Source organism: Podarcis gaigeae (genome assembly GCF_964106915.1).
Source record: "Podarcis gaigeae genome assembly, chromosome: 15".
Taxonomy (NCBI): Eukaryota; Metazoa; Chordata; class Lepidosauria; order Squamata; family Lacertidae; genus Podarcis; species Podarcis gaigeae.
Window position 1 is genome coordinate 16,838,523 of NC_139692.1, and position 138,323 is coordinate 16,976,845.

Below are 138,323 nucleotides of genomic sequence, written 5' to 3' on the forward strand. Positions count from 1 at the left end.
CTTTCAGATTTTGGCCACTGGGCGGCAGCAGGGGCGAGAAAACCCCGCAAAGTTTTGCAGCACCCGAAAAACGAGCAAGTTTGCTAAATCGGTGGTGGATAAATGACCGCCGGCGTAGACTCTTTTTTGCACAAAATACGAGGGCTCGCTCTCGGTCACTTGTAAGGACGGCTGAATTCAGCCTCTACGTCCCGAGAGCAGCTCATTCCACCCTCTCCCCTGTTTACAGCTTCCCTATGAGCTGCAACAACTTGTCTAAGAAAACAAGGCGAATCAGGGGCAGACTCTGGTTAAAGGTGTAGCGTGCAAACAGCCTGTAACACGGATGGGGGCATCTAATGAAGCTGAATGTTAGGTTCAAAGCAGACCAAAGAACGGGCTTCTTTCCACCGTACAGAACCCTAGGATTGTGTCCAGGAGCTGCCCCGCCCCTCTCGTTGTTTTACCCCTGCCAGCGTTGCTGCACTGTGGTGAGGGCTACTAGAGACTTTGTTTTTCACAAAAGCCATTCTCCCCAGTTGTGATTCCCAGGAACTGGCATTCACAGCCATAGGTAAAGATAAAGGTGACCCCTGATCATTAGGTCCAGTTGTGACCGACTGGGGTTGTAGCGCTCATCTCGCTTTATTGGCCGAGGGAGCCGGCGTACAGCTTCTGGGTCATGTGGCCAGCATGACTAAGCCGCCTCTGGCGAACCAGAGCAGCGAATGGAAACGCCGTTTACCTCCCCCCCCAAAGGGGTACCTATTTATCTACTTGCACTTTGACATGCTTTTGAACTGCAAGGTTGGAGCAGGGACTGAGCAACGGGAGCTCACCCTGTCGCGGGGATTCAAACCGCCGACCTTCTGATCAGCAAGTCCTAGGCTCTGTGGTTTAACCCACAGTGCCACCCGCGTCCTATTCAGAGCCATACCACCTCCAAAAGTGGAGCTGGAACCATGGGCATAGCCAGAATTTGTTGGGTTGGAGGGGCAGGAGACCCACCTGTCACCATCCTCTGTCTGGCTCTGTCTAGCAGATTCAGAATGAAATGTCTCAACAGCTGTTCTTTTAGAATACTTTCCTTTGACCCCCCAAGTGCTCAGGAAAATCTGTAATTTCTACTTTTAGTTAAGTATTTTTATTTATTGGCTTGATTTGCGGAAGTCGGCCTATGTTCTTAACCCGTATCCATTCCTGAAAATGACATCACCTGGGTTTGGGTGATGGGAATGAGAGGCAGAGCAGCTGTGTGTCAGCTGCATAGGAGAACCATGCCCTTTCAATTGCCTCAACCAGCAGTTAGTTTCATGTAGATATTAAAAAGCACAGATGAGGATCTGTGGTACCACAAAGGTCATAGCAGTAACTTCAACCTCCAGGCACCATATTCTGGGCTTGGGCTTCTAGGTTAGAACAACCAGAAAGGTTAAGGGGACAGAGCAGATGCAAGTTACACTAGAATTCATGGACATCTAATGATGCTGAATGTTGGAAGATGCAGAACAGACAAAAGGAAGTCCTTCATGCACCAGTATGGAACTCGTTCCCACAGTGATGGGAACCAACTTGGGATAGCTTGGAAAAAAGGGAGAATACTAATGGAGGATAAAGTTATCAATGGCTACTAATCCTGAAGGTGATATTCTACCTCACCTGGACTAGATGGCCCATGGGCCTGATCCAGCAGGCTCTTCTTATGTTCTTAGTTGATCTACTGAAAGGTGGCATCATGTATACCCATCCTAGCCAGACCCAGGACTAATGGTACCAACTCTGCTAAGAGAGCCAGGAAAACCACCTGGCATGGGACACCTCAATGGGTGACCAAGACAGTTTCCATTCCAAAAATCAGGCCTAACGCCTGAATGGAATGGATCTAAGTGCTCAACTTCACTCAGAAACCTGGAGTGAAGATGCAACCCAAGGCACAGAAACCCTACCTAGTTATTCATACCACAAGTGCGGAGGGCAGATTTCTTTAGTAAGGCTCTCTCCATACAGAGCATCCTTCAGAATGGTGGGAACCACCTGCACTATAGGGAAGGAACCTACTAGGGCAGACACCTAGTTAGATATGACAAACTCTGCCCCATTGACCAGCCAGGATGGGCAAAGGTCAAGCAGACACAGGCCTGGTCTCACTTCTCCAAGGAATGTGTCCAACTATCAAGGCCAGCAGCGTGAAACCTTGCCCAGCCCAAAACTTGGTGGGGACTCCCACCAAGGGCTAGAAGCCCTGCCTGCCCTTGTTTGGCCCCTCCCTCGACAACCCCACTGTCTGCTCTTCTGTAGCCGGGCTTTCCGCTGTGGCTCTCTTGCAGGGACTTCCTTGACCTCTTGGGCCTGCCACACAATACAGGCAACGGGGCCACCCAAGAGGTCTGAAGAGGCAGTCCCCAGGAGTGGCTGAAGCTCGCCAAGAAAGGGCGGCCGTTCGCCTCCCCCCTTTGTCTCTGGTGCCAAAAAAACAACACTTGGTCCGCCTTGGTTCGTGCCAGCGGTGCCAACTTGAATACAGAATTGAGGGGGCCCAGGTAAGCCCCACCCCGCATAATTGACCACAAGACATGGCAGCTGCACACCACTTGAATGGCCAATTGCTGGGGCCAAGGGGTCTTTGGTCCTCCCATAAAATATTTGAGGGGGCTGCCTCCCTAAGTTGGTGGGCATTGTCATTCAAATAGTGTGCGTGCACGTGACTGATTATGCAGGACGGGGTTTACTGCCCCCCAATATTTTATTCAAGTTGGCACCCGTGATGCCTATCAACTTTTTTTGGGGGGGGGGTGGTCTGTCGGGCGCCGTCAAATATTTTATGGAGGGGCAAAGGGACTTCGGCTCCTCTAGCTCGCGCTGTGCGCCGCGGGCCGCGGCCTCTCTCCGGCCAGGAGGCATCCTCAGGAGAGCCAGGCCGAAGGCAGATGCTCCCTGCCCTGGGCATCAGCCGGGCCAGGGCGCAGAGGAGGAGGCGGCGCTACGAAGCTCCCGGCAGGCGCGCCTTCCGAGCAAGCCGCCGCTGCCGCGTGCGCAGAAGGAGCCGCTGCCTCTCTGCAGCTCGGCCCGCCCGTGGACTACAACTCCCAGCGAGCTCCGGCAGAAGGAAAAGCCTTTGCCTCGGACAGCCGCCGCCGCCGCCCAGGCTCGAGCGCGGAGCCTTCCCAGCTGCTGCGCTGGAGCCGGCCCGCGGCGCCGAGCAACAGGAGCCTCTGCATCTCGCCTAGGCCGGCGGCGCCCCATGCAGCTGCAGCTCCCGCCGCGGCCTGGAGGTGCCTCCCGAGGCCGCCGCCGGGCCGCTGGGAAGTAGCCTGGTCCGCCTCGCCGCTGCCCGCTCCGCGTCCTCCTCCCTCCTCGTCCTCCTCCTCCTCCCCGCGCGGCCTTCGAGCTGGAGCCGGCGGAGCTGAGCATGGCTCGGGCGCTGCTGGGGCTGCTGCTGTGCTTGGGCTCCGGGGTGGCGCGAGGCCCCGTCCAGGCGCCCGTCGGGCTCCGGCTGCCCTTGCGGAGCGCGCCGATCCAGTCGCGGGAGCCGCGCTCGGCCGACGAGCAGGACGAGCCTCGCCCAGGCGGCAGCGGCGGCGGCGGCGTCTTCGCCGACATGCTGGACAACCTGCGAGGCAAGTCCGGGCAGGGCTACTACGTGGAGATGACGGTGGGGAGCCCCCCGCAGAAGGTGAGCCGCCGTCGGGCCACGAGCTTGGCGCCCACGGACCCCCGTGTGCTGGTGGGTGGGCGGGCGGGCGGGCAGCGAGGGGTATCCGGCCAGGCCAGCGCCCTTCCCCATGCTGGGGTGGGGTGGGGTCCCTAAGGAGAGGGCATGTCTCTAGATCAGGGTTTCCCGAACTTGGGTCTCCAGCTGTTTTTGGACTACAACTCCCATCATCCCTAGCTAGCCAACTAGTGGTCAGGGATGATGGGAATGGTAGTCCAAAAACAGCTGGAGACCCAAGTTTGGGAAACCGTGCTCTAGATGCTTTCAGAATGTTTCCTATCCAAGGCCAGTGATCCCCCCCTCTGAAGAAAGTCCGTGGGTTGCAGGTGGGGATGGGGCTGTGTGGGGGAGAGAGTAAGTGTGTGTGATGCTTGGGTGGGGCAGGGGCTCCCCAAGGCCACCTGGTTAATTCAGGGCAGAGAGATCAACCTTGCAGCCTGTACTTTTTAGCTCACAGCTCTGACTCTTAGCCCCCAGCCCAGGATTTTCAGCTGGGCTTCTGGTGGGGCACTTTGCAGGTGATTTCCAGGAGCTGGACCCTCAGAAGATCCAAACTGCCCGGGGGAAGGGAGACTGAAGGGGCCGCTGCAAGGATGAAAAGGGAAAGTTGGGTGTTGTGTGCTGCCTGCAGAGAGACACAGATCACTTGCCTCCTTGTTCGCCCTTCATGGCCGGGAGGGCGAGATGGCAAGGGAGGACATCTTCTTTGAGTCCTATCTGAATCCTTTCAAAATACTTTTTTTAAAGGAGGAGTTGGAAGTTATTCAGACGTGGTCTGTCACTGAAATCGGGTCTCACTATGTCTAACCAGACCGCACAACCAGTGACCATCCCTGTGCTCTCGTGCGGCCAGCCCCATTGTGTCCTTAGCTGACATCCAGCAGCCTTTCCAATGCAAAGCAAAGCAGTCCTTGTCGGTGGAGCTGCTTTTGCTGGCTCCTCAGCAGCTTTATTTGGGGTCCCCCCAGGGAACAGACTGGGGGAAGGGCTTTCGGAAGAGGTGCAGCCATTGATAAAAGTGAGCAGAGCATGAAAACCATTTGTTTCCTATGGGAAACCATTGCATTTCTTCTCCACTGGTGAAAAAAGGCTCTGCTTATCTGGAGCTGCTTCTCTTTAGTAGCTTTGAAAATGAGAAGCTGCCGTAGAGAGCGACTGGTTGGGTGGGTGAGGAAGAGAGCTGGCTTAGAACGTGTGCGTGGATCCAAGGGGAGAAGTGGCGTTTTTGTCGTGTACGAAGGCACAAAATTTCACAGGGATCCCTCTGTGCAGCTGGGTTGCCCGCTTCTACGCAAGCAGCCGGATGTACCTGGGCATTTGTTGAGGCTTAAGCCGCAGCTTAGCCGTGGGACTTATTTTTAGCGCTGGGGCTTCGCCTGAAATATTGCGGGCAATAGCCTCTGAGGATGTGCAGAACGCATTTCCAGCACCTTTGCTTCTTTCCAAACTGACCCATCGTGGGTGAGGGGGCTCTCTGTGCCCTTCCACTGCCGAGCTGACTTTTCACCGCTGGGGAAAAGGCCACAAAACCCCTCACCCCTTTGCCTCGCCTTACCAAGCAGGTTTGCTCAGAACTGCCTGATTCCAGGAAGGTTCCCGCAGCTCCCCAAGCCTCATCTGACGGCTGCCTCTTCAGCTCTCTGGCTGTGGGCCAAGTAAGCCTGAGATGCCAGCAACATATGGTGCTTTCAGTGGAATTAAAGGTTCCTTATATAAAGCGTGCATGTGTGTGAAAGCAAGTGGGAAAAGTACAAGCCTATATGTGTGCGTGAGTAAGTGGTACCAGGTGTGCATATTATGAGCACATTTGTTTTCTTAGGCCCACAGTGCCAAAATTCAGGCTAGCGAACTAAACCTCTCTGCAAAGCTGAGCCTCCAAAGCCAGGGCAAACACTGGCATTGCTTCCCCAAAGTGCTAGTATTCGGACTTTGAAGAGGTTCTAGAGTGACAATGCGGTGCCACAAGCTACAGGGTACAAACTCTAACAAAGATTATGAACTCAAACTCCTAAAGATATGTATAACACAATAATTCATTACAGAATTAGAGATAAGAGTTTATGAGTTTATGAGATAAGTTCATGTTAGTCCATGGTCAGATTCGACGTGGAGGTCTTAGTTTCAATCATTGAGCAGAAGGCAGAAGTCAATAATGGATCAGAAACCAGGACAGGGCCCTGTTTCAATGTATTCACCTTCATCAGCTAATTTTTAAAGGGTCGTGTAAGTTTGAAGACTTTCAGATAAATATATCCTGTTATTTTCTATGTTTCTCAGAGATAACAACTATGTGTGGGTAGATCAACGTGTATCTTGAGCTTTTCTGTGCGTTTACATGTTGATCTACCCACACGTAATTATTGTGTTGTACATATCTTATGAGTTTGAGTTTGTAATCTCTGTTTGAGTTTGTAATCCTTGTCAGAATACATACTTTTGAATGGATTAGTTTTTGTTACAACTGACTATTGATTTGCGAGTAGGGACTACACCCACTATTGAAACTTACATTGGCCTGAGTTCTTGGTGTGCTTTTTTCTTGGTATATTTAATAACAAGAACTCCAACTTATTTAACAAGCTACAGGGTGTCATATCTGTGTGGATGAGGGGAAATGTGAGTTTGCAAGGGGTTTGGTGGGCAGCCTTGGTCTGACTGCAAGTGAATGTAGCTTGTGAAAGCTGAGCAGCGCCAGGATTTGCGGGGGTGTGGCTTGAGCAGAGCATCCTCAGTGGTGACCCCAGGTGTGGGTGGGTGTGCAAACTGTTGGCCTTTTTGGGTGCCAGCTGCAAAGTGAGATTGGCAGGGCTGGTGGGACATTGGGTTGGGGAGCTGACCTTGCTGTCATCTGGAACAACAAAGGCTGTTGTCATCTCCCTCTGGGACCCATTGCCAGGCTGTAGAGCCCTGTCAAGGTGGTGCATGAGTGAGCCACTAGGTGGAAAAACAAACTCTGTTTAGGGTGTGTGTGGGGAAGAGTCAAATTGACTCCCTTGGCTTTTGCTTTCTCTAGTCTAAAAGGGTGTTGTGCTACCCAGGGTCACTGCAGGCTCATTTTGTTGTAAGCTCCAGTCTATTCAGTTGGACTTACTCTTGTGCAGGATGTATTGGCCTTGCACCCTTAAATGCCTTATGCTGAACTCTTCACATTCAGGCAAAGAGATGGTAGCACCAGAAGCAGAGAGCAGACTCTGTTTCCCCCGAAGATTGCTTTGAGTGAGAGCACAAGCCAGCCCCATTCATTGACATCTGTTAATTTAGTTAAATTTATGGGGTTGGAGCCAATGATGAGTAGACCCAACTAAACCCAACTGGCCATAAATTAGCCATGCCCATTAACTTTGATGGGCCTACTCTGTGTAGGGCTGGCATTGGTGACAACCCTATGGAAGCTTGACTTTGTCTGTTGCCTGGATGGTGAGTAAAGGAGGCAGGTGACAGCCTTCAAAAAATTATCGGAGGGAGCAAGAGATTGCGCTTTGTGTACACATGTGCACTGTGGTTTGCTGATTAGTGCAAAAGCAGTAAGTCCTTTCCTGGCACACTCTCGGTGGGGGATTAGGAGAAGATAGAGCTCTTGTGAGGTCAGGATTAAGGCTGCCCAGCAGCAAGACCTGGCAAGGCTCTCTATTGCCCCTCTCTGTTTAGGCCCCACCCGGCTGCTCACTGAGAGATTTTGCAGCAGGACCCAAGAGGAGGTTGGTATGGCCGCTCTGATACACTTCCGCCATTGGTGTATGTGTTTATTGCCCAGGTTTGCAGCTGAACAGAGGGAGTTCAATTACTGCCAGCAAACCCAGTGGCGGCTTGCGGCTGTGTCCTCTGGGACGCAGGGAAGAGGCTGTTCTGGTGCAGTGCATAACTGCTTCTGCTGTCCTGGGCAAAAACAGCGGGTAGGCTTCAGTTCTCCACACTCTCAGATACTAACAAGAAGTGCCTGGGTTTTCACATGCAACCGCATGTAGAGAAAGTGAGATGGCAGGTCCCCAAAGGCAGGGAAAGGATGAAGGAGACCTCTTGGCACAGAATTGGGCTTTCATTGAGCCCAACTTTTCCCCAAATTGAATCCTTCTTCCAGGGCACTCTTAGACACAACCATTTTCAGTCTCAAGTTTACAGAATAATTTTGCAATGCATTCTTGAAAACCAGGGACTGAAATTGGCTTCCCCTAAGAACACCATTGAAATATTCTTGGCTCCCACCTTTCCTTATAAAATAAGTTAACACGATCAGAACAAAATAGCAGCACAAAACTCTTTTTGGGTGTGTGTGGATCTTCCTGAACAGCTTTGCTAATGATCCAGTCATTTTGCTGTTTTCCTTTTCAGTTTAGTTCTCTCTGTTGATGTGCAACCCATGTGGACTTAGGCCAGTGCACACCTGGCTGCAGTGACTTTACCACTTGCAGATAGGCCAGTTACAGCAAATCACTGTATTAGTGGTAACATAAGGACATAGGTTGTTGCTGGATTAGGCCAATGGCCTTTGAGGGCAATGGGAAGCTATGGGAAGGCTGCAAGCAGAACAAGAGCCCTCTCTCTCTGGTGGTTTTCTGCAACTGCTATCAGAAGCATTACTGCCTCTGACCATAACCCAATAGCTCTGTCTGAACCAATGGTCTGCTTAGGAGGTTCTTGTTTGTTTTTGGTTTGGATTTTTTTTTTTGTCTTGGCCTCTAAGGTCCAACAGTGGGGAACTACAAATCCCATCATCCACGACCATGCTTGCTGCGCTGATGGGAATTGTAGTTCAGCAACATCTGGTGGGCCAGAGGTTCTCCACTCCTGCTGACGTGCTGCTGCTGCTTCTGCTGCTGCACACTTGGTGCTAAAGGTCATTGCTTGTCATTTGGGGTTGTCTCGAGTTCTAGATCAGCCCTAATGGTGTTCTTAGGAGAAGCCAATTTCAGTCCCTGGTTTTCAAGAATGCATTGCAAAATTACTCTGTAAACTTGAGACTGAAAATGGTTGTGCCTGGAGTGGTCAGGAGGCAGAGGTGAATATATAAGGGGAATCCCTCTGTCAAGTGCTGGTAATTAAGTGCAGGAGGTGCCAAGCCAAGTGCTCTGTGCTGTATAAATGTTTAAGGATGCTTTGGGCATTCTGCATCTTTGTGCAGCTGAGCCACAGGATGCTCATAGCTTAGAGAAGCCTGATGCTGTGTACTAATGGCTGCTGATGGACCTTTTAAGTGAGCCATATGGAACGGAACGATGATGAATTTTGGTGAAAAGCTGTATAAATATAGAAGAATCCTATGTCAACGATCCAGGAGAGGGAGCCAACAAGTATCTGGCATCCTGCTTGTGATCTCATTGTGATTAGGCACATGACTTTCTTCCCAGAATTGTGGAGAGAGCAGAAGCTACAAATGCCTTTGCCTGGTCTGACATTTGCAGGAAGTGACTTGAGGTCTTGCAGCCTGCCTCTGTGCTGACCTCTTGCCTCCATGGCGAGGTTTCTTCCTTGCTCCATTTGGGGCTGCTTAAGACAAGCAAGGCTAGTGGGGACTGTTGCTTTTTCAATGGCCTTTAACTGGAGAGAAATTCCTCCCCAAGCTGCTGGGCTCAAGCCTGCGTGGACACTATGCTCTCGCATCTATGGCCTGTCTTGCTGCAGGAGAGTTGGTGCTTTTCTTTCCAAAGACATGCTTACTGAGTTTTGAAACACAGCAACAAACAAACAAACAAACAAGACAGACAATTAATAATATTATTAATAATAATTTTTTTATTTATACCCCACCCTTCCCGGTTCAGAAAACCAGGCTCAGGGCGGCTAACAACAAATTTAAAACACTTAATTGATGCAACAAAAAACAGCATAAAATACAGTATAAAATGTGCATAACAATAAATTCAGAATTCAAAATCAATTTAGGGGGGAAATCCATCCAATAAACATTAGATGATCACCAGGGCTAGCTGGCTAAATTAGTCCTATTTGGGCCAGCGAGGAGGCCAGGGGAGAATTAGCTGTGGGATCCCAGAGCGGGAAATCTTCATAAAAAGGGGAGAGGGAGGGAAAGAAGGGGAATAAAAGATTAGGCTAAGTTTAAATTGAAAGCCAGGCGGAATAGCTCTGTCTTACAGGCCCTTTCGGAAGGAAGTTAAATCCTGCAGGGCCCTGGTCTCATGGAACAGAGCATTCCACCAGGTCGGAGCCATCACTGAGAAGGCCCTGGCCCTTGTGGAGGATAATCTGACTTCCTTCGGGCCCAGGACCTCTAAACTACGATTATTCATGGACCTTAAGGTCCTCTGCAGGGCATACCATTAAGAAACGAAAACATTATTGCAGTCGGGATAAAATTTTGCAGACATCCTAATGAAATAGATTCTGCCAGGCAATGTTTTGGAGGAGTCACATATCAATACCATAGCCTTTCCACATGGAGGCATGTGCCGTTGGGGGTCTATTCAGCACACTATTCTTATTTATAAAGCATATGAACAGTGAGCATACAACAGTGAAGTAGTCTTGTTTCATAACCCCTCTTTGAATTCTCCTATGAGTGGCCCAGACCCTCTCAAAGCACCCATCCCTGGAGAGTATTTGTGCCTTAGTGCATGGGGGTGTCCCCTCCTTTCTTGGAGCATAAAAAGCAGATGTGGGAAACATCTGTGCTCTCCCCCAGCTGTTGCTGCACTGCACCTCCCATCAGCCCTAGTGTTGTGCAAGTCTAACAGCATCTGGGCAGGTTCTTCACTCCTAGTGTAAAGGACAGTGTTCCTGTGCTGTTTCAGACAGCAGCGCTTCAAATTGTCCCGCGTTTGACCCCACAAGGTTAGCAAGCTATCTGTCTTTCTGCTGCACCCCTTGTGCAAAGGGTTAGGCCGCGTAGCGATTGGGGGAGGCAGGCTCCTTCCAGCCTCAGCGCCACCACCTTGGGGTCTGGCAGGCCTGACCTACCCCAGCTGACATGGAAACTGATACACCTGCAGCTTGCTGCTGATGCTGACACTTCTTCCAAGACTGGCTAAACCACACAGAGGAGCTGCTGCTGCTGCTGTCGCTGCAGACCAAGGGCAGGGGGTGAACCAGTGACTTTGTGCTCTGAGCCAGCTTCTCCCTTTGGCTTAAAGATATGTGCACAGAGACGTTTTCCTTGGGGGAACTTGCCTTCCACTCCTGGAACTTGGAACAGGCCGCTGCCCAAAGCGACAGAACATTTGCATCTTGATGCCAAGCTTGGCCTCTCTGTGCCCAGTTTAGATCCTTTCTGCCTGAGGTAGAGACCTGTGTAGTTCAGAAGGCTGCATATGCCCAATGCTGACAGAAGCCAGCCTCGTTTAAAAGACGTGGTGCTGCATTATGCACCCTGGAGCTATTATATTCCGGGCCGTGGGTGGGTCAGGCACAAGCTCATTGTCCCGGACAGGATGTTGCCGTGCACATTTGGGCTGCTCTGCATGAAACGCACTGACCTTTCTCCCTTTCTCTTCCTCCAGCTGAATATCTTGGTGGACACAGGGAGCAGTAACTTTGCTGTGGGTGCAGCCCCTCACCCTTTCCTCAGGCGGTACTACCGGCGCCAGCTGTGAGTATGCAGGGGAGCTGTGGGGCCGGGCAGGAGGGGGCAGCTCTGAGCTTGCAAGGAAACCGCTCCTCTCCCCTCTTCTGTCCCGCCAGCCTCTTTCGCCAGGGAGGTGTTTAGCCCCTAATTTGCCCGAGGGGCTTTTGCCTTTGCAAGCGCCAGCCATAATCCCTATGCCCCTTTGCCCCATCTGTCTCTGGTCTTCTGAAAACACTTTTTCTCTTCAATTTTTTTTATTGGTTTTCACAACATTATAAACAAACAAACAAACAAACAAACACATAAGACAAACAAACATGAATCATAGCCTTATTGAAAATTACACTTGTTAACATTGTTAAGTGACTTCCTCGCTTCCCCTTGGTTGAATTACATTGCATGTCCTTTTAACGGTTTTCCAAATCACAGTTCTTATAAAATTTAACTTAAACATTAACATCCTTAAATCTTTACATTATGAAATTAAACATGTTAATTCGACACTTAACATAAATAAAATCCTGAGCCAATTAAGTATCTGCAAGCTGTTTTCAGTTAATTTAACTTAACATATTTAACTAAGTAATCATTAAATTTAATCCACTCTTCCTGATACTACTCCTCCTTCTGGTTGTGGACTCTTCCGGTTAGGTCGGCTAGCTCCAAAAAATCCATCATCTTCATCTGCCATTCTTCTATCGTTGGTAAGGTCTTCTGAAAACACTTGACTATCTGGCCATGAGCTGGCAGTGCCAGGGTGGCACCAGGTGACACTAGCACACAGATCAGGGCTAAATGGCTTCTTTCTGTGCCATGGGGGAAGAAATGCTGAGCTACTGTCTGGCCCTCGAGCTGCTGCTGGAGGGCACAATGGACAATGGCAGGCTGATTCCCTTCTACCTCGGTCTGCTCACTGCCTCCTTGCCTTGCGTGGCCGAGTGGGGAGAGCCAGCCAGCCTCCGTTCAGGGCCAAGGCGCTAATGGGGGAGTCAGCCCAAAGCCGGCCGGGAATGGGCTGGGTGCTATGGACATCTTCAGGGCGATCTGCTCCTCTTGCTACTGAGACGTGAGCAGAGAAGATGGGCAGGTGCACAGCATTGATGCGATGCCCCCCCACCCCACTCCAAGGCATCACATCTGCCAAGAGCGCTCTCTAAATTACAGTGGTACCTCTGGTTAAGAACTTAATTTGTTCTGGAGGTCCGTTCTTTTCTTTTTTAAATAGTTTTTATTAAGAATTTCAACATAGCAAATTATCAAAAACATACCATCTTCACTTCCCCAAAATTGTAAAAATCCTTAAATTATCTATCTATTATGTTAACAATAATGTTTTTATTCAAAACCTGCCAAGGAGTCCAGTTCATTTTGGGTTTTTTTAAAGTAATTTGTAAAAAGTTCCCATTCTTCTTTAAAGCCACAGTTGTTCTTGTCTCGCAGTTTGTATGTCAGTTTTGCCAGTTCTGCATAGTCCATCAGTTTCCCTTGCCACTTTTTTTTTTGTCGGGATTTCCTCATTCTTCCATGCTTGTGCTAATAAGACTCTTGCCACTGGAGGTTCGTTCTTAACCTGAAACTGTTCTTAACCTGAAGTACCACTTTAGCTAATGGGGCCTCCCGCTGCTGTGGTGCCAGAGCACAATTTCTGTTCTCATCCCAAATCTCTTTTCTGATGAGAGCAGCTTTTGCATCTCATTTGGAAACCAAGGACCCAGAGTCTAGAGGAAGAATGGGGCACACAATGCCAGATGCTTGAATTCAAGTGTGAAGTTTCCACAGTCTGTGTTGATTTGGGGAGCCATGTCATCAGCTGATGTTGGTCCACTGTGCTTCATTAAGTCCAGGGTCTACACAGCCGTCTCCCAGGAGATTTTGGAGCACTTCATGCTTCCTTCCGCAGATGAGCTTTATGGGGATGCTGATTTCTTTTTCCAGCAGAACATTGGCACCTGCCCACACTGCCAAAAGTACCAAAACCTGGTTCAATGCCCATGGGATTACTGTGCTTGATTGGCCAGCAAACTCGCCTGACCTGAACCCCATAGAGAATCTATGGGGCATTGCCAAGAGACAGATGAGAGACATGAGACCGAGCAATGCAGAAGAGCTGGAGGCTGCTATTGAAGCTTACTGGTCTTCCATAACACCTCAGCAGTGCCACAGGCTGATAGCATCCATGCCACGCCGCATTGAGACAATAATTGATGCAAAAGGGGCCCAAACCAAGTACTGAGTACATATGCATGCTTCTACTTCTCAGAGGTCCAATATTGCTCTATTTGCAGTCCTTGTTTTGCTTATTTCATTTGATATTCTAATGTTCTGAGATTGTTAATTTGGGGTTTTCATCAGCTGTACGCCATAATCATCACAATTATAACAAATAAAAGCTTGACATATCTCCCTTTGCATGTCATGAGTCTATCTCATATATTAGGTTCACCTTTTAAGTTGAATTATTGAAATAAATGAACTTTTCCACGATATTCTAATTTTCCGAGTTTCAGCTGTAGTCCAGCAGTTTGGCTTGCCATTCTTCCCTAGTCTTTGCATCTTTGGGTTAGTAGCATCCTTGCAGCTGTTGTCTCATACATAAACAGTCTTTCCTGGTTTTTCCTTGAGTTTTTGAGGCTGCCTCATGCAGGTAGCTCCCTCAACATGCCGCCTACCTGTGTTCTCACTGCCTCATAACCTCCCCCTGTGTGTCTCTTGCAGCTCTGGTACGTACCGGGACTTGCGGAAAGGAGTCTACGTGCCATACACGCAGGGGAAGTGGGAAGGGGAGCTTGGCACTGACTTGGTGACCATCCCCCACGGCCCAAACGTCACCGTCCGCGCCAACATTGCTGCCATCACCGAGTCAGACAAGTTTTTCATCAACGGGTCTAACTGGGAAGGGATCCTGGGCCTGGCGTATGCGGAGATTGCCCGGGTGAGCCTGGCATCAGTGTGGGCACCTCTGAAGAAATGTACCCCTTGCCACTGTGGAAACTGTATAATGTAAGAGGGTGGGGTGTGTGTGTCCCCAAACCTTTCCAGCGCAAATCGCAACTGCAGAGTAAAAACAACAACAACATCTCCCAATGGAAATGTGCTGGGCAGTTAAAATTTATTAAAATTCCCTACAGTTTTCCAGTTTAGAAGCTTACAGTGGTGCCTCGCAAGACGAAAAGAATCCGTTCCGCGATTCTCTTCGTCTAGCGGTTTTTTCGTCTTGCGAAGCAAGCCCATTGACGGCTTAGCGGCTTTTAGCGGCTTATCAGCTTAGCGGATAAGCAGATAAGCAGCTTAGCGGCTTAGAAAAGGGGGGGGGAGGGAAAAAAAGTCGGAAAAACTCGCAAGACGAAATGTCTTGAAAGCCCGTGGGGAAATTCGTTTTGCGAAGCGCCTCCAAAACGGAAAACCCTTTCGTCTAGCGGGTTTTTCGTCTTGCGAGGCATTCGTCTTGCGGGGCACCACTGTACCTGTTTTTGTTTGTTTGTTATACTCTTGGAAACTATAATGCAGCCACACAAGCAGCATAGGATAACCCTCCTTTAACCCCCTTGCCCTGGCTCCTGGAAGGCCCAAAGGGGCTTAGGGAGCCAATCCTGTTGCTCTTAAAACTGAGCTCCCCTTAAAGGGCATTGCCATCTAGAATGCCACCTGCAAAACAGTCTCCTTGCATTTGTCCTCTGGCAGGTCTCTGTGAGACCTTAAGCACTTTACATTAATATAATATAATATAATATAATATAATATAATATAATAATAATAATTTATACCCCGCCCATCTGGCTGAGCTTCCCCAGCCACTCTGGGCGGCTTTCAACCAAATATTAAAATACAGTAATACATTAAATGTTAAAAGCTTCCCTAAACAGGGCTGCCTTCAGATGTCTTCTAAAAGTCTGGTGGTTGTTTTTCTATTTGACATCTGGTGGGAGGGTGTTCCACAGGGCTGGTGCCACTACCAAGAAGGCCCTCTGCCTGGTTCCCTGTAACTTGGCTTCTCGCAGTGAGGGAACTGTCAGAAGGCCCTTGGCGCTGGACCTCAGTGTCCAGGTTGAACAATGGGGGTGGAGACACTCCTTCAGATATACTGGACCAAGGCCGTTTAGGGCTTTAAAGGTCAGCACCAACACTTTGAATTGTGCCCGGAAACGTACTGGGAGCCAATGTAGGTCTTTCAAGACCGGTGTTATGTGGTCTCAGCAGCCGCTCCCAGTCGCCAGTCTAGCTGCCGCATTCTGGATTAGTTGTAGTTTCCGGGTCACCTTCAAAGGTAGCCCCATGTGGAGCGCATTGCAGTAGTCCAAGTGAGAGATTTTGCTAAACCTGACCAGCTAGCCACTCTGGATCTCTGGAGAACAGGCCTTTGCACCTTTGCCAGGGAGCAACATAGAAGCTGCCCCGAATGAAATGCGCAGTCTCGTCCTGAGTTTGGCAAGCTTGTTGCTCTTCTGGAGTCATCCGACTCCTTTCATCAGCCCTGACCATTGGTCATGCTAGCTGGGGCCAGTGGTAGCTTGGGTTGGTAGGGCTCTAGATGTTCCTCATTCCCAAGGAGCATAGCACAGGAGACTCTCAATCTCAGGGCTGTGGATTTGAGCTCCACGTTGGGCAAAAACTCCACGTTGTTGCAGCAGTCCAACCCCCTCTCCTTGATATTCTAGCATCCAAGCCTCCAAAGCCCAGCAGGGCCTACCTGTGAGCCTGAAGCCCAGGGCTAGCTCACAGCCTACTTGCTTCCTCCATGCTCACTGATGCTGAGTCCCTCCTCCTTCGTCTCCTTTTCTGCAGCCTGATGACACCCTGGAGCCTTTCTTTGACTCACTGGTGAAGCAAACCCAGGTCCCCAACCTCTTCTCCCTGCAGCTGTGTGGCGCCGGCTTCCCGCCCAACGTCTCGGATGCCCTGGCTTCTGTGGGGGGCAGCATGGTGAGTGAGGGGCACAGGGGCAAAAAGGGTCTCTTTTTCCTCCTTTTAGTTGGATCCCCAGAACCTGTTCCCAGTCTCAGAACAGCTACATAATAAAGAGGTTGAGAGCACCTCTGAGCATCTGCAGAGTGCCTTCTCCTCACCATTAAGCAACCACAGCCCAGCTCCAGGTGCTGAGGTTCAGGCAGGAGGGCTCTCCTGTTTTGGGGGTGAGAATGTGGAAGGCCGGGACGCAGGTGGCGCTGTGGGTTAAACCACAGAGCCTAGGGCTTGCCGATCAGAAGGTTGGCGGTTCGAATCCATCCCCGTGACGGGATGAACTCCCATTGCTCGGTCCCTGCTCCTGCCAACCTAGCAGCTTGAAAGCACGTCAAAGTGCAAGTAGATAAATAGGTACCGCTCTGGCGGGAAGGTAAACAACGTTTCTGTGTGCTGCTCTGGTTCACCAGAAGCGGCTTACTCATGCTGGCCACATGACCCAGAAGCTGTACGCCGGCTCCCTCGGCCAATAAAGTGAGATGAGCGCTGCAACCCTAGAGTCGGTCACGACTGGACCTAATGGTCTGGGGTCCCTTTACCTTTATGTGGAAGACCAGCGTTCTAATTTTATTTTATTTATTTATTTTGTTGTATTTATACCCTGCCCTCCCCTGCCAAGACTGGGCTCAGGGTGGCTAACATCAGGTATAAAAACAATTGATTAAAATACAATTTAAAAACAAGATTAAAATACTACTTAAAATGCCTCATTTCAGTGGATGCCCAGATCAAAAACTGTTTGGGGGAGAAAACGTCAAATCTTCACCAAGGCCAACTATCCAGACTGGTCCTACGTGGGCCAGAAAAGCCAGGGAAGTCCCCAAATAGGGGTTCCATCACAGAAAGAAAAGGAAAGAGGGGGAGGGGATCAGGATGGCTCTAAGCCAAAGGCCAGGTGGAACAACTCTGTCTTACAGGTCGTGCAGAAAGAAATCAGATCCCGGAGGGCCCTGGTCTCATGAGACAGAGCGTTCTACCAGGCCGGAGCCAGTGTTGAAAAGGCCCTGGCTCTGGTTGAGGCTAATCTGACTTCCTTAGGGGCCGGGACTGCTAGAGTGTTGTTATTTATGGACCTTAAGGTCCTCCGCAGGGCATACCAGGAGAGGGGGTCCCGTAGGTACGAGGGTCCTGAAGAGAAGAGTGTGTCAAAGCACACACAGAGTGTCCTTTCCTCTCCATCACTCCCTTTGTGCCATTTGCACTTGGCCTGGACTGGAGATTCTAGGCAGCTCCAGTATCCCAGGCAGGAAGTTTGCCGGTGCTTTGAGGAGCGGTGGGGAGGGGAGGGGAACGGGGCATCCACCACCCTCCTCTCGGCCCCTTCCTCTTAATGCCATTTCCTGCCACACCCCTGTCCCTGCAGATCATTGGAGGCATCGACCCGTCCCTCTACGTGGGCAGCATCTGGTACACCCCGATTCGGAAAGAGTGGTACTACGAGGTGATCATTGTCAGGATAGAGATCAACGGGCAGGACCTGCAGATGGACTGCAAGGAGGTGAGAGGGAGCCAGGGATGCTCAGGTGCAGGGTGGATAAAAATAAAAAAAATATTAAAAAAAACCAGATTTTTTTTAAATTTGAATTGCATTATTAAAATAAAATGCCTTTGCCTCTAAAGATAGTTTTTTTTTATTTAAATTTTATTAACATATAAAACACATACATATACATTTACACAATACACATACACAACATACTACCTTATTTTCATAACATAAAACATACCTACATTACTCTATATAATACAGTGGTACCTCAGGTTACATATGCTTCAGGTTACAGACTCTGCTAACCCAGAAACAGTGCTTCAGGTTAAGAACTTTGCTTCAGGATGAGAACAGAAATTATGCTTTGGCAGCGCGGCGGCAGCAGGAGGCCCCATTAGCTAAAGTGGTGCTTCAGGTTAAGAACAGTTTCAGGTTAAGAACAGACCTCCAGAACGAAATAAGTACTTAACCCGAGGTACCATTGTACCTACCTATACTGTACATATCAACATTACCCCACACGGACACCCACCAAGTGACTAAGATAGTTTTCTGTTTAAGTTACATTATAGTCCAAAGGCTATTCATCAGGAAATAAGGATTTGTTTAAGTTTTTCACGTGTGCTAAAACTCAGTCTTAAGTTGCTGGTTTTTTTAAAAAATTGTTTAACCACATCAGTTAACAAACATGGATAGATGTGCTATAATGTTATTGTTTTAGTTAAATAAATTGTTTTAATTGTTATTAAGGAAATGATTGTTTTTCTCCTTCCAATAAAGTACAGCAGAAAAGTTGTCCAAATATAAACATTTAACTTATTAAACCTCACAATAATTTCATAATTATCAGTCTATGTATTTCTAATAGTATCAATTTTTTGATGTAACTGTAAAAACTACTCTGAAAATTTATTCTTCCAAAAATGAAACCTTCATCTGGTTGTAAATATTAAGATTATACCAGCAAGAATGAGTTGTTTCTGTAAAAAAAAAGAAAGAAAGATTTAAATCAAGTCTTACTGACTAGTGATTTAAATCAATTTGATATAAAATCAAATCCACCCTACTTCGGTGTGTGCTGAGGAGCCACCTGAGCAGTGCCCACCAATGAGATGCCTTGGTTCGGAGGTGAAGCCAGGGCCTAGGAACACCTTTTGGGACTGAGGACTGGACACTGCCCTTGCTCCTCTGCCCAGGCACTTGCCACAGGCCAACACCGCTCGCCTCCCGCTCCTCAGATTTGGGATCAGGTTGTGCTCAGCCTGGCCATAGCAGGGGAAATCCAGTTCAGAACCCCCCCCCCACCCAACCCATTCAGGTTCCAGTATGAGTCAGCTTCTGTCTCCCACCGCCAGGGCTAGTTTGGAGTTGGTGTTCATGAGCTTGGGAAAGTGAGGGAAGGGGGGAATTGGTGTTTTTGGAGCCTGAGCGCCTTTGTCTTTCCCCGCAGTACAACTATGACAAGAGCATCGTGGACAGCGGCACCACCAACCTCCGCCTCCCCAAGAAAGTCTTTGAGGCAGCAGTGAAGTCCATAAAGACAGCTTCCTCGGTGAGAAACGCACTGGGGGTGGGGTGGGATCAGCAAAGGGAAAAGGGCACCTCCTGGTCTGCCTATAGGCGGGCCCTGCGGAGAGTGAGGTGTGCTCAGCTCTGTGTTCGAATCCTGAACCAAGGGCTCCGGGACCAGAACATTCAGATCCTGCAATGGGGCATACTGTATTTTTCGCTCTATAAGACGCACTTTTCCCCTCCTAAAAAGTAAGGGGAAATGTGTGTGCATCTTACGGAGCGAATGCAGGCGGGAGGCTCTGCTCAGCGCTCCCTTTAAAGAGCACGCGTGGAGCGTGGAGCTCTTGGGGAAAAGCTCCCAAGAGCCGCACACACACTCCGCACACTCTTTAAAGGGAGCGCAGCTCTTGGGGGAGCCCGCTGGCTGTCCTGGCTTCTGGCATAGCTGCTCAGCCTCTCCTGGGCAGGGGATGAAGGCTCCCCTTGCCCAGGAGAGGCTGTGTGTGGCTATCCCATAAGCCAGGACAGCTGTGCAGCGATCCCGCTTGCTTTTGGGATTCAGAATGTTTTTCTTCTTCTTTTCCTCTTCCAAAAACAAGGTGCGTCTTATGGTCTGGTACGTCTTATAGAGCGAAAAATACGGTATATTGTGAAAAATGAATCGGTTAGAGTAACTGGGCCTCTTCTGGGGAGGTGTTGCAATTCATGGAAATGGTAAAACCCATTCCTGCTATTGTTCCTCCACCCCACCCCTGGCAAGTGAGCCAGCATCTCTGTGCTAGATGTTCTAGCACAAAGCATCATTATTCCCTGGCGTGGAGGTGGAGAGCTGCTTCATCTTTGTTGATCTGAGGAATGGAGGAAAAGCAAAAAAAACCCCAGCAGTTTCCCCCCCCTGATTCTCCTCCCCCCCAATTCTGGTGTGGCTTGTCCTGGTGCTAAGAAGACCCCCTTCCCTCCCTCTTCAACAGACAGAGAAGTTCCCTGATGGCTTCTGGCTGGGGGAGCAGCTGGTTTGCTGGCAAGTGGGCACCACCCCCTGGCACATCTTCCCAGTCATCTCTCTCTACCTGATGGGCGAGACCACCAACCAGTCTTTCCGGATCAGCATCCTGCCACAGGTAGGTGCCGCGACTGCATGTGTGCTTTGGGCTAAGGCATTGCATCTGGCTTTCAAGAGAAGTTCTTGCAGCTTGGAGGGGCCAGGAGTTCTCTCCCCCCACCCTTTTAATAGAATTGTTTTAGAGATTTTTAACATATTAAGCCATGGAATCCAAACTCTCTTTATAGAAAGAGAATAAAAGTCAATGCACCAAAAGAAAAGAATAATATAGAAAAAGGAAAATATAAAATACAGTAGTGATGATCCTCATCAAACACAATTGTATATATCTATGTATAGCTATCTATCTCAATCTTCCATCCATGTAGTGGAACCTTGGTTCTCAAGCTTAATCCATTCTGGGAGACTGTTCAACTCCCAAAACCAAGGCGTGGCTTCTGATTGGCTGCAGGAGCTTCCTGCACCCAAGCAGAAGTCATGTCAGATGTTCAGCTTCCAAAAAACATTCAAAAACCGGAATACTTACTTCTGAGTTTTCGGTGTTCGGGAGCCAAAACGTACGAGTACCAAGGTATTCGAGAACCAAGGTACGACTGCACTGAGAGTTGAATTCCCCAATCTCCCCACCTGGGAGGTCTTGAGGGGCCCAGAGTTTTCTAGGGAGCAAAGAGGAAGATGGACTGGAGAGAAAGATCTCAGATTAACACCAGCCTTTTGGATTTGGGCACCATGCTTGGCAGCATCTGGGTTAGAGCTAAACCAAAATGCTAACGGATTCAGCTGTGGGCTGGAATTTGGGTGTTGGGAGGAGAGGATCTGTTAAAATGTCCACTCACCTTGCTGGGAATTGAGGGTCTTCTTCAACTATCAAAATTCATCATTTCCCAATCTTCTTAAAGGCACTTTAAAACAATAGCAGCAGCATAGTCTAAAAAAACTCGCTGGTGTGGGCTGAAACAGTTTAAAAACTATTCCATCCCTCCATAAAGTGGCGGCAAAATTATGTTTTTCTTTAAAGGGGAGCCTGCCAGAGCTACCAGGTGCTGCAATTTTGTTTTGTTTTTAATGCAAAGACTAAGTTGGCATTTCCCAAACTTGGGTCTCCAACTGTTGTTGGACTACAACTCCCATCATTCCTAGTTAGCAGGACCCAGTGGTTAAGGATGATGGGATTTGTAGTCCAAAACCAACTAGAGGCCCATGTTTGGAAAACCCTGGACTACATCAACATGTTGCTGACATCGCAGGGGGCAGTGGTTTTAAATGTGGTGCTAAAAACGCTGGATGCAAAGACAGCTGTGCAGAAGACCGAGGCGGTCTGGAAAACGCAGCTGAGCTTTCAGGAGGGTGATTTGGCTGGAACTCAAATCACAAATTCAAAATTTTGAAGCAAAAATAGCAGAGCAATTATGCAACTTAGCTCAGGCTAGTGTTTCCTGATGAGCAGGGAGGAAACAAACTGCGCCCAGCTTGATAGCAAATGGCAGCTGGCCTTAGTCCTAGCCCTTGTGAGAAAACAAGACTGCCTTTGAGCATGGGCAGAGTGCTTTCCTCATCTCGTTGGGCAACCCTGACGCCTCTGAGCCCGCATGGCAGGATATTCTCATTTGGGGAAGGAAGGTAGAATTTCTGTGCCCCGGCTTACCAAAAGCCTCTCCCTCCCTCAGCAATACCTGCGGCCTGTCGAGGACGTGGCTACGTCTCAGGATGAATGCTACAAGTTCGCCATCTCCCAGTCGGCCACGGGCACCGTCATGGGCGCTGTCATCATGGAGGGCTTCTACGTGGTCTTTGACCGGGCTCGCAAGCGCATCGGCTTTGCAGTCAGTGCCTGCCATGGTAAGTGTGAGGTGTCAGGAGGGGCTGACTGCAGAAGGGGCAGACAGACGGGCAGCCTCTTTCAGTGGGCAGAGCTGGGTGCCACTCACCTGCGCAGCTGCCTCAGGCACACCTATGCATCTCATAGAACCATGGAACTGTAGCGTTGGAAGGGACCCTGAGGGTCATCTAGTCCAACCCCCTGCAATGCAGGAATCTCAACTAAAGCAGCCATGACACGCCTAAAGAGCACGCCCACTTGCCGCAGCCAATCGTCAGCAGGCCTGGCCGCAGCAACCAATCACACACCCAATCGCCGCTGCAAATCTCCTGCTGGTTGCTGCCGCAAATCGCCCGCCCCCCTTCTGCTATCCATGTATAAGACGACCCACATTTTTTGCCCATTATTTCTAAGGAAATAATATCTTATACACAGAAAAATACGGTACTTACTTGGGATTGAACCTGCACGTCAGTCGTCTGTCTTACCACTGCTGTCCTGCATTCATTATCCTCTTTCCTCTGCTTCAGTGCACGACGAGTTCCGCACGGCCGCTGTGGACGGCCCTTTCCTTCACTCCAACATGGAGGACTGTGGCTACAACATCCCCCAGACGGACGAGTCCACGCTGATGACCATTGCCTACGTCATGGCGGCCATCTGCGCCCTCTTCATGCTCCCTCTCTGCCTCATGGTGTCCCAGTGGCGCTGCCTGCGCTGCCTGGGCCGGGGCCATGACGACTTTGCCGACGACATCTCCTTGCTCAAGTGAGCGCTCTTGCCTCCCCACCCTCAGGCCCGTGCCGGCAGCCAGGGGGCACAGCTGCCGGGAGCCACAAACTCCTCCCACCCCCTTCCACCTCTGCTGTGTGCAGGTCTGCAGCTGCCTCAGGGCCACCTGCGAGCGGGGGACTGGCCGGCTGCACCGAAAGCGGCAGAAGACGCGAAACCTTTTCCTCCCTCCTGCCGTGGTTTGTGGGATGGCAGCTTACGGAGGCCCTACTCTTCCTCTCACTGCCCGCCTGGTGGGCGAGAGAGGCCTACTGTCACCGTGCAAGGAAGAGAAGCAGGAACCCTGGTGGGGTTGCTCAGCTCAGGAGGGGCCCAGAGCTATTTCCCACCTCAGGGCTTCATGGCCCGTTTTGCTCGTGTTGTGACGATGGGACTACTCGCGAGGTCTCACGACCTGGAAGGGTTTACCGGAAACGGCAGCGGGGATGGACAGACCCCAAAGTGTTGCTTCTGTGTAGCGCCGGTGAGAGTGGCTGTCATTTCTTAAAGGGTTTGTGTGCGTGTCTCTCTACAAAATATATATATAGAGATATATATAAATATATGTAACTTATACAATGGTAAACTGAAGGAGGGGGAATCTGTCCCCACCCCACTCAGGGAGCATTTGGGCTCCTTCTCGGCCCTTCACTGGCCACACTTCTTTCAAGGAACACCCCCCGCATAGGGTCTGGGGGCAAGGCCAGCTGCGACACACAGGTGTCCATCTCAAGGTGAGGAGGGTTCCATTTTGTTAACCATGCAAAGTGGAGGGGGGATCCCTGCCTCTGGCAGTGGACGGGCCTTGATGGTCCCTTTTTAATCCCAGGCATCCAAAAGGCTTTCAGGAGTCGAAAAGAGTTTTGTATCCATTGATGAGAAGGAGCAGCTGCCTCCTCCCTCCTTAAGGCTGTCTAGCTGCCTTTCCTAGCTGCTTCCCTGGAGAAGCGCTTTCTCTTCAAGGAGCCTCTCGTGATGAGCATCTCACTCCTCCCTGTCCCTTGCCTCCTTCATGAGCAGGACTCGGGGGTGGCAGAACTCAGTGGAGTTCTGCCCATCGTGGGGAGTCAGCCCTCTTTGTGTGTTTTTTTTTTTAAATAATATTTATTAAAATTTTAAAGGTTACACAAAGAAAAAGTAAAAATACCACATTAAACAAAAACAAAACAACACATCACAATATGAAAAAACAGAGAAATAAAACCCATTAAACAAAAACAAAAACGCAAAGAAAAATACATCCAATCTCCTCATTACTAATCTTTCATTAGCTTATTTCCTTGACCTCCTCACACCTCCCTTTTTTGTATTCTAGGTCAATTATCCATTTCAGCAAATCCTTTCCCTCTTTTAAAATTTTTTATATCATTCCTGCTAAAATCATATAATATTATTCCAACATCCTTCTAACAGTTATTAATTTTACAATGTTTCTGTAAATAGTCTTTAAATTTCTTCCAATCTTCCTCCACCGACTCTTCTCCCTGGTCTCGGATTCTGCCCGTCATTTCCGCCAGTTCCATGTAGTCCATCACCTTCATCTGCCATTCTTCCCGGGTGGGTAAATCTTGTGTCTTCCGAGTCAGCCCTCTTTGTGTACCAGGGCTGATGGGAATAGTTGTCCACCTGGAGGGCACCAATCTGCGGAGGATGGTTTTATGCAGACATCCATCATACCTGGAGCCATGAGTGACTCACTTGGGTTTAGCAAGCCTCCAGGGGACTCATCACCCCCACATCCACCCTGCCTCCCTTTTTTCCAGTTCCATCCTTCAGTGTTTTCCTTGTGGCTGCTTCTTCATTGTTAAGTCCTGCTGGTTGGGCAATGGTAGCTGTGGAGGTGAGCCAGATCTGGGGCCAGCTGGATGGTGCTGTGCTCCCCTCTCTTGGGGGTTCCAAAGTCTTACTCTGCAAGGAAACAGGACGCCCCACTTCCCCGTTACAGCCTGAACATGGTCCAGGAGTCTGGGCTGCCTGTTGCCACAGATATTTAGAGCTCATGTCATCATTGCCTGCTGAGCATCCTTGGGCAACTGCTGATAGCCAGGTGCTGCTTCTGCAGCTGCCGTTGTCACCTGAGCATCACTGAGTCTAGGAAGCTGCCTTCTGCCAAGGGAGGCTACCGGTCCATCTGGTCCCGTATCGTCCAACATGAGCCTCTCCCAAGGTGGTGCCCTTGGACGACAACTCCCATTAGCCCCAGCTAGCTGTGTGATGCTGGGAGAAGGGAGCACAGCTGTGCTTGGCTGGGAAGAATGGAGGTTGTAGTCAAAAACACCAGGCAAGTGCCGGCTTCGAGAGAGGCTGCTCTGCCCCTGGCTGGCAGCAGTTCAGGCAGGGGTCTCTCCTTGCCTTACCTGGAGAGGTTAAGGATGGAACTTTGGACCAGTGGCCTGGAGGCAGCTGCTCAGGTGCCTGGCTTGCCTGCCTCGCAATTGGATGGATTTAGCAGGCAGCCTGGCTATGACTTGCTTCCCAGAAAGAGAGCAGGCAGGAAGCCAGGCTTTCCTTCAGGAAATCTAGCCCTGCATCACGTCACCATAGGAATTACCCTTCTCCCACTCCCACATCATTTGCTTCGTTGTAGATGTCCCACCAGGAGAGATGCCTCTGCCTAGGACAAATGGCTGTGCCATGCCCTCGTTGCTGGCTGGGTAGAGCAGAAGCTTTAGGGGAGGCTGGCATGGAGCAGCCGACCTCCTAACTCTGCCCTGCCTGGGCTCTCAAGGTTATGAAGGTGTTGGGGCACATTGGTCCTGCAAGGATGTCCAGCAGGGCTTCCTGGAGCCTCTGTTGGGACGGGTTGCTGCTGCTGCTGCTTACTCTTTCTGGGGGGGGGGTGCATTCAGGGGTCCACACCTTTGCCTGCCACACTGGCAAGAGGCAGCTAGCAAGGAATTGCCCCAGCTCCAGGAAAGACAGGGGACCAAGAAGATGCTCAGCCACCAAAGCCATAGATGGGGAGGCTGCCTCTGCCTGGCATTGCTCGGAAGAGACAAACTTCTGCCACTGAAGTGTAAGTGTGTGTGTGTGTGTGTGTGTGTGTGTGTGTGTGTTGCTCAGTTGATCCGAAGGTTGCAAGAGGCTGTGGCTTTATCCTCCCCCCTTCCAACGACATGTCCATTGTTTTCAAATACATGTATGTGTGTGTGTGTGTGTGTGTGTGTGTGTATATGTTGGCTGTTCTTGAAATTGTTATTTTCCAAAAAACCTTTTTGCATAGTTGCAGGGCTATTTCCGCAGTGTGGACGGAGGTAGCTGCCTTCTGCTTGCTAGAATGCCAGATGCCATCTGCTTGTACAATATTCTGTAAATATTTGTAATACTGGCTCCCAAATCCTCCCAGTTTTATCTCAAATCTAAGTGGAGGAGAAAGGAGCTAAGTGACCCTTTTTATTTTTGTAAATGTCTGGTTCCTTTTAAACACTTGTTTGCTAAGGCTTAATGGACAGGTGGTGGGAGGCCGGGTGGATGGTGGGGGGGGGGATAGCTCTGGGGTGGATAAATGCACTTTATGGACTGTACCAAGCTTCACGTGGTGCTGAGGGGGGTTCTCTCTCTCTCTCCTCCCATTCCCTGGGATGGCCTGGCTTGTGGGAGTGAAGCACTTGTTGGCCATCAGAACCACTGAAGCAGTTTGCAAAGCTCGCTTTCAAATAACCTCAGTGGTGTGATGGCAGAAGGCCCTCTCTCCTGTCCTGCCCCCCCCCCCCCAAGCACAGCAATGGCCCCAGCCAAGCACCTTACACCCACACCCAGAGCTCAATACCATTTTATAAGCATCAGGACAGATCAGGTCATTTTCAAACACAGGCAAGTTGGGAAAGAATAGCAACACAGATGCCACTCAAAGCTTTTTGCTGAAGGCTTGGGGAGGGGAGGGTCCACCTTTTTGTGCACATCTGGTCTGGTCCTTATGGCCCACAAGCACTTTGACCCACAGCTTTCAGACTCTGGGGGAGCATGCACACACGCCCACACACATGGAAAAGGCATGTGGTAGAACCCCAGCTCCCAGCATGGCCAATAGGTTCACCATTCCCCCACCCTACGGCATTTTTTGCCCTTGCAGCAGAATTCAAGCACCACTGCCCCTCCCCAGGCTACCAAAGCAGATATGAAGTTGCCAAGAAGCATGGCCCAAGGGGTGTGTGTGCACACCTGTGCAGTTCTGCATCCTCCCTGAGCAGGCTTTGGAAGGTGAGCAAAAGGCTTTGTCATGGCCATGGTAGAGGAGAGTCCCATTCTACATATCCCAGAAACGGGGCAGATTTGTGTTTACTGAAGGCAGAGTAAGTTAAGGTGGTGGCATCCCGTTTGGAAGTTTGAGAAACACTGCCTTAAACAAACTTTGCTCTTTGACCTTCATGCTCAGCCACGCACTGTGGGACCCACTTAATTTTTTACTTTCTCTTCATATGGTGTGGGACGGTTGTGGTGACCCGCCTTGGATGAGATGATGGCAAGAGTACTAGGTTCTGACATAGCTGATTCTAAGATCATGGTAGGGAAGCATCAGCCACTGTAACCCAACCCCTAGGCGACAGGGGCTACCAACTCCCAGCCCATGACTTGAGCCTCTTGCATTGTGACAACCCCTCTTGATTTGGTAAACAGCACGAGAGGCTCCCAGCTACATAGGACTCTGGGAGCTCCCTAGCAAACACTGCCTTAATCAGCTGCTATAGGGACTTCAAGGCAGCTTGAAAAGGGGAGGAAGGAAGCACTGCGAAGTGAGGAGGCCCAATGACTGCCAGTTTGCACATGTTGCCACTCGTTGCAGCCAAGGCCAGAGAGGGGCAGCAGGGTCCTTGGCCTCACTCCCACTCCCCACAGCTTTCCCGAAGAGCAACACAACCAGGATCCTGGTGGCAGAACCAGAAAAGCAGGTGCTGCTGCAGGAGAGTGTAAAATGAGGGGTTTGGGATAGGCACCACCTGAGATTCCAGCACTGTAACTCCCCCCAACCCATGTCTCTGTCAGAAACATGAATGTTTAACATGGTAAATTATTGCATTAAAGAGAGAAGAAAAAAAGCCTTTTCTTTTTCCCCCTCTTTTGCTTCAAGCCCCATTATTTCTGGTGTGGCAGAGAGGCAGGACTGGCAGCAAAGGAAGAAAGGAGGTGGGGAAAGGGCAGGAAGCCGCAGTGGAGGGGGTCCAGACAGCAGCGACAGCACCACACACACACTGCATAATATACACACTTTATTATGAACTGGTATGTATACAGACTTTCTATACACACATTCCCTATAGAATAAAAATGTACATGTGTATACATGGCCATATAAATATAGAGCTGTAGAAATTCTGGGGGTGCCTGGCGTCTTGCTGGAGCTCTCGTCCCACCCAGGCAGAGTACCGCTGTTGTCCTCTTTGCACCGGTGGTCATTTCGGACTGGGACAGAAGGGGCAAGCGTCGTTGGTGTTCGTCTGAGCCCAGAACTTGATGCACTGGAGGAAGAGGATAAAGCCTGCTGTTCACAACCGCCTCCCACTGGGATAAGGGGCGGGGACTAGAAGCGGCATTTGCACAGGGGGCAAAACCGCACAGGGTCTTTCCCCACCTCCAGTAGCAGCTATAGAAAATGCCAGTTTATGCTACCACCTACTAATCTGGACCTAGTTGGATTCTCAGTGTTTACCCCTCCTGCGCAAACCAGGTTAAGGATCCTGTGTCCTTGAAACCAGCACTTCTTGAGAGCTGGAAGGCAGAACAGACTCTGATCTTGACATTCCCTACCCTACCTACTAAGACCCTAGGAAGCTGCCTCCCCTAGGAGGGAGAAGGCCTTCACTCCATTTGGCTTATGGTGGGGAAACTCCTGAGTAACAGCAGAAGCAGCAGCTCTTTATAGCGACTAGAGCAGGGGTCTCCAAACTAAGGCCCGCGGGCCAGATAAGACTCGAAGGGACTCATTTATCCGGCCCATGGCGACCCCCGCAGCCGCCACCTGCGCTGCGCGGCTGCCTGCTTCGGGGTTGGAGGAGCACCAGAAATAGCTTGTGCACATGGGCAAGCATTATTTGCGCATGCACAAGCATTATTTCCGGTGCTCCTCCGACATGGAAGTGTGCTGGAAACAGCGTGTGCGCAAGCGTATGGGCACGCGCTCCCCTGCCCTGCCACGCGATTGGCGCTGGAGACACTAGCCCAAGGCATGGTAAGTTCGCTGACCTCTGGACTAGAGCTTGAATGTGTGATGGCCTTACAATTTGCTCTGCCACAGCCAGGTGACGGAAGCCCATGGTGTGAGTCCTGGAAGGATGCCGTGCTGGGCGTGCCCCACAGGCTGCCTGTCTCTAGGGCACATCTGAGCACCCACCTCCTTGTGCAGCACATGGGAACAAGCCATGGGGTGGAGCTCGCTAGGCTGGACCAGTTTCTGGCACATCAGACACAGTTTGCAGGCCGCAGGAACCTGGTGGGCACAGAGAAAAGGGAGTGTGGCAACGAGGCTGCAGGGTGGCAAGTTAACGGGGGTGGCTTTGACCACCGGGCAGGGAGGGCTTCCTCTATAACCTCCCTCTTTCCCTGCACCCTTTTCCCAGGTCCAGTTCAGAAAGGCCAGGGAAGTAAGGAGGTGTGGATGTCTTACCTGGGGTGGTGTCCCACTGTAGGAGACCTGAGCCGAGGGCAAGAACATGGGGTTGCTCATCTGCGGCAGAGGAGCAGGGAACATCGGGGAATGGATCCGGCCAAGAGGCTGCAGTAGCAGAGAAAGCAGGGAAGGGTGGTGGCGGTTTACCATCAGGGGACCCCTTGGCCCAAGCCATCCTCCCCACCTCGAGGGACCCAGTCCCTTCTTTCCATCCTGTTTACCTGGGTCCCGACAGCTGCCACCCGCTCCTGCTCAACCAGCTTGGCGGCCACCAGCTGGTTCAACTCCTCCATGGTCAGCCCAGCCAGAGTCCTTCGTGCGGCTTTGATCTGCTGCAGGATGTTGGTCAGCTGAGCCCTGGGGAAGGAGAGGGAGGGAGGGAGGGAGGGAGGGAGGGAGGGAGAGAGAGAGAGAGAGAGAGAGAGAGAGAGAGAGAGAGAGAGCATGCACTGGGTCAGTTGTTACAATGGGGGGTGGATGCTGCCCGCCAGAGGAGGTGGGGTTATCAATATGCTCTCTCATACAATCTGATGAGAGGGAGAGGATCCCCTAAAGCAAGCCTGATCTTGGGGAGCAGCCCCTCCACCCCAAGTTCAGGCACCAAATCTCAGCCTCAAACCAAGCAGCAGCAGCAGCAGCATCCAATGACCCCTTTTTCACACAACAGCTGGAACAGGGCACAGCAAAGTCTGCTCCCTGCAATTCCCCTTGCAACTGAGGGTTTGGGGTCGACTGTAGCCTCTTCCCCCACATGCTCTTTATATGAAGGTTAAGAAACCACCCGGCAGCCCCTCTTCCAGGGGTCAGACAGTCTAAGCTGGCAGCAGAGCTACTCCAGAATGCATCTCTCTCACCACTGGATAGCTCAGATAGTTAAGAGAATGGTGCTGATAATACCATGAATTATAATTTTATTATTACGGTCACAGACCAGTTCTGGGTGACTTACAATATCAGGAAAATCATAAAACACAATAGGAATACATTGAATTGCAATTGGGTATAACAGAGACAATTCAGATATAGCGGCAGTTAAAAAAATATATTAAATCTTGATCACTAAAATATAGCCTAAAATTATCATTTGAAACCTTAATCATTTTGGTAGTACAGCTTGTTCCCTAAGTTTTATGGCAGTCGCACAGGTGATAATACCACGGTCGCAGGTTCAATCCCCACATGGGACAGTTGCATATTTCTGCATCACGGGGAGTTGGCACAGATGATCCCCAGGCTCCCTTTCCAATTCTACAATTCCCCTACCCTACCCTCACTCCCCCAGGCTACTGCTTGCAAGCTCAGCTCTGCAGCACCCTCCCAGGCTGCCACTGCCACCCGCCCCAGGGCCGCAAAGAGAACCCTCTGCGTTTCGCAGCTCCCTAGACGAGCGCTGCAGGGGAGCCAAGCAAGGTGAATCCCCAGCAGTTCCTGTTTCTCAAGACAGCTCTGACAGGCCAAGGAGCTCAACTCACTTGTTACACTGGGGAAATCGTGTCAGCAGTTTTTCCAGGAACTTCTCGAGCTTGTCCACGGGGGGCGGAGGGGGTCTCTGGAATTCCGGCGCCGCTTTGACTCCGCCCAGACCCGGCGGCGGTGGGAGCGAGGCGGCGGTGGCGGGCGTCACGCGAGGACCCGCCAGGGAGCTGAGGACGGGGCTGTTCCTGCCCTGGGCAGCCGTGGGCAGAGGGGGCGAGGGCTGGCTGGGCCTGGAGATGGTTGGGTTGAGGAGCGGGAAGGAGAGCACCCGGGGGTCAGCGCTGGGCATGACCATGGGCATGGGGACTGTCCCAATGGGGAAGGGCAACCGCGGGGCAATGGAGGAGTTGGGCTGGAAGGCTGGTAGGAGGAAGTCTGTCTGAGAGGAAGAAAAAGAAAGAGGGAGGGTGCCCGTTAGCTCAGAGTGACCACTTGCCAGCCCCCTCTTTGAAGCAGGTTTTCCTCCCGAGGTCACAGGGACTCCCCAGCACAGCTTAGGCGCTGCAGCCGGGCCAGGCAGAATGAAGAGCTGATTTGCAACATCATTCCCTTCCCGTCTTCAGGTTCAGTTGTGCATGCCTGCCTCCACCCGCAACACGACTGCGCCTGGACTTGGAGGGGAGGGGAAGTGCTCACCTCCAGGGGTGGTGGGGGCAGGGGAGGTGTGGGGATCTGTGGGAGGCTGCTCAGCTTGGCCCCGTTCCGCACCAGCTGGATGTGATCGTTGTACTGGTCCTAAGAGATGAAACGCACGTATTCAAAACAAAATTTTAAAAGAAGTGTCAGAGTTATTATTATTATCATAATTTATTCGCCTTCTAAACTACCGTCTCAAGGTGAACTATAGTCCTCTCTAGGGAATTTTTTTTATGTTTGATGTTTTAGCACTTTTTAATTATTATTATTAATATTCTGATGGGAGCCGCCCAGAGTGGCTGGGTATAAATATATTATTATTATTATTATTATTATTATTATTATTATTATTATTATTATTTCATTTAAAACAGCTATAACAAAATAGAACATATACACTTAAACGCTATTAAAACCCTAAGAGGGGGACATGAAAAGGCAGAGCCTGAAAATTATCAGGGATAAAAACAAAAAAACAAAATAAAAGTTGCAAAGAAGAATGGAAGATTTGAATTATTATAACCTCACTTATTGTCATTTGAGATAATTTTGTTTTATCTAGATGCAGGAGTTGTTAAAGGGACAGCTGAAGGAGAAGCAATTTGTTAAGAAAAGCTATAAAGGTGTAAAATAAGCAGCATGTTAAAGGGGATAAATTGGAATATATCTGAGAGAGTGGGAAAGCAGGGTTTTTTGGGGGGGAAAACTGTATTAAATTTATTTTAATTCAGTGTTAATGAGTTACAAATTTGAAAATAAATAAAAACTATTTGGCAGAAAAAGAAGAAGTAGAGACCCATTTATCCAACTGGAAAAGTCTGTTGTAACAAAAAATGTCTTCAGCTGTTTCCAGAAAGTGCAGATAATGGGATCCTGCTGTATCTCAAAGATTCCATTCCGGAATCTGAGAAGAGGGAGCCTTTTGCACTTACACGGACGCTCTCCTTGGTCATTCGTATCCTGTTCAGCCTCGTCTCCCACTCTTGCTTTGGCCGGATGGTCTCCAGCGTTGGGGGGGCTGACCTGCCCAGACAGAACAGCAACAAAAGAGCTTCAGCAAGGAAGAGACCCGGCCGAAGGGAGGAGAAGCACACACAGCTCCCTCTCTGCCCCCCTCCACTGAGCCTCTGAGCCAGGGAAGCCTCTTCTAACCCCGAGATTCTGTGTGAGGTGCTGCATACATTCAGGTCACAGACGGGCATGTGTGATGTCACAGGACAGGTAGCAGCCTCCAGCACTGCAGAGGGACAACCTGGCTCCTACTCAAAGGGAAAGAACTATGGAGGGAAACTCCTCAACATCTGAGCTGCTCCCACTCCCAGGGCCAGTGCAAAGTGCCCAGCGAAAGAGAACATGCAGTGAGGCTTCCTGAAAAGGATTCCAGGGCAGAGGCAGGGGTTGTCCTCACCAGAGGAGCAGCCCCTGGGCACCTCCTTGTGGTTTTTCATAGGGGAGAGTAGCAAAGGAGAGCTGGAGACCCTCCTCTCTTGGGTCCTACTAGAAAAAGATGGTGAGGTACCAGTGGAGGATGCAGAATGGAGAGTGCAAGCATCTCAATTTCGTCACCCCACCAGGTCAACCTACGAACCTCCACTGTGTTGCCTCTCCCTCTCTCTGCTAAGTCCTGGCCATGTACTCACTTGAGGTAGGTGAGGTGGAGCTCAGCTTCTTTCTCTGCCTCTTCCAGCTTCAGCACCAGCAGCTCCTTTCGGCTCTCCAGGGACAGGATCTATGCAAGAACAGAGGGCCAGGCCTGCTCAAGCTGACCTCACTAGGCTTAGGGAGGAGAAGCACTCAGCCACGTGGATCACGGCTCTCTGAGACTCCCCAACCACAGGGCAGCAGTCCTGCAAGAAGCCCCTTCTTGGGCAGAAGCTGCTGCTCAGTATCTTCAAGGCACAGCATGTAGAGCCAAGCAACAGTGCTGCTCTGCTCTCCTTTGGGCCTTGTGGCTCACATGGAATATGCTGATTTTGTTGCAAGCAGCCAGAGGGTGCTCAGCCTCAAAGAGGGCTGCAGGGTGCCTGCCTACCTCTGCTTTCCAAGCCCGCTCCGTGTCCTCCAGAATCGACCGGCTGAACTCATCCTGCTGGTTCTTCAGCTTGTCCAGCTCCATCTCCCATACCTCCCTGGGGAGCAAAGAAAGAGCTCTGATTTAGGGTCCAGGAAGTGGAACTGCCCTCAAAAGGCTGCCCTCCCTTAATCCAGGATACAGTGGTACCTCGGGTTATATACGCTTCAGGTTACATACGCTTCAGGTTGCAGACTCCACTAACCCAGAAATAGTACCTCGGGTTAAGAACTTTGCTTCAGGATGAAAACAGAAATTGTGCGGCGGCAGCGGGAGGCCCCATTAGCTAAAGTGGTGCTTCAGGTTAAGAACAGTTTCAGGTTAATAACGGACCTCTGGAACAAATTAAGTACTTAACCCGAGGTAACATTGTATTCCTGTTTCACTAAACAGAACCCTCATTGGAGAGCCTCCGATCTGGCTGTGCACACATCCCAGCGGACAACGCAGATTCGTTAACCCTCCTCGAATCATCTTTTGGACATCCATTTGTAGCCAGAAACAAGGGTTTCCCCAACCCTTGCAAACCATGCTTGGGGGCAGAAACTATAACCCAGGTTAACAACAATTCAGGATTGTCTGAACATGGAGTACATGAGAAGCTAAGAGCCTGGCTCCACAATTCACGATGGGGTGGAAGGTTCACAGGCTATGAAGGACTTGCCCACAAATTTATTGACAGCTGCACAAATTATTATAGCTAGGAAGTGGAAGGGGCAAGCGGAATTTAAAATGGAAGAATGGTATAAAGAGGTGTGGGATATAGCTATTAATGATAAATTAACATGTGCCATTAAGGTAAGATGGGGAATATGCAGGAAAAATGATTTTGAGGAGATATGGAGGGTGTTTGTAGAATTTGTACAGAAAGGGGTCCAACCATCGCAAGAGGTGTTGAAATTTTGGGACGTTGGATAGTTACAATGGAATGGTCTCGGTGGGGTGCACATTTTTATTCTTATTTATTTATGATTATTACTGTTTTACCATGTTTTTAATATTCTGTTTGGAGCCGTCCAGAGTGGCTGGGGATATCAATAATAAATTGTTATTATTATTACTTTGTAAAAAAAATTTTTTTTAAGCAGCCTGGCTCCCTGATCAGACCAAAAAGGGGGTGTATCTAGTCTAACATCCTGTTCTCAAAGTGGCCAACCAGATACCCAAAGTCAGGACCCCACCTGCAGTTCCCAGCCATATTCAGTATTCAGAGGCCCACTCTCTCCTAAGAGTGCGGGGAGAACACAGCCTTATCCTCCACAGGTTTGTCTAAACCTCTTTTAAAGCCATCTGACTTAGCGGCCATCTTGCAAGAGCTACTTCCATTGTTTTAATTATGCTCTGGGCGAAGGATCTCCCAGCATTCCGCTTTATTGGATGGCTCCTCCAACTAGTGGCAATCTGTGAGAGGGACAAACCGTTTCTCCCCATCCCTTTTCTCCACACCCGTGTATCATTTTATGCAATAGTTTGATGCCGACATCAAACTGCCACAAGAGAGGGGAATTGAAAGTCCTCCCCACAAGTGGGGATAGAAGGTCTCATGTGAACCACAGACTACCAAGAGAGAGAGAGATGTGAAGGAGGGCAAAGCACAGCAAAAACATTCTTAAGAAAAAGAAGAGGCCTACTTCTCCTCAGACTGCTCAGCAATGAGGGAAACGATCTTGTTCTCCTTCTCCTCTTGCTCCTTCAGCAGCCTGTATGGAAAGAGAAATGGGACATGCCGAGTTAATTCCTTGCACTGGGAAGGGATGGGGACCTCTGGTCCTCTGGATGTGGCTGGACTGCAGCTCCCATCGCCCCTGAGCATTGGCCATGTGGTGCTGGAGCAGATGGAAGGTGAAGTCTGACAGGGTCTCCATGCCTGGACCATAGGGAGCTGCATTTGCATCCACAGAGACCAAGGCTGGGTGGAGGAACCAAGTCAAGACTCAGCCACACTCACATCCAGCAAGGCGAACTCTATTATCATTGTTGTCGTTGTTGCTATTATTTCCACGTTCATCCCAAAGCGTTCTACCAAAAATAATAAAAGCAGCTAAAAACATTTAGGAAAACAATAAAAGGTGATTTTCGAAAATGATACAAGATGGCACAGACTTCCGTCACCAGGCTGGGAAAGCTTGGGAGAGCAGAAACGTCGCTTTGCAACTGTGCTTCCAGTTCCAACTGGAGAACAGTTGGGCCAATGGCATCTCCCGGAAACCATGACTGAGCACCAGGCAGCCTGCAGAGGGCGTGGGGTCAGCTGAAGTTGCTGAGCAAAAGAAGACTTGGTGAGAAGACGCAGATCAAAAGGACCCTTCCCCACAAACCTGGCCAACCTGACATAGACTTCCTCCTGTTTTGGATTCCGAGCCAACCTTCAGAGCGGGCTAAGCACTGCTGTCTTTAACTCTCAGAAATACCTCCTGCCTTTCTCATAGAGCTTCTCAATTTCTGCCTTCAGGTCCTGCTCCTTCTGCAAATACTCCTTTTTTTCCTTCTCCATCTTCTTCTTGGTCTCTTCCCTCTTAACAGTCACGTCCTGAATGGCCTTCAGGATCTCCTAGAGGAGTGGGGAAAGTACACCAAGTATTTATATTGGGCTTTCAGATCTCAAAGGTCTTCACATTGTGTTTTTATACACACACACATACATATATACATATACATATACATATATATATATATATGAAGGTGGGTGGGTGTGTATGTGTGTGTGTGTATATATATAAGGTAAAGGGACCCCTGACCATTAGGTCCAGTCGTGACCGACTCTGGGGTTGTGGCACTCATCTCTCTTTACTGGCCAAGGGAGCCGGCGTACAGCTTCCGGGTCATGTGGCCAGCATGACTAAGCCGCTTCTGGCGAACCAGAGCAGCGCATAGAAAAGCTGTTTACCTTCCCGCCGGAGCGGTACCTATTTATCTACTTGCACTTTGATGTGCTTTCGAACTGCTAGGTTGGCAGGAGCAGGGACCAAGCAACGGGAGCTCACCCCGTGTGTGTGTGTGTGTGTGTGTGTGTGTGTGTATAGATATATATATCCTACACCTTCAGCATCACTGTGTTACCAGGGTGGCTAACAAATTCAGATAAAATAAAAACGTGGTGTTGAAAATATTCAGAATAAAACACATAAACCCAACTACAGCAGAAGCAATCCCATGAAAAAGAAATGCAAAACTGCTACAAATTCTTTAAAGACTCCTGTGAGTATCACTGTCTTCATATTCCAGAAGAGGCTGGGCAGTGTTTTGCCTAGGACCACCTAGCAAGTTCATAACCAAGATCTGAACTCGTGACATCCTGAATTACAGCACACTCTCTTAGCTGGTGTGCTGCACCATGGCACCACTCAGAATGTTCAAAAATTATCTTTACAAATCCAGGAACATAGAAAGTTGCTTTATCCCAAGAAAGACTATTGCTCCATCTATCCCAGTATCGTTGGTGCTGATTGCTGTAGTGGTTCTCCAGAATTTCAGGTGCCCTTCTAAAGACAATCTACTCTGCATGCAAAATACACGTTTTGAAGTCAGGAAAGCTGCAGAGTGCTATCCAAGGTATAAGAAAGTTTTGGACCAGAAAATATTGAGGTCGGATTCATAGAAACTTTCAGCACATTGCTATAGTTTTACCCCCTGCTTCTGTTAACATGGTTGGCATGGTCAACCACAGGAGGCCTAATCAATGTATTTTCCTAAAGCCAATTGCCCTCTTTATGGCTTGGCTTAAGCCTCTAAGAACACACACAGACACCTTTGGCTGTTTCTCACAATTGATCAACAGTGTCTAGAGTGGGAAGGAAGAGAGAGCTCTCCAAAACAGTCCACTCACTACGGGAGAATTCACATCCCATTGCACAAGTGGACCTTTGCCCTGCTCACCGAAGGGTGGGACTGAAATTTAATAAGCAAACTCCACCGAGGTTTTCTTTCCACTCCATTTTGAACCCACCAAGCTTAGCAAGTCCGCCACCTATGACTCTCCCATGCAAGGGCATGCTTCCCACTGTTACCACCACTCACATAGCAGGAAGTGCCCCTGCTGCACCAGGAGGTCCCGCACTCAGTCTTTGAACCTCCTCTGTGATGGCAGAGGTAGCAGTAGCTGCCGCCAGAAGCTAGAGGCAGGACTTTGCTCTGCCTGAGTTAAAGGAGAGCCACTGTCAGTCAGAGCAGGAAGCCCTACTGGGCCAAGGGGGTTCAAAAGCCTGACCTGGTACAAGGTGGCAGCTTCCTGCCTTCTGTGGTTCTGCCCAGCACTTGAGACAAGCAGCCTCCCCTTGGCTTAGCTGCAGTGGAAAGAGGGAAGGAAGAAGCTGCTCTGGTTACCTGGTGGTTCTTCATTTCTTCCTCCCTTCGCTGCTGGAGCTGCTTCAGCTGCACTTGGAGCTGATTCTCCACCTGCCTCTGCTTATCTAGCACTTCCTGGTAACGCTCCTTCAGCAAAGCCCTCTCGGACATCATTTTATCCTGCCAGGGGGCAAAGAAGAAAGAAGTGAAAAGAGGGAGCCCTTTCTCCATCTTCACAATTATAGCACCCATTGGAGTAACTTGTTCTCCCTGCACCCTAGACAGATAATGAAGAGGTGGTAACCTGGAAATGGGAGGGGAGGAGTCTGTCCTGTTCTGAACCAGCAAGATTTCCATTTCCATGATTAACACAACGCCAGGCCAACTTCCGCCTTGCCAAACATCATCTTCTTTGGCAATCACTCATAGCCGATTTAAGTTTGCCTTCCATGAACATGGTCTTAACAGTGAGTCTGTAAGTGACTGTGGAGGCCAATTCTGGATCCACATGTCTTTCCACAGTGGGGACATAGGTTTCTGGGCAGGAGTTGATCATGGTGGGGGTTTGCCAAGCGTGCCTTCCTCTTAGCACTTTTCTCCCTTTCGTCCTGTGTTTGAGTGTCTTCAAAGTCCATGACACCTTTGGAAAAGGCTGTTTTCCCATTGGAGAACTCGCAGGCCAGTGTTTCCCAATTGTTGGTGTTTATGCTACTTTTTAAAAAGATTTGCCTTGAGAGAGTCTTTAAACTTCATTTGTTGACCACCAGCATTATGCTTTCCATTTTTAAGTTCGGAATAGAGTAGTTGCTTTGGAAGATGATAATCAGGCATCTGAACAACATGACCAGTCCAACAAAGTTGAAGTTGAAGAATCATTGCTTCAACATGTAATCTTTGCTTCTTCCAGGTGTTTATACGTGATCCATGTTTCACAAGCATACAGTAAGGTTGGTGGTACAATAGCTTTGTAAACAAGCATTTTGGTTTCCCTGTGAATGTCCCGGTCCTCAAACACTCCACTCTTCAATTGGGAGAAAGCTGCAGTCGCAGAGGACCTCAGCAGCTAAGGGGAAGTTGCGGTTAAGCAGATGCTGGTAATGTTCTTTCTAGTACAGTGCAATAGCTTCTTTATCTTTTAGAAGTGTGGTACCATCTGTTGAGCGTAGGAGGCATATGCCATTATTTACTGGCCCATAGATGGTCTTTGTGGCTTTAAGGAAACTCTGTGCATCTGAGTGTCGGCTAAGTGCTGGATCTCTAGAGCTTTTGTATCCACCAAGTATTCTTTAGTTCTCTGGTTCCTCTTTTAACCTCAGCCTTAGTGTTGGCATAGGTTTTTTTTTCTTAGTGGCACAGTTTCTAGATTGCCAAACATATGAGGTGGGTCACCATGCCTCAGTTGGGCACAGATTCAAGGAAAACATCTAGAGCAAACATGCCACTTGTCTCTATGCTTCCAAATTACCCAAGCCTAGAGCTGGGGCTGTCCTGATCTATCCTTGGGACTACTGGGCTAGAGGAGCAGCTCTCTTAGCAGGGCAGTCAGGGAGGCAACCTGAACTATGAAAGAGAGAAAACTCTTCAAGAGAAAGAACAGATCCACATGTAAAAAACGAGGAGAGGTGACCCCCCTTGTCCCTCAGCACCTGGTCATCTTCCCCGCTTGAAGTGCAGGGAATTCCAAAAAGGAGATTAATCCTTTTGTGTCTGACAGAGCTTTATTTCAAAGCAAATAGATACATTAAGGCAAAGGGACCCCTGACCGTTAAGTCCAGTCGCGGATGACTCTGGGGTTGTGGCAGTCATCTCACTTTACTGGCCGAGGGAGCCGGCGTTTGTCCGCGGACAGCTTATAGGTCATGTGGCCAGCATGACTAAGCCACTTCTGGCGAACCAGAGCAGAGCACAGAAACACCGTTTACCTTCCTGCCAGAGTGGTACCTATTTATCTACTTGCACTTTTTAATGCTTTCGAACTGCTAGGTTGGCAGGAACAGGGACCGAGCAACAGGCGCTCACCCCGTCGCAAGGATTCAAACCACCGACCTTCTGATCGGCAAGCCCTAGACCACAGAGCCACCTGCATCCCAAAATAGGCACATACATAATTTTATTTGTATGCTTTCTTTCCGGTGTTCAAACTGTGCTCAAGACAGCTTACAACACAGACAAAAATGCACAAGTACAACATAATAAAAGTAGCCATATATAATAACTTAAAAAAAACAATGCAACCAAATTAATGATTCCCACATAAATCACAAGAAAATCTATAATAAATAAATGAAGTCTGCTAGATGAGGGCTGCATTTCTCTTTTTAGGCTAGCTTCAGCAAAGACATTCACAGACCCCCACCCCACCTCCTCTATGCTCCATCCAGGCACACAGGAGTCATTATCAGTATTCAAGGACACATTCCAGCCAGGGATAAAACACTTGTGGGTGGTGCAATTGGGGGAGGATGTGTGGCTTGAGGAGCATTTCAAAGGTCAGCTAGAGAGTCCTGGAGGGCCACAGAGGGCTCAGCCCTGCACAGGGCTCTCCTTACACAGCAGCATCTGACCATCCACTATGAAAGCAGAAGCCATCAGGGATTGAGGCAGCCCCCCCCCCCCCCACTGCTCTGAAGGATCTGAGGCTGCCTTCCTGCACACTTTCTTATTGGAGGAAAAGGGGGAGCTACTCATGCAGAAGACAGCACAGCTTACCAGGCTCTTTTCAATATCCTGATCAGTGTTCACTTCCAAGTCAGCTGTTCTGAAGTCGGTCTGCAAAGGGAGGAGAAAGTTCAGCCTGTCAAAAAGGTCATGCGATGCATTTTGTGATGCTCTTTTGGATGTTACAGCGACAAGAAGCTCTGGTGAAGTCGCTTTGTGGGGCTGTTAGTTGACAGTGCCCAGGCCATGCCTCCCCTTTCACTTGATTACCAAAGCTAATCTAAACAGAAACGCTGGTTCAGAGGTTGGAGGGGTTATGCACAGGTTCAGATACAGGCTCAGCCACCAAGTGGGTCCTCTTTTTGCTTAACCTGAGGGCTAGAAACCTGCAAAGCCCTTTGCCTCCATTTGCAAGACTACTTTCCTTTGGTAAGAAGCATTTTGGTCAGTGATAGGAGCAAAACATGGCGGTCCCCCATAACCTGAGCGAAGAGTCAAAAAAATGCCATTATAAGAACAGAAGAAGAGCCCTAAAGCTGGGTCAGGCCAGTGTTGGCCCATCCAGTCCAACATCCTATTCTCTGAGCAGCCAACCAGATGCTCCATGGGACGCCTGCAAGCAGGACCTGAGTGCAACAGCAGCAGCACTCCACCCACTTGTGACCCCCCAGCAACTGGAATTCAGAGGCATGCTGCCTACAGCAGTGGAGGCAGAACAGAGCCATCCTGGCTAATCCTCTTTTCAAGCCATCCAAGTTGATGGCCACCATCACTGCATCTTGTGGGAGCAAATTCCAGAGTTTTAACTATGCGCTATATCGGTGTCTCCCAAACTTGGGTCTCCAGCTGTTGTTGGACTACAACTCCCATCATCCCTAGGGAGCAGGACCAATGGTCAGGGATGATGGGAAATGTAGTCCCAAAACAGCTGGAGACCCAAGTTTGAGAAACACTGCTATTTTCTGTCTGTCTTCAGTTTTCCAACATTCAGCTGTACCCTCAGGGTTCTAGTAAGTCACCCTACTCCTTTTCTTGTATCATCATGTGTAATTTTATGCACCTCTATTATACTCTCTCCCCGCCCCCCATACTGTGTATATATGACTAAGCCCGAAATGTTTGGTTGCCATTTTCTAAGCACTCTCAGCTGTGTTGATCCAGATGTAACCCCCAAAAGCAATGGATGTACAGCGTAACACCCTATTAGGATCAGCTGCCAGTCAAAGAAGGGATGTTTATAGAATAAATTGCAAAGCTTATTAAGCTTGAAATGCAACCTTTAGCCTTTTAAATAGAATTGCCAAGAAGTATTGCCATTTAAACTGCCACCATGAAGAACCCTACCATAGAAAATGAAAAAGTATACCTAGCTGCTTCTTGGTTATTTTCCCCATTCTCCAACTTCCTCTTTGCTAATCGATCAAAAACAATAAGAAAACCTGAAGGTATCCAGATCATCTCATTCACTTGCCAAAGCAAGGAAGGCCTACCAATGACCTTGGTGAAAAAAAGTCACATGCACCCTCCCCACTATGCCAATTTCAGTGTATGGTAAGGAAGACTCTCCATCAGACGGAAGTCCCTCCAAAGCACCCCACCTCCCGCAGCCTCCCTAAATGAGTACTTGACCTGCACTGCAATGTTCTGGGAGGGCTTTTGGAATGCGCCTTCTTGGTCTTGGTCTTCCCCACTTGGAGATACTGCCAAGGGCGTGTCTTCCAGATCTGGGCACCCATTCTGCCGCCTGCCGTGCTGCAAGATCAAAGACCCCAGCTCATCCTTGGAGCAGTTCAGGACGTCGCTGGTCTGGTCCATGGAGCAGTCTGCCTGTGTAAGGGGTGAAGCCACTGGTAGACTTTCCCCAGACAGGGAAGGTCTCTTTTCTCCAATGGCATTGTCCAAGTCGGGCAAAGGGGGCTCCTCGCTTGAGGGGCACGATGAGGGCAGCGAGGCAGCCTCAGTAAGGGGACCAGACAAAAGCACTTCTGAGGTCTCTTGGTCCTGGGGAACTGGCAAGGGCGAGTCATTCTCCGGTTTCCCAGAATCCTTTTCTGCATCTTCCGAGTGATCACCTTCCCAGCTCTCGCTAGCTTTCGGATGGGTGTGATTGGTGGTGGCAGCCAGTGGCAGGCAATCGTCTTCGTGAATGGAAAGGTCACTTATGCTGTCCCAGAGAACAAAAAGAGAGAACAATCAATGCCCACTGCAAATTTCACCCAAGTATGCAACAAAGAGTGCTCAGTTACTCCACCTCACAGACACAGGAAAGGGGAACAAAAAAAAATTCCTTCCAGTAGCACCTTAAAGACCAACTAAGTCAGTTCTTGGTATGAGCTTTCGTGTGCATGCACACTTCTTCAGATACCTGAAGAAGGTATCTGAAGAAGTGTGCATGCACACGAAAGCTCATACCAAGAACTGACTTAGTTGGTCTTTAAGGTGCTACTGGAAGGAATTTTTGTTTTGTTTTGACTATGGCAGACCAACACGGCTACCTATCTGTAACAGGAAAGGGGAAGAACTTGCAAGCTACCTGCTCAGGTGCCCTTGACAAAGAGCTGAATGGCTCAGGACTTTTTGTGGAGAAAGTCTTCAAAATGTGACAAAGGAATGCTCAGAAAGCAATTACTAAAAACCATACAAACAGATAAGAGAAGGGTGGAAGTGTTTCGGAGAATATCTTAAGGGGGCACAGCATTCAATTTAACCTACAAATAGGAGTTAACATATGAGCAGCAGATAAAACATCAAATAAAGGAAGATTTGAGATGGAAATGGGTGGAGTATCAGGATATTTAGCCGACCAAGGTTTGTTGAGAATGCTATGGAGAGATGGACTGGGAAGTCCTAAGAAAAGGGATAAATGATGGATATGGTATGATGGATATGGTATGTGTATAAAACTTGTTTAAAAATGCATTAAAAAAGAGAGATGCTTTCAAAAGCTAATACTGTACAGATGAAGCGGTAACGCCGGTGCCACAATTGTAATTTTTTTTTTTAATGTTTAAAAAAAGAAAGGAAAAACACACACTATACATGTCACTTATAAGTGACTCCATAATTGTTCACTCCTGACTTCACACCTTCAGTTAAATACTGACAACCTTTGAGTGTTCCAAGTGTTTCACATACATTATCTTAGCTGCGCATTTAAGCACTTGCCTGGTAGCTGCAAGAGACAATGAGGGGCTGAGCATCAACAATTAACATCACCTCTCTTGAGGAGTGATCAGTGATCTTAGAGAGATCTAAGGCATCATGCTTAAATGCCAGGTAGGGCTGGGGAAGAGGCCTCCCTGAGAGCACCGGGGAGCCACTGCCAGTCAGAGAACACGATACTAAGAAATAAACCAAAAACGTCCGCAACTTGGGAGGGTGGGGTTGGTTTGTCTATTTTGCACGGTGCTTTGGAGGCACATGGAAGCAAACACCAGAAATTCTTGCTCCTTCTGAATGCCTCCCAGAACAGCATGGTACACAATAGCCACACGGAAAGGATAGTCATCCGTTAGCTCGCTGTATACCCCAAATTCCTAGCAAAGGAGTTCCTGGAGCCACATCTCGCTTTGCCATTGTAGCACGCACAGCCTCTTAACCAAATCCCTAGATCAGAGGCAGAAAGGAAAGAGAACAGGTGTGGAAAAACCAAGCCACTGCCAGAACGAGACTGATCACACCTTAGCAACAAAGAAGGATGCTCAGCACCGGACAGACAGCAACAGAGGATCAAAGCCACTGAAAAAGGCCTCTGACACTCCCTCAAATCAAACAGCTAGGCTTTAGCATCACTTCTCTCTGGACACAGCAGGTACCCAAATGAGAGGGAACTCATATCCTGCTTCCTTGAATACCACCACCCTGTGATCTGCTTGGAATAAGCTCCATTACTGGTGGATTCATTTGGGCTGTGTTCTGAAGGCCATGGCTGTTCTTCCAGAGGATTCTGAACTCCCACTTGCCAACATTTAGTGTGTCCAGCTTACCTGAGAGGCAAACTGGCAAATCCTTTGGGAAGCTCAGAGTCACATGGGGCAGGCTGGCTGGCAGGAACACTTTCGCTCTCCTCCACCTCTTCCTCCTCCTCCTCCTCTTCATCATCTTTGGTTTGCTCAGAGGCCATCGCTCTCTCTGCAAGCAAAGAATCCAACAGTCACAGCTGCACTTGGGACCTCGACTCGCTCTGGGGTGGTTTTCCTATGGCCAGTTGGCAGCAGGTTCCTATTGCAGAGATACGAGGCCAGTGCAGGTGTTACAGAGTGGGACTAGAGGCAGCAGCAAGAGAAAAGCATCTACCACTACCACAGGAACAACTGACAAAACAGCAGCCAACAACTTTGGGGTACAGCAGTGCAGGAGGCTGATCCTACTGCAGAACCTCTGGATTGCCCGAGAGATCTGGGTGTCAAACTCACAACACACATTACAGGATTTACAGGTGACTAGTTGCCTGTGTGAGAGCTGGACCATAAAGAAGGCTGAGCGCCAAAGAATGGATGCTTTTGAATTATGGTGCTGGAGGAGGCTCTTGAGAGTCCCATGGACTGCAAGAAGATCAAACCTCTCCATTCTGAAGGAAATCAGCTCTGAGTGCTCACTGGAAGGGCAGATCGTAAAGCTGAGGCTCCAATACTTTGGCCACCTCATGAGAAGAGAAGACTCCCTGGAAAAGACCCTGATGTTGGGAAAGATTGAGGGCACAAGGAGAAGGGGATGACAAAGGAGGAGATGGCTGGATAGTGTTCTCAAAGCTACAAACATGAATCTGACCAAACTGCAGGAGGCAGTGGAAGACAGGAGGGCCTGGCGTGCCCTGGTCCATGGGGTCACGAAGAGTCGGACACGACTAAACAACAACAGTTGCCTGTGCGGGCTCCCTGCTCCTAAACCAGGTTCCATCACACACAAAAAAAACAGGTCCTGGACCTGTTCCTTGCATAGCAGAGGGATGTGCTTGCAAAACCCTTTCCTTGGCAACTGGGTGCAGGGACTTTGCTGCTGCTTCTGGCTCTATTTTTACCCAAACTGTCAGCCCAACAGCCACCAGTAAAGGCCACTTGGGCCTCCAAATCCCAAAGGGTCTGGGTGCATCTGAGTGCAGGATTTGGCAAGCAGCGGTCTAGAGGACCAGGAGACATCCCCCAAGTCTAATCAGATTTAAGCCCCGAGGGGAGCACAGCGAGAGCTTCCTTTGCAGCCCAGGTTGAGAAGGCCAGCTTCAGGGGGAGAGGGGGGGACTGTATCAATTAAGCCTGCTCTCCCGACACGAGATCCGGATGCAAAATACGAGGGAGAGGAGGAAAGAGAAAAGCTGACTCCCTTTCAGAATATCACTTTCCTAGGGATGCGGGAGGGTAGGGGGAGACTTAAACCCACCCCAATAGGTGCCAACTCCCTGGGGCCCTGGGTGCCCGAACACTTAAAAAAATATCTAATGAAAGAGCCGGGCATTGGCACATTTCGGTGCCAGGGCCACCCACGCTGCATGGCACCACGGCCCCGGGCACCCACGGTCGCGGGGCCAAGTTGGCACTCCTGCACCCCCCCTTTGCAAAAATGCTCCATGTATGTGGGGAGACGAGGCGGCCAGCTGCCAGGGGTTATGGGGACCTTTTCCGAGACTTGCCGTGCTCCGCGCTGCCTCCGGTGTGCGCCGCGACTCGGGCCTCGCCTGGGACGCTCAACTGGCTCGCTCGGGGGGAGCCGGATGCGGCGGCGGCCCGGGACGAAGCGCGGCCTGGTGGCGGCAGTGCTCTCCTTCCCCTTCCCTCCCTCCTTCCGCCCCACCGAGGAAGCGCGACCAAGAGAGAGGCCCGGCCGGCGCCTCTGCGCACAGCTCCCCCTGCCGCCCCGGAGGGAAGGAGGGAGCCCCCGAACCACCCGGAGCGCTGGAAGGAGGTGGCAGTGGGTGGGGGTGGGATAGGCAGGAAAAGCAAGTCCCCCCGCGCCCGCAATGCACCCCCACCCCCAGGGACAAGAGCACTCCTGCAGAGCCAGCCACCAAGCACCACCACCCAAAAATAACTTCACCTGGGGGGACCTGCCCGCCACCATCGCATGCTTTCCCCCATTCCCGCTGAGCCCCGGAACCTGCTTGCCCGGTGATAGAAGCAAAGGTGAGGAAACCGAGCATGTGCAGAGCGCCGACTTCTCCCCCCGCTGCCGCCGCGCTCAACCGGGGAGAGGTGGGGACGGGGACCCTCTCTCCGCACAGATCTTGCATGTGGCCCTGGAGAAAAAGCGCCGCTCGGTCCCCGGGAAGGGCCGCCGGAGACGCTGCCCGACGGCCGCGCTTCGTTCGATTCCATTTGGGGGCGTCCGCCTGACTCTTGCATCTCCAGCCACTCGCGCTTACCGCGGCGCCAGCAAATTCCCTCTGCACCCTCCAGAAAGCGGCGGCACTCGGTGGGTGGCTGGGTCGCTGCCCGGGACGCGACCCCTCTCTCGCGCGCCCTGGAGAGGCTTGGGGCGCAGCCCCTGCAGCCCACCGACCCGCCCTCCGGCTTCGGGGACAGGCGCAGCCGGGAGGGAGGGCCGACGGGGCGGGCTCCGGACGTGACGCGCCCGGCCGTGGCGCCGCCTTGGTCGCCCCCGCCGGATCCGACCTCGCTCGCTGCCGCTGCCTTTGCGCGGAACCGGGCAAGTAGCAGCAGCAGCAGAAGGAGCCGGGCTGGCAGCTGCGTCCTGGGGAGCGAGGCCGCTGCCGCCGCCTGCGCCCGGACCCATGCGCCCCGCTCCGCCGCCGCCGAGGTAGGTGCAGCAGCTGCTCCGGATCGCTCGGCGCGGCTTGCTTGTCTCCGCGCCCGGTGCTCGCTTGAGCCGATCCTGTCGGGCCCAGCACGATACCTGCGCCGCAGCTCCGGTCGGGGACCGTCCGGCTCCCGGGACGCGTCGAGGCCGTCGGCTAGCAGCCCCGGGGAGAGACCAGGGTGCCGCCGACGTTGCTGGGTGGGCCACACCCCCAGCACTTGCCTTCCGGGGGCGCTGCGCTTTGTGGCCCATGCTTGTAAGGCTCCATCCGCCCGCCACCTCGAGGGGGCCGGCTAAGTACGTAGTAGAAATAGGGCTGCATCCAGAAATTCCCGGCTTGACAGCCAGCCTTGCCCCCGCCACTACATACAAGATTCACCCCCGCTGCCTCCGCTGCCCTTCCCAGGTTTCCTCCTTTCCCGCTGGGACTGGCTGACCGGCTACCCTATTGTTAGTGCCTGTTTGTGAAAGGAAGCCAGCCCGGTGCTAAAGGAGCAGGCCCGTCCCAGGACTTCCTTATTGGGCTGCCACTTCCACCTTTGGTTCTTCTTTCAGGGCTGGCACAAGGGAGCTTTCCTTCTGCCAACCAGTCACTGGCAATCTTGGTGGGCAGGTGCAGCTCCAGGTGCCAAGGTCCAGGTGAGGGCAAAAGGTGGAGATGAAAAGCGCAACTTGCCAGTTTTTGGAGCTACATCAAAATCCAGAAGTTGGCATCTGGTTTTGATGCCTCAGGTCTTTTGAATGAACTTTGACTAGACTCTGGCCAGGACAAAACCCTTGGGTTAGTTGAGGCGACCAGTTTCTGGGTAAAGGGACCCCTGACTATTAGGTCCAGTCGTGACCGACTCTGGGGTTGCAGCGCTTATCTCGCTTTACTGGCTGAGGGAGCCAGCATGACTAAGCCGCTTCTGGCGATCCAGAACAGTGCACGGAAACGCTGTTTACCTTCTCACCGGAGTGGTACCTATTTATCTACTTGCACTTTGACATGCTTTCGAACTGCTAGGTTGGCAGGAGCTGGGACCGAGCAACGGGAGCTCATCCCGTCACGGGGATTCGAACCGCCGGCCTTCTGATCGGCAAGTCCTACTCCTGTGGTTTAACCCACAGCGCCACCCGCGTCCCATTGTTTGGAGCTGCATCAAAATCCAGAAGTTTGCATCTGGTTTGGATTCCTCAAGTCTTTTGAATGAACTTTGGCTAGACTCTGGCCAGGACAAACCCCTTGGGTTAGTTGAGGTGACCAGTTTCTGGGTACCTCTCTCCAAATGGATAACGGACTCCTAGGAACCAAATGCAACAGACTATGAGTTGCCATCTTCAGGCTGTAATAATGCAAATTAAAGTGCTTTCGACTTTGGAAACATTTGAACTTTGGTATAGACTTCTGACCTCATCTGAATGGATCGCCTTGGTAATGCTTGCAAGTTTCATACAAAGATAAGGTATATAAAATACAACCTCTGTGGCCTTGTTTTGCTACAAGAAGCCTTCAAATTAAGTGATAGAAATCTGGAAAGTATCTATTGGGCACTCTCTTGGCAACATCGCCTATCTCTCATATTAGTCGAGTTAAGAGTTGTTGCTCCAGTTAATCCTTTCTTCACAACAGCATCTAAGATAGCATCCCAAAAGTTGAGTCCACTTTCAAACCAGGACACCTGCTAGATGAACCAGCAGCCGTGACTTATTTTTCTTCTTGCATAAATAAAAGCCAGCAGACTCATCATAGGTCTTTCTGGAGTTGTAGTAGCAGCAGCCTCCTGGGCATAACATCCACTCAGGCGCATTTTCTCCCAGGCTGTTGTCCGTAAAGTAATACTGTAAAGAGGAATTCTTCCTCACCTCCCTGCTGCTGAATCGGAGGAGGAAGGGGTTAAGAAAGAGTATTGCAGAAGCTGAAGTCAGACAGTGTGTGAGAGAAAGAAGATCAGCTGATGAAACATTAACTTGCCTGACCTCCATTGCAGCCCAGGAGTCAGAAATGCTCTCCTTTAGTAACCATTCTGCCCGTGGAAAGGTGAGATTCTCTAGCTTGACTGCTGTCTCTGCCCCCATTCTCCCCCCCCCCCCACACTACTACAGTAATACCAAACAGGAAATCCATTTCAGTTTCACTTTCTACAGGGTCTTTCTGCTTTCTGCACTCAAGGTAAATGGGTTTCAGCAGGGGTTTGGGGCAAAGTGAGTCCCTCTATTCTTCCTAGGGCTGGACGCAAGCCAGGCATAGGGGAAAGCAGGGGGGCTGTTCTGACCTTGCCCTTGCCCTTGCAGTTCGCCTGTCGGATGCCGCCCTGGAGGGGGACAGAGCCATCATGGAGAGCGATGATGGAGGCCGCACTGCTTGTCCACATGTGCCTTTGGCTGATCCCGGCCTGGATCCCTTTGCTGTTGCCAAATGGATTTGCCTGTGGAGCAAAAGTGCCGCGTGGGGCCGAGCCCTGCCGGGCAGCCCAGTGCCGTGGGGAGCTGACGTGGGCGGTGCATTTGACGGTGCCAGAGGGGTCCCCTTCCTCTGAGGAGGAGCTGGACTGGCGGGCGGAGGAACTGGCCAAGGAGGCCGGCCTCGTGAACATTGGCCGGATCGGGGAGCTCAGAGGCCACTACCTCTTTGGCTACCAGCTGGCAAACCCACCGGGCCTCGGCCTGGAGGCCATCCAGCGGTCAGCGGAGGCGGTCTTTGCACAGCACGACAGCGTGAGGTGGCACGCCGAGCAGCGGTTTCTGAAACGCTCCAAGCGCAGCTTGCACTTTAACGACCCCAAGTTCCCGCAGCAGTGGCACTTGGTGAGTGGGTCCCCTGGCTTTGTGGGAGGGGCAAAAAGACAGCTTCCAGCTGATGCCCAGGAACTCTGGGTGGGGCAGAGGAGGAATCAGGTGCTGTTGCCCACTTCCAAGGGCACTTTTCCCTTTTCTTGCGAGGAATCCTATTCGGAATAAGGGGATTTCCCTTTTAAAAAGGGAAACTTTGACAGCTATGCTCCTTCCCCTGTAACCCTCTAGGCCAGGAGTCAGCAAACCTTTTCAGCAGGGGGCCGGTCCATTGTCCCTCAGACATTGTGGGGGGCCAGACTATATTCTTTTTTGGGGAGGAATGAACAAATTCCTATGCCCCACAAATAACTCAGAGATGCATTTTAAATAAAAGGACACATTCTACTCATGTAAAAGCACCAGGCAGGCCCCACAAATAACCCAGAGATGCATTTTAAATAAAAGCACACATTCCACTCATGTAAAAAAACTCTGATTCTTGGACTGTCTGCTGGCCAGATTGTGAAGGCGATTGGGCCGGATCTGGCCCCCGGGCCTTAGTTTGCCTACCCATGGAATAGTGGCTCTCTTCCTTATCCACCATCTTTCTGAGGCTGCCACAGAGTGCGAGAAGCCATGGTGCACTCAATATCAGGAAGATGAGATGACTTTACCTCAAGGTCTAAGTGAGGGAAGCACATAAGAAAATACCCATGCTCTAGGCCACAGGCTTCCTCAACCTCGGCCCTCCAGATGTTTTGAAACTACAGTTCCCATAATCCCTGACCACTGGTCCTGCTAGCTAGGGATCATGGGAGTTGTAAACATCTGGAGGGCCGAAGTTGAGGAAGCCTGCTCTAGGCAATGTCAGACTACAACTCCCATCAACCCCTGGACAATGTACAAGGTTGATGGGAGTTGTGGTCCAGCAGTATCTGGAGGTCCCCCTCAGGTTCTTCACCCATCCCATTGCAGGGGAGCAGTGCCAGCTTGCCCCCGCAAGCATGGGTGCCTGGGGCCATGTGGCGTCGTGTGCCGGGGCCATGTGTGTTACATCGTCACAACCCCAGCGTGCTGATGTCACTTGAGCATGTGTCGTGGCACGGTGATGTAGTGCATGCACGTTGGGGACATGGTGATGTAGCAAGCATGCACCTTGTGACATGCATTTGCAGCTGCGCCACACTTTATGAGTGCCTGCCCCCGCCATTTTAAATGTTATGGGAGCCAGGGCACCCCCAGCTTCGGGGACTCGGCACCTGTGTTTCAGGGTACATATAATGAGCCCCAGTACTTGAGTGAAATCAGGAGGTGGCCTTTGAGCTATTTCCTTACTGTCTACTCACAGGAGTGGGCAGCAGAAAATCATACAAAGTGAGTTGTAGTTACCGTATTTTTCGCTCCATAAGGCACACCTGACCATAGTTTTTGGGGGAGAATTCAAGAAAAAAAATATTATTTAAAGGGAGCACTGAGCAGAGCCTGTATGCACCCCAGGCCCAGCTCAGCGCTCCCTTTCATGAGCCGCGTGGAGCGTGTGTGCGGCGCTTGCAGGCTTTTCCCCGAGGAGGGAGGAGGGGAAAGCCCCCAAAAGCCACACACACACTCTTGGGGACTTTTATGGGAGGTAGGGGAAGTGAGAGAGCCTCGCTCTGTCCCTTCCCCCACCTCCTGCAAAAGCCAGGGATAGCCGCGCGAAGCTTCCCCAGGGCTTGTGGGGCTGGTGGGGGAAGCCCGGGTCTGTTTGTACCCAGGCCCAGGGACCACACATTCGCTCCATAAGACGCAAAGACATTTCCCCTTAGATTTTAAGAGGAAAAAAGTGTGTCTTATGGAGCGAAAAATACGGTACCTCTTTATTATCAGAACCATGATTGGAACAGGAGTGTCAGGCCTAATGAGCACAGCAACCCATCCCTGGTAGGTTTCCCCCCCATGAAACAGTTGCCAAGACTGAAGGTCCCTGCCTCTCTACACCTGCCTGTCCTCTCCTCTCTAGGGTTTTCTCCCCAAGCAATCAGAGGCTGCATCTATGTTCCTGCCTTTGCTCCTCCTGTTTCATGCCTCTTCTGGTCCTGGGAGACCAGCGGGGAGGGGAGCTTGTTGCAGCAGGAGAGGAGGAGACACCCATGTTTCTTCACCAGCCTGACTCATCTGTGCCTCATCCCACTCTCCTGCTTCCACTTCTGCCTCTGATTCTGGACTTCTCTCTGCTACAGACTCTCCCTGCTCACTAAGCCCTGTTACTCTTCCACTGCCAATGCCTCCTCTTCCCAGTCTTCTTCCTCTGACCGCTCATCATCATCCCACCACCATTCCCTGGACTCTGAGCCTTCTTCCCTTGGGGGCTCCCCAGCTGGTTCCTCCCACCGTTCCTCTGCATCCAACCGGTCCATGACATCTGCAGCAAACCCAGGATCTGCTCCTGTGTGTGCATGTTGGCTTGCCTCTTCGCTGTGCCTTCTGAACGTTGTGCCTCCCTTCTGTCTCCTGGCCTAGAACAACCGCAAGAGCCCTGGGATGGACATCAATGTGACGGGCGTCTGGGAGAGGAATGTCACTGGCCAGGGCGTGACAGTGGTCGTGGTGGATGACGGGGTGGAGCACACCATCAAAGACATCCAGCCCAACTACGTGAGTAGCTGATGCTACCACCTTCCCTTTGGGGCACCACAGCTGCCTGGGCTGGGCTTGGAGAGTTAGGACCCAGCTGGAGCCTTAGAGTAGGGCTGGGTGACATATTAATATATCATCCCAACCTGGTTTGAAGTCCATATTGTGATATCTGTTTCATACCTGGCAATGTATTGCGAATCATAGTGTGTGTGTGCTTATGCAAAAATCGCAATGTGGGGAAAAGCGTGAAGCCAGCCAATGTTTCTACAAAGCTCTATCCTTATTTCAGACATTGAACTCAGCAACGTTATTTTTTTAAAAAAGTGTTTAAAATGCATTATAACACTGCGACACCAGATGGCGCTGTAGAGTTCGATCCTTCGGCAATGTGATTTTGCGTTACAGTGGTACCTCGGGTTACAGACGCTTCAGGTTACAGACTCCGCTGACCCAGAAATAGTACCTCGGGTTAAGAACTTTGCTTCAGGATGAGAACAGAAATTGTGCATTGGCGGCGCGGCGGCAGCAGGAGGCCTCATTAGCTAAAGTGGTGCTTCAAGTTAAGAACAGTTTCAGGTTAAGAACGGAACTCTGGAACGAATTAAGTACTTAACCCAAGGTACCACTGTATATTGCAATGTTTAGCTGGTGATATATCGTGATGTTGAAAACCAGATATCGCCCAGAACTACCTTAGAGGTGCGAGAGGTTTGCCTCCTGGCCTTGGCTGGGCTGCAGAAGAGGACACTTGGCCTTTAAGACTCAACCATCTGGATCCAGCAGGCAGCAACCTACCTGGCTTCCGTTCCGGAGCCCCGTTCGCATTCAGAAGCGAATTCAACCCTTGTCTGCGCATGCGCGGGTTGCGATTCGCCACTTCCGCGCATGCGCACGACATCATTTTGACCATCTGCGCATGCATGAGTGGCGAAACCCGGAAGTAACGCGTTCTGTTACTTCCGGTTCGCCGCGGAGCGCAACCCGAAGCACATTTAACCCGACGCGGGTGGCGCTGTGGGTTAAACCACAGAGCCTAGGACTTGCCAATCAGAAGGTCGGCGGTTTGAATCCTCGCGACGGGGTGAGCTCCCGTTGCTCGGTCCCTGCTCCTGCGAACCTAGCAGTTCGAAAGCACATCAAGGTGCAAGTAGATAAATAGGTACCGCTTCGGCGGGAAGGTAAAAGGTGTTTCCGTGCACTGCTCTGGTTTGCCAGAAGCGGCTTAGTCATGCTGGCCACATGCCGGCTCCCTCGGCCAATAAAGCGAGATGAGCGCCGCAACCCCAAAGTCGGCCCCGACTGGAGCTAATGGTCAGGGGTCCCTTTACCTTTACCTTATGACTGTATAAAAGAACAAGGGAGGCATTCATGGTGAATTCTGACACCTCTTTTTCTAGAAAAATAGCACTGGTCACAACTCACATTTCCTGCCCTGTCCTGTTCAGCTTCCTCTTTGAAATGGAAGGGGGCAGGGATTGTGACTCTGACGCAAAGCACCCAATGGTGGCTGATGGCGGTTTCCTGGGCCAGCCACAGATTACCCAAATGCTTGTTCCCGTCTTATCCTGAGCCCAGAAGCAGCACCTGCTGCCTTAGATCAGGGTCTTGGCTTGAGGTGGAAGCTGATTGCTTAATATTCTACAGCCTTTTAAATGTGCCTGTTGTTTTTGTTTTCAATTTATTTATTTGTGTTTTTATCTTGTATTTTATTCCGTGAACCGGCCTGAGATCTTGTGATGAGGCACGGTGCATAAATTTAATAAATTAAATAAATAAACATGATTTCTCACTTAGGAAATTACACACACACACACACACACACATTTTTATTAATTTTTTAACATATCAGTTCCAACAGTCAACAGTCATACAACATAACTTCTCATCTTATACAATATTTTGGACTTCCATCAACTCCTCGGATGATTTTCTGTCAGGAAATTATGCGGTTCAACCATTTTTTATTTAATTAAAAGATTAGCCCTTCTGGGAACAAGAGCCTACAAGGATTAAAAGTGCAATTATTGTAGGCAACAAAATCACAATAAAGCAGGAAAGAAGGGGCAGGGGAGAGTTGGGGGCAGGGTGGGGAGAGCAACTGATGTTTGTTGAGTCCTGAGTACTTTGTTCCCCAGCTGCAGTTACCCTCGCACTCCCAGGAAAAATGACTCTCAACTCTGGGTCTTGGTCTCTTTCAGAGCCCTGAAGGCAGCTATGACTTGAACTCCAACGACCCAGACCCCATGCCCCACCCGGACGAGGAAAATGGCAACCATCATGGGACCCGTTGTGCTGGGGAGATCGCAGCCGTCTCCAACAACAGCTTCTGTGCTGTGGGCGTTGCCTATGGCAGCCGAATTGCAGGTACTGGCACCCGATGGCAGGGGAGAGCTGCTGCGGCTCAGTGCCAGAGCATTGCCCAATTGGAATCTGCAGGGAGAGAATCTCTTGCCTGACATTCTAGAGAGCCTCTGCCAGCCAGTGTGGAACGCACTGAGCTAGATGGGCTGGCAATCTGACTTGGAAGAAGAGTCAGCTTCCGGTGTTCCTCTGTTTGGGTTGGACTCTGCTCAGTTGCTGCAAGGAAAGTGGGTGGGATTCAGCTGGCTTGCATTTCTGCAGGCAAAGCAGTGTCCCAAAGGCTGCTGTGGAAGAGCGTGAGCTGTGAGCCAGGAGGTCCCCATTTCCCCTCATGGTTACCTCTGCCGTGAACTCACGAGGTGACCTTAAGCCAGCCATTGTTCCCTTAACACCCACGGACCCCTGCATGTTTACACATACACACATATGGGCATAATAGTGACATTACTACAGGGCATACAGGGCTGTATGGGGTGTTAGGGGACGAGTAGTTTTTCTGGTGGGAGACATGTTGCTCCTTTTGGGGTAGTTTGTCTGGTCCCTACCCTGCATTCAGCTCTCACCTGTAGCTCAGCATGTGACGGCATCCTCACCCCTGGAACCCTTTTGTAGGGTTGCCATATGTCCTCTTTTTCCAGGACACGTCCTCTTTTCAGGTCTGGTTGCCATATGTCCCCCCCCCCCTCTTTTTCAGGGTGGATTTTTAAAATCTGGCAAAATGTACGGAGGTTTTTCTGTTTGGTTCTTGTGTTTACAGTAACCCAAGAAATTTTTTTTTAGTGCATTAGACTCAAATCTAAGGGACCCAGCTAAGCTTGCCCACAGCAGAGAATTGCAGCAGAGCAGTATCTTGAACTAGCTACGTACGGTCGTACCTTGGTTGTTGAACGGAATCCGTTCTGGAAATCTGTTCAACTTCTGAAAACATTCAACAACCAAGGCGCAGCTTCCGATCGGCTGCAGGAGCTTCCTGCACACAATCGTAAGCCACCTAAATCACATTGGACGTTCGATTTCCAAAGAACGTTCGCAAACCAGAACACTCACTTCCAGGTTTTCAGCGTTCAGGGGGGCAAAACATTTGACTCCCAAGGAGTTTGGGATCCAAGCTACGACTGTACTGTATAAATCCTTTCTCTTGTGGCTGAACTAAAAGGACACTGGCTCAGCTACAAGATCTTGGAGTAGGAGCCTGGGAGGGCAAGAGTTCACATCCCCCTGCCTTTCAGGAGTGTCCATATGTCTATGTTCAACAGTTCAATAAATTGTTCTGTGCACACTTATGTTCACAAAGATGTGAACATGAGTCCAAATACTTTCACGTGGTGAGTGAGGGAGCAATATTATTATACTTACTTTGTTGTTGAAAGTTGAGAACATTCCTGCTATCAATATATCTCAGCTGCTATAGCCAACATATTTTTAAATAGGGGTATTTAAAACGAGACACAGGTGGCGCTGTGGGTTAAACCACAGAGCCTAGGACTTGCCAATCAGAAGGTCGGCGGTTCGAATCCCCGTGATGGGGTGAGCTCCCGTTGCTCGGTCCCTGCTCCTGCCAACCTAGCAGTTTGAAAGCACGTCAAAGTGCAAGTAGATAAATAGGTACCGCTCCAGTGGGAAGGTAAACGGTGTTTCCGTGCGCTGCTCTGGTTCGCCAGAAGCGGCTTAGTCATGCTGGCCACGTGACCCGGAAGCTGTATGCCGGCTCCCTCGGCCAATAAAGCGAGATGAGCGCCGCAACCCCAGAGTCGGCCACGACTGGACCTAATGATGGGTCCCTTTACCTTTATTTAAAACGAGAGCCATCAAAGCAATCCATAGTTAAAAGCAGGAGTTGGCAAATGTGTCCTTTTTTTGGCTCTTCAATATATGGCAACCCTAACCTTTTGGCTTCAGCACAGTATTTGCCATTACTGTGGAAAGCGAGGGAGGGTGTCAACAAGCCTGAAAGTCATAGGCTGCCATTCTCCTCTATGGACAGCAGGTGGCGTCTTCTCCCTATCCCAAGATAATCTTGTGGGGAGAGCAGGACACCCCCCCTTTGTTCAGAGCATAGGTTGCTTTGCTTCACAGGCTTTCGAGGGTGTGTGGTGCATGCGTTCCTCTTCAGTGCAAACTGGAACTGCACAAACACTCTGAGTGGTGCTCTGAGAGCAGACTGGCAAATGCAGTGCGAGAGGGGAGCCTGGCTGAGCCTCGGGGGCTTGTTTGTGGGCCCCTCCCTTACTGGTGAGGCAGTAACTGCTGTGCTTGCAGCTCCCCGAACCGCAGAGAACGAAGGATGTTTGTTCTGCCGCTGAGCCGGGCAGGCAGCTCCCATCTGCAGCGATGTTTTCTCACTGCCGGTCTAGACTTCCCATGCAAATTGGCTCAATTAGCAGCTCTCTGGTTCATTGGGAACGTGGTTCCGGATCAAGTGCGTCTGTTTGCTCTCCCTGTGGGAGGTTTGTGGCTTGAAAAAAACCAAATGTAGCTGCAGACATTCACGGTTTGACAGTATGAAATTGGTGCATTACACGGGGTGTCTGATGGCCGAAAAGATCGCTTGGCGTTTTGCAAGTGGTTTAGATGGAAGTGGAGCTGGGTGGCAGCTGAACACATCCCACCTTGATGGTGGAAACAGGAATTCCAGGGGGGTGGAGGTAAGCAGGGCAGATCCCAGCCCAGCTCTCCTTGCTGCTCCTCTGACCTCCTGACTCCATCCCTTCCCTTTTTTCTTGTAAGAGACACACACACAGTCTGGGATCAGCTCAGCAGGTGAGAATAAGTTCTCCCAACTTCCTTTTATGGTTTAGCAGGTGTGGCTTCCACCAGATCCACTTTCACTCCGAAGACACATCATTGCTAGTCACTGCTTAAATAGCCCAGGGGTGGGGAACCTTCAACCTGCGGGCCAAATGCAGCCCAACATCCCCCTCTCTCTCGGCCTCCGGACTGTGCAGGCCATGCACCTTCCTCAAGCCACACCCCTCACTGGCTCCTTTACTGGCCCTCCTCTAGTGATGTTACCTGGCTGGAGCATCCCTTGCAACTGCAGGGACCCCTCTTGCTTGCCTGCCTGAGAGTAGTAGTAGTAGTAGTAGCAGTAATAATAATAATAATAATAATTTTATTATTTGTACCCTGCCCATCTGACTGGGTTTCCTCAGCCACTCTGGGCGGCTTCCAGTATATACAGAAACATCATAAAACATCAAACATTAAAAACTTCCTCATACAGGGCTGCCTTCAGACGTCTTCTAAAGGTTGCATAATTGTATAGTTACTTATCTCCTTGGCATCTGATGAGAGGGTGTTCCACAGGGTGGGGTGCCACTACTGAGAAGGCCCTGTAGCTTCACTTCTTGCATTGAGGGAGCCACCAGAAGGCCCTCGGAGCTGGACCTCAGTGTCCAGGCTGAACAATGGGGTTGGAGACGCTCCTTCAGGTATACAGGGCTGAGGCTGTTAGGGCTTTAAAGGTTGGCATTATTCCTTTGAACTGTGCTCTGAAACGTACTGGGAGCCAATGTAGGTCTTTTGGGACCCTTGTTATATGATGTTGGGGGCTGCTGCCATCACCAGTCTAGCTGCCCCCTTCTGCGTTAGCTGTAGTTTCCGAGTCACCTTCAAAGGACAGTGTGTTACTTTTATTCCCATTTTACAGCTGGAGGGGCTGAGAGGGAGAAAGCCACTTTCCCGCAGCAGCCAGTGTCCTGGGCTGAAGCAAGACTTGAACACAGGCCTCCTTGCTCTGGGATGGCACTGGAAGCCTCTGTCCCTGTGTGTGTCTGAACTGCTTGCCAGGTCTCTCCTACCCTTGCCTTACCTGTCTTGTCTGTGCAGGGATCCGAGTGCTGGACGGGCCTCTCACCGACAGCATGGAAGCTGTGGCTTTCAACAAGCACTATCAAATCAACGACATCTACAGCTGCAGGTCAGTGCTGGAAGAACAGCAAATAAATAAGAAGCTTTGGGGGGAGGGCTTTGATCACAGGGATGTGAACCGAGTCCCCTTTGTGGGTAAAGTCCGTGCTGCAGGCTCTGGTCTCAATTGCAGAAGGGCTGGTTTGCTAGATGCTTGGTGGCGTCCCCGGAAATTGCATCACCCAGGGCAGCAGCAGCCACTTCCTTTTTCCTACAGACTCCCCTGCAGGCTGTTGGAGCTGTTGGGTCAGTTTTGATGGAGAGAAAGGGGAATCCTGTTCACTCACTGCAGAGCCTGTGTGACCCCATGGAAGTGGGAAAGGGGGTTCTGTTGCCCTGGCCTGCCACTTCCAGGAATGCCTGGTATCCCAGGTTGTTGTTGTTGTTTTTCAGTTTTAAACATCTTTATTGAAAGTTCAAAAAGCACAAAATCATATGCGTACTAAATATTGTGAGACGTAAATAAAAGAGAGAACAAGAACAAGAGAAACAGAACCCATGTAGAAGGGAAAATAAAGGGGGGAGGGGGAAACCCCAAAACTATACATTAAAGGTTGTTATTGTAGTTTACCAGATCTTAACCTATTACAGTACAGTGGTACTTTGGGTTACAGATGCTTCAGGTTACAGACTCCACTAACCCAGAAATAGTACCTTGGGTTAAGAACTTTGCTTCAGGATGAGAACAGAAATTGCGCAGCAGCGGGAGACCCCATTACCTAAAATAGTACCTCAGGTTAAGAACAGTTTCAGGTTAAGAACAGACCTCCAGAACGAATTAAGTTCTTAACCCGAGGTACCACTGTATTTGTAAGAATGGATTCCAAATGTCATTGAATTTGACCATGGCAAGTCTGCGTTTATATGCAAGTTGTTCCTATGTTGCGAGTTTGTATAAGTCTTCAATCCAATCATAGAAGGCAGCTGCATTTTTATTTTTCCAGTTTATCAGTATCAGTCTTTTTTGCTGTGTGGTAAGGGCACAGAGAATCCACTCATATTGTCCTTTTGTAAGGTTCCATGTGCTGGGTATATAATGCCAGAGAAGATTTTGCTCTGTAAATGTAAGGTTGTTCCATACAGTTCTGTTGATACTTACAGGTAGGTAGCTGTGTTGGTCTGCCGTAGTCAAAACAAAATAAAAAAACTCCTTCCAGTAGCACCTTAGAGACCAACTAAGTTTGTTATTGGTATGAGCTTTCATGCGCATGCAGACTTCTTCAGATACACATCTGTATCTGAAGAAGTGTGCATGCACATGAGAGCTCATACCAGTAACAAAATTACCATAGATTCCGGCATATTAGGCAACTGGGCGTATAAGTCGACCCCCCAAATTGGCACCTGCCAATTTGGGGGGTCGACTTATACGCCCAGTCTTATACGCGGCAGCTTCTCTGAGCAGCGGCAGTGGGCAGTGGGCTCTGCACCAGAAGGAAGCTGCCCAACAAAGCCGGCTTAGCATCGCTAAGGTTCCAGCGCGGAACCTGCCGTCCACTGCCACTGCCCGGCAAACCCATACCCGGCGTATAAGCCGACCCCCAACTTTTTAGAGGATTTTTCGGGGTTAAAAAGTCGTCTTATACACCGGAATCTATGGTGGTTGGTCTCTAAGGTGCTACTAGAAGGAATTTTTTTTATTTTGTTCTGTTGATAGTTTCAGGTAGCATCTACCAAAAATCTTTTGATATAGGACAATGGAAAAACATACGTTTTAGAAAAGCATTATCCCTATTGCATCTCCAACAGTTAGATCTACCTAAGTTCTGTTTTCTGGCATTTCCCTTTGCAGCTGGGGCCCCGATGACGATGGCAAAACCGTGGATGGTCCTCACCAGCTTGGGAAGGTACGGAGTTCGAGTTCTGCCATCTCCTTCCCTGCCGGCCCGAGAGACCTGGAGAACACTGGGCCTTACAGGGTGGCTCAGGAGGAGGGAAGCAGCACTGCTGCATGCGATTGGCTGTGAGCCACAGGATCGCATGCACAGATTTTGAGGGAGCTGAAAGGTCTAGGATCCCTGTTCTGTGGGCTTTCCCTGTCACAGACCCATTGTCCTTGCGGGACGTTCTTCAGCAAGGGGGCCGGGGGGATGCCCTGCACTTTGAGGGGGTGAGGCAAGGTCGCCCCTGCTCACTCAGCTAACCTACCCCTTTACCTTTCAGGCCGCTTTGCAGCATGGGGTGATGGCCGGCCGCCAGGGCTTTGGCAGTATCTTTGTGGTGGCCAGTGGGAACGGAGGGCAGCACAATGACAATTGCAACTATGATGGCTATGCCAACTCCATCTACACTGTCACCATCGGTAAGAGGGCAGGCAGGGGCCTGTTTTTTACAGTCATACCTCGGGATGAATACGCTTTAGGTTAAGTGTTTTCAAGTTGCGCTCTGCGGTGACCAGGAAGTAACAGAACACGTTACTTCAGGGTTTCTCCACTTGCACATGCGCAGGTGTTCAAAATGACGTCATGCACATCCGCGGAAGCGGCGAAACACAACCTGCAGACATGCAGTCGCATGTTACATTCGCTTCAGGATGCGAACAGAACTCTGGAATGGATCCCGTTCGTATCCAGGGTACCACTGTTTTAATATTTTTACTGGAAGAATTTCAATTATAAAGAAATAAAGTGATGCAAAAGGGGGGAATCGAGGGAAGTGCGGGTATGTGTATAAGAAAGAATTTATACAGCCATACCTCCGTTTACTTAACCCTCTGGTTACGTAAACTTTGGGATGCATGCGCGGCAAACCTGGAAGTATTTAACTGGGTTTCGCCGTGCATACATATGGTCCTCAGGTTGCGGAAACCTCAGGATCTGACCGGACCTCCGGAACAGATCCCGTCCGCAACCGCAGTACAACTGTATATACAGAACCCCTAAACCCTAGAGATTAATAAATACCAGGGTTTGATGAATTGGGGAATGGATTAAAACGTAAACCGCTATTCATGTGTGCTACTACAGTGGCAAGAATGTTATTTGCCCCAAAATGGAAAGAAGAAGCAAAGGAAGAATGGATACAAAAACTTACGGGATATGCAGAAATGGCGAAACTTGCCAGAATAATAACAATCAAGATAACAATTTTTTATTATAAAAGAATGGAAGTGGTTTATTGAATATTTACAGAAAAATTGTAAACAAATAAAAACATTGGCAGGATTATTGTACTAACCTGCAGTTTCATAAGAGTAAATATTTAAAGAAGATGAATAAATGAGCAAATTAAGTTAATTTGGATATGCAGAAGATATTAAAAATAAATTTAAGGAACGGCAGAAAGAGAGGGAAGGAAGTCAAGTTTTGAAATGTCAAAATGATTGTAAATTAGCGAAATGTATAAACCTGAGAAGTATAAATATTTTTTTTAAATAACCCATAAACGGCAGGGCTGTGCCAGACAGGGAATGCTTTGGCCACGCTGTAAGATCTGGACCCCCTCCATGCAGACTGAAGGTGTAAATATGTGGGAGAAAAACCCATATTTCTTAAAGCAAGACAGTCTCTGCTGTGCCTGCTACTCTCCAAAGGGACACAGACCCGGGGTGTGTGCCAGTGGCCGGCCCCATGCGTTCCTGCCCCGGCTTGGCAGAAAGAGGTGTAGGCACTGGGCTTTTGTAACAATATATATCCCCCAAAAAAGAAGAGCAATGGTAGTATACTCCCATACATTCTTATATAAATTTGATATCGTGTTATTATCCTAAAGCATATAGATGGTAATAGCCTACTTCATTCTGCATAAACTCAATCCAAATATTGTCCTATGTATCTAAACAAAGTCGACATCTGTATGCAGGCCATTCGCAAGACGCAAGTGTTGACAATGGACTGTTGTCAACAGACCGACAATATGACAACATGGGCAGGCGGGAACTTTGTACAGAAGGTTTGTGTCTGTGAGAAAGACAGACAGACAGATAGACAGACAGACAGACAGACAGACAGATGCATTGGGCTCCAAGCTCTTTCTGAAATCCAGATTCTCTCAAACAGCCCTTCGGAGCTTGCATATGTTTTCCTAACGCAGGAACTTGAGTTGGGCACAGCTGGGGTCCCAAAGAGAAGCGTTTCTCGGCAGCCACCACTGAGATTTTCTCCCCTCTTCCCTCCCCTTGCCCATTAGCCCTGGGCTTCCTGCTTCAGTTGCCAGGCTGCGCAGGATGAATAAACCTACGCTTGTGTGTTCTGGGAAGCTGTCCACGAGGCAGGAGCCAAATCAAAGCATGCAGGGGGCCCGGCAGGGGGAGAGGTTATTTTTCATGACTTTGTTTGATGTGCTCCGCTGTGAATGCCCAAATCTTGTCCCTGCGCCCCCAGAGCTGTCCTGCTAGTGGCTTGGCTCTGTTTATCCCACTGAAACCATTTTCAGGATATTACTAAATAGTAAATTGTGTGTATGTGTGTGTCTATGCCACTTTCTTCAACCCTTTTTCTTGCCTCTTCTTTCCCTCCAGGTGCAGTGGATGAGATGGGGTACATGCCCTTTTACGCTGAGGAGTGCGCCTCCATGCTGGCTGTGACTTTCAGCGGGGGAGACAAGATGATGAGGAGCATTGTAAGTCCAGCAGGTTCCAAATGCTGTCGTTGCGCAGCACTGGGCCACCCAATGGGTTTTGAAGTGCCTTGTCGTGCCCCCCAGAGCCTGCCATGGGGGCCTCACCCATGACAGCAAAGCTCTTTCTGGCAGGCACTGATAGGGAAATCCAGCCAGATGGGCGGGGTATAAAATAATAATAATAATAAGAAGAAGAAGAAGAAGAAGAAGAAGAGGAAGGCTGCATGCAAGGAGCCCGGTATGCTCTGCTCTGCAGGGCTTTTGCAAACTCCAGAGTTAGCTCTTCTTCCCGTCGCCACAAGGGGCTTTTTGCATGATGTTCTACTGTGTCCTTAATGGGAAGAATTTAACCCAGTTTCTTGGCTCCTGTTGATGCTTCCTGGCTAAGCTAGTGCATGTTTGAAAACGTGCATCTCGTGTCCAAGTGCAAATAACAGCTGTCAGCAGCCAACAGAATGGTTCCACGCTCAACCTAAAAGTCAGCGGCGAGAGGGAGGGGAGGACTGTGCTTGGCAAGGCAGAAGGAGGCAGCCAGCAAGAATCTGTAAACACTGCCTTGCTCGATCACGGAGCAAGAGTCCACTTAGGCCAGCTTCCCGTTGCTCAGATGGCTGGCCAGGTGCATCTAGGACCTTGTAGGCAAGGCATGACAGGAGCAGCCTCCCCCTCCCAAAAAAAACCCACACCCCTCGCTCTTCTTAGGCCTGCCTTTCATTTATTTGTCATAGACTAAGAGCAAAACAGCCTGTTGCACAAGGAGAGCTGAGAGAGATTTCCCAGCTTCCTTTAAATGCAAGCAAATTGACTGCTAGTTAAATCAAGGAAGCAGTGGGGGCACTGGAGCCATTTAGCCTCTTCCCCCTCCCCAAATACAGATGTCCTGATCTTATCTGAGACATGCAGATACCATACAAGTAACCTATATGCTGTGTTTGAATTGTTGTAACCTGCCCTGGGAATTTAGGGTGAAAGGCAGATGGCGAGGATGATAGTTAATACATGCCCCCATGCAACTGGCTGGGGCTTTCAATATAGCATATTGCAGGTGGTGGCGGGGTTTGACCATCCCATCTTAGATTTGGCTTTTAGTTATCAGTAGCTTTTTAAAAGCATGTGGGGTGTTTTTAATGCATTTTGTTTTCCCCCTTGGTTTTAATATATGTATGTGGGGCTTTTTGTTTGTTTGTGTATAAGTCTCTTTGGGCTGCCTTGGGCAAGATTAAAACAAAATTCAATAATATTAATAATAATAATAATAATAATAATACAATTGTACCTTGGTTTTCAAACAGCTTAGTTCTCAAACGTTTTGACTCCCGAACACCGCAAACCTGGAAGTGACTGTTCCAGTTTGTGAACTATTTTTGGAAGCTGAATGTCCGACGGGGCTTCCGATTGGCTGCGGGAGCTTCCTGCAGCCAATCAGAAGCTGTGCTGTGGTTTCTGAACATTTTGGAAGTCGAACGGACTTCCGGAAAGGATTCCGTTCGACTTCCGAGATACGACTGCAATAATAATAATAATAATAATAATAATAATAATGCCCCAATCCAAATCTCCCTCCCCTTGCAGCTTGCTACTAATTCTTTAAAAACAGTGCCACAAGTGTAGGACATTTTGTTCTCCCAAGTGTCTGGTCTGGTTTTGCGCTATGCATTCCTTCACTGCCCCCCGTTAAGGTGCATCATTCTGTTTTCCTTTGTATTTCCTTTTATGTCTGCTTAAATGGCCTCCTCCCTTCTGTGGCATTGTCTTTGCAAGCAAGGATATCTCCCTCCCCTGCTTCTGTGCCTTCCCGAGGAGCTCAAGGCTCTCCTGGGCTGGTTGGAGTGGAAGCAGCCGGGTAGCTCCCTTGTCCCCAAACCCAAATGGATGATGCTGGAAGTGGTGGAAAAATGGACCCAGCCCCCTTTGAGCCACAGCAGCAGGTGGGGTGGGGAAAGGAGGAAGGAACAAAGGCAGAAACCCAGTAGCTGCCAATCCCTTGTGCTAGTTTACTGCCTTTGCTTCCATCTCCCCCTCTTTCAACAAAGGGGATTTTCTACCTGGTTTATTGCACAGTCCAGCAGAGCTGCCACATAGTATTCAAGTTTCTGCAGTGGGAAACCCCAATATGTCTCCCCCCCCCCCCCGAGTTGCATGTGCAAATCAGGCACTAGGTATTACAAAGGGGTGGACTGAACCACTAAGGTGGAAGGAAGGCACATGAAATGCTATCCTTGCAGCTTCAGAGCCAGACCAGGGGCTCCAAGTCACCCAAAACAGACAGGCACAAAGTGCATTTCTTCCATGGGCTGCCAGAAACAAGGATTGATTCCGTCCGTATTCTGCACCCATCCCACCTTGCAGAAACTCAGCCTCGGAGAGGAAGGAGATAAGTTTGTAGTGCAATGATGGTGGGGGGAGCCAGGGTCATACCAGTTGCCCAGGGCTTCATTATTTGCAGCCCCCCCCCATGCTTAGAGTATTATTACTCTTATTATGTAATTCCATTTTGAGAAGCAATGCCAAGATTATATTCACACCAACTGAACCTTTGACATGGTTAATCCCCCAGAACTCTTCTTAGGCAGCTGTGTGAGAGTGGGAGAGAGAGACAGACAGACAGACAAGCTTTGCTAGTGCATCCCAAGGAAAAGTGGTCCAGAACTGTTTTGAGCTGGGCTCCTTCCAGAGTGACCTTCCCTCCCACCTGCTTGGAGCCCCATCCTCCCTAAGCTCAGTGTAAGAGCAGCCTGCCTGGTACCAGGGAGAGAAAATAAATAAAGGCTTTATGGAGCACACAAGGCAGTCCTGGTGACTGGGCTTACTCATGTTTACAGCGGCAGAAGGAGGATCTTTCAAGGGGTGAAGCAAAAGATGCAAGATGGGTGTTGCGTGACGTATGCAGGCAGGTGTTTGCTGGATCCTACCTTGGAAATTGGGTTGAGATGCAGCCACCTTCTCTGAACTGGTGCCCTCCAATTGTTTGGGGCTTGACCTCCCAGAAGCCCCAGCCAATGCATGACGCCTCCAGATTAGCCAGCCCTCCCTCTGGCCCCAGAAATATTCCATTCGAACCAGTGACCTCCAGCTTCCTGCTCTTCTCTTTCCAGGCAACCACAGACTGGGATTTGCAGAGGGGCACCGGGTGCACGGAGGGACACACTGGCACCTCTGCTGCAGCCCCCCTGGCTGCTGGCATGATCGCCCTGATGCTGCAGGTGCGCCCCTGTCTCACCTGGCGGGACATCCAGCACATCATCGTCTTCACAGCCACCAAGGTGAAACCAGGGCACCTTTGTAGCACCCCCACCAATCTCTCTTCCTCTGTGGGCAACCTTCACAGTGCCAGCAGTGCCCAGATGGGGAGGGGGGCAGCGGGCAGGAGTTTGGTTCCGGGCTAAAAAGGCCCAAGCCCAGCTTCAGGATGGAAACGCAAGGAAGGAAGTAGACTGAGCTGAAAGAGACGATGCAGTCCATGGCAAAATCCTGGCAGTGTGGGCCTCTGCATGGTCCCAAAGAGGTACCCCCGCCTCCCACAATTCCATGCCTGAATCAGGGGGGTGGAGAGCAACCCTGAACCCACAACCCACCCCCCAGGCACAGTAATCTCTGTAAGCCCTCCTCCTCCTCCCCTTCATTTCTCGGGGGTCTGGGTGGCTGGACTTGAGAACTCTGTGTGAATGTTTCAGTGAGTTTGGCTATGATGCTTAACTGAATCAGTGCTGGTGCTGAGCCAACCACTCCCATCCCAGAGACTTGGAAAAGGAGGAGTGGGGTGTGGCTCTGTTCTCCCCTCCTCCCATAACCCCATGCCGATTCAGAGGCGTATCAATGAAGCAGGACACTTGGACCGTTTCAAATCCAGAGCTGCATCCTTCCCTGCTCCTTTCAGCCCTGCTGATCCAGCATTTCAGATCCAGCCTTGCACCCTACTCTCTGCAGCAGTTCCAAGCTCCTCTTCCCCAGCATTTTCCCTCCCTGCCTGCCCTGGGGGTTTGGGTGGTGCTCAGCTCCTTCCTTCTCGCATCGCTCCTGGGTCGCAGCAGCATCAAAGCCCCCTCCATCCTCTGAAGCCGTGGTCTCTCCCGCCTTCCCTGTCCGAGGCCCAAGCTCTTGCCCCAGCTAATCAGCTCCCTGCCTCCCTTTGCAGTATGAAGACAACCGGGCCAGCTGGGATGTCAACCAGGCCGGCCTCAGCCACAGTCACCAGCACGGGTTTGGCTTGCTGAACGCTTGGAGGCTGGTCAACGCAGCCAAGGTAGTCGGCAGGAAGAGGACCAAGGACCAGGGCTGCTTGTCAGAATGTGGGGGGAAGGCAGCAGTCTGCCCCATGGTTCTCGTTTGGGTCCTGTTCCCCCCACCGCACTCCCAGAAAAAGGGAGAAAGGATTGATGCATCTAAGGGGCTGCCCTCCACCTGGGCATTGTAGTCTTCAACCAGAAGCATGGGGCAGGGGCCAGAGAATATTGGGATGGACTTGCTGCCCCCTACAAGACCCCCACACCCCTCACTGCAGGCTGAAAGGGCTGGGGCTATGTCTGCAAGCTGACATGCTTGCAAAGTTGTTTTTATGCAATTAAGGCCTGGAGATGAACTGGTGGTATAAGAGTCATCTTCAGATATCTGAAGGGCTTTCACATGGAAGGTGGAGCATGCTTGTTTTCTGGTGGGACCAGAACCAGTGAATTCAGATTGCAAGAAATACTCATCTCGAACAAACCTTAGAATCATAGAATTGTAGAGTTGGAAGGGAAACACTGAGGATCATCCAGTCCAATCCCCTGCAATGCAGGGATCTCAACATGTGGTCCCCCATCCAATTTGAAACCAGACCAGACCCTGCTTAGCTTTGCAAACGTGCCAGTGGGCTTATTGCTTTCTCACAGTAAGAGCTGTTCAGCGGTGGAACGGACTCCCTCTGAAGGCGGTGGACTCTCCATTGGAGAGATTGGATGGTCACCCATCAGGGATGCTTTTGTTGAGATTGCAAGGGGGTTGGACTAGATATCCTTTGGTGTCCCTTCCAACTCTGCAATTCTATGATTCTGTGTGAAATGACTTTGGGCTGAGTGCCCCCTGCTCCCTCCTTTTCTGGACAGTGGGGCACAGTGTCATGTAGAGGGCGCTTCATGTAGGGGCCGGCAGGAGAAAGCTGTGTGTGGTGCTCAGCGCTCCCCTTCTCCTCTCTTTCTTCTCCCCTACTGGCAGATCTGGGAGTCGGTCCCTTACCTGGCCTCCTACGTCAGTCCTGTCTTGAAAGAGAGCAAAACCATCCCCATGGCGCCACAGCAGCTGGAGGTCACCTGGAATGGTTCGTGGAGCTTGGAGGGGAGGGGAGGGGCTTGAACTAATAAATCTCAGCTTGTTTAACTGCCCTGACGTCCCCAGTGAACCCAGGGAGAGGCAGGCCTGTGAAAGCCTGTTGCCCTCCAAAGAAATTCCCTGTTCACTTGCAAAACTACAGATCCCGCAACTCCTTGGGAGTGGGAGAGCCATGCTAAATCTAAAAAAACAAGTTTCAACCTGTGGAACTCCCTGGGGCAGGAACCACTTGGAAGCTCTTCTTCTTTTGAAATGAGGGGGCTTTGAGAGGAGAACCTCCCCTTGGTTTGGGACCCCTGTCAATTAACAGGATGGAGAGCGATGCTCCTTGCAATTTCCATTATTCCGACCAAAATGGTCAGTCCGAGTTTGGTGGGGAGAGTGCGGAATCGGGGGGCGTCTGTGCGATCTCTCACGCTGCGGCTAGGAGGGGGGAGGGAGCTGGAACTGCTGTGCTGCCCCCTCCTCTTTACCCCAACCAACGCCAGGCCTCCTCAGCAGGATGTGTGTGTGTGTGCATGGATGCTTGCCCAAGCTAGAGGCTCCCTCTGCCCATTTTAGGCAATGCGGCAGCTCCTGTCTTGGCCAGCTTCCGTCCACACAAACAAGACACACAGACACACACACACACGTCGTGAGACCTCTCTTCCCCAGCTACTGATGCCTCCCAGAGGTGGTTTCATCCCATCCCTCTGTTTTCCTTGAGAAGCCTCGAGGCCTCCTATTTCATGTTCTTCCTTCGTGCAACTGCAGGGCATGCGGCTCACATTGTCCACCGGTGAGAGAGGCCCACAGACCTAGCGGTGCCTCTCCAGCACCACAAGCGGGCAGGACTTGAGCAGGGAGCTTCTGACCCCCCCCCCCACGACCATGGAGCTGCTGAACGCTTTTAGATCAGGTTGCCTTGTCAAGGCGCAGAGGGCCAGGCCTGCCTGAGAAACATGAAGTGCCATAATAATAATAATAATAATAATAATAATAATAATATATTTATACCCCACCCTCCCCAGCCAGAGCTGGGCTCAGGGCGGCTAACACCAGTAAGATTACAATAAAAACATGATAGGGGAGGGGGGAAAACAATTTAAAATACAGTACAGGTTAAAATTACAATTTAAAATGCAGCCTCATTTTAATAATAGCCCATACAGTGGTACCTCGGGTTACATACGCTTCAGGTTACAGACTCCGCTAACCCAGAAATATTACCTCAGGTTAAGAACTTTGCTTCAGGATGAGAACAGAAATCGTGCTCTGGCGGCACAGCGGAAACAGGAGGCCCCATTAGCTAAAGTGGTGCTTCAGGTTAAAAACAGTTTCAGGTTAAGAACGGACCTCTGGAACAAATTAAGTACATAACTAGAGGTACCACTGTAATAGCCCATAGATCAAAACCATATGGGGAGGGAAACAAGGGTCAGACTGAGTCCAAGTCTAAGGCCAGGCGGAACAGCTCTGTCTTGCAGGCCCTGCGGAAAGATGTCAAGTCCCGCAGGGCCCTAGTCTCTTGTGACAGAGTGTTCCACCAAGTCGGGGCAAGCACTGAAAACTTAATAGGATGGGGAGGCATGGGGGGCTGTCTTGGGCCCTCCCCCACCCTGCTACCCCATCAATACTAGAAAAAAAACCTGAAGAAGTGTGCATGCACACGAAAGCTCATACCAAGAACTAACTTAGTTGGTCTTTAAGGTGCTACTGGAAGGAATTTTTTTATTTTGTTTTGACTATGGCAGACCAACACGGCTACCTATCTGTAACCAGAAAAAAACCTGTCTCTAGTCAACATGCCCTGGGGGAGCTCTAGGAAGATGCAACATGATCTTAAGGGGAGGGGGAGATCCCCTTGTGGGCTTCAGCTGTTCCCAGCCTTCCCCAGAGCCTTGGAGTCCTTGGAAGGGAGTCCAGGGCTGCTCCGCGCCTGTTTCCCGTAAAAGGAATTCTCTCCGGCGAAATGTGAAACAACAAACAGAAGGGTAGGAAATGCCAGAAAGCGGCTGAAGCCCAGAGAGGAATGCAAGAGTCAGTCTCTGAGGGTGGAGGAAACTGCAGCCTTGAAAGGGAGATCGCGGGGTCTTGCTTGTGGGCTTCCCTTTGCAGCAGCATTTCCCCAAACTTGGGCCTCCAGATGTTTGGTTTTTTTTGGACTACAGTTCCCATCACCCCTGAATGCTGGTCCTGCTAGCTAGGGATGATGGGAGTTGTAGTCCAACAAAACAGCTTGTTTGGGAAACACTGCTTTGGGGCAACAGGGTGACTACCGTGAGAACAGGATGCTAAGCTAGGTGGGCCCCCTTGGGCCTGATCCAGCACCCAGGCTCCTCTTTGGTAGCTTCCTGTGAGGAAGGTACTTTTTTGATGGAGGAGCTTAGGAAGAGCCTTCCATGGAGGTGGCCAAAACTTGGAGGAGCTTTTAAGGCAGGAAGCTAGGAGGAGCAGATCTGGCACCCTGGTCCCGAGCCCCACGTGCGCTAGTAACGCCGCGAGTGGTTGGCGTGCGCACAGATGGCACAAGTCGTGCTCACCAGAGGTCAAGCGAGATGTTTGCTGCAACCGATTAGGCCCAGCTGTGGTTTGTGGACCATGGGCATCGTCCCACTTGCATCCATGCCAGGATGATGCCCACCCACCCACCCACCCCTCTGCCCGTGCACAGCCTCCCAAAGGCCTTGCAGAAGGAGGAGCGCTTAGGGATCCAGGGCAAGCAACCATTCTGCAGTTGCTTCTCTCCCCTCTCAGTCACAGAAGCTGACCTGGAGCTCTCGGGGATGAGGACCTTGGAGCACGTGGCTGTGACCGTCACCATCACCCACCCCCGGCGTGGCAACCTGGACATCCGCCTCCTCTGTCCCAGCGGCATGAAGTCTTGGATCGGGACACCACGCAGCATGGACTCGTGAGTAGGACAGCCCCTGGAAGGAAGTGGGTGGGGGAATCACCGAGCGCAACACCAGCCCATCAGATAAACCTCTTTCCATTTAGTAATAATAAATAATAATTTTTTATCATCATCATCAATCTTTATTATGGTCCAGAGACCCAACAAATCATTACAAAGCAATACACAATTCATACAGCCTACCTCCAGGTTAAACAAGCATTTTGTTCAGAATATAGGGATCATTTGTTCTTGCAACCACCAATAAAAACTTTGCCACTGCTAATGTTCTAGCATTTGTCCAGTCTTCCAATAGGAACCTGACATCAGCTGGCAAGCCACGCACTACTAAAGGGCGCAGTCTGTTTGACCGAGAGTGCCGCACAAAGAAGGAAGACTTGAGGAACGCTTATTTGGCCTATAGAAACGCTGGACTAAATTACTTACCTCCATCTTATTTCAAAATCAAAAAAGAGTATAAAGCCCTTTTGGCCTAAAAAAAAAAAGGCAGTCCGAACAAAATTCCTGGCCCTGCTATTGAATGCCTCACTAAACAATGAAACAATAAAATTTTATTTATATCCCACCCTCCCCAGCCGAAGCCGGGTTTCAGAGCGGCTAACAACAATAAAAGTAACACAGTATTCTAAAATCAATTCATTTTAAAATCAATTCAAAATCAAATTAATGGCAACCATTGGGCTAGAGTTCTGTGAGGATTACCAAAGGAGGGGGTCAGACTGTAATTTGGCCAAAGGCCTGGTGGAACAGCTCTGTCTTGCAGGCCCTGCAGAAAGATGTCAAATCCTGTTTGCAAGGGCTGTGAGCTGCTCTGGTCGCCTTGACTCAGGCAGGATATTGTAGGGTTCAGGAAAAGGCAACCCAAATGACCAAGGAGATGGAGGAAAGGTTGCAGCGTCCGGGACTTAACCGGTTTAGAGAAAAGGCAAGTGAGAGGCAGCATGATACAGCTATATATGATGATGCATGGAATGGATAGAGAAAACGTTTCCCCCTCTTGCGCATAACCATAATGAAGCTGAATTTTGGAAGATTCAGGCAGACGACAGAAAGGGTTTATCCACTCGGGATATAGTTTAAAACTATGGAACTCACTCCCACTGGATGGCCACCAAGCTAAATGACTTTAAAACAGGATTAGACAAATTCTTGGAGGTGAGGGGCTATTGATGGCTGCTTTCCATGATGGCTATGCTTTGATCCACAGCAGGAAGCAGAAACACTTCTCAGTGTCAGTTGCTGTATTCCACAGGAGGGGAGAGCGCCCTTGTGCTTGAACCCTGTTTGTGGGTTTCCTGCAGGCATCCCCGGGGACAGCTCAGTTGGTAGAGAATGAGACACTTAATCTCAGGGTCATGGGTTCGAGATGCACGTTGGGCAAAAGATTTCTGCATTGCAGGGGTTGGACTAGATGACCCCTGTGGTCTTTTCCACCTCTACAGTTCTATGATTCTATAATCTGGTCAGCCACTGGGGGGAACAGGATGCTTGGCTAGATGGGCCATTGGCCTGATCCAGCAGGCTTTTCTCATGTTCTTACCATAGCTGTCAACATTTCCCTTTTTTTAAGGGAAATTCCCTTATTCTGAATAGGATTCCTTGCAAGAAAAGGGAAAAGTTGACAGCTATGGTTCTTATGACACTGCCATTTTGTTATTTTGCCATGGGTTGTTTCGTGGTTTTATTTTATGATTTTAAGTAAACCGTATTAGTCTTTTTAAAAAAAGCAGTATTCTTGTTTCAGTTAAGAACATTTTTATTTATTTTTGTAAAAAATGGAATGTTTGGTGAAGGACAGGCTAGAAGTACAATTAAGAAACGAATAAAGAGTCAAGAGGCAAAGGGAACATTCTTTCATATGTGGTAGACATGTAAAAGGGTAAAAGAGTATTGGGAAATGATCTATAATGAATTGGAGGGGTGGGAGTTTTAACGTACTTTCCCCCCCAAACCCAGAGTCCTTTCTGTTGGGAATAATTCAGACTGAAATCCCCAAGTGTCAGAAAAGGTTATTCATGTATCCAACAACTGCAGCCCGTGTTTTGTTAGCCCCAAAATGGAAAACGAGCGAGGTCCCAACCAAAGAAGAACGGCAGCTTAAGTTGACAGAATATGCACAACTTGCAGACTTAACATATAGAATAAGAGAACCAGAAGAATGTATGTTTAAAGAAGATTGGAAAATGTTTATTGAATACAGTGGTACCTCGGGTTACATACGCTTCAGGTTACATACGCTTCAGGTTACAGACTCCGCTAACCCAGAAATAGTACCTTGGGTTAAGAACTTTGCTTCAGGATGAGAACAGAAATTGTGCTGTGGCAGCGCAGCAGCAGTGGGAGGCCCCATTAGCTAAAGTGGTGCTTCAGGTTAAGAACAGTTTCAGGTTAAGAATGGACCGACCTCCAGAACGAATTAAGCACATAACCTGAGATACCACTGTATATGGAATATAATTGTGTACAGCTGAAAACGCTGGCAGCATTAAGATAAATTCAGTGGTGTAAATAAGTTTTGAGGATGCAGTCATGGAATACTGATTGGTATAGTTTTTTTTTTTTGTAAAAATGCAGGAATTTAAGATATGTAAAATGAACCATGGAAAGAGAAAAGAGGAAGTCATCGAAATCTTAAGGATGTATAAAATGAGCATCACCCTAGGCCAAGAAAGGGCTTGGTAACTCAAGGCTGGAAGGCCATCATCTGGGGGTGGGGGGGTGGATTTCTAATTCCAAGCTCTGCGGACGCTGCACAGATTCCATGTCCTCCGTCTCTTCTGTAGGGATCCCAGTGGCTTTGCGGACTGGACCTTCTCCACCGTGCGCTGCTGGGGTGAGGAGGCGCAGGGCACCTACCGCCTCTTGATCCGGGATGTTGGTGAGTCCTGTGGCTTCATTTCCTCTTTCCAAAGAGGGAGGACTCTTGCCCCCTCCCTTCCCCCCATGTGGTTCTTGCTGTGAAATCTCAGAGCCTTGCATGGCTTCCTGCACATGTACCACTCACCTGCTCCTTGCCAGCGCTGTGACTGCCTAGAATCGAGACCCTTGATTACCCCTTTGCCTTTTCCAGAGGGATTCTGGAATCAGGGCAGCTGTCTACCAGCTCCATCTGGTACACAGGCTGAGACCCTACCTGCACGCGGACTGTCTCACCAGAGTGGTGCATGCTCTAGTTATCTCCCTCTTGCACCACTGCAATGCGCTCTACATGGGGCTACCTTTGAAGGTGACCCGGAAACTACAACTAATCCAGAATGCAGTAGCTAGACTGGTGACTGGGAGCGGCCGCTGAGACCATATAACACCAGTCCTGAAAGACCTACATTGGCTCCCAGTACATTTCTGAGCACAATTCAAAGTGTTGATGCTGACTGTTAAAGCCCTAAATGGCCGCGGTCCTGTATACCTGAAGGAGCATCTCCACCCCCATCGTTCAGCCTGGACGCTGAAGTCCAGCGCCAAGGGCCTCCTGGTGGTTCCGTCACTGCAAGAAGCCAAGTTACAAGGAACCAGACAGAGGGCCTTCTCGGTAGTGGCGCCCGCCCTGTGGAACGCCCTCCCATCAGATGTCAAGGAAATAAACAACTATCTGACTTTTAGAAGACATCTGAAGGCAACCCTGTTTGGGGAAGCTTTTAATGTGTGACATTTTAATGTATTTTTAATCTTTGTTGGAAGCTGCCCAGAGTGGCTGGGGAGACCCAGCCAGATGGGTGAGGTACAAATAATAAATTATTGTTGTTGTTGTTGTTCTGGGAGGTGGCGAGCTCCCCTCTTGCCCCCTGTCTGTGTGTTCCCACAAGCCTTTCGCTCGCTAGTCTCTCCTGCCAATGCCTCTCCTTTGCAGGGGATGAGACCCTGGGGGCTGGTGTGCTGAAGCACTGGCAGCTGACTCTGTACGGATCCTCGTGGGCCCTTGCCGAGATCAAGGAGCGACAGAGGTAAGGATGGTGAGATTTGGTGCAGAGGCACGAGCATCAGAGAGGCTGGGAGGTTGCCAGGGCTGACAATTCGACTCCAAATTTCTGTCTCAGTTAAGGCTGGCTGATATCTGGTTTTCAACATCGCAATATAAATCACCAGCTAAACATCACAATACAGTGGTGCCTCGCAAGACGAAATTAATCCGTTCCGTGAGGCTCTTCGTATAGCGGTTTTTGCGAAGCAAGCCCATTGACAGCTTAGCGGATTAGCGCTATTAGCGGTTTAGCGGCTTTTAGCGGATCAGCTGATAAGCGGCTTAGGGCTTAGGAAAAGGGGGGGGAGGGGAAAAAACCCTGCAGGAACTCGCGAGACATTTTCGTCTTGCGAAGCAAGCCCATAGGGAAATTCGTTTTGCGAAGCGCCTCCAAAACGGAAAACCCTTTCGTCTAGCGGGTTTTCCGTCTTGCGAGGCGTTCGTCTTGTGGGGCACCACTGTATAACAATATTGTCACAATGTCTGAAATAAGGATGGAGCTATGTAGAGGCATTGGCTGACTTCACGGCTTCCCCCACATTGTGATTTTTGCAGAGTCACAAACATCATGATTCACAATATATTGCCACTATTGTGATATGGACTTCAAACCGGTTTTGGGTGATGCGTCAATATATCGCCCAGCCCTAGTCTCAGTCAGGAGCAAGAGGATGCCCAGTTAAAAAGCTTTTGTAGCTCCCCTGCCCCCACTGGAAAGGATTCCCCCTGATCAATTTCATGTGTTCAGTGACTCCACTACAAAACAAACTCAAGGCGGCTTACAAAGCAGATAAATACTTCTGTTCTGGGCCTGGCCTGGTCACCCTAACTGGGAGGGGGAAGTAATTTTTCTTAGGTCAGACTAGCAATGACCCGAAGGGTGTTTTTTGGCTTTAACATAATTATCTTTTCCCCCTTGTGATATGGGGCTTGGCTAGCTAGCATGAGCCACCTTGGATGATTTTGTCTGGTGGCTTTTGCACTACCTTCACGCTCGGAGGCCAATTGCTGGGAATCACGTGTGGCCGGGAGCGCTGCCGTTTCACTCAGATTGTCCTTAAAGGACTTCTGGTTGGGCCCTGTCAGAACAGGAACCTTGAAAAAATGGCAGGGGCCGGGGGAAGGCTTTGGCCAGAGAGGGAAGACCACAGGAACCTGCCTTAAAAATCTGGCAGAAGCGAAGAAAGGAAAAATCGCCCCCCTGCCTGTTGGTGCAATTCAGAAAAGGCTGTTTCTCCCGCAGGCTGGTTGAAGAGGCCATGAGTGGGCGATACCTGGACAGCGATTTTTCCTTGCCCTGCCCACCAGGCCTGCAGATCCCTGAGCAGGAGCCTTACACCATCACCACCAACACCCTCAAGGTAATGGACACCTGCCTGTCGCAGGATCCTCAACAGGCAGTGGAGGGAGAAAGAATAATAGAATTGTTGAATTGGAAGCAGTCTCACAAGGGTCATCCAGTCCAAACCCTCTGCAATGCAGGATTTTTTCACCCAATGTGGAGAATCAAACCCACAACCCTATGATTGAGAGTCTCAAGCCCTACCTACTGAGCTAGTGAGGGGCAGGGGCTTCGGCGGTGACGTAGCGATAGTCAGCGCAACAGGGCCACTGTGTGTTTGGTCAGTGGAATAATGGGGTCCCTTTTTGATTGGTTTAGAGCAGACAAGCCCTGGAACATGTGTGTTCAGTGAGGTTTATCTCAGCCTTGTGGGTCATCGGCTAATTGGTGGGGAGGGGTGGCTAGACTAGGGTGGTGGAAGTGGCAAATTTTGACATGCAGGGCCTCATCATGTCAGCTCCCCCTAGCCATGGACCTCAGGAAGAGCTCAGCTTAGTTAGGTTCCGCCGACAGGCTCAGAATAATTTCAGGCTGGCAAAGGGTGGTCTACCAGAGGTTGGCGTGTTGGACTTCAGCTGGCAAGACCACATTCACCCACTGCCTCCCTGGCCAGCCATGAAGTTCACTGGGTGAAACTGGGCCAGCCATAGACCGAGTCTCCAAGGCTACTGAATGCCAGGATTGTGGCCCAAGCCAAGCCAGGCGTGACTTCCACTCCCTTCCTGGCAAAACTTATTCTGCTGGCAGATTCTGTGCCACTTGGGTGAAAAACCACCCAAGCACCCGCCCCCCAATATTTTCCACTGCTCACAAGACCATAGGAACTTTGAACTCCTGTTTCAGCCAGGATGCCCTCCTCTCCCTGGTTTCCCTCATTCCAGGTCTGTTGTCTTTTGTAAAGGTTTCTTTACTCCGTGCCAGTTCTGACGACCCCTCTCTCTCCCCTCCTGACCTCCCAGACCCTGATGCTGCTGGGCTGCTTTGCTGTCTTCTGGACCTTCTATTACATGCTGGAGGTGTTCCTGATGCGCCACAGCATGACCTTTGACCTGGCCGCCTGCGGCAACGCCATGGCCTGCCCGTGGTCCTCGGAAGGCAGGACAGCCAAGAGCCTGGAGGATGGGCTAGAGATGGAGGAGACCGTCCCCCTGTATGGAGGGAAGGAGCTGGAGACGGAGCAGCAGCCATCCTGCCTGAGGGTGGAGGAGGAGGCAAGAGTGGCAGGCGGAGCTGCGGGCACCCCAAGACTATCGGCAGGGAGAGGCTTGCTGAACCTCCCGGAGCAAGAGCAGGCTACCTCACCCGGGGTTTACTGACTGCTGGCAGAGAGCCCTGGACACGCAGACTGAACCAGCGCTTTCCCTGGGTTTGGCACACAGCGAGGAAGTCTGACCGACGGAATCATCTCTCTGTGGGTAGCCCAGCTTGCCCCTAACCCTGGCCCCTTCTTGCATTTGGGGGCCACCACCTGTGCCATGGGATTGCCAGGGTGCCTGTGGCTGGCACAGAGGCTGAGCCTTGCCCGCGGGTGGGCAGCCTTACTCAGTGTCTGTGGTGGGGCTGAGATCTGGGGGTGTGCCAAGGGGGTGGGGTGCAGAGGAAGCCTGCCCCTGCAGTGCCCCACAAACTTTGTGGAAAGGAGCCTATGGGCTCTCACCAACTCGCTGCCTTATCTTGCTGCCAAGTGGTGCAGCAGACCCTGGGCTGGCCAGTGCCCCCTGCCTGCCAGCCTTCTCACACTGTCCCAGTGCCCCCGCCTGCGTCACCTGCTTTGCTGCTGACAAATGGCATAGAGGAGCAGCTTTTGGGGGCCTTCCTCCACCACTGGAACCCTAAAGGGTATCATTCAATGCACTTCCTTTCTGTACGTATATCCTGAGACAGCCGGGATCAGGAGCAGAGCATGGGCAGCTTTCCATGGAGTTGCGGGCTGGGTGGAGGCACTGGCTTGGGACCACGTCAACGAACGAAACAGTCTTTGGTGGCAGCAGCATGAGCCGTTCTCCTGCTGGTGCGGTGGCTTCTGCTTCTGCTGTGACCCCCATCCCATTGGGAAGAAATGACACGTATGTCTTCTGTAGGCAGAAGAAGTGAGGCCTTTGTGCCACTCCCAAAGTCATCCAGCTTTGCAGGGATGGGTGGGTAATTATTATTATTTTCTAAATCAGTTGGGCGTGTGTTTTTTAATTAACAGCACAAAGCTTTTCTTTGCAGCTTTCCAATAAACCCATTAAAATATGCCTTCTCCTTTTCTGTTGTTTTCTATTCAAGCGGCACGTCGGAAATACACATATAAGCTTCACTTCTTATTAAAAATACAGGAAAGGGTGGGTGGGGGATATTAGCAATTTTTGAACTCTGGGTTTTAGAGCAAGAGAAAGGAATATAAATATATTGTATAAGATGAATCCGTCAAGTTTTAGGGTGGGGTTGCCAACTGCTTTCAGTATGCTGGCAAATTTTGGATTTATGAGTGGGTGCCAGCCCCACTGGTCATGTCTCTCCCCTGCCTGCCAAAAGACAGGCGGAAATAAGAGTGCATGCAGCAGCCACACTTGTGTTTCCAAGGGATCTTGAGAAAAGATCTAGTTGGCCTGAACCCTGGCAAAGCCCATAGAATTGAGAAAGGAAATGGGAAAAAGTGGCACTCTTCCCAACTTCCTGCTTCCGGTTGGTGTACTTTTCAAGGGAGGGAAACTGAGCCACTCTTCATATTATGATAGCTGTGGGGGTACAGGGGCTCCGAGGCTTCATGGGTGCTGGGGGGAGACCTCAAGGTTTAGGGCAGTAAAATAACTTCCCTAGTTTTCTCGGAAGCTGCTTAATTTGCATGACCCAGGAGCATAGCTGTCAACCGTCCTTTATTTGGCGGGAAACTCCCTTATCCCAGTGCCGTGTCCTGCTGCTGTCCCTTATTGATGATGTCCCTTAAATTTTCCAGGTTTCAAAGGAAGCAGCTCCTCTCCCTCCCTGCCGGCCAGGGAGGATGGAGGCTCCAACTATGTTGCTTGGCTGCCTGGCCCGCCCCCCTCCGGCCTCTCTCACCAGCCTTGGCCCCCAGGAGCCTTGGGCCCTTCCGCCGCCATCCTCGCAGCCGCCGAACTGAGCATCTCTGCCTGGGGCCTCCTCTCTGCCTACCGCCGCTCCTGCTAGGCCGTACTGTGGCTGTGCTGCCGAAGAACCCAGATGAGATGGGCAGCCTGGCGTGGCCTATGAATTGCTGAGGAGCCTTGAGAGGAGAGCGAAGGCAACCATAGAGAAAGCAGTTGAGAGAGAGGAGGCGGAGGCGCGGGCAGGTGTTCCAAGGGCTAACCATAGAGGGGGAAAGCGAAGGAAGGACCACAAGCGCTTCTCCCATAGATTTGTTGTAGTAGACAAGCATAGATGGTCTGATCTGCGGGTTTACTTAGGGCGCTATTCCCCCCCCCTTCCTCCCATCCCACCTGATGGAACTGATACAGAAAAGATACAGAACTGCAGCAGCATCTTCGCAGCTTGGACTTCGTTTTGCGTGAAAAGTGGTTGTTGCTTGTAGTTATATACCGGTAATTGCAGTATTTCATCAGCTGGTGTCTTGAGCAGCAACCTCTGGAAACGAAGGGCTAAAAACCGGTGCTGCTCTCCCAAATTATGTGGTCCCTTTTAACTTCGTATTTCAGCTGGTTGACTAAAATCACTTATTTTGGCTGCTTGATCCCTTATTTTTGAGGCTGCTGGTCCCTTATTTTCAAATCTGTAAGTTGACAGCTATGCCCAGGAGGCTGGGCAGTGAGCTGGGGTCGCTTTCCCTGTGCATTTTGGAGGAGGAGAGTTTGGAGAGGCACCTCCAAGCAGAAAATGCAGGGAGTAACCCTGGCCAATTTGAAGATCCTTGCAGCTATTGAGGGAAACCAGCACACCAGAGTCTCATGTTCAAGGCTAGGAGGTTTTTAAAGTGTGCATTTTTTCCTTGTTGCTGTGTTTTCCCTCTCAACACTGAAAGGGAAGTTCCCAAGAGGACTGCCGCCCTTTGGCCACTTTTCTCTGCCTTTCGTAGAATTGTAGAGTTGGAAGGGACGCTAAGGATCATCGGGGGGCCCCCTGCAATGCAGGAATATGCAGCCGTCCCACACAGGGATCAAACCTGCGACCTTGGTGTTATCAGCACCACGCTCTAGCCAACAGAGCGATGAAGCAAATAGCTTCTCTGGGTGCTTTGGCAACGGCTCGGCCTGCCTTCCTAAAGGGCTCAGCCTACACCTGCTGGCTTTAGCACTTTGCCCAGAAGCAGGGAAGCCCCAGGGGCCAGACTGAGGCAGTAGCTAAAATGAGGAGGAAATGGATTCTTTAGGGAGTTTGCCCTTCTACTCCTGGCATTATAACTGCAGCAACAGAAAGGCACAGCAACAGATACCCAGCCAAGAAAACAGCCTAAAAAAAAAGAGTCATTGTTTTTAATGGATGAACAACAACAAAGTACAAAATGGGTGAGAGGCACACTCCCCTCCGCCACTTACGTAGAGGTCTTACTTATGTGCAAGTTTCAGCCACGTTCAAATATGCATCAGGGACAAGGTTTTCCATTGCCAGGGCTTCAATATCCCCTCTCCCCTCCTGCCCTTGGCTTTGTGAATGGCCACTTCCTCAGCTTTGCAAGGGGCAAAAGCAGCAAAGCAGCGAGCATGCAAGGGACTGGCATTTGGCGTGGAGATGAAGCAAGCAGAATGCTTGGGGGGGGGGGCTGTTGCCATGTCGCAACCTTGTAAGAATCCTCCTGCTCCCAGGTAGTAACTTCTGGGGCAGAGTTAAGGTGATTTTGAAAGGTTCTCCCAAAAAATTCCCAGTTGGCGGCCGTTGCTGCCCCTGCGGCATGATTCGTCGGCGTGGCATTGGGGCTCTTTGTGCAGGAGCTGCAGGGCCAGTTCTGCTAGGGGGTGGGGAGGGTTGCATCCTGCTTAGCTGATGATCTGTCGGGGTCGGCCATAGCCTGTCATGCCTGCCTGCGAGGCACCCTGGTTAGAGCCCATTTGTAGACCGATCACGTTCTTGCCCTCTTTCAGCTGACTGTCTGAGAAGTCCCGCCGGTTCTCCTGGGCTTTCCTGCAGGAAAAAAGAGAGGAAAACAGGGTTAGCAATCTCACTTCTTGCAGTACTCGCCACTAAGGTTGGGTGATATATTGGCCCAAAGTGGTTTGAAGTCCATATCGTGGTATCGGTTTCTCATATATATATATCATTATGCATGCGTGTGCAACGCAAAAATCACAGTGTGGGGGATAGCGTGAAGCTAGCCAATGTTTCTCTCAATTCCTGCAGCCCCTGTTAACTCTGACAAATGCTGGAGATGTGGGAGTAAAAATGCGAACTTAGTACATATGATGATTAACTGCCCGATGTTAAGGTCATTGTGGTGCGAGGTGAGGATATATATAGCAAGAGTAATAAAAAAAATGTTATTTAGGGGAATTGAATTTAATTATAAATTATATACCGGAAATGTGGGAGTTTACAAGGGGTTAAAAAAATATGGATGTACCGTGCCATATTTGAAGCAAAAAAAAAAAATTGTTTTGATGAATTGGAAGAGCCGCAAAAAGATTCCATTGAGCACATGGATTGACAATATGGACAGACTAGCCACATACGAATGAACTGCATGTCGACGCAAATTAAGAATGGATAAATATGAAGAAATCTGGAAGGAATACTTAAGTGATAAGGCGGACAGTGGTGGGAAGTAGGGGGAGGAGAGGTGGGGAAATATTGTTAAAATGGTGTAGTTATAGGTATATCAGTACTCAAATCTGAATTGTTAAATTGTGTAATTAGTGTTATTGTGGTTTTTGTTGTATGTGTTTTTTGGTGGTTTGTATTGAAAAAAATGATTAATTTTTTTAAAAAAAAAACTGCAGGAGGCAGCAAATCACAAGACAAATCACGGGCAAAAATCATGATGCAGGGAAAACCGTGAAGCCAGCCAGTACCTCTACATAGCTCCATCCTTGTTTCAGACATCACAATACATTGGTATATCATCATGTTTAGCTGGTGATGTATCCCAATGTTGAAAACCAGATATTGCCCAGCCCTACTCATCACCCCCCAAATCACTATCCTGCCCCCTGGGTTTTTTATTTCTTTGTTTGTTGGAACATTAACACAAATTCTGCATCTGAATTGATGTCTATTGTTCAGGAATCCCTTTTCGTGCAGAAATCTGGCTGCCAAAGGATGAGTTTCCACATTATAGCACTGGGGATTTGGAAATGGAAGCATTCACTAGATGAATGCTATAGTCATGGCAAGTTGAACTGAATTTGAGTTCCATGACCCTTGTGAGAATTCTGTCCAAGTCTAAATGGGCAGAATGCCTCTTAGTACCCTCTCCTAGAAATAATGATTGGCGTTCAGGCAACTGTTGCGCTCAGATTCTTCTTGTGGCCTCCAACTGGGACACGAAAACAAGATCGCTTTGGGCCTGATCCACCTGCTGCTCTTCTTGGCTCGACTCCGCAGAGAGGCTCAGATGCCACTTACTTCATGAACCAGGAAGGGTCTCCACGATACTGTCCATCGTTCTTAGTCACAGCAAGGCTGCCCAAGGCCATCAGCGTCCTCTGAACTGCGGCCATGTCCTTCGCTAGGATGAGAGAGAAGGTGATTATTCTTAGTTTGGGCTGAGTCAAGGCACCAATGGTGTTTTCAAGAGCCACAACTCACTAGCACATTGTCTCTGTTCTTAGGGATGGGAAAGCTTGAGTCATAGTAGTCCAAACTGAGCTGGACGGGCCAAGGATCTGGTTCTGCTCCAGGCAGCTTCCTAGGCTCAGGAAGTAAACCAGGTGTGCAGAGCCCTTGGTCCTCCAAATGTTGCTGAACTACAACTCCCACCACCTGTGGCCACGGATTATGCCTGCAGTGGCTTATGGGAGTTGTAGTTCATCAACATCTGGCAGGTCAAAGGTTCCAGGCAGCAAATCCCAAAATCTGTTCCAAACCAGTTCAGGCCACTGCCAGATGATCCAGGCATGTCTTATAGGCTTCAGCCCCATGGCCAAGGATGAGGAACCACCCTTGCTGCTCTCTCGTCCTACTTCAAATGCTAAGTGTCTTTTGCCTGGCTTGAAATGCGTCCTTGAACTCGGATCGTGCCTGTGGCTTGTCTGGGTGGAGGACAGAGAGGGGTGCATGGGAGTTTGCATAGAAGCTAGCCTACTGTACCAGCTTCACGTCCATTGCTCCACCCACGTTTGCCTCTGGCCCCACCCACTACTGGCATGTAAACCCCTCTCCCCAAAAGGTTGGCCAGAAGGGAACTGGAAATGGCTCCCCATCTCTTGGAGTCCAGGCAGCTTCTACCTAGACAGAGCTTGAACCTAGAAAGCCAATATTCCTCCAGCAAATGTTCAGCCAGGTAGAATATTCCAAAGGAGGGGCAAAAAATGTTAACAGAGGTGTGAACCTGAATGGGCTCTAGATAGTTGGACTGCACTGGGTTCGTGTCCTGCCTTGCTTTTGCACCGTCTGGGAGATGCCGCTGCCTGCCTCTCTGTGTGTTCACTATACAATGACACTTTCCTTTGCATTATTGCCATGAAGGCAAACGTCATGCCAATTTTACAGGGGAGAGGCCAAGAGGCATTTTGACACTCATTCCCTTCCACTTTTTGTGAGCTCTCTGTTGCCTGCTCATTGCCACCTGCCTCAGAAGGCCTTCCTTATCCTCCCACCTTCAAACAGATCAACCGTCTGGAAAATGTCCGTCTTCACCACACCGTAGTCCTCTGCCGCCTTCAGGAACTGGGCTATCTGCTCCATCTGCTTGAAGACCATGCTAGGAGGAGTATCGGGGATCTTCACAGGCTTGGAAGCACAAAGACTGTTGATCAACTTGCCTAGGATCTGCCAGAGGAAGCGAAGGGAGCCACAGTCACTCAAGGGCTTTGAGCATCATATGTCACTGGAAACCCCAGGGCTGGCCCTACCATTAGACAGAATGAGGCAGCCACCTCAGGTGGCAGGTGCCGGAAGGGAGGCAGAAGTGGATTCCCCCCAGCTCTTCTTTGTGATCCCCCACCAGCTATTTCCCTCTGTTGGAGGACAGAGCTGTGCACACCACACAGTTTATCCTGGGTCCCCTAAACCAGCCTGATAGCTCAAGAAGAGTCAGCTGCCAATCCAGTTGGCTTTTGGATGAGGAGTGTGTGAATGTGATTGTGTATGATCTCTGCCTGGATAGCTCATTTGGTTAGAGCATGGTGCTGATAATGCCAAGGTTACAGGTTCGATCCCCATACGGGGCAGCTGCATGTTAATGCATTGCAGAGAGTTGGACTAGGTGATCCTCAACGTCCCTTCCAACTCTATCATGCTATGATCTCAGGCGGCAAAATGTATTGGGAAACCCCATAAGAGAGACCGGGGTCTCCCCTATTTCAGAGAGTGACAATGACAAGGAGCAAGCTTTGTAAGACCTCACACATAATCCTGGTTGAGGGCATGTGTGGTTGGCTGGTTTGATTTGACAGACTGGTTTCCTCCTGGCTCAAGGAAGCATTTGCGTTTGCAAACCCTGGAGCAGGTCAAAAGTGTAGCTGCCAAAGTGGCCAAACAGAACGGCCCCCGGGATATGGCCTGAAGGCCCAGGAAGCCACCCTCTTACTGAAGCTAAGCAGGCCTGGGTCTGATCAGGGCTTTGGTAGGTGAGTGCCTGGGCACAAATCATGCTGCCTTCAGAGATGGATTTAGGGGAGCGCGACTGGTTTGGTCACCCTGGGAGAGGAGCCTCAGGGGCGCTGCTGGAGATGCCGCAATTATGATTTCGAACGGAGTGTGAGGGGGCCATTTGAGACCCCAAAGTCCACCATTGCTGCCTTGGGCTCCACGATGGGAAAACGGTGGGCTGCAATTGTAAGAAACCAATGGACTGATGGAGGCTGCCTGCACACCAGGGCTTCCATGGGCCTGGAGTCTTTGTTCCCCCCATTCAACATGGGAACCCCACGATCAAATAGTGGTGGATGAGGGGCTCACAGGATTAGTTGGGCAGTTTAAGAGAATGCTCTTCATGCCCCGAGTCACTGTTTCCTTTGCCATTACACTACACAGTCCACAGCTGAGCCCCGAGGTCAGGGAGACAAAAGGACAAGCAGGGGGGATGTTCAGTGCTTACAATGCCATTCTTCAGCCAGACTTGGAAGCCCAGCCTGCCACGTTCGGGGCGCCCCACATCTGCCCCACACTGGAGCACAACCCACTCCACTAGTCGCTCTTCCAATTCATCATCATATTTCTTCTCAATCTTGGCCTGGACGTCTCTGCTCAGGCCAAAGGAAGGTCCTTTGTTTGCCATGCTTGTTGGAGAAAGAGGAGGATAACCTGGGAAGACAGAAAGAGAGGTGGGCAGGGAGGTGAGGTTGGGTCAGAGAAGCCGGGAAGTGGGTTCTGGGAGAATGGCGGATGCCAGGAGTGTCCTGCCCCCCTGTCCCTGCCCCACAGAGCAAAACATGGAGAGCAGCTGGGGTCAGGAGCATGGGAATGTGATCAGCAAGATAGGCAGCACCCTCTGCATCCCAGAGGGATCTGAATTAAGAACCATTCCCATTTCCCCATCTGTGTACATTTGTGGGTGATGAGTAAAAAGGTAAAGGGACCCCTGACCATTAGGTCCAGTCGTGGCCGACTCTGGGGTTGCGGCACCCATCTCGCTTTATTGGCCGAGGGAGCCGGCGTACAGCTTCCGGGTCATGTGGCCAGCATGACAGAGCCGCTTCTGGCGAACCAGAGCAGCGCACGGAAACGCCGTTTACCTTTCCACAGGAGTGGTACCTATTTATCTACTGGCACTTTGACGTGCTTTTGATCTACTAGGTTGGCAGGAGCAGGGACCGAGCAACGAGAGCTCACCCTGTCACGGGGATTTGAACTGCCGACCTTCTGATCGACAAGTCCTAGTCTCTGTGGTTTAACCCACAGCACCACCTGCGTCCCAGGTGATGGGGAGAGATGCATAAACTTTATTTCTGACTGTAGAGAAAAGCCCAAAGAACAGATAAGGTAGGGTTGCCATATCTCAAAAGGCCGAGACACCGCCAGCCCCATTCCTTGGCTTGGGCTGGCAGCGGTCACAGTATGCAGAGGGGCCTGAGCCCAAGCCACGTGCAACCCCCCCCAAATAAAACTAACCCCCCCAAAAAACCCCTGGACATTTGCATGTTGGCCCCCCAAAAGATTACATGTCTGGGATTTCCCAGATGTATTGCAACCCTAGATAAGGCATTTGCTCAGCATTTCTGTCCTTTCCACACACACACACTAAAAAACCCCAGCTGCATCTGGGAAACTGCCAACACTGTGCTTAGCAACCTTTGCTAGAAAGAGGATGCTACAACAAGGCCACTGTGTAGAAGGCGGAGGCCCAAAGTCCTTGTTTGTAGACCAGCATGACCCAGAGGCTGTTGCCCTCTAGTGCCCTTTGCTCTCCATCTGCCCCACCCCTCTCTTGCTCTCCGGCATCTGATGGGAGGACAAAGGTATGCCAATAGTTTATTCCGAAGTAAAGAAGAGAATCCTCATGGAATCGTCCCGCCAGAAAGCGACTTCCATGCGCGCTGGTGAATCATGCACACCAAGACCGGCTGAACGGCTCACGCCAAATGCAGAAGTTGCACATTGTCACATGCAGATGTCACCAAATGTACAAGTTCCACAGCAGGTCTTTTATTCCCAGTATTGAAATGTTCAGGTCCCAAGTAAGTCCGGTCTTGACTGTAAGCCTTGGCTGGTGAGACTGATGCCTCAGAGCCCCACATTAAGTGTTAAATGGAAGCTGGGCCTGGTGGCGAGGCAGTGAGCCTGGGATCTTTTGCTCTGTCTGGCAAGGCGCTGGTGTTCCTGGGCTTGAAAAGCCTGGGACTCGCTGACCCTGGAAGTGGGGGTGAAGGAAGGGTGTGCTGGCTCCGAGCTGAGGCTGCGAGCTCTCTTATGCCAGCCAAAATAAGTGTCCATGGTGGGGAACCTGTGGCATCATGTTTGGAGTGTTTGACTAGGACCTGGGAGACCAGAGTTCAAATCCCCACCCTTTAGGTGTGACCGTGGGACAGACAGCCTAACGTACCTCACAGGGTTGTGATGATAAAATATGGAAGGTACCATACATGCCACCTTGACTGCGTTGCAGGAAAGGTGTGAATGTAATGCGGACATAACGCTAAAATCTGCAGCGTGTTTCATGCTGCAGGGCCTTCTCAGTGGTAGTGCTCTCCCTGTGGAACGTCCTCCCATGGGACATCAAGGAGATAAAGAACTATCCAATTTGTAGAAGACATCTGAAGGCAGCTCTGTATCGGGAAGTTTTTAATGAGACTCCTTAAAGGGAATGAAAGGTGGGATATCAAATCCAAACTACTCCTCCTCCTCCTCCTCTTCTTCTTCTTCTTCTTCTTCTTCTTCTTCTTCTTCTTCTTCTTCTTCTTCTTCTTAATGTTTTGTTAACATTAAGTTTTTAATGTTTTGATGTTTTATTATGTTTTTGTAGTTTGCTGGAAGCCGCCCAGAGTGGCTAGGGAAACCCAGCCAGATGGGCAGGGTACAAACAACAACAACAACAACAACAACAACTATATACAGCATGGGTGCCTGGGGTCATCCCGCCTTCAGTGCCCCTTGCTATGGTTCTAGGAATTCCACTAGCACAGGCACCCTGTTGGGAAGACCCTCCAGTCAAGAAGCACAGCCTGGAAGGATGGGCAATACCTCACCTTTCCCAGTGGGGCTGTCAGCCACAGTCCTGGGGGAAGGGAGGTTGGAAAGCAGGGATGGAAAAGATTCCCTGTGCTTCGACACACCTGAGTAACAGCTTCAACCAGCCTTCCTTGTGCCCTGCCCCACCCCAGCAGATCCCAAACCTGTCAAGGTATGTTGATCCCTACTTTAGTGTTCCCTTCACTTTCTTGAAGTCAAAGCTCCTTGGAGATTAATTCCCTGGGGCAGAGAGATGCTTTTGCAAGTCTTTATTTCCCTGCCTGTTGCCCAGGCTCTGTTTCGCAGCCTCCATGAAAGCCAAGTTCCACATGGCACACTTCTCCGATGGAGCACAAAATGAACTGCTTGGGAATTGGGGCACACAAGCATATCCCAAAGGCTTTCCTCACAATGACCCACGGATGGAAAGAGCCACTCCAGAATATCCGAGGCTGATCTGTTAGAAACAGCCAGAGAAGCTACCAAGGCTAGCATGATGGTCCACTAGCCACATACCTGTGGCCAGAATTGGCTCCCTAGTTGCCCCCCATATATATCACTCTGCTGGTGGCCACACTCTTGGTGCAAAATAGTTTTGAACAAACAAAACACGCTGGGTATGTTTAGCCTAAAAAAGAGGAGACTGAGGGGAGATATGATAGGCATCTTCAAAGACCTCAAGGGCTATCACATGGAGGATGGAGCAAGCTTGTTTTCTCTTGCTCTGGAGGGTTGGAGACAGACCAATGGCTTCAAGTAACAAGAAAAGAGATTCCATCTAAACATCAGGGAGGAGAAACAGTAAGAGCTGTTCAGCAGCACAACAGACTCCCTTGGGAGGTTGTGGGCTCTCCTTCCTTGGAAGCTCTTAAGCAGAGATTGGATGGCCACCTGTCATAGATGCTTTAGTGAAGATTCCTGCATTGTTGGGGGTTGGACTTGATGAACCTTGAGGTCCCTCTATGATTCTATGTATAGGAAATTGTACATGAAGCATCAGTGGCAAATAGTGACTTCTGCAGAGGTTCATTCAGAGGGTACCAAAGAAGCAACGATTCTTTTTATGCAACCGACAGGCTCGAAAAATAGCACCAGTCTGTTATCAGATTTGCCTGTGCAAAAACAGTGCTTGTTCTACAAGCTGCAGCAAGTTCCCCCAGCCAGACCCTTCTGGCTACTTTCCTGCACAAAGTTCAAGAGAACTCAGAGAAGGTGCCCGATCCAGCTGCCCTTCCTTGCTCTGACTCAAGTTCACCCACCCAGCCTGGGCCACAGCCAAGGCAGCGCATACAGAAGCTGTGGGTCCCAGTTGGCCAAAGATTGCCTCTTTCTAGTTGGGGATGCTGAACGGACCACAGCAAGGGTCCCTCAGGCTCAGGAGAGTTGCTTTCTTACAGCAGCCAGTCAGATGCCTTCAGGAAGCTCATAAGAAGAGAATTATCCTTCCTTAAAGTTTGCTCAAAAGCATACCCTCCAACATTTCTCCAATGAGAATAGGGATGTCCTAGTCCATAAGATTAATAACTTTGTTATTTATACCCCACACATCTGACTGGGTTGCCCCAGCCACTCTGGGTGGCTTCCAACATGTACAGAAACACAACAAAACATTAAACAATAGAAAACTTCCCCATACAGGGCTCCCTGTATAGTTGTACAGTGGTACCTCTGGTTACGTATTTAATTCGTTCCGGAGGTCTGTACTTAACCTGAAACTGTTCTTAATCTGAAGCACCATTTCTGCTCTCATCCTGAAGCAAAGTTCTTAACCCAAGGTACTATTTCTGGGTTAGCGGAGTCTGTAACCTGAAGCGTCTGTCACCTGAAGCATATGTAACCCAAGGTACCACTGTATAGTTGCTCATCTCCTTGGCTTGGGGGTCACTTAGCTACAAGCTTTCTCCAATGAAATAGGGACGTCCTAAGGAAAAGCGGCACATTCTGGGATTAAATCAGAAACAGGGACGGCTTCTGTAAATCCGGGACTGTCCCTGGGAATAGGGACGCTTGGAGGGTCTGTATTAGCCGCTGCAGATGGAGGACCCATTTAGCCATGGATTGTCTGTGGAGTAGAGTTTGGAATGTATCCATCCCATCACCTGTTTGCCCTTCTTCCAAGAGCATGCCTGGCTCGCTACAGGTGAAGAAGAAACCAGACGCTCCTGGGACGTTCAACTTCTCCATTGCCCGCTTAAGTCATTTGAAATGTGCTGCACTGCCATCAGCATAACCAGCCCAGAAGCTCCATCATCCCTCTGCCCAGCACCCCATACACGTTTCCCAAGAACACCTAAAAAAGAGGCACTTACAAGGAGTTGCTCTGCGTTGCTCTCCTCCGATGATGCTCTGGCCACGCTCTGCAGCCAGCGGAGGCTGGGACTGGGGCTAAAAGCCTCTTCCAGCTCCTTGACCAGTGACATCATCCCCGGCCCTTCCCCACCAAGCCACCCCCACACCACTCCGCTCTCCAGACACCATATTTGGGGAAAGACTCCAAAAGACAGTGACGAAGGAGCCTTCCAGAGACATTCCCCACATGCCTAAGTCAGAGACGGTGGTTTCTGCCTGGGCCTGACCAGAGGGAGTCGGTCCTTTTTTAGGCAGGACTTTGTTCCAGGCTTTGCTCAGAGGATGCTGCGGGAGGGAGGGGGGAAGGAAGGTGGGGGGCTCTGCTCTGACCTCATCACTGCTTTCCCTCTGAAGTCAGAATACAAAGAATTTGCTAGGGTTGAGGGGCGGGAGGAATAAGGTACCAGTGAGAGCTAACCTTGTTTGAATAATAACTCTTGATTTTGCAACACCTGGTGAGTTACAGCCTAACGCCCCTCAAGATGTTGGGTGCAAGGTTTTGCAACCATCTAGTCCCTCCCTGCTGAGTACAGTGGTACCTTGGGTTACATATGCTTCAGGTTACATACGCTTCAGGTTACAGATTCCGCTAACCCAGAAATAGTACCTTGGGTTAAGAACTTTGCTTCAGGTTGGGAACAGAAATTGTGCTCCGGCGGCGCGGCAGCAGCAGGAGGCCCCATTAGCTAAAGTGGTGCTTCAGGTTAAGAACAGTTTCAAGTTAAGAACGGACCTCCAGAATGAATTAAGTACTTAACCCGAGGTACCACTGTAAAGATCTCCTTAAGATAGTAATGGATGAATATCTTTCCCCACATGGATCTAAACATCTGCCCAATAAAGATGCCCTGAAATTCTTCCGCATGAGATTAACAGGTATTGTAACAGTTCGCCAACTTTGAATCTCCAATATGATGGGAGTTTTTGCTGCACAATCAGAGCCCTCCCTGGCTCCTCATCCCCCTGTGTTTTTGACTCGAGTTCTTGGCCCTGCCAGAACAGACCGCAGCTGCATATCACAAAGTGCTTTACAAGATTTATAGTAAATAATTCTGTAAGGCAGGACACCAACTTATTTTTAATTGACATTTGGAGAACCGAGGCTGATGTGAGGGAGTGAGCTCTTCCACTAAGTCCATAGCTGAGTTGAGATTCGAATCCAGGAACTCAGCTACATTAGTGAAGAACAAAAACACTTTATACGCGTTGTTTATGTATTCTAACACTGTGACAGCAGATGGCGCTGTGGAGTTCTATTTTTGCTAACCTGATTTCTCATACAAAGTTTGCAACACATTTAACTGAAGTGCTTCTTTGATGTGTCTAGATCCAGCCCAGTTTCCAAGTCTGGTGTGGGTTTTAAATTTTTAGTTTACATAATTAATCACTGAGTGGTAAGTGGTAAGTGCTACACAAATGACTGAGAAATGTGACATTTGCAGCTTTGTATTTTCATCTGAAGCTCTAGTTGACGCATCCTTCAGAAGTAATCTTGCAGCTAGGAAAGGTGCAGGGGACACAGGTTACAAGAACCACCAGAATAATGTAAATAAAGCCTTTCTGGAGAGAAAAAATGAGGAAAGAAAGAGGACGGCTCAGGATAGTAGTCAAGCTTAATGCAGAAGTCACTGGTTCAAATCCATATCTGGAAGCAAATGCGCTAGCTGCCTTAAACAAGTCAATCTTCTCTCAGCCTCAGCCCCCACTTTAGCAACAGGGGAGCAATACTGTCCTACTTTGCAGGGCTGTTGTAATTGTGTGTGTGTGTGTGTGTGTGTGTGTGTGTGTGTGTGTGAGAGAGAGAGAGAGAGAGAGAGAGAGAGAGAGAGAGAGAGCTGCTTTTTACACTTGAAATGCACTGTACAAATAACTAAAGGTTAATAATAATAATTTATTACTTATACCCTGCCCATCTGGCCGGGCCTCCCCAGCCACTCTGGGTGGCTTCCAACAGGATATTAAAAACACAAGAAAACATCCAACATTAAAAACTTCCCTAAAAAGGGCTGCCTTCAGATGTCTTCTAAAAGTCACATAGTTGTTTAAATCCTTGACATCTGGTGGGAGGGTGTTCCACAGGGCAGGCACCACTACCAAGAAGGCCCTTTGCCTGGTTCCCTGTAACCTTACTTCTCACAGTGAGGAAACCGCCAGGAAGCCCTCGGAGCTGGACCTCAGTGTCCGGGCTGAATGATGGGGGTGGAGACGCTCCTTCAGGTATACTGTGCCGAGGACATTTAGGGCTTTAAAGGTCAGCATCAACACTTTGAATTGTGCTCGGAAATGTACTGGGAGCCAATGGAGGTCTTTCAGAATCGGTGTTATGTGGTCTCGGCGGCCGCTCCCAGTCACCAGTCTAGCTGCCACATTCTGGATTAGTTGTAGTTTCCAGTTCACCTTCAAAGGTAGCCCCACATAGAGCTCATTGCAGTAGTCCAAACGAGAGATAACTGGAGCATGCACCACTCTGGAGAGACAGTCTGTGGGCAGGTAGGGTCTCAGCCTGTGTACCAGATGGAGCTGGTAGACAGCTGCCCTGAACACGAATTGACCTGCGCCTCCATGGACAGCTGTGAGTCCAGAATGACTCCCAGGCTGCACACCTGGTCCTTCAGAGGCACAGTTACCCCATTCAGGACCAGGGAGTCCTTCACACACACCCGCCCCCTGTCGCCCCAAAACAGTACTTCTGTCTTGTCAGGATTCAACCTCAATCTGTTAGCTGCTATCTGTCCTCCAACCGCCTCCAGACACTCACACAGGACCTTCACCTCCTTCACTGGTTCACACTGATGAACACCCAGCCCAAACCCTCTGATGATCTCTCCCAGCGGGTTCAAAGAGATGTTAAAAAGCAAGGGGGACAGAACCCTGAGGCACCCCACAAGTAAGAGCCCAGGGGTCTGAACACTCATCCCCCAACACCACTTTCTGGACACGACCCAGGAGGAAGGAGCGGAACCACTGTATAACAGTGCCCCCAGGTGCCAGCTCCTAGACGGTCCAGAAGGATGTCATGGTTGATGGTAGCAAAAGTATGGTATTAAAAGGAAACAGCATACTGAATAAGAAAGAACTAGCATACTGGCTCTGTTTGCAGACAACAGGGCCTGACACTATGTCCATTCCTACCCGACCCACCCACCCACCCACCCCTGGCAGAATCTTTCACTGAATGGCTTAGGCTGCTTCACCCCAAACATGCAATAGGACTAGGTCCAAAATCCATATTCAGGAGGGGCAGGGAAAAGACTGATGGAGTAATTTGAAAAGCATAAATCTGTGTTGACTTCTGGAAAGCCCACAATCGCTGGGTGGAATAAAGTTTTAAAGCATAATTGCTTTGATACGTTTTTAACTGTAATTGCCTTTAATGGTTTTATACTTTGTTTTTGCTTTCAAACTGTGCATCTGTTTGCTCCCCTGCACTCCTTGGGGAGGAAGGAAAGGATAGAAATTCTGAAAGTAATAATAAAATTTAAAACACAACCATAAAGAGCCAGTCACACACACCCTCCTTTCAAGGCAACAATACTTCCATCCCTGGCTTGCCCTGTCCCACCTGCTGATGGAGTAACAGCAACATCTAATGGCTGTCTTGATCTTTTACAAGGCAGAAAATTTGGTGCTGTGGCCAGTTCTATGTTCAGATTTAACCATCAGCTCTCACAAATAAAAATATGCTAATTTATGAGCTGCCTTTGGACCTTGTTTTAATTCAGAATGGTATCGTAAAAAGGAGCCCCTGCTCGTTTGTAAGGGCCAATGCACCAAGGAGTAAAAGGCTGGGTTTAACCATGCTGGCGTCATAAGCCAAATCGCAGTGGAAAATTACAAATCTCCACCTACTGGCTGTTTGAGGTTCCAGGTAGAAAGCACTCCTGTGTGATTTGGAACATGTGAAACGAAGAGGGGCCTCTGAGCAGGCACAGTGTGGCTTCCGTCACCTTTGCAGAACTGGATTTCTCAGAAAGTACTAGCTCTGCATATCTCTCACAAGAAATCAACCCCTTGATGCTTCCGTCTCTGTCCTGCCGCTCCTCCAGTGGTTCCCAGGCTTGGGGTTTCCCCTCCTTCCTTAATGAGTCTCCAGCTTGCTGAGTTAGCAAATAGCCAGTGTTTGATACCTCTGTTTGAGGCTGCTTGTTTGTCACAGACTCTGCACAGAGGGCAACAGGTCAGCTGCTTTCCCAGGGCCTGCACCACAGCTGAAAAGGTGGGTGCCAGGACTTCACAGCCCTTAAAGGACCCAAGCAGGGGCTGTGGAAATTAGAGGGGGGGGGGAATAACCAATCTGCAGCCTTCAGCATGGAGGAGGAAGAGGAACTGGATCTCCCTCTGTGACCCAGTGGCTGTGCCATTGTGATAGGAATTTTATGGTTTTAGATATATGGCAACGTTCATAACCACACATACATAGATCAGCACAGGAAAGCCAACCTGGAACCATTTTGATTTCTAAACTGAGCAAATGTTTCTCTGCATGGTCAAAATGGAAAAGCCTCCCCATTGTCTCTTCCTTCACAAATCCTGTCTTAATCTGTGTTTGAATAAGGGTGTGAGCCTTATCATTACAAAAGACTGCCCAGGCTCCCCAAGAAATCCAATCAAGTAACCTGCCAGACAGGAAATAAACAAAGCGACAGGAGAAAACAACATGCAAATGTTCTGTTTTAGACCGCCTTATCTGAGGGGCGGTCTTAGGTTACACCCCTTCTGTGATGAATGCATAATGTTTCTGGGAGTGGTCTTGATCTAGAGGATGGGAATTTCAAAAGTCTTTATAAGCCCTTGCACAGCAATTTTGGGGGTCCTCTTCCTCTCCTGCGTGTGAGGGGAGCACCCTGTTGCAACAGATCAATAAAGATCAAGCTTCCTAGCTGCTTTGCTTCTCAATATTCTCTGGTTGGCCTCTGTTATTTTCTCCTACCAATAGGGAACCTATGTAAGGACTCTATATGGGCTCTTGGATACCCCATAAGGGAAAAGGGCATATTTTTATTTACAACAGATCTTGGCACAGGTGGGATGACTTTGGGGAGAAGGGGCAGAGAAAAATGGGAGAGTCTCCAAGGGAAGGAAGGCTGTCATTGAGCCCTAGGGCTGGGAAGAGGGAGGGCCTGGCTGGTTGACTGGCTGCTACAGGCATGGAGTGATCTAGCAAATAGAGTCAAAGTCTACCTGCAAGTGTCGGGTGAAGGTCCATGTGTATCTCTGTGGGTGAATGAAGCGGCGGCTGAGACAAATGTAAGTATCATTTCAGTGCACACATTGCTCAGAAGGCCAACTGAGACTAAAAGGAAGACCGAGCGAGAGCCTAGTGCCACACAGTGGGTCTCTCTCTGGCCCTGGTGACATTTGAACCCAGGATTTACACCTCCACCCACTAACTACACTGCTTGTATCAGCAGCAGAAGAGAAGAATGTCTCTTTGTGCTGCAGAAATCTACCGAAGGAGCAGATGGGCAGGGAAACAATCCCTGGCAGCACCTGCCTCAAAGTCTTCTTGGCCTTGCTGGAGTAGATCTACACACAGGGGGGAAACCTGCTATAAATATGTCAGAAATTAAATTGTTAGAACAAAAGAAAATGCTATGTAAAATCGCATAGAAAAGTTTTCTGCTCTACAGCGCCATCTGGTGTTTATAATGCATTCAAAACACTGTTCTATTCCTGGCTAATGTAGCTGAGTCCCAGGTACAACCAGGATGCTGCAACCTTCTGTTTAGCCAGAACCTTTCCGAGCCTCTGCCCTTCAGAAGAAGAGCAGCTTGCAGAGAGAGACCTGCAGGACTTGGCTCTGAGGTGCCACAGGAGGATTAGCAGGAGAGAAGTGCCACAAGCAGTGATTGTCCCTTGGTGCAATTGCCCAGTGTGGAATTCTCATGCCAAGAGCAGCTGGGGCTAAAGCAGGATCTGAAATCAGGACACATGGATGGAGGTGGACTGTGGTCACTTCGCCCAGTGGCGTAGTGTGGGTTGTCAGCACCCGGGGCAAGGCAAGTAATTTGCGCCCCCTAACCTGCATGCCTAGCACCCCCCCCTCCACAGTGGGCGGCGACCCGGCGGCTCGGATCGGATTCGCACAGCCAGCACTGCAGTGAGAGAGAGTGAGCGAGCCAGGTAGGGGCAGAGAGCTGCGAGTGCGAGCGCGCCCTCCCAGATGTTGCGCCCGGTGCGGCTGGCCCCCCCTGCCCCCCCACACTACGCCACTGACTTCGCCTGGAGGGAAAGGCCCTTCGTCTTGGCTCAGACACACTCTTGTATTAATATCTCATGGGATCTAGGTTCAATGCCTGGAAGTGGCTTTGCTAAATCTTTTTAAAATGCAAATGTGCACGTTAAGCCACTGGTTGTGTATCTATTATTTGCAGCAAGACTTATTATAACTAGGTATTGGAAATATATGGAAGTATAGGTATTTATTGGTATGCAGTGGTACCTCAGGTTACAGACACTTCAGGTTACAGACTCCGCTAACCCAGAAGTAGTACCTCGGGTTAAGAACTTTATCTCAGGATAAGAACAGAAATCGTGCGGTGGCAGCGGGAGGCCCCATTAGCTAAAGTGGTACCTCAGGTTAAGAACAGTTTTAGGTTAAGAACGAATCTCTGAAACAAATTAAGTTCTTAACCAGAGGTACCACTGTATAAATATGGAAGGCCATATTATACCAATTTACCAATTGGCAAATTGGTATAATATGGTCTGAAAACTGGCACTTGAGAAACTTACCAATAAACTTCAAGTGGCACAAAGTCTAAGTCAAAAGGACTTATTCACAGCAGAATGGCACAGCTTCAACATGCATACAGTGAAAAATGACTTTAATGAACTTCATGTAAACATCTTTGGCTGACGTCATCCTTTGAGGACCTTTGCAAGCTGGATATATGATGTGGACTTGAATACACTTCAGATATAGATACAGACATCATCTCTTGCGGAGGGTGGAGGGACGGCTGGATTTTGCCTTCATGTTTTTTTATATTGTTTTGTAATATAAAAGGTAAAGGTACCCCTGCCTGGGACTTCCAGGTGGCGCCATCGGAAAATGGCTGATTCCCCTTAACTCGGAGGGGACTGGCTCCGCGGAAACTGGGGTCTTTACCGCTACGGCGCAGCGGGGACCCTCAAAACCCACAGGCGGGTGAAGCCTGTGGCCGTGGGACTCGGCGGGCACCTTTTTGCGCCCCCCAATCTGCAAAGGAGTCCAGTTTTGGGCTTTGGAGCGGAGCGGGGAAGTGGCGCTGTGCTGTGAATTGTCTGCTCCTTCCGTGGAGCGAAGCCGCAAAGCCGTTGCCGGAGAGCGCTGCCTTCTTCCTTGAAATTTGATATCAAGATCAACGACCCGTGAGTAGGTCAATTTGGCAATTAAAGGAATTGATTTAAAAGATTTGGCACCGAATGCGGAGAGGTACAAAAAGTCTGCCTCCTGTTTTTTGTAAAGAAGTAAAACAATGAACTTGTAAGCAGAAATTTAAGGACTATAATCTGAACATTAAATAAGCATTAGCCCTCTTCTGACACAGGGGAGGAGCGGGGAAAGGATCTGAACAGTATTTCCCTGCAAAAAGAGAGAGTAAGAGCAGCTAAATCCACCGCTCAAACCCCTGAGATCGGCTTCTGTGAACAGGAAATAATGTTGCTCTGGGACGTATGTTGTCGCTGAAAGTACTTTTTCTTTGCAACAGTTAACTCTGCGTTTTGAGGATACAACTAAGACACAATTTTACTGACTGGTTTCTCCTGATTTTAAAGTATCAGACAATAAATAAATTGAAACAGGAACTGTTGTCCTTTGGAGATTGGGGGACGAAAGGGAAAGTAAGTTATTTTAAAGACATTATTGACTGTTGTTGATACAGTGTCCCCCTAGAGGAACTTTGAAATTGCTGAAACTGCAGCTGGATTAAGGAAATTTTCCACTTCAAAACAAACTTTGTCTCTGAGTGTGTGACTGACCTTGACAGACTCTGACTCAAGACTCTGATTCTGACTTTGAGTGTGTGACTGACCTTGTCTTTTATTTGGAAGGTTATGGCTGATGGGAAAGACAAGTTAGAGTCTCAACAAGCAACCAGATCCGGGAAAGTATTTCGTACAGACATTGGGCTGCAAAGGAGAGCCTCGACATCGAGCCCCTCTGGTTTGCCAACAACAACCCCATTGGCACAATCTAAGCCTAAAGGTATGGCTGCGGATGATGCCCTGGCTCAGGCTCTTTGTAAAATAAATGAGTCTTTGGACAAAATAAGTAAACAACTAGCCGAGGCATTGAATAAAATTGATCAAAACACCACAAGTATCAATCAAAATACCGTATTTTTCGCTCTATAACACGCACCTGACCATAACACGCACATCGTTTTTAGAGGAGGAAAACAAGGGAAAAAACATTCTGAATGAAACAGTGGATATATCATTTTTGTGCTTCATGCTGTGGCCACAGACAGGTGATCTGATGGTGAATTTGGGGTGACCCAATGCAAAAATCCTGAGAATCCCTCTGGATCCATGTTTTGTAACCACATTTTTGCACCATTGCAGCCCCAGGCAACAGTGGGTGCGTGATTTTGGGGGGGGCAGGCTGTAGCCATGGACATGCTATGTGATCTGATGGTGAATTTGGGGTGACCCAATGCAAAGATCCTGAGGATCCATGTAGATCCATGCTTTTTAACCACGTTTTTGCACCATTGCAGCCCCAGGCAACAGTGGGTGCATGATTTTGGGGGGGCAGGCTGTAGCCATGGACATGCTATGTGATCTGATGGTGAATTTGGGGTGACCCAATGCAAGTATCCTGAGGATCCATGTGGATCCATGCTTTTTAACCACATTTTAAGTGGGGAGGGAAGGAAAAACACAGAATGGACAAGGAGCACGAGAGGGGTGTGCAGAGAAGCAGCTGGCTAAGAATGCAGGAGAGGGGTATAACGGGAGGGAGGAAAGGAAGGCAAAAGTTTTCCCTCACCTACCCACCCAAGCCAGCCAGCTCTCTCTCTCTCTCTCTCTCTCTCTCTCTCTCTCTCTCTCTCTCCTGCATGTTTTCAGCAGCACTGGAGCACAGAGAGGACACTCTGCTTTCCCCTCTGCTTGCCTGGAGGGGAGGGGCTTTCCCTGCTCTTTGTTCCATTTGAGCAAACACAGCAAGGAAACAGGGGTGGGTGGGCAGTAAGACCCTAAGGCAGAATGCAGGAAAGCAGCTGCTTCCTCTTTTCAGGTTTCCCTTCTCCGAGACGTGCAATTTGATTTTTGCCTGCTTTTTTTTGCCTCCACTCGCGCCATTTGGCTCCAGGGACCACACATTCGCTCAATAACATGCACAGACATTTCCCCTTCCTTTTTAGGAGAAAAAATCTGCGTGTTATAGAGGGAAAAATACGGTACTACAAGTATTAATAATTTGGGTCAGAAAGTGAACACTAACATTGAGACCATTCAGAGATTAGTTCAGGAATCAACTTCAATACAAAAGACAGCTGACGAGGCAAAAGAAATTGCAACGTACACAGCCACCGTGGTAGAAGAGAAGATACCACTGATACATAGACAATTACAAGACCATAAATCAACTCTTTCTATGATTGAGTTGAGGGAGAAACAGGCAAATTTAAGGATCAGGGCAGTTCCTGAATTGGAGAAAGACAATTTGATTGAATTTCTTACAAAGGAATTTGCAGACTTTTGGAATCCAGATTTGGAGAAGGACAGTTTCAAGATAATGAGCGCGTTTAGACTCGGGAAAGGAGGGAGAAATAATAGATTAGGAGACTGTCTGATCACCCTCCGAACAAAAGAGGAGAGAGATAAAATTTTGAGTCTGCACTTCCAGAAGACTTTGGTAATACATCAGTCAAGAGTGGAGATATTTAAGGATATTCCGAAACATCTTTTGGACCTTAGGTCCAATTATAAGGACTTGACTGCACTGCTGAGAAGTAACGGAATCTTTTTTAGGTGGGAATTCCCTCAAGGCCTGTCTTTCAGTTATAAAGGCAAGAAGATACGAATAAAATCAAAGGACGACAAAACCAAATTTTGGAGAGACCACGGAGAAGACCTGCAGAAGAAAGCCGAAGGAGAGTTAAGAACACTTGTAAGTGAAACCTTGGACATACCAGATCTTCCTCCCGAATTAAAAGAGTGTTTGAAGAAGGTGATACCACCAACAGAACAGTCCTCAAGCACCTCTGGGGCCAGAATGATTTCACCTGGTGCCTGCTCCTGAGGATCTGACACAGGTGCAGGCTCCTCAGAATCTAGGCCTTGCCCCAGTTCAGCCGGCCCTGGAGGCGGGGACTCCTGTGCAGGCTGGGATTCCTCTGGTTCAGCCTCTGAATCAGAATCCCAGGCCATCACACCATCCCCCCTCCCAGGCCCCCCCCTCAATCGAGGGTCCGGACCCGACTTGCTGGGGTACGCCGCATGGAACTCTCGGAGGCAGGCAGGCGCATGGACGTTGGCCGCTGGTTCCCAGGAACGGTCCTCCGGTCCATACCCCTTCCAGTCAATGAGATACTGCAGCTTTCCCCTGCGGTATCGGGAGTCCAGAATGCGTTCCACCTCGTACTCAGGCTCTCCCTGAACCAAAACTGGCTGCGGTCGGGGACGGTTCGGGTGGAACTCATCGGGTGGGGCCACCGGACTCAGAAGGGACCTGTGGAATACCGGGTGAACCTTCAGGGTTGCGGGCAACCAGAGACGGAATGCCACAGGTGAGACTTGGTCCACGATAGGAAACGGGCCGGTGAAACGGGCGTCCAACTTCCGCGAAGGTCGAGAGGGGGGGAGGTGGCGAGTGGAGAGCCATACCAGGTCACTGACGTGAAGTTCCGGCCCCACCTGGCGGTGGCGGTCGGCCTGGGCCTTGTACGCCTCCTTGGCCTGGTGCAGTTGCTCCATCAAAAGCTGTTGCTGGGACTGGAGCTCTTGAAGCCACTCCGTCACCGCAGGGACCGCGGATGCCGGCAGCACATCTGGAAACAGCCGTGGATGATAACCATAACTGGCCTGGAACGGGGTCTGCTGGGTGGACGCATTCACCGCGTTGTTGTAGGCAAACTCCGCCAATGCTAGGTGGTCGACCCAGTCATCCTGCTGGTAGCTGCAGTAACACCGGAGGTACTGCTCCAGCACCGCGTTCGCCCATTCCGTCTGGCCATCGGTCTGTGGGTGGTAGGCTGACGAGAGACAGACCTCTGTCCCGAGGGTCTGGTGCAATGCTCGCCAGAACCGGGATGTGAACTGGACGCCCCGGTCGGACACCACACGCTCAGGTAGGCCATGCAGGCGGAAGACATGCTGAAGGTACAGCTGAGCGGTTTCCTTGGCTGTGGGTACAGATGGGCAGGGGGAACAGTGCACCATCTTAGTGAAATGGTAGGAGAAAACTAGAAGGCAGGTACAGCCACGAGACGGGGGTAAGTCCACTACAAAGTCCAGCGAAACCGTGTGCCAAGGACGTGGTGGAACTGGCAATGGCTGAAGTAGGCCGGGGGGTGGCCCGGTAGGGCCCTTGGCCCGCCGGCAGACATCACAACCAGCAACGTAGCGAGCCACATCAGCCTTCAGGCGGGGCCACCAAAACTCACGGCTTACCAGATGGGTGGTCCGATACCGCCCAAAGTGCCCCGCTGCTGGGGCATCATGGGTCATCCGGAGAACCTCCAGCCGCAGTGGCCCTGGCGGGATGTACAGGCGACCGTGGTGCAGCAAAAGACCCTGATGCAGGACCAGCCCCGGATACTGAGGGCTGGACCCTTCAGCCAGCTCCCGGAGTCGTTCCTGCACCCGAGCCTGCAGTGGCTCAGCCTCCTGGGTGGCCAGGAATGCAGCTGGTGGTAGAATCGTGGTGGGTACTGCTTGCTGTACCGTGTCTGCGTTGTCTTCAGGTTTCTGGGACAGGGCATCCGCCTTCTGGTTTTGGGAGCTAGGGATGTAGCGGATTCGGAACTGGAACCGGGAAAAGAACAACGCCCACCGGATCTGCCTTTGGTTCAGCTTGCGGGTGGTCTGGAGGTACTCCAGGTTCCGGTGGTCCGTTCTCACCTCCACCGGATGTCGTGCCCCCTCAAGATGGTGGCGCCAGACCTCAAAGGCCACCTTGATGGCCAGTAGTTCCCGCTCCCACACGGTATAGTTACGCTCCGCTGGAAGGAGCTGGCGGGAATAGAAGGCACAGGGTAAGAGTGGTGCTTCAGGTCCATACTTCTGAGACAAGACGGCACCGAGAGCCGTACTGGAGGCGTCGGTCTCCACCACAAAGGGTCGAGAGGGGTCAGGATGTTGTAAGATCGGCGCTCTCTGGAAACAGGCCTTCAACCCCTGAAACGCCTCCTCTGCCTCCTTGTCCCAGGAAAACAGTGTCTTGGGGCGCAGTAGCCGGGTCAACGGGGTGGTGCGATGAGCATAATCTGCAATGAAGGTCCGGTAATAGTTGGCGAACCCCAGGAAACGCTGTAGGTCCTTGCGGTTCCGAGGTGCCGCCCATTCTCGAACCGCTGCCACCTTCCCAGGATCCATCTGCACCCCATCCGGAGAGAGCCGGTGACCTAGGAAGTCCACAGACCGCTGATGGAACTCGCACTTGCTGAGCTTTGCATACAAACGGTGCTCGCGCAAGCGCTGCAGCACGGTCCGAACATGTCCCTCATGGCGAGCCGGGTCACAGGAGTAAACCAGAATGTCATCCAAGTACACCACCACGTACTTGTCTAGCAAGTCCTGGAACACGTGGTTGATGTAGCGTTGGAACACAGCAGGCGCGTTGCACAAACCGAAAGGCATAACCAGGTATTTGAACTGCCCGTACCGGGTCCCGAATGCTGTCTTCCACTCATCCCCGGCTCGGATCCGAATCAAATTGTAGGCCCCCCGGAGGTCTAGCTTGGTGAACACCTGTGCCCCTTGCACCCGCTCCAGCAACTCTGAGATTAGGGGCAAGGGGTACCGGTCTGGGATGGTAATTTTGTTCAGGGCCCGGTAATCATAGCAAGGGCGGAGCTCCCCACATTTCTTCTTAACAAAGTGCACTGGCGCAGCGGTGGGCGAGGTAGAAGGCCTAATGAAACCACGCTCCAGGTTCTTGCGCAAGAAGTCCTGCAAAGCCTCGCGCTCTGGCTCTGTTAGAGAGTATAAGCGACTCACCGGTAGGGGCGCTCCGGGCTGGAGGTCTATGCCGCAGTCAAAAGACCGATGCGGCGGCAGCTGGTCTGCCCCCCGTTCCTCGAACATGTCTTGGTAGTCCCGGTACACGGCTGGGAGCGTGGGTGCTGCCTCCTCCGTGGGCGTGGCCGCTAGCATCTCGGACTGAGCATGGGAACATGGGTCTGGGAAGTGCACAGTCCGTTTGACTCAGTCAATCTGAACGTTGTGAGCCTCCAGCCAGTCCATCCCGAGCACTAGGGGGAACCGAGGCATGGAGGCAATGTCCAAAGTTCGCATCTCCCGGTGCTGCTGGAGACACAGGACCAGGGGCTGGGTCTCCTGAGTAACGGCACCTGAACGAAGAAGCCGTCCGTCAATTGCTTCCACCTGTACCGGTTCTGGCTTGTTCCAAAGTGGCACCTGATGATGGGTAGCAAAAGCAGCGTCCATATAGGAGCGGGTTGCCCCCGAATCCACCAGAGCATGGGTAAGAATCCAGGGCCCACCTGGAGGGTATAGACGTACCGGAACCATAAGGTGTTGCAATTCAATTGGTGCGGCCCCATTCTGTGCTGTTTGGGACCCCAGGTAGCCAGGGCCATCAGCTACTGGGGTTGGCGGTTTCCCCTGTGGCTGGCGCTTCTCAGGACAGGACCGGGCATAGTGTCCGCTTCCGCCACAATAGAGACATCGATTCCCCTCACGACGACGCGTCTTCTCCGCGGGGGGGGAGGCGTGTCCGCGCTGCCCCAAGCTGCATAGGCCCCTCCGATGACTCGGCTGTGGCCGTGGAGCTGCTGGTAGAAGCTGGTGCCGAGAACTGGAAGTGCCGGCGGCCCCGGGCCTGATGACGGTTCTCTAGCCGATCGTCTATCTGTAGACTCCGTTGAATGAAGGTGTCTAGCATGGTGGGGCGTTCCATTGTGGCCAGCTGGTCCAGTATCTCGTCTGAAAGCCCCTCGAGATACTGGTCCCGAAGAGCAGAGTCATTCCAGGCCAAGTCCTGTGCCAGCAGCCGGAATTCTGTGGTGTATGCGGCCACAGTGGACTTGCCCTGTTTCAACCGCCTGATTGCCTGGTTGGCTTGACTCCCCTTGTGGGGGTTGCTGAACGCGGCCTCCAAATGATTGCAAAACCCCATATAGTCTGTCAACAAGGGGGAGTCTTGCCTGAGCAGTGGCAACGCCCACTTGGCCGCCTGGTCCTTTAACAAACTAATCAAGAATTGCACCTTGGTGCGGTCGTCAGGGAAGTTCCGGGCTCGCCCCTGAATATACAACTTGGCCTGGGCAAGGAACATGGGAAAGCTGGCCGGGGCCCCATCAAATTTCTCAGGCAAAGCCACTGGGTACTTGCCAGGAGCCGGGGCGTCGGCCCCAGGAGCCGGTAGGGCGTCCAAGTGCTGCTGAAGTGCCGTAAGCGCCTTGCTGAGCTGCTGCACGGTGTGAGTCAAGGCCTGGTTCTCCTGGGCTTTTTGCCAGCAGTGTAGCCGCTTGGTCGGCCATGGCTTCTGGCTCTTCCCACCCTAACCCTAACCCTAACCCTAACCCTAACCCTAACCCTAACCCCAACAAAGAGGGAGTGCGGGAGGTGGCGGGAGCAAACTGTGCTGGTCCCGGGGGAAAGGTACCGTTACCGTAGACAGAGTTCACAAGATGAGAGGCGAGGTCCGAAATAGGGAGCCGGGCGGGGAACAGGAACGCTGGAAGGTCAGAAGCAGGAGGCCGGGCAGGGAACAGGAACACTGGAAGGTCCGAAGCTGGGAGCCGGGCGGGAACAGGAATGCTGGAAGGTCAGAAGCAGGAGGCCGGGCAGGGAACAGGAATGCTGGAAGGTCAGGAGCAGGAGGCCGGGCAGGGAACAGGAACACTGGAAGGTCTGAAGCCAACAACGACGTTGCTCCCGCAACCTGGGACCGGGCTGACTGACCTTTATCTTCTTCTAAGGCCAGGGGCGGTCCCGGCCCCCAGGAGCCCTGCCTCCCTTGGCCTTAAGGCGAGCACTCCTCCTGGGAGCAACCAGTTCTCTTCGCCTCTCTGCCCTAAGCCTCTGCAGTTCAGGAGAGGCCGAAGGGTTCCTGGTTCCCGGAGGAGGCTCACCTGTAGACACTGAGTCCTCAAGCACCTCTGGGGCCAGAATGATTTCACCTGGTGCCTGCTCCTGAGGATCTGACACAGGTGCAGGCTCCTCAGAATCTAGGCCTTGCCCCAGTTCAGCCGGCCCTGGAGGCGGGGACTCCTGTGCAGGCTGGGATTCCTCTGGTTCAGCCTCTGAATCGGAATCCCAGGCCATCACACCAAACCAAGGTTTTAGAGAAAAACTTAACACAAACTGAGAGAGAGAGGTTTCAGAACATGACAGGTTTAACAGTGGTTAAGAAAGTTAAATACTTGGGGATCAATATGACGGCAAAAAATGGGAACTTATTTAAAGATAACTATGAAAAATGCTGGGGTGAAGTGAAAAAAGATTTAGAAATATGGTCAAATTTGAAGCTTTCTTTGTTGGGTCGTATTGCTGCTATAAAAATGAATGTATTGCCTAGAATGTTGTTTTTGTTTCAGGCATTGCAAATTGTGGACAAGATGGATTGTTTCAAGAAGTGGCAGAGAGATATTTTAAGATTTGTTTGGCAGGGCAAGAAGCCTAGAATAAAATTTAAAATATTAACGGACGCAAAGGAAAGAGATGGGTTTGCCCTTCCAGACTTTAAACTTTATTATGAATCAGCAGCTTTCTGCTGGCTGAAAGATTGGCTACTTCTTGAAAACACAGACATTTTGGATTTGGAAGGTTTTAACAATGTATTTGGATGGCATGCATATCTGTGGTATGATAAGATCAAAGCGCATAAAGCATTTAAAAACCATATTGTTAGGAAAGCATTGTTCAATGTTTGGATAAGATACAAGGATTTACTGGAAAATAAAACCCCAAGGTGGCTGTAACCGATGGAAGCGAAAGCTCAGAAAAAGCTCAATATGGAGGCCAAGTGGCCGAAATATTGGGAAATTTTGGAACAAGAAGGAGATAAATTGAAATTGCAGAGTTTTGAGAAATTAAAAGATAAAGTGCGAGACTGGCTTCACTATTATCAAATAATGGAGGCATATAATTTGGACAAGAAAATTGGCTTCCAGGTGGAAAAATCAAAATTAGAAACAGAATTGTTAGAACCCAAAACTAAGAATTTGTCAAGGATGTATAACTTGCTGTTGAAATGGAACACTCAAGATGAAACGGTTAAATCTGCTATGATTAAATGGGCACAAGATGTTGGACATAATATCATGTTTGCTGACTGGGAACAGTTGTGGAACACCGGTATGAAATTTACGGCATGTAATGCCCTAAGAGAGAATATTATGAAAAACATTGCAAAATTAATGAATTTTATAATAATGTTGGATTGGAACTAAGTGGTTTTAGCTGTAATGGGTTAAAAGAGTATGAAAAAATGGGTTTATACAAGTAAAAATTTAAGATTGTAATAATTTAAAAATAAGATTTGGGTAGCGTAAAGAGGGAAAGAAATTGTTGAATTAATAATTTGATTTGGAATACAAAAAAGGGAGGTATGAGGAGGTCCGAGAAACAAGTAAATGAAAAATAATGTGATGGAAAGATTGATTGTTTTTAACAATTTTTATTTTGTATTCTTTCTTTTTTCTTTTCTTTTTGTAATGTAAAAACCTTAATAAAAATTTTATTTTAAAAAAAAGTAAAGGTACCCCTGCCTGTACGGGCCAGTCGTGTCCGACTCTGGGGTTGCGCGCCCATCTCGCTTAAGAGGCCTGGGGCCAGCGCTGTCCGAAGACACTTCTGGGTCACGTGGCCAGCGTGACAAGCTGCATCTGGCGAGCCAGCGCAGCACACGGAAACACTGTTTACCTTCCTGCTAGTAAGCGGTCCCTATTTATCTACTTGCACCCGGGGGTGCTTTCAAACTGCTAGGTTGGCAGGCGCTGGGACCGAGCAACGGGAGCTCACCCCGCCGCAGGGATTCGAACCGCTGACGATCGGCAAGTCCTAGGCGCTGAGGTTTTACCCACAGCGCCACCCGCATCCCATGTTTTGTAATATACCAACCCAATAAAAGTGATCCTAACAAAAATCTAGCAACTCACCCCCTCTGTTTTTGCCTACAGCTCTGCCAACATGGCACCATCGTTTCTGTTGCGCCAAGGTCTGCCCCGCCTGGCCTACCACCGCCTACCAGGCTGCAGCCCCGGTGTCGTCTTTTTGCTAGGCTTCCACAGCACCAGAGCCAACCCCAAGTGTCAGAGGATGGAGCAGTTCTGCCGGGAGACAGGACAGGCATTCGTCAGGTGGGAAGCAAGAAGCTGTTTGGACTCTCCAGAGGTCCTGGGGTGGGCTTAGAGTCCTTTTGCGGCCTGAGGCAAAGATGGCCTCCCATGCGTTGAAGATGATGGCTGAATTTCACTTCCACGCTGGTGACAGGACAGTGTCCTCTCCTGGGCCAAAGGATGGCAGACACACAAAGAAGTGTCCTTCACAAAGCCACCACTTGCTGCTCCACTCTGCATAATGGCAGGGGCAGCCCTGGGTGTGTTCCCCTTTGGGGGAAGGGTCTTCAAAATGTCTCCTCTCACCCCAGCTTTGACTATCGGGGATGTGGGGAGTCAGATGGCTGCTTTGAAGAGAGCCGCCTGGGGGACTGGAAGGAAGACACCTTGAGTGTGTTCGACGAGCTCACCAGCGGCCCCCAGGTAAGCATCCCTGTGATTCACTAAGCCATCCCTGGTTGGCATGGGATTAGTGCCTTAATGCCTGCAATATGGATGACCAAACCCCGTGCCCATTGCCCCATACTGCCACTCCAGCTCACCTGGCCTTTTGGCTCTGCAGGGGCCTGCTGAGCTATGGATCAAGGGGCCTGCCCTTAGGGCAGGAAGTCAGACCAGATGGGCTCTTGGAACCTCCTGGCTGATGCCCAGGCAGCTCACAGATGGGCACAAGCACCAGCCGCTTTTGAAGGACAGCGCAGAGTTGCCCAGAGAAGGTGTGGGTTGCCATCCCACATAGTGGCAGAGGGCAAACACCTCTTCCTCTTCTTCCAGATCCTGGTGGGGGCCAGCATGGGGGGCTGGCTGATGCTGCTGGTGGCCTTGGAGCGCCCAGGCAGGGTTGCTGGGCTGGTTGCCACAGGGGTTGGCGTCGATGCCTTCATCGCCCATGCCAGGGGGCTCCCCGCAGAGGTGAGCAGCAGCTCTTAGCCAAAGAGTGGGTCACCCTGGGATCATTTGGGAGGGAGGGATAGACAGTTGGCCGATACTGTATTGATGCCAATCTAATGCGCCATCGAATCTAATGCGCACCTCAATTTCCAAAACATCAGAACCAAAAAAGCATTGGATGGTGCCATCAAATCTAATGTGCATCCTTAATTTTCACAGTGTGGTTTGGCAAAAAAAGCTGCGCTCTACATTCAAGTAAATATAGCAAATAAACAGCAAGGGGGTGGGAACTGGGGTGCCTGGTATCCGCCCCCCAAAGGGCATGCTTCTCATGGAAGGACCACATGGCAAATTTGGGGCTCTGCTGCCATCCAGACTGGGGCTAGGTTCAGCCCTGGGGTGGGTGAGGCCACGGTGGCCGCTGCCCCACCCTGTTTTGACTGTGCCCTTTCTGCCCTCTTGCCCAGGTGAGGAGCCAAGCCCAGCAGAATGGCTTCCACATCTTCCCTAGGGCTGGCAAGGAGCCCCTGCTCATGCAATGGGGCTTCTTTGAGGAGGCAGAGCAGCATGGCCTGCTGGAGCGCCCATCCATTGGCGTGTCCTGCCCTGTCCGGCTGCTGCACGGCTTGAGGGACAAGACCGTGCCCTGGCAGCGAGCGCTGGAGGTGGCGGAGCGGCTGCAGAGTGCCAATGTCCACATCACGCTGTTCAAAGGAGGGGAGCATGGACTGGACAAAGAGGAGGAGCTCAGCGAACTGGTGGGGGCAGTCAGGGGCCTCCTGGCATTGGTGCCACAGGAAGGCTGAAGGGCATGGGGGGCAGAGGCTCAAGGAAGCCCCCAGGGATCCAGTTGGTGCAGCCTAGATTGACTGCGCAGGGGCCCTGAAGGGGTTCCTGGCTACTACACACAGCACTTTGCCCAGGTCTTTGCAGTGGGGGTGGGGGAACACTTTAAAAGGGGCAGAAGGACTAGGGGGAAGGGGGAAGCAAGGGAGGAAGGCTGCAGGCAGAGAAGCTGCCTGTAATGTTTCTGAATGCCATGTGTGAAAAATTCTCAAGACAAGAGAGAGATTTTGATGCCCACCTAATAAAGCAAACCTCCATCTTTCTGGAGTTTCCTTTCACTTTCCCCACCCTTACCCCCAGGATTGAATGAGGTGGTGGCAAGCAGGCAATCCTGGTTAGATGTTTCCAGTTGTGAACAAATGTCCCACTTGGCTGTGCCCCCTCTTTGGGAGGGGGGGGGTCAGGGGTCTGCACCTGGAGCAGGAAAGGGGAATGCTCAGTCGAGGCCAACACAAGGAAGGCCATTCAACAGGCCTTTGCATTTAATGTGCAATTTTTTAAAAAATGCAAATCGCGTGCGTGGCACCAATGAACGCATTCATCTGTACACAGATTGGCTCTTACTTTGCTTCATATTAAAAGCTGCCCAGAGGCACCGTCTTGATGCAAATTCCAGTGTACCTTAGTCCAATTGAAAGTCCTGTGGAAGGAAATCAAAGAATGGCCCCCAATTCACATTGTTTTAGTGAGGCTACGTGGCACCAGCGTTTTTTTTGTGCCCAATTGCTCAAACGCCTTCATTTTCCGCCCTGATTTCCACCCAACCAAGAGGCTCACATCTCCTGCTTTCCCAACCTCCGGAGCGATTGTCACAAGCACCTATGAGCTTGGCTGAAAGAGTGTACGGTGCCCTAAATCCCTGAAGGAAAGGATTCCCTGCTCTGTGAAGAGGAGAACCTTTCTCCCTGAAGAGGGATGTTAGGTGGGGGGCCAGGGAGAGCCTGGGAACTGCGCTGCCTCACTTGTTGCCATTAAGAGATTAGCCAAAAGGGATTTTTGATGGGGAGGGTGAAGAGTACCCACACCCCTCTAAAGGCAGGCACCATTGCCCGTCCCCAGAGGAGGAAGAACTACACAAAAGGGCAAAGCAATGCTTTTGTTTATTTCTTTGCATTTGGCAGCAGAATCCGTAAGAAATGAAAACGGTCGTTTTGTTCTGCAACGTCTTACACAAATAATGGTTTAAAAACAAACAAACTCACCATCAATAACCAGGAATGGACGAATATAGGAGGCCCTTCTCATTGTTATTTTTTTTTTGTGGGGGGGGGAAGGCTCTTCCCCCAGTAGTGCAGTGGGTGGGGGCCTCCCCCCAGCCACTGAAGGAGCCCTTTGGCTTGCAGCCCGGAGCGGCCACCCATAACTGTTATTCGTACGGCTACTTTGGGCAGCTCGTATGGAACAATGAGAGGAGAGAGGCCTCCTGGATCGGATTCTAGGTCTGAGCAGAAAACAAGAGTAAAAAGGAGCAAACATCTTCAGGCAGTGCAGTGTAAACCGTCAGGGGGCGACGCAGCTGCCAAGGCCCACCAGTGGCAGGCGGAAGGGGAGACAAGGAGACAGAGCCCAATCTGCCACCCCAATTTTAGTTAGGCACTGAAGGGAGCCCCCTCCCCAATGCCGTGTGTGCTTTGAGAACAGAGAGAAAACGGCGCCCCCTTCCTCCTGGGCATGGCAGTGGCCCAGAGCAAGGGCAGTGGCATCTAGTTGGCAAGAGGGGCCCCACTGAGCACCACCCGCCCCTCAGAAAGGCCACGCTTGGAAGGAAGATCACACCGGTTGTGGCAGCGTCATGGAGGTCACAAGTCTTTGTCCAGAGATAGGAGGCAACGTGGCCTCAGCTGCAGAGGGCGAAGATGTGCTTAACTCAGGGTTGGCAGAAATGTGCGTGAGGCAATGGGCGGATGCAGAGCTTCCAGGGCGAGGGCCCCCAAGGCAGGCCCCCTTACCTAGGAGCTGCTGCCAGGCCCTCTTCTGAGCGCCGTGCTGGAAGTGCAAGACCCCAGTTTGGCCCCTAACCACAAGCCCCCACCCCTTTAAGGAGGAGGCAGAGGCAGGGGGGGAACTTATCATTTCCCTATTGACCCAGGCCATGCCCAGGGGAGTTGGTGGGCACATAGGCCAACCCTCAGAGGCTGGCAGCCAACGAGGTGCCGATTCTCTTGAAAACCTGGCGCAGCAGCAGGACCAAGCGACCCGGCCAGAGCCTGCCTGGCATCCAGAGCTCTTGGAAATGCAAGACAGGCAACATTCAAAGCTGCCCAAAGTTGCCTGGGGCATCCAGCACCGTGAAGACTCAAATACTGAAAGAGGGTGTGCCCCCCACCGTCAGCCTAGGTTGCTACCGCAGGCTCTGCCAAAGGTGACATGTTCACGATGCATTTGAACAGGCAGGTAGGCCTGTTGCAAATCCTGGCTCCAGCCAAACGCCTCTGCAAGGCCTGTCCCAAGCCAGAAGGCAGGAAAGGCCTCATTCCCCCCTTGCTGGGGAATCCTGGCCTCTAGAAGACATAGATCTTGTCACGCTGGACACAATCGAGGTCATCATCCAGAGTCAGTAATACCTATAACAAGAGGAAGGGAGAGAGAGTTAGGTTGGGGAGGTGGGCAGTGGTTTCAAAGCCCACCCTCTCCTTCCCCAGAAATGCAGGTAGCTTTATGCTGTCGTGCAAGGGGAAATAAGTGGGTGCAGGGTGCTGCTTTCGCCCCGGCCCGCGGGGACCCCACCGCCTCAGCAAACCTCCCTCCAGATTCTTCCCGGCTCGCCGGTATTTGCTGGCCCTTTCGGCGCAGCCGGCATCGAGCACCGCTGTCTGGGTGCTGCTATTTCCCGCTCCTTGCCAGGCCAGCTGGGCCTACGCCACCTACCAGGAAGGAGCCGAACATGGCAATGGACGAGAGGAAGTGCCAGACGTCATGGTCATCAAAGAAGTCAAGCAGGATGCAGTCCCGGTTATGCTCGCGGGACTCGGCCGGCGTTTTCTGCGGAGGGTCAGCGACAAGGAAGTCTGTGATGCTTGGCAGGAGGCAGGCGGTCTGCGCAGCCTGCGCTGGATTCAGCTGCCCCCACCCAACAAGCTCTAACCCAGTCTGCCCCTAACTGGCGCCCTCCAGAGGTCTGGGGATGCAACTGCCAGGCCGCTGCCTGGGGCTGATGGGAGTCGTAGTCCCAAAAGCTACGGAGGGAGCCACAGTTAAAACTAAGGCTGCCCTAACCAAACAGCGATGCAGGGCAGGGCTGGATCTTCTGCATGAGAGCTTTTCTAAAGCCTTTTACAGTGGTAACTCGGGTTCAGAACTTAATTCGTTCCAGAGGTCCATTCTTAACCTGAAACTGTTCTTAACCTGAAGCACCACTTTAGCTAATGGGGGTCTCCCGCTGCCGCCGCGCTGCCGGAGCACGATTTCTGTTCTCATCCTGAAGCAAAGTTCTTAACCAGAGGTACTATTTCTGGGTTAGCGGAGTCTGTAACCTGAAGCGTATGCATCCCGAGGTACCACTGTATAAGTGCAGCTTCTTCAACTTGCTACTCAGAGGTCTGCTTTTACGTGGGTTGTTCTGGACAAGCCTGTGGGGGAACTGAGGATATGGAGGGTGGGGAAATGGCTCACCTGCCAGGTGCTCAGCCCCTGGAAGAAGAAGTAGAGGGCAAAGCCCCAGACGACGGAAGTGCAAACGATGCAGAGCAGGGGGATCAGCTTGAGGCGTTCCCCACTCCGGAGCTGCAGGGCAAGGAAAGCTGATCAGAAACAAAGTTGAGGAAGGGAGGGAGGTGGAAGTCCCAACTTTCTTGGCTGCTATTGCGGATGTACTGAATTCACAGACAAAAGGAGCACAGAGGGGCTCCAATCTAGCAGGAAGCTACCCCACCATAATGAATGGGAGCAGGGGCGCCAACTCATGCAGGTCAAATCCTTTTGGCTCACATACAATAATTTTGGGGGGACCCTCCCCAAAGTCCAAAAAAAACCCAGGGGACAAAGGAAGCCAAGTGTGGGGTTTGAGCATGGCACAGTTTCAGTGGCCGGCGGCTCCTCCTCCTGCCACGGAGGGGAAGGAAGGTTGAAGCAGCCCCACGCTGGGGACTGGTACTGGGTACGTCCTGGCATCCTTTTAATGCACACACAACTCCACCCACAATTGCCCTCGCGAGCTGGCGCCTCTGAATGGGAACCCCAACCCCCTCATTATTATTATTTATGCAATTTATATTCCACCCAGAGAGAAGCTGGCCCCGGCCGCCCCCAAGAACCAAGTCAGGTTACGTGCAGCACCTTCATGATAATGTAAAAGGCGAAGTAGAGGAGGAGGTTGCAGATGCCAATGGCCAGAAGGTAGGAGGCGAAGTCGTTGGGCCGCATGATGAGGCCGTAAGCAGCCCTGCGGGGGAAAAGAGGTCGTGAAGCAGGAGAGTGACTCCCCAAGGACCACACCTGGGGGCCCTTCAAGGCCACGGGGGGAGGCCTCTGCCAGCCTGCGAGGACCACTCCTGCCATTGTTGTTATGATAATGTGTCACTCTTGTTGCTGTTCCGCCTTTCTGTCCCACCATGTGTAAGTGCAAATTCAATTTAAAATGCACACACAAATGCACAATCAAAACAGCAGACCTAAAACCTGAATAAGGCAGGAGCTGTTCACACAAAATATTCAGGTACTAGGAGCAACACACAGAAAGGAAAACACAAATCCCATAATGTTAGAAGGCCACGTGTTAAAAGTGAGCTGAATCTTTTTCTAAAAAAAATAGATATTTGCTAACCTCCCTTTAGAAAGGGCAGAGGGAGCCCGTCTCCCACAGCATCACCAGAGAGAAGGCCCTGTGTGTCTTGCCTAATCTGATATAAATAAATACACACACACACACACACACACCCTCCTGCCCCTTGACTGGCTGGTAATCCTCTCTGCCCAGGTTGGCTCCTGCCCTGCCCTGCCCACCAACCAACCCTGACTTACAGAGACCAGTTGATAACGTTGCCCATCACCAGCAGCACCATTCGATCCTGTGGAGGAAAAGAGAGGAAGGCAGTGGGGCCTAGCGTCTGCAACAGAGGCCAGCCAAGCACCCGGGGGGGCCTAGCCCAGCGAGAGGGAGGGCGAGTTTTCATACAGCCCCCGCAATCCTTCCAGGAGAGAGCCAGCCACACTTAGAGGACTCAGCTACACGCATCAATTGTATTTTTCCAACTGCACTACAAACATGTGACACCAGGTGGTGCTGTAGAGGAGTGATCTGTTGCCAATGAAATTTTGCACCGAGAGATTTTATAGCGGTTTTTTTAATCAGTATAGATCCAGCCTTACTCACCACATACATGGGCCCGCTGCACTGGCGGATGCAGTCTGTGTAAAGCACGTGCAAGATCCTGCGTGGGATCCCAGAGTCTGTGGAGAGAGAGAGAGAGAGAGAGAGAGAGACATGTTAAAGCTACGTTGACCCTGGAATGCACCCTGCCCTGTGGGCTGACTCGGTGAAGGCAGGAGGCCAGTTCTGGGAAGCAAGCAGAGGACATGTTTACATAATCAGCCACGAGATTTCTCTCATGTGCCCTCCTCCCAAAAAACCAGAGTCCTTTTTTCTGGGGATAACCCAGAATGAAATTCCCAGGTGTCAGAAAAGGTTATTTACGGTATGCCCGTTTTTGTTTCGTTTTTTTAAGTATTTATTTATACTTTATAAATATACATTTCATTATACATTTCATTACTTTTAACATTTCAAAGTTTGATTTCCTTCCCTCTCTTTCTGCGGTTCCTTAAATTTATTTTTTAATGTCTTCTGCATATCCAAATTCATTTAATTTACTCATTTAATTATCTACTTTAAATATACAGGTATATTCTTATGTAACTACAGGTTATTACAATAATCCTGCCAGTGTTTTTATCTGTTTGCAATTTATCTGTAAATATTCAATAACCAGTTCCATTCTTTTATAAAAAGTTTGCTGTCTTGATTTCTTATTCTTTCTTATGCCCGTTGTTTTGTTAGCCCCAAAATGGAAAGTGAGCGAGGTCCCAACTCAAGAGGCTTGGCAACTTAAGTTGGCAGAATACACACACTTTGCAGATTTAACATATTGAATAAGAGACAAGAACAGGCCTTTAAATAAGATTGGAAAACATTTATTGAGTACACCCGAGGTTCCACTGTATATGGAAAGTAAGTGCGTATAGCTGAAAATGCAGGCAGCATTAAGATAAGTTCAATAGAGTCAGTAAATAATTCTTGATGGATGTAAAAGTGGAAAATTGATTTGAATGGTTATACTAAAATATGCAGGGATATAGGATACATAAAATGAACCATGGAAAGAGAAGAAGGGAAGCCACTGGATATATTTTAAGTTTGTAAAATATTCATTTGAAATTGTGCAACAGAAAATTCAATAAAAATATTATTATTAAAAAAGGGCCGGCAGAACTCACCCAGTTTCCAGCGGCCCATGTAGTAGAGCTGGGTGCTCAGCAGCAGAGTGGAGAGGATGTGGATAACGGAGAAGACGATCCAGAAAGCTGTGTTGCCCTTGCCGAAGACCTGGGAGAGCAGGGAGAAAGGGGCACATCATGCCATTTGCAGGGGCCATGATACTGAATTCAAGGCTGGGGGAGTGAGTGGGGTGAGAAGGCAAGGCAGGAAGTCTCCTTTCTGCCTCCTCCCTCCTTTCAATGGATGCTGGGGTTTCCCCACTATTCTAAGAGGAAATTGGGGTGGAACAGGAGCAGAAAGTGGTTCTGCAACGTCCTTTCCTGAAGGGTAAGGTAAAGGGACCCCTGACCATTAGGTCCAGTTGTGGCCGACTCTGGGGTTGCGGCGCTCATCTCACTTTATTGGCCGAGGGAGCCGGCGTACAGCTTCTGGGTCATGTGGCCAGCATGACTAAGCCACTTCTGGCAAACCAGAGCGGCGCATGGAAACGCCGTTTACCTTCCCACTGGAGTGGTACCTATTTATCTACTTGCACTTTGCTTTCGAACTGCTAGGTTGGCAGGAGCAGGGACCGAGCAACGGGAGCTCACCCTGTTGCGGGAGATTTGAACCACCGACCTTCTGTGGTTTAACCCACAGCGCCAAATCCCCCGATTTGTAGTCCTCAAGTGTAATAATCAGGGGAAAGGCTTTCCTTTCCTGGTTCACTGCTGTGATTTTGTTTTATGTTTTGCCAGTACATAAAGGCCACCGAGGAATTTGAGGGACACCGGAGAGGGACAACGCTGTTTGCAAAAACCCACGAAAAGGAAGAATGAAAAGACGCATGCAGGCCAACAGGACACCAGCCACTGTCCCAGCTCAGGGCTGCCTCCCTCCCTCCTTCCTTCCTGCAGCTCCGGAGGCTTCCCATCGCCACTCACCACCCCAACGACCGAGAAGAAGATGACAATGGCCAGGCAGGCATAGGCGCTGTAAGCGCTGGCATTGATATCTGGGTGCCGCTTCTGGTACAGCTTCAGCATGCAGAGGCCGGCGATCATGTACATGAAAGAGGTGTCTGCAAGCAAAAGACCAGCAGCAGGTGGCTATTCATTTTTTCCCCAATTTTTTTTATTGATTTTCACAACTTATAAACACACAAACAAATAAATAAACAAACATAAATCATTACCTTATTAAAACTAATCTTAATAACATTGTTGAGTGACTTCCTCGTATCCCCCTAGTTGAATTTCAGTGCATATCATTTTAACGGTTTTCCAAATCAAAATTCTTATATAATTAACCTAGTCACTTAACGTATTTCTGTCTTATCCATTCAGCATTAAACATATTACCGTATTTTTCGCTCTATAGGACGCACCGGACCATAGGACGCACCTTGTTTTAGAGGGGGAGAACAAGAAAAAAAAAATCTCCCCCTCTCTGCTCAGCACCCCTTCAGCGAAGCGGCAGGAGAAATGGAGCCCCTTCCATTTCTCCTCTCGCTTGGCTGAAGGGGCACTGTGCAGCTCTCCCTATCTGCTGAAGCCAGCAAGACTCTCCTGGCTTCAGCAAAAGGAACCTGAACCCTGTGGAACGCAGCGGGAACTCGCACTGCGCTCCGAAGGCTTCAGGTGGCTATCCCTGAAACCTGGAGAGCGAGAGGGGTTGGTGCGCACCGACCCCTCTCGCTTTCCAGGCTTCAGCGAAAGCAACGCGAAGCCAAGTAGTGCGGAGGGAGCACTCCCTCTGCGCTTCGGAGGCTTCGCGTTGCTATAGCTGAAGCCAAGGAGCCTGCATTCGCTCCATAGGACGCACACACATTTCCCCTTAATTTTTGGAGGAGAAAAAGTGCGTCCTATAGAGCGAAAAATACAGTGATTCTTCACATTACATGTTTAAATCCTCAGCCTATCTGGTAATTGCAAGGTTGCTTTTTCCAATTAATTTAACTTAACATATTTAACTAAATAATCATAAAATTTCATGCAGCAGGTGGCTATTCAGGGGCAAGCAAAGTGCACTTGGCACATGGGCAGAGGGGCTGCCCCTAATACCATTATTTGTACACATTTTCCCCAGATGTACCAGGCAGGGCACCTGCTGCACGTTCTTCTGCAGGGCTCACCTGGTAAGTTCTCCATGGCCCCTGGATTGTGAAGTCCAGCCTTTCCCAACCTGGTGCCCCCCAGCTGCCGTGGCCATGTTGGCTGGGCCTGCTATGAGTTGCAGTCGGAAGCAGGATGGAGGGCACCAGGTTGGGGGTGCCTGATCTGCCGGGCGCAGGCAGCCCCTCCCCTCCGGTCCTGGCCCACTTCCCAGGCGACACTCACCAAACTGGAAGTTCGTGTAGTTGGGGCAGACGTGGTAGCAGGCGCTGAGCAGCCCCTCCATCATGAGGGCAGTGCCCATGGCGTAGAAGAGGCCAAAGTGCTTAGGGATGCCACATTCCTAGGAAAAGAGAAGGGAGCAGAGAGTGCTCCTGTTTAAAAAAGAAGCTGGGCAGTGGCTTCTGCTTTGCATTGCCCACCTGAAAGCTGGCATTCAGCTGCAGCCCTTTCTGCTCCCATGGTCTCCCAGGGTCACGGTCGACTGTACCCCCGTCTACCGGAGAGAAAAAGGGGCTGGGAAGTGGTGGCGAGTAGAGCAGAACTCTCTGCACAACTACAGTGAGCCAGGGAGAAAGGAAGAGAACGTAATTCCCCTAAGTTTTTCCGTGTTTGTGTGCCTGGAGAGATGGAGAGAGTCTACTAGCCTTCACCAACCTGTTCCAGATGCTGTTGGACTACAACTCCCATCAGCCCCAGTATCATATGACCATGCTGTCTGGGGTTGATGGGAGCTGTATTCCCACATTGGTTGGTGTAGGCTAAAGTTCAAAAAGCACACCTTTCTGGGACGGCTAGCTATGATTCATTGATCTGATGTATTTTTACAGCTGCTGTGACCCTCAATTTTTATTTTTATTTTTTTGATAATAATTTTTATTAGTTTTCAATTACAATCCAGCAACAGCCTCATTATAATATAATTACTAATGCCAATCATGCAGATACTAAACTATATAATTCAGGTGGCTCCCCGCGTGCTAGAACTGATGGTTTGATTATTTACTTTATTTCTGTGTACCAAAATCTTAATAATTTCAATTACACTCAGGTCAAAATAACAATCCCTTCTACAACAACTGCAGCATTAACAACTTCCATTTGTATTGACATGTAAAATGATTTATAAAACTACAGGTGAGGCTATGAAAAGATAGACATAATATTTTGCTGTGACCTGCACTACACTGTTTATATTTCTATAGGATTTTAAATTGGTGGGGAAATGCTGGACCGACACATTTGTTTTCTCCCTATATTACATTTGCACTTGTCCGTCAGCACGCTGGTGACTGAATATGCATACACAGCCAAGGATGGTTGGCAACAGCACTGGGGGCTGAGGAAGGTAAGCAATGAGAGCTGGGATGAAAGCTCCTTGCAAATAAATAAAATGCTGCTGTGAATGTTGTTTCTGCCGGGTTCACCCTCTGCCTTTGTTCTTAACTCTGCATTGAACATAAAAAGGTAAAGGGACCCCTGACCATTAGGTCCAGTTGTGGCCAACTCTGGGGTTGCGGCGCTCATCTCGCTTCATTGGCCGAGGGAGCTGGCGTACAGCTTCCGGGTCATGTGGCCAGCATGACTAAGCCACTTCTGGCGAACCAGAGCAGTGCACCGAAATGCCGTTTACCTTCCCGCTGGAGCGGTACCTATTTATCTACTTGCACTTTGACATGCTTTCGAACTGCTAGGTTGGCAGGAGCAGGGACCGAGCAACGGGAGCTCACCCCGTCACCTTCTGATTGGCAAGTCCTAGGCTCTGTGGTTTAACCCACAGCGCCACCCGCCTCTTGAATATACCTCTAAGACTAGGGATCTGGGATAGGAAGAAAAAGGCGTCCCAGGGCAGGAGAGGCAAATGAGGGTGCAGCGCCTGGTGTCGAGGCTCCGGGGGACTGACACCACCCTCCAGATCCTACCACCGCGACTCACCACAGCCTGCAGGTCATTGCGCATCAGTGCCCGGTTGTAGTTGATCTCGCGCTGGAGGATGATGAGCAGGAAGAGCAGCCCCAGCAGGATGTAGCCCATGTTGCTGAGGATGTTGTTGAAGGCGCTGGGGGAAGGAAAGCAAGGCAGGAAGGTCTGAATCAAGGCATGGTGGGGAAAAGCGAGAGAGACTCTGCTGGAATCCCTGACCCAGGGAAGAGGATACTATTACTATTGCTGCTGCTGCTGCTGCTGCTAACAACAACAGCAACAACAACTTATTATTTATACCCCGCCCATCTGGCTGGGTTTCCCCAGCCACTCTGGGTGGCTTCCAACAGAACACCAAAATACAATAACCTATTAAACATTAAAAGCTTTCCTAAACAGGGCTGCCTTCAGATGTCTTCTAAAAGTCTGGTAGTTGTTGTTCTCTTTGACAACTGGAGGGAGGGCGTTCCACAGGGCGGGTGCCACCACCGAGAAGGCCCTCTGCCTGGTTCCCTGCAACTTGGCTTCTTGCAGCGAGGGAACCACCAGACCTCAGTGTCCGGGCAGAATGATGGATGCTGCATGACCCTTGCTCCTACCTGAGATTGCCCAGTGGGTGGGCGCACAGGAAGTTATAGTAGCAAATGTCTTGGTTGCCGGTGACGTTCACCACCTGCCAACGAGAAAGAGCATGTAAGCACTGCAGAGGACCCAACTGTGAGGGCTGGCTTGGCAGTCCACCGCCCCCTTTAGCAGAGCCCAGTTCCGGGAAAACCGGCTCACACCGACACAGAGAAGGCACTAGGTGTTCAGAGCTGGGCTGGGGCAAAAGCCAACCTCTCCAGCCCAGAGGAGGGCAAATGGGTAGACCAGGCTTTCGGGGATAAGATAGCAACTAGGTGGCCAGGTGACTATCAATAGCACATGGAAAGAAGCCCAGGAAAGAAACCCACTTACGGTCTGATAGGTAATGACCAGCTGGATGACGGGCAGAGCGTAGAAGACGGCGATGGTGGCTATATTCCTGCAGGAGACACCAGAGGTAAGGGGGCATATGTGCGTCCCACACCCCCAATTTATTTCCACCATAAAGCAATAGGTGGGCTCTCTGTTGACCCACTGGGGGCCATGCAGGTCCACTCAGCCACCACGCGAGGCTGCCCCTTTTACCCAGAACTGATGGATAGAAGGGAGAGCTAGCCCCCAGTATAGGTGGGGCACAGCCACCCTCCCCCCATATCCTTCTCCTCTCTCACCAGAAGTAAATCTGGTATTTCTTCCGCAGCACCCGCTTGTCCTTGCGGGCCAGATCCGCCACATACAGGTATTGCTGCAATGAGAAGACGCAAGGAACGGGGTGAACTGTGGGTCTCCTTGGGAGCGGCCGCTTCCTCCCCCCATAGAAAGATAACCTGTGAGGCTACAAGGAAGGTCGGTATTTCCAGACCCTGAGACTGCTTTGACTCCCGCTCATCTTGTCTGATCCCTTTCCCCCCAGCCCAACTTGCAGGTAAAGCCCAAGAGAGCCTTAGAAATCAAGAGCCACCTGCAGATCGTTCTGGGTGTCTCAAGCAAGCAAGCCAGGCCACGTACTGCTCACTCAGCCCCACTTCCTCCTGTGTCTCCTCCCTCCCTCGCTACAGCCAGTGGTTCTCTGGCTTGTTCTAAATGGCAAGCAAGGGAAGCATCACTTCCAGCCCTCAACACACAGGGCAGGTGACCAGCACTGGCAGGCGATGGCAGAGGGAGACTCTGGGCTCCCACGCCTTCCTGCTCCCCAGCGCAAGGCACCTTGGTGCGGATGACGTTCTTGTCCGAGTCGATGTCAGCCAGCGTGTCATAGTCGTCTTCCTCCACGGAGCTGAGCGAGTCGAGCCGTGGCCGCCCCGCCATGTTCTCAAGGGAGCGATCTGTGGGCAGAGATGGGGCAGCGTGACTAACAAGGCACAGACACACATGGCCAGCTGGTCTGCCAGGTGCACACACACACACCGACCCCAGGTGTGTGTGTGTGTAGGAGGGGGAATTCAGCCAACACAATTTAGTTTCGTGGAGGCGTCTGGCAGCCTTCACGGCCAAAAGGCAACAGGTCAGATCAGCCCCGGGCCATCGAATTAGCGATGTAAAGGACCTCCTGGCTGCCTCATTTTCTGCAGAGCAGACAGCTCAGTGTAGGGGGTCTTCAGACACCCAGGCAGCTACAGGGCCAAGAAGCCGCCTTGCCCAATGTAGGCCAAGGAGTGTCAGGAAAGACCCTCAACATGCTGTTCTCTGTCACCCGCTTCTCCCGTCCCCATGGTGAGCTTGGCCCCTTCTCCCTCCCCAGGAGCAGCAATCACCTGTCCTGGACGCACCTGATTCATGCAATTGCCTGGTGTGGGAGTCTGAATCATGCAGATTAACCCACCCCTCTGCTGTGAGCTTTCTGAGGGCAAGTGGCCTCATCCTTAGAATCCAAATTAGCCCACAAGGCTTGAAGGGAAACCACAGGAATCCCTGTTGCTGGATGGCGGTGGTGGAAGAAGCATGACCCCTCTCTCCCGCTATTGAAGCCCCTCAGAAAGCCACAGGCAGCTCAAGAGGAAGCGCTGGGGAGGGGGCTGGGGTTTGTGCCTTTGCATCACATTCCTGGTTCCAGGGAGCATCTTTGCCAGCTGACTGCATGTTCCGTGCTTCATTTTTGTAAGTATATTTTTGTCTCTCCAAGCCGGTGGTGGAGAAGCTGCAAAGCAACCCGAATCCTGCATGTGAGTCTGCCTGCATCTCTGCTCCCCAGGGAGGCCAGAGGAGAACAAAGCTCAACCCCTCTTGAGCTCCCTCCTGGCTGCCCAGCAGGACTCAGCCTGGACTCTGTTCCTTGCACCACCAAGCAGCCACTGCTAGGATTTGTATTGTCAGGGGTAGTAGCTTAGGCAGCATGTAGCCCCATCACTTCTTATCCATGTTTTAAATTGAGCTCCATGTTTGCGATTTCACCAGCCACATTTCTCTTGCAAGAAATTGATTTTGAAATAACACGGAAAGCGCACAGAACGCAGCAGAGGTGCCTAGCCAAAACGCCCTCTCCCTTTCCTGGTCAAGGAAGTGGGTCGAGGAAGCCTGGTGCCAGGAACGCCATGCCTGATTGTGAAATGATTGGCAATTTCTCTCTCTGCCAGCATCTACCCATTGCAATGGCCCAGTGTCTCTGGCGGTGCTGACAGGTATCCTGCCCTTGAAAGGAAAGGAAAGAGTTACACAGAGGAGTTAGCTCTCAGGACCTGCCACAGAAATGCCAACAACAACCGACAAGCCAGGAACTTTTCCCCAAAGCAGTTCGCAAGGCCCAAAGATCCACGAGGCCCAGCAGCCCAGCTCACCCTGTTTGCCCACTTTCTTGGGGCCCCCGGCTGCCTCCCACCATGCAAGCATGCAAAACCCAGGCGCTTGAGAGAAGGAATCTGGTCTCTGCATCCCTGACTCCCCCCCCCATCCAGGTAAGCAGCTCACCTGTGTAACTGTAGGATGCTTCTGTGGACAGCAGGCTATCGGTGACATTTTCTGTGCTGGCCGTAGAACCGTTGTCTGCAACAGCAATTGGGAGGGCAGGGAGGGGGCAAAACAGAGTGAGTGGCGCGGCAAGGCTCAGACCTCTCAGGCGATCACAAGAGAGGTGGTGGCGGCAATTCCCTCCCCCCCCCCCCTGAAGTGTCTTGCTCATTTGCACCACCAGGTTTCCTGGACAAACAGGCACAGCAGTTCCCAAAGCCCAGGCCTGGTATCTATACCTGCAGCACAGGTGGGGTGAGGGGCTTCAGGGGGGGAGGCACCATCTGCACCTGGGACTCACCAAAGGAACCATAACTGTAGCCGTTGTAAGGCTGGCGCCCCAGGAAGGAGTCTGGGGTGATGTGGGGATGCCCTGCAACAAACCATCAGCAGACAGTGACCGCGGGGAAGGGGGGTGGGCAGGAGCAGAGCAGGTGCAGTGGGCAGGTGAAGGTGCCAACTCCTCCTTGACTCAGTCTTGAATCAGGGAAAGGTTTGGGGAAGAGGAGGCAGAGCAAACAGGTCGCCCATTTTTTATTTCACCGCCCAATCAGGGAGGTCTCTTCAAAGAGGTATAAACCAAAAGCAGCCCCGGTCCATGGCTCCGGAGGTTCCTGTCTAGGGTAGAACCTCAGAGCCCACCTGGACCTGACATCCCCCTCAAGGCAAAGGAAACAAAAAGTTAAGAGAAAGAAGGTGGTTTTTGGTGCTTACCAAGGAGAGAAGCTGAGCACGAGGTGCCCCAGAAAAAGGAGGAAGGGAAGCAAGAGAGAAAAAGGGGGAAAGAGACAGAGTTACTGATGCAAACACCCAAACTTTAATTGCCAAAGGGGGACGCGGGTGGCGCTGTGGGTTAAACCACAGAGCCTAGGGCTTGTCGATCAGAAGGTCGGTGGTTCAAATCCCTGCAATGGAGTGAGCTCCTGTTGCTCAGTCCCTGCTCCTGCCAACCTAGCAGTTCGAAAGCACGTCCAAGTGCAAGTAGATAAATAGGTACCGCTCCAGCAGAAAGGTAAACGGCGTTTCCGTGCACTGCTCTGGTTCGCCAGAAGTGGCTTAGTCATGCTGGCCACATGACCTGGAAGCTGTACGCCGGCTCCCTCAGCCAATAAAGCGAGATGAGCGCTGCAACCCCAGAGTCCGTCACGACTGGACCTAACAGTCAGGGGTCCCTTTACCTTTAATTGCCAAGGGGTGTTACACCACAACTGCCCCCCCCCCCCCCGCCACAGCAGGTGCCCCCGGAAAGCCTGAGCTGACTCTGGCAAGGGGAGGGGGGACACAGCAGCTGGCCTGTGCAGATCTCCGATGCTGTGAAAGAGCTGGAAGCGGCAAGCAACAAGAAGGGCTCCCATCCAAGTGTTGAAGCAGTCCACGGCCATTCAGTCCAGCCTTCTTCAGCCCTGGGTTGCCAGATGTTGCTGGACTACAACTCCCATCATCCATGGCAACTGGATGAGCCGATTTAGGAGTTGCAGTGCACCAACACCTGGGGACCCAAGGTTGAAGATTTAGACAACTGAAATTGCACAAATGTGGAATGCTGAGTGGGAACTTGAGTCTTGTGACAAGCTTGGACTTCCATAGCAACTCAGTTCTCTCTCCCCCCTCACCCCCCGCTTCTTTTTTTTAGGGAAAAATGGGTACTAGATCTCGTTGATTTTGCAGGAAGTTTTGGAACCAGAGGTTTTGCCCATGGCTCCAGCGTCCTCCCCTTGTGCTTCTGAAATCCCCTTTCCCAAAACATCCCACTCGCCACCACCGCTGCCGGTCCCCTTGTTCAAAGATCTCTTGATCCGTCAAAAGCTCTACAGGGGGACCCAGAAAAACCAGAAGCCCCTTCCTCAGTAGCTCAGAGCATGGCTTTTGGTGTGGCTGCCCCTGTTAAGTCGAATTCCTGTTGAGATATGACAGGCACCCGCTAACAGGACTTTCCATAAACAACTGAAGACCTTAATTGTTCTGATAGTCTTTCCCAGCTAGATAAAGAGGTCTCTGGCATGAGTGTCTACTTTACTTTGTTTTTAAGATTATCTGCTGCCATTTTTTTGGGGGGGGGTGTTTTTCGTTGTTTTTATTGTATGTTGTACGTTGCCATGAGGCATGAGCATGTGGAAGGCTATTAATTAACAGAGATGGTATTACATGTTGATGCTGAGTGAAAGTACAGTGGTACCTTGGGTTAAGAACTTAATTCGTTCTGGAGGTCCGTTCTTAATCTGAAACTTTTCTTAACCTGAGGTACAACTTTAGCTAATGGGGCCTCCTGCTGCCACCCCAGGATGTTCTCATCCTGAAGCAAAATTCTTAACCCAAGGTACTATTACTAGGTTAGCGGAGTCTGTAACCTGAAGTGTCTGTAACCCGAGGTGCCACTGTACATCCGCAGGCAATTGCAAAGGCGGACACAAATGGTGTCACATGCAGAAATTGTAGCATTACGGCATGGAGCAAGAACCACCATGGCTCCTAGCCCACAACACACATAGACCTCACCTACCAGTTTCAGTACTGGGTGTTTCTATGGCAGCCAACAGTCCCAGTTGCTTCTTCTTCTTCTGTTGCCTATAAAGTAATGAAGAGTGCCTCAGACAGCTGCCTCATCCACAGAGAAAAAGACTCTCCACTCCACCAAAAAGCCCATGGAAGGGAGTAGGGGGACGCTCTGGTAGAGGTGAGCTGCGTGGTTCCTTTGTCCCTCTGGAGGAGGGGCTTCACAGGACTATTGTGGAGAGTTCTGCCCCAAAGGAGGTGATTTCGGGAGGTACAAAGGATGGAGTCACTGGAAACCTGTTCAGTTTGGGGTGAGAGGGCTATTTCAGCTCACAACACCACTGCAAAGCAGGAGTGCCCTGCCACACGTCAATCCAGACACCAAACAGAAAGCAGGGAAATTTATTCTTCCAGATGGCTCTCGCAAGCCAGCCAAGCCGCACGCTGAATTCTGGGACACCTTAGGAAGGCAGATGGTAAGAAGGACCCATATCCTGGGCAGATGGACAGTCGTGATGGTGACCACCTGCGTGGCAGGAGCACCGGCCTCTCTGCAAAGGAAGGAGAGAGCCACACCACCTATGGGTGTAAAGGTAGGACTCACCTCCAGTTCTCCCAGCAGGCGATGAGGACCGTCAGGACGTAGAAGGAGAGGAAAACCCCAAGGCAGAACAACATCCCACTCACATAGGCCTGTGCTGCAGGGAAGGGGGAAAAGAGGAAGACCTTGTAGATGTGCAGCAGTTTCTGCTGGAGCTGACAACTTAAAAGTCCTGTTTCCAAGCACAGGTGGGATGCCTGCTTAGGTCCACCTAGGCTCTCTCCCTTTCTCTGCCGCTGACCTCCATCTTATGGAAAATAGCCCAGTGAAAATGTCTGGTGCAGGAATTAAGTCACTCCCCATGCAAAATTCCTGCCCCTTCAGTACATGATCGGGGGCTACACAGAATCGCAGAGCTGGAGCAGACCTCAAAGGGCATCCAGCTCAACCCTATGTTGCTGATGCGGAAAACCCACTGCCGACAGCATCCATGAGAGGAGGAGGAGGAAGAGGAGGAGGAAGTGGCCACCCAGACTCTGCTCAAGAGTCTACCACCTTCTGAGGCATCAGGAAATTCTTCCTAATGTTTTAGACTAAATCCTTTTGTGGGTGATCTGAAGTCACCAGTCGGGGGTCCTAACCAGTGGATCAACAGAAAACAGCAACCCTTCAAAGCTGAGTGGCAGCAGTTCAAAACCCTAGTCAGGGTAAGGAGGTGGAACCTGGTGTCTCCAATCAGGGCTGTTCCCTGTGCTCCCTTGCCCATTCAAATGGGTGCAGCTGACACCCAGGGCTACTTACAAGTGACTGCTGGCGATACCACCACGTCCAGGGTCTTCTGGCGGTTGCCTTGGTCAACAGGTTCGTCTGAATGTACAAAAAGACCAGGGTTAGCCAAGCAAGAAAGCAGCACAGTCCACAGTCATTTTTCTGCAGGCAGGATGCAATACTTTCTCTTGGTCGCTTTCTACAACCAGACACTACCTACTATTTTACCCTTCGAAGTCAGCATGGGACTCCTTTTCCTCTGACTGTACTGCACTGTGATTCACAGTCTAGATAGCGGTTGGCAATGTAAGAAAGAGGATTATATACAGATCCCTGAAAGGGCTCTTCAAACAGTCAGCTGTTATATTATTGCCTTCCCTACCCTGCTTTCCTACCCTGCTCCCCTCCCTGCTTCCCCTAGTCCAAGGAAAGGGGGAAGAGGCTTGAGTTTGTGTTTAAGGAGGGACAGGGGTCAATGCACAGATAATTTGCTGCATATGTACAACATAAGAGCTCTATTCCTCCCTCTCAAAAATAAAAATAAATCTCCAGTAGTTTTCAAAGGATCTATTGCTAGCTCACATTAGAACTTTCTTCCGAATCGCTTCATGGCACTGTTTAACTGTATTCGCATGCAAGGTGTTTATTTGGAAACAAAAGTCTCCCAGAGCAAATTATAACAAAAAGTGATATAGAAACATGCCAGACTCACAGAACACCCCACCACCCGGTCACTGTCTCTTTGGGATTCTGCCATGGCAAGGCAAAAAACCCAAAACATAGGCATCATCTCTGTTGAAGCCCCCACCCCATCCCCGAACTCCCACCTCTGTACCTTTGGAAAAGGGGTAGTAACGCAGCGGCCCACCACAAGCTTGGTCTTCTGTCTTCACCACAACCACCACATAGAAACTGTGGCTGGGGAAATCCTTCTTCTGGAAGTTAACAAGAGGGTGGAAGAGCAGCATCAGGAACCGTCTTCCCTGGGCTGCAGAAATTCCTTGACAACGTGCCAGCTAGCAAGCACTTAAAGGACTCCCATGTGGGGCACCTGGGCTCTTCTGAGAGCATATACATATACCTATATACACCACCCTAAGATGTTCCTAGTGAGTGGCAAACCAACTGATGGCAGGATTTGAGGCCAGACCAGGGCTGTGAACCCCTGTTATTTGCCAGCCACTGAGGCAGAGGCATCGTGCCTGCCACACAAAGCACCCAAAGAATCAGTTTCCTCTTCAACAAGCATCGCTTCCTCGGGAGCACCAAGGGCATGGATAATATTCCTCGGCGCAAGCAACACCACTGCAACCATCTGCTAATTGATGCTACCAGACACCAGAAGCAACGGGGAAGCCAGCCCGGCCGCTTCTGCGGGGCTCAGATTGCACTTGGCGCAGCTCCTAGCCTGAGTCCGGTACCTGCACAGTGATGGCTGCCTTCTTGGTCATGGTCTGGTACATGCCGATGAAGGCCACATTGTTGTCCAGGTCGTATACAGGGCACTGAAGGAAAGGAAGGAAGAAGGAAGCAGGGTCAGCCACTCCACTGCTCCAAAAAAGGCAGGATCCTTCATGAAAAAAATATGCCCTCCCGGTCTAACCACCCATCTCACTTACCAAGATGTCTTGGATGGAAATGACAGAACAGGGGAAGGCCATGGCAGAGGTCACCTTCACTATCACGAAGTCTACACCCTCCGGGAACTCATACTTGAAATACTGCCCAGGAGAAGAGGGAGGCGTTAAGAAGCCACATGCAGCCCCTGGAAGGCGTGAAGCCCACCCCAACACCCTTTTACCTTCCTTTAGTGTGCCCCCTCCCCCAAAATAGCACAATCAGCTGCAGCTCAGAAATTCGAATCATAGGGTTGTAGAGTTGGGACACCAAGAGTCATCTAGTCCAACCCCCTGCAATGCAGCAATCTTTTGCCCAATGTGAGGCTTGAACCCATGCCCCTGAGATTGAGAGTCTCTTGCTCTACCAACTGGGCTATCTCTACTCATGGGATATTAATGGCCACCTTCTTAAAAATAACTTTCTCTCTGGTGCCGGGGAGACAATCCTGAGCTTGCTGGGCAAGAGATTGCTGCATTCCCACAACAACAACACCAGAGCCACTGTTTCTGAGGTATTACAAACCAGCGCAAGCTCTTCCCACATCACAACCCGATGCAGAACCACCCACAAGGCCGTGATTCATAAACGAAACCTCGGTCCAACGGGCCTTCCTTCTGGCAATTACCATCTGGTGCCCTCTCTATTCTTCACCCTAACAGAGAGAACTCACCTGTGGCTGGGCTGCCGTGGCATTGAAGGTGAAGTGCTCATTTGTCCTGCGTTAGGAAATAAGAAAAGACTTAAACTGTTTCATAAAAGACGCGGGTGGCGCTGTGGTCTAAACCACAGATCCTAGGGCTTGCCAATCAGAAGGTCGGCGGTTTGAATCCCCACGCCGGGGTGAGCTCCCGTTGCTCAGGTCCCTGCTCCTGCCTACCTAGCAGTTCAAAAGCACGTCAAAATGCAAGTAGATAAATAGGTACCACTCAGGCGGGAAGGTAAACGGCATTTCCGTGCGCTGCTCTGGTTCGCCAGAAGCGGCTTAGTCATGCTGGCCACATGACCCGGAAGCTGTCTGCGGACAAACGCCGGCTTCCTCGGCCTATAGAGCAAGATGAGAGCGCAACCCCAGAGTCGTTCACGACTGACCTAACAGTCAGGGGTACCTTTACCTTTACCTTTAAAAGTTACATACCTCTTGTAGAGAAAAACCACAAAACAGTGTGTGCAATGTGTGTGTTTATTGGTGGGAGGAACACACTTATAGCGGCTGGAGGAGCCAAGATTGTGTTGGCCTGAAAGCTGCACCCTCTAAGTGAGTCCCCTAACTTTACCTAAGCGTTTGGGAGGGGCCAGAATGTTGCACACGCTCAGAGGAACTTCTTGATCCCCTTCACACCTTCAGTGTCTGGGCCTGTGTTCCCTTCTTTCCCCCCACCCTGCATTCTTCTGTATCTTATTTCCCATTCCGCACCCAGCAAAGAGCACCGTTGCTGCTCCCACCACGACCTCACCTACTCCTGGGCCTGGTCTTCAGCCGAAGAGGACCTGCCAGGACAAGCAGCCGGCTCCTTGGCTGCTTCAAGCCCCAGAGGTCAGAGGCTGCTCACCTGAGCACAAAGTTATCCACACGAGTGACTTGCAGCTGGTAGGAGGCGTTGCTCACAGACAGCGTAGAAACATCCACGTAGAAGAACTGCATCTCCACCTCACTCTTGGTCTGAGGCTGGCACAGTGTGCGGCTGACATCTTGGTAGAGGTACTTCCGCTGGTACCTGGAGGCCCGAGGCAGAAGGAAGGGGGTTGGCGAACACCAACCAGGGGCACCCAAGCACAGTCCGATTCAAATACCCAACAGCCCCGTCTGAGCGAGACCTTTGTGGCTCAGAAGGAGCAGAACTGCCACCTGGCATCAGCATCCTTCTACCCAGCTGGTCTCAGGCCCACAGTCACCTTGTCCTTGGCTAAGGGTAGCCACCAGGTAAGAAGAGCCAGACCATGGGGCCCCATGGATAACTGGGACAGAGGATGCTTCGCTGCTGCATCCTTCCAGCCAGGAAGAGGCCACCCCCATGAGCCTGCCAAGAAGACTCGGGCAAAGAAGAGCCTGTACATCACACAGAGATACTCACAGTCCCCTGAGGATTAACGGCACCTGGAACGACACCACGGCCTCCTTCTGCCTGACCACAAAGAGCACCGGTGTCTCCTTCAGCTCTGAGAGCACGTTCACCGACACCCGAACTCCCTCCGTCTGCAGGAGTGAGAACAAGAGGAGATCATCCTCGGACCTTTTGCCTGCTCTCTCTTTCTCCTTCCACCCCTCAAAGGCACCCATGAGGCCACTAGTTGCAAAGGACAGCAGACAGCTAATGATGCTAATGAGTCTGGCTGGCAGGTGCCCAAGAAAGCACTCTGCAGCCAGCCGCCTGGGTCAACTCCCCTAAAGGTCTGCGCAAGAGCTCAGACCTGGCCTGTGCTCCCATCTGTCAAAAAGAAAAGAAGGCTTGGGTTGCTCAGTAAACACATCTTCTACTCTGCCCCCCTGCAAAGGTCCTAGGATGTGCAGAGGCCACCAGTCATTGTTACTCTGCAGTGAGGTACGGATTCTACACTTTTCCTGGCACAGGGAGGACTGAGCAGAACAAGGGGGGACGGTTTCAGGAGCAGAAAGTGTCGGGCTCTGCCGCACCCCAGGAAAGGCTGCCCTGGCGTCTCAGACACACTGACCGAGTAGACGTGACCCTAAGCCAAGGAGGAGTCAGTGGGGAGCTGCTCCTGGAAAAAGAAAAAGAAGCCTTGCATTCTTGCTGGCATGGAGTCTAGAGACCCCTTACTAGGCACTTCCAGCAGCTAGGAAGCTGTCTAATATGGAGTCAAGACCACTGGGTCCTTCTAGCTCAGTGTTCTCTACTCTGACCGACAGTGTCTCTTTCAGACGGGAATATTTCCCAGCCCTACCTGGAAGTGCCCTTGGGGACTGAACCCGGGACTTTCTGCATGCAAAGCGGATGCTCTGCCACTGAGCTATGACCCTGCACCTTGTTGCAGAAGGAGGCTGGCTTTTGCCTATGGGATCCCCATAACTTGCAGGGAGCAGGGTAGGGAAGGCAATAATATAACAGCTGACTGAAAGCCAAGAAAACTGTACTGGAAGGAGTGAGATGCCTGTGTGTGAGAAATAATAACCTTGGGCACCTGCCTGTGCTAGTACTGAATGATTTGTACTGGTGCCAAGGGAGCAGAACAACATTTTCAGTTTGGCACAGGACTGCCACCCCCTCCCTTTTTTCACTTTATATTTGTTTTGTTAAATTTATATCCCAGTCTCTTCCTCCCAAAGGAACCCAATGGCATGCCTAGGAATTTAAATAAGTATTATTTCCTGGGCTGCCATGTTTAAGTGTAGAAAAACTTCTCTAAGTTTAGCGTCAGGAGCAGGAACTCAACTTAGTGCTGATGACACAGACCTTTAAGCCACACCCCTCACAGTGGCTGCTTTAAGGAGGGACATGATCCTTCTGTACACTTGCACTAGGTGACGAGACAGGAAGGACGTTGCAGGTGGATTTTCACCTGGAAAACAACAGCTGGCAGATGGGGTTGTAGGCTCTATGCGTCCTCCAGACTTGGGAGCTGCTGCTGGTGAATAAGGATAACCACCTTTGCTAATTTGGGAGGCCATGGATACAAAGGCCAACTGCCCAGAACAAACAGGTTGAAGTGTCACAACCCAGCAAAGTATCACACCAGACAAAAAGCACAGAGTGAGAATTCCCTGATGCCACCTGGAGGCCAAAGGTCTGCCAAGAAGATCTTACAGCTCACCTCACCTTTGACACATCTTTGGGGACAAAGGGAGTTTAAGCTGTAGAGGCGCAGCTCTGGAGAGGGACAGCTCTGCTGAGCAGAGAAGCCTTTTCTTGAGATCTAGGAACTTGAGGCCAGTCGAGTTACATGAAAGGAGATTCCGACTAAACATCAGGAAAACCACTTTCTGACAGTAAGAGCTGTTGGAGGTTGTGGTCTCTCCTTCCTTGGAAGTTTTGAAGCAGAGGTTGGGTGACCATCTACCATGGATGCTTTAGCTGAGATTCCTGCATTGCAAGGGGTTGGGCTAGATGACCCTCGGGGTCCCTCCCAACTCTACGAGTTCCACAAGTGCGGAAGAAGGGCAGGAATCGCTGCTGGCTGGGCACCCAAACAGCCTTATGACTGACTGTAAACAAATAAGGATAAGGTGGGGCGGAAGAGGACGTGGCTCTCTCGCCGACCTCTCTGCTTGGACAAGCAAGGGCTTTTCTGGGTCTCTTCCAAAAGCGCTTGCACTTCGCAAGTGGGCGGGCGGGTTTGCGAAAGGGGACTGTCTTGCCCAAGAGAGCCAAAGCATCCTTATTTATACTTGCCTAACCCCGGTACCTTCACAATGCCCAGCAACCCCCTTTCTCCCGCACGGGGACAACGGCGGGTAGGGGGGCTCCGTCCCTTCCCAAGCGGTGTACGAGACTGGGCGGCCCAGCAGCGCCCCCTTCCGGGTGGGGCCCCAGACTGCCCTGCAAGGGCGCCCTCTGCACACGCCCAGAGGCTGCTCACCGCGTTCCTGGTGACGGTGTGGTTGAAGGCGTAGATGTTGAGCAGCTCGCCGTTGACGGCGTCCGTGTAGGGCTTGTCGAAGTCGGCCTCCTTCTGCACTACGGTCTTCTTGCCGGCCGCCGCCTCCGACCCGGGCAAGAGCAGGAGCAGCAGGAGCAGCGGCGGCGGCAGGAGAAGACGGGGCGCCCCCTGCGGGCCTAGCATGGCCCCAGCCCGGCAGGCGGGCGGCGGCTGACGGGGACGGAGGAGGAAGAGCAGCAGGTGGCGGCGGCGGCGGCGGCGGCGGCAGCGGCTGGAGCCAGCATGCCCGTCGGTGAGCGTCGGGGCTCCCGCAGCAGGCCCGAGGACGGGCCTCCCCACGGGGCTCGAGGCAAGCGCGGCCCCTTTAAGGCTCCTCTCGCTACTTCGCCGCGCTCGCGACTGGCTCGAGGCCGCGCGGTAGACACTCGGGCCGGTCGGGCCGTGACGTCACCTCCGAGGACGCTCCCCCTTAAAGGGGCAGGAGCCGGACGGCCGCAGCTGCCCTGCCTATGGCACAGCCCGGGTAGGATGCCGGCTGCAGACGAGCAACCTCGAGCCGGAGGCCTCTTCCGTAAATAGGACTTTTTTGGGGGGGGGGGCACACACACACACCTCTCGCGGCAGAGGAAATGGTACACGGGGCGCGGAGAAATGTGCCTTTTTTGTGATAAGCAGCCCCTGCATCTCCCGTGCGCGGACGATCCAGGCATAGGTTCTTGGGAGATGCTGAAAAGTTTTCAGCAGAAAGGCAATGCACAGCAAGAGAAATGCGCTAGAGGACGCGCCAGCTCTCCGGAAGGCGCCTGGCAAAGAGAGAAGGCGGCAGGTGCGCCTACCTGCCTGTATATGGGAAGGTGTTTCTGCCTCCAGCATTGCTGACTTTCAGGAGAAATGCACACACATTTCTGCTTACGCAGGCACTTGGCGGCTGAAGGATACCGGTCAGGGTAACTTTGCCCTTAGCAGTAATGAGGATATGCTATTGCTTTAAAAAGTTCTAAATGCATGGGTTTTTCTTTACTTGTTTCTAGTTGATTTTGAAGCGTTTTAAACGTCTTTTAAAATTGTATTAACTTTTGGATGTTTGCTACCTGGGGCTCCTTTGAGAGGAAAGATGGAAATCTAAAAAGAGCTCATCCCTGGAGTCAGTAATTTAGGACAGGACGAGCTGCAACCTGCTTACTATTCAGTGCAGAATTGCAACATACAAATGTTTACTAAAGGAGAACTTCGCAGTTGCTTGTTGCAGCAGCAAAAGCTTTTGATGGTATTGCCAGCAACATGCTCAGTTCTCACTGCCACCAGTGTGGCTGTGTTGTTGGCGGCTTAATGTTCACCCTGAACGTTAGGAGTAACTGGAATACTTGTTTAGTCTCTTCTGACATTTATTTGTTGGCCCTCTTTAGCCATGGTTCTCAGAAATGCTTACCAAAAAAAACCCAAAACCAAAAAAAGTACACCTAAATCCAACAGTTGGAGTTGGCCTGCATAAAGGTCTTCTTAAAGAGTTCAGATCCCATCCATCCCCCGGCTTAAAATAGCTACCTGCAATTTTTATGTCTTTTAAAAAGGGTTTCCAAACCCTGCTGAAATGGAATCACCTAGTTTTGATGTAACGTTCTACTTTCAACCCTAGGTGTACCAGTACAGTACTTCCTTACCAGGAAACAAGGTTGCCACCTATTATTTGTCCAGCACCAAGGCAGCTGTTTCTACAATGGGGCGGGCTACAGACGACATTTCTGCCTGCTATGCAGGCCCAAATGGTGGATGGAAGGGCATTTCTAACAGAATCCTAGTCTAGAGCTTATCAACTGCACTCATCTGAAAAAAAAGGGAAGTTTATACAATTTGTTGCCCGGATACAGAGCTTAGCCATTCCCCACCTCCATGCAGATGGCTGGTAGGCAGCAACATGCCATGCTGTAACCAGGAGGAGGACATTGGCCATGCTCCTGGAAAACACCAACAATCTCTTGTTAGGAGGCACATTTTTATAGCCTCTTGGCTGCCCACAAAGAAGGGGAATTTCAGGAACATCCTTGCTTGGAGGAAGAGCTTACAAACAAGAAATGAAGACCAAATATGAACAAGCACAGAACTGAACAAGATTTTAGAATGATTTTTTGAAGTTGAAAATTACTCCCCCCAAACACACACATTTGTGGTGATAATAAAAATATACACCCCTCCATAATCTGAGAGTTTTAATTACAGCTCCCTGTGCTCCAGTATAACCTTGTGGATATACATGTCCCCTTCCCCCATAGTTTTTTAAAAAAAAAACCCACAGAGAACTAGTACATTTCTGATGCACACACGGTTCTTAATGCAGTTTGGGGCTAGACCTCACGAGTCCAAGCAGCACACCCACCCACCCTACCAGAAATGAGAGACACTCGCAAGAACTAATTGGTGAAACATATACATTTATATTGAAATATGCACTAAACAGTGAGCTCTACCAGTCATCAATGCCATTTTGCCAAAGCAATTATCATCACTATTTTTGGTGGTGGGGGTGGAAAGTTCAGTTGGCTACCAGTAAAAAAAAAAAAAAAAAAAAAAAAGAGGGGAGAAAGCACCCTCCCAAACTCCCAGCAGCAAAAGGTCAGGCTCCAAGGCGTTTCCACACTCTTGAGCCAGCATGCTGCCAGAACCACAATTCTCTCCTATGGGCACAGCGTCCCTTTGTTACAGCCACACACACACACACACACGACGAAAGACAACATTCCTTAACCTTCTTTCACACTTTTTCTTTGCTGCAATAAATATAAAACTAGCAATGTTCATATACCACTGCACAGACGAGATTCTGGGCGGCAGCATACAACTGTAAACAGCAATGAGATTAGAGGGAAAAGCCATGTAAAAGCTCAAGGCGGGGCAGTATATGATGCACAAGATGTATTCCTGGGTTACCAGGAGCACTGGGCAGCCAAGCACATCCCAATATTAGGATCTTGTTTGGGAATACAGAGAAGCAGGATACATGTCAGCACTTGCAGATGCACCAGGGTTCAAATAAGGGGTGGGGCGGGACCTACAACATTCTCCAGTCTTGTTAATGAGAATCTTCTCTTTGAGACAGGACAGAGAGGAAGATGCTGGCCTGCCTTTAGGTTGGATCCAGGGCAGCAGGAAGGGGAAATGGCAAAAAGCAATTGAGACAGACCCCAGAGAAGCAGCTAGTTCAGGGCCAGGGTCTGTGAAGGGGAGGAACATCTTCCAAAAGGAGCATTTGGACCACAAGCAGCTGTTTCACTAGCATGGAAGGAACACCAGAGAGGTATTTCAGGAAGAGTTAGGCCAGTGCTACCTTTTCCACAAAAGGGTAAGCAGCAAAGCCCCAGCAGTGTATGGCCAGCTCAACCACGGCCATTCCCAGCTCAGGATTCCAGCACACACTGTTCCCCCACCATTCTTTTGTGGAGTAGGGGCTCTGTGCTTTTTGCATTTTCCCACCTGTGCTAGAGGAAGTCTACAGGAGCAAGGTAATGGGGGGGAGGGGAGGATAAATGCTAGGATAAAGGCCTACTTGGAAGACATCAAGTGAGCGTGTTCAGAAAGTGAACTTGCTCCCAAGAACCTTCTGATATGAAAAAGCATTTCCACGACAAAAAGAGCCACTAAAGTCTCATGCACAAGACTTTGGGGGAGGGCAGAAGACCATGTTAGAACTATGCACAACTGGCTAAGTTTAAATAGCTGATGTTTCTGAACTAGCTCAGGTAAAAGCAGACCATAGATGGAAGCATATTTGTTTTTTTATAAAAAAAACTTGCTTTTTTCAGATTCCTAAAACCAGAAATCTGAAAGAGGTTTTCCCTTCGTGGGAAAATCTCTCCCATCCATGTAGACATGAATTAAGGCTTTATATCCCTGGTAATCTCTGCAGGAATCCCCAGAAACATGCTTTCCACACTGGACCCTTTCCTACTCAAGAGAGGTAACGGCTATAGCTCAATTATGTCCCTCGCTGTCAGAGGCCTCATCTGGTTGAATAAAATGCTTGTACAAGACAGACCCAACCAAGAAACACAACCTTGGGCCTTGTAAAGCTTCAGCCTGCTGCAGGCCTTGAGAGAAGGGAAATGAG

General features: G+C 50.5%; 7 protein-coding genes across 18 annotated transcripts in view; 3 read left to right on the forward strand and 4 right to left on the reverse strand.

The window, feature by feature from the left end:
• The first annotated feature begins 3,010 nt into the window (after window positions 1–3,010).
• BACE1 (beta-secretase 1) lies at window positions 3,011–26,212 on the forward strand. Its single transcript, XM_083714064.1, has 10 exons — window positions 3,011–3,652; window positions 11,143–11,231; window positions 13,923–14,139; window positions 15,990–16,127; window positions 17,530–17,664; window positions 19,106–19,207; window positions 20,139–20,288; window positions 21,898–22,069; window positions 22,580–23,890; window positions 24,407–26,212. The coding sequence occupies exons 1-9, from the start codon at window positions 3,389–3,391 to the stop codon at window positions 22,819–22,821; spliced, it is 1,509 nt and encodes a 502-aa protein (XP_083570190.1). The 5' UTR covers window positions 3,011–3,388; the 3' UTR covers window positions 22,822–23,890; window positions 24,407–26,212.
• A 1,798-nt stretch (window positions 26,213–28,010) lies between these two features.
• RNF214 (ring finger protein 214) lies at window positions 28,011–47,095 on the reverse strand. 3 transcript variants are annotated; one of them, XM_083713974.1, is made up of 16 exons: window positions 46,905–47,040; window positions 44,536–44,680; window positions 42,179–42,713; window positions 40,601–40,660; window positions 37,931–38,071; window positions 36,019–36,158; window positions 35,239–35,307; window positions 33,569–33,665; window positions 33,177–33,265; window positions 32,469–32,559; window positions 31,537–31,635; window positions 30,897–31,279; window positions 29,646–29,781; window positions 29,422–29,529; window positions 29,149–29,244; window positions 28,011–28,276 (listed from the first exon to the last, which is right to left on the reverse strand). In XM_083713974.1, the coding sequence occupies exons 2-16, from the start codon at window positions 44,670–44,672 to the stop codon at window positions 28,211–28,213; spliced, it is 2,247 nt and encodes a 748-aa protein (XP_083570100.1). In that variant the 5' UTR covers window positions 44,673–44,680; window positions 46,905–47,040; the 3' UTR covers window positions 28,011–28,210. The 3 variants fall into 3 exon arrangements, with proteins under 3 accessions (XP_083570100.1, XP_083570101.1, XP_083570102.1); XM_083713975.1 differs by lacking the exon at window positions 46,905–47,040 and adding an exon at window positions 46,176–46,340; XM_083713976.1 differs by lacking the exon at window positions 29,149–29,244 and having other exon boundaries at window positions 46,905–47,095.
• A 22-nt stretch (window positions 47,096–47,117) lies between these two features.
• Window positions 47,118–79,242, forward strand: PCSK7 (proprotein convertase subtilisin/kexin type 7). Of its 2 annotated transcripts, none has more exons than XM_083713972.1 (16): window positions 47,118–47,299; window positions 49,574–50,086; window positions 52,553–52,687; window positions 54,868–55,033; window positions 58,859–58,949; window positions 60,732–60,786; window positions 61,103–61,241; window positions 63,399–63,499; window positions 66,595–66,762; window positions 67,635–67,742; window positions 68,693–68,795; window positions 71,543–71,699; window positions 74,486–74,580; window positions 75,550–75,643; window positions 76,904–77,021; window positions 77,962–79,242. In XM_083713972.1, the coding sequence occupies exons 2-16, from the start codon at window positions 49,586–49,588 to the stop codon at window positions 78,316–78,318; spliced, it is 2,388 nt and encodes a 795-aa protein (XP_083570098.1). In that variant the 5' UTR covers window positions 47,118–47,299; window positions 49,574–49,585; the 3' UTR covers window positions 78,319–79,242. The 2 variants fall into 2 exon arrangements, with proteins under 2 accessions (XP_083570098.1, XP_083570097.1); XM_083713971.1 differs by lacking the exon at window positions 47,118–47,299 and adding an exon at window positions 49,174–49,319.
• Window positions 79,243–81,420: 2,178 nt separating this feature from the next.
• Window positions 81,421–91,177, reverse strand: TAGLN (transgelin). The gene is made up of 5 exons (XM_083714160.1): window positions 91,033–91,177; window positions 86,154–86,359; window positions 84,712–84,883; window positions 83,519–83,621; window positions 81,421–82,081 (listed from the first exon to the last, which is right to left on the reverse strand). Exons 2-5 carry the CDS (start codon window positions 86,331–86,333, stop codon window positions 81,937–81,939), a joined length of 600 nt encoding a protein of 199 aa, XP_083570286.1. The 5' UTR covers window positions 86,334–86,359; window positions 91,033–91,177; the 3' UTR covers window positions 81,421–81,936.
• A 3,891-nt stretch (window positions 91,178–95,068) lies between these two features.
• Window positions 95,069–110,530, forward strand: LOC310832368 (palmitoyl-protein thioesterase ABHD10, mitochondrial-like). 4 transcript variants are annotated; one of them, XM_083714136.1, is made up of 5 exons: window positions 95,069–95,288; window positions 108,373–108,552; window positions 108,843–108,954; window positions 109,306–109,443; window positions 109,890–110,530. In XM_083714136.1, the coding sequence occupies exons 2-5, from the start codon at window positions 108,383–108,385 to the stop codon at window positions 110,226–110,228; spliced, it is 759 nt and encodes a 252-aa protein (XP_083570262.1). In that variant the 5' UTR covers window positions 95,069–95,288; window positions 108,373–108,382; the 3' UTR covers window positions 110,229–110,530. The 4 variants fall into 4 exon arrangements, with proteins under 4 accessions (XP_083570262.1, XP_083570263.1, XP_083570261.1 ...); XM_083714137.1 differs by lacking the exon at window positions 95,069–95,288 and adding an exon at window positions 96,772–96,877; XM_083714135.1 differs by lacking the exon at window positions 95,069–95,288 and adding an exon at window positions 96,880–97,013.
• An 820-nt stretch (window positions 110,531–111,350) lies between these two features.
• Window positions 111,351–134,671, reverse strand: SIDT2 (SID1 transmembrane family member 2). Of its 4 annotated transcripts, XM_083713967.1 has the most exons (27): window positions 134,201–134,671; window positions 131,740–131,861; window positions 131,218–131,382; window positions 130,338–130,383; window positions 129,667–129,768; window positions 129,469–129,552; window positions 128,883–128,982; window positions 128,081–128,146; window positions 127,343–127,436; window positions 126,746–126,810; window positions 124,547–124,618; window positions 124,207–124,281; window positions 123,883–123,930; window positions 122,509–122,627; window positions 121,974–122,047; window positions 121,675–121,741; window positions 121,317–121,390; window positions 120,730–120,853; window positions 119,020–119,137; window positions 117,625–117,761; window positions 116,701–116,809; window positions 115,580–115,656; window positions 115,228–115,274; window positions 114,544–114,649; window positions 113,881–113,991; window positions 113,137–113,250; window positions 111,351–112,832 (listed from the first exon to the last, which is right to left on the reverse strand). In XM_083713967.1, exons 1-27 carry the CDS (start codon window positions 134,402–134,404, stop codon window positions 112,770–112,772), a joined length of 2,583 nt encoding a protein of 860 aa, XP_083570093.1. In that variant the 5' UTR covers window positions 134,405–134,671; the 3' UTR covers window positions 111,351–112,769. The 4 variants fall into 4 exon arrangements, with proteins under 4 accessions (XP_083570093.1, XP_083570095.1, XP_083570094.1 ...); XM_083713969.1 differs by lacking the exon at window positions 124,547–124,618; XM_083713968.1 differs by lacking the exon at window positions 123,883–123,930.
• A 1,962-nt stretch (window positions 134,672–136,633) lies between these two features.
• The window catches only part of PAFAH1B2 (platelet activating factor acetylhydrolase 1b catalytic subunit 2), an 8,026-nt gene continuing 6,336 nt past the window's right edge, over window positions 136,634–138,323 (reverse strand). For all 3 annotated transcript variants that reach the window (XM_083714153.1, XM_083714152.1, XM_083714154.1), the window contains one exon: window positions 136,634–138,323. This exon is cut by the window's right edge and continues 1,216 nt beyond it. The gene's annotated coding sequence lies outside the window, so the exon portion shown is untranslated.

Bases quoted from the DNA above. Each gene is read 5' to 3' on its own strand.
- BACE1 (XM_083714064.1), top strand. From the start codon at position 3,389: ATGGCTCGGGCGCTGCTGGGGCTGCTGCTGTGCTTGGGCTCCGGGGTG. The intron at 19,208-20,138 runs GTGAGAAACGCA...CCTCTTCAACAG, and splicing joins CCATAAAGACAGCTTCCTCG to ACAGAGAAGTTCCCTGATGG. The intron at 20,289-21,897 runs GTAGGTGCCGCG...TCCCTCCCTCAG, and splicing joins GGATCAGCATCCTGCCACAG to CAATACCTGCGGCCTGTCGA.
- RNF214 (XM_083713974.1), bottom strand. From the start codon at position 44,672: ATGGCCTCTGAGCAAACCAAAGATGATGAAGAGGAGGAGGAGGAGGAA. The intron at 42,714-44,535 runs GTAAGCTGGACA...TCTCTGGGACAG, and splicing joins TTTGCCAGTTTGCCTCTCAG to CATAAGTGACCTTTCCATTC. The intron at 29,782-30,896 runs GTGAGTTGAGCT...CTCCTTCCCCAG, and splicing joins CGATTTCCCCAGTGTAACAA to GGCTCAGCTGACCAACATCC.
- PCSK7 (XM_083713971.1), top strand. From the start codon at position 49,284: ATGCTCTCCTTTAGTAACCATTCTGCCCGTGGAAAG. The intron at 52,688-54,867 runs GTGAGTAGCTGA...GGTCTCTTTCAG, and splicing joins AAGACATCCAGCCCAACTAC to AGCCCTGAAGGCAGCTATGA. The intron at 75,644-76,903 runs GTAAGGATGGTG...TTTCTCCCGCAG, and splicing joins GAGATCAAGGAGCGACAGAG to GCTGGTTGAAGAGGCCATGA.
- TAGLN (XM_083714160.1), bottom strand. From the start codon at position 86,333: ATGGCAAACAAAGGACCTTCCTTTGGCCTGAGCAGAGACGTCCAGGCC. The intron at 84,884-86,153 runs GTAAGCACTGAA...TTCCTCTGGCAG, and splicing joins TCTGGCTGAAGAATGGCATT to ATCCTAGGCAAGTTGATCAA. The intron at 83,622-84,711 runs GTGGGAGGATAA...CTCTCATCCTAG, and splicing joins GACGGTTGATCTGTTTGAAG to CGAAGGACATGGCCGCAGTT.
- LOC310832368 (XM_083714135.1), top strand. From the start codon at position 96,958: ATGCCAAGAGCAGCTGGGGCTAAAGCAGGATCTGAAATCAGGACACAT. The intron at 108,955-109,305 runs GTAAGCATCCCT...CTCTTCTTCCAG, and splicing joins AGCTCACCAGCGGCCCCCAG to ATCCTGGTGGGGGCCAGCAT. The intron at 109,444-109,889 runs GTGAGCAGCAGC...CCTCTTGCCCAG, and splicing joins CCAGGGGGCTCCCCGCAGAG to GTGAGGAGCCAAGCCCAGCA.
- SIDT2 (XM_083713967.1), bottom strand. From the start codon at position 134,404: ATGCTAGGCCCGCAGGGGGCGCCCCGTCTTCTCCTGCCGCCGCCGCTG. The intron at 128,983-129,468 runs GTACCGGACTCA...GTTAACTTCCAG, and splicing joins AGGCAGCCATCACTGTGCAG to AAGAAGGATTTCCCCAGCCA. The intron at 114,650-115,227 runs GTAAGTCAGGGT...TTTCCCCCGCAG, and splicing joins AACGTTATCAACTGGTCTCT to GGCTGCTTACGGCCTCATCA.